General features: G+C 40.5%; 1 protein-coding gene across 1 annotated transcript; it reads right to left on the reverse strand.

The window, feature by feature from the left end:
- Positions 1 to 9,526: 9,526 nt before the first annotated feature.
- Positions 9,527 to 117,172, reverse strand: LOC121999408 (uncharacterized protein At4g14342-like). The gene is made up of 4 exons (XM_042554094.1): positions 117,011 to 117,172; positions 13,378 to 13,463; positions 13,157 to 13,280; positions 9,527 to 9,574 (listed from the first exon to the last, which is right to left on the reverse strand). Exons 1-4 carry the CDS (start codon positions 117,170 to 117,172, stop codon positions 9,527 to 9,529), a joined length of 420 nt encoding a protein of 139 aa, XP_042410028.1.
- Between the last annotated feature and the right edge of the window lie 27,007 nt (positions 117,173 to 144,179).

Here is a 144,179-nt window from a genome sequence, read left to right on the forward strand (position 1 = left end):
AGTGCAGCGACTTGAAGGAAGTTATGTATTATGATTTTTGCCCCGGGAGCTACAAGATAAAGGAGTGAGACAGAAACCAAAAGAAGAGAGCATCGAACACCGGCTGAACTCACTCTTTTCCAGTAAGACACATTACTATATGAGAAGGAATGGGCAAACAAGAAAAGGAATGGGCAAACAAGAACTAGTGATGATACTCGAAGCAGCTAAAGAAATGCTTCTGGTGAAGGTGAACTCACTTCCGGTGAACTCGAAGCAGCACATCCTAAAGACAAAAGAAATGCTTCCAGAAGAAACTATCCAGGATCAGCTCCGCCCCTTGCTACTACCGAAAAAAAAAAGAAAGAAGAAAGCAGCCTTAGCAGACCAGCTACGCTACGCACCGAAAGCCGACCCGCTGCCTTAGCAGACCAATGACGTGAGACCAGGCACCCAATGACGTGAGACCAGGCACCCTTTATTAAGGATGAAAAACGATTCAAGGACAGAATGCCCAAGCATTCAAGTAAAGGACAGAGAGTTTAATCTAAGCAGAGCAGATTGAAGTGCCCAGAAAGAAGCCTTCTAGGAAAGAGATAGGTGACCCTATACGCGGGAGAACACTTATAAGAATACGCTCGTAGCTCAACAAGAAGGACAGGGCCGTAGGGCTCGCTAAATATTAAGATAGTACCCTCATTAAGTGAACGAATACCCTCATTAAGTAACTCTGTATCTTTCCTAGAACGAATACCCGAATTAAGGGAGTCTACCGGGAATCATATCAAATCTATGGAGCTATCTTTAAGTAAGGGCTTTTCTCTCGCTGGAGCTATCTTTAAGTAAGGGGTTTTAGGAGTCCTCCTTCCTATCCCTCCTCACGAACTACTCGCAAAAAGAAAGAAAAGAATGAGTCCTCCTTCCTATCCCTATGGTCGGCTCCTATCCTCTCTGAACCTCTCCGGGGCACCTACTATTATATGTCATTTTTCCCTACCTCAGACTGGGATTCGTACGGGAGCCGAGAGCCCTATTCAGCGGTATCTCGTCTCTCTCGCTATCGCGAGAGCCATCCAACGAGTTCGGTCGTCCCGTCGAATATTTTCTCACTCGGACCAGTAAAGCGAGCACTTAACGTCCCTTAGGTGTCTTAGGGTGTACGCTTTTACGGGACTACTATAATAAGGAGAGGCACGAAGACTAAGAGGGCCGAGTGAGAACGAGAAAATACTGCTGATGGGGAATTGAACCCGTTGCTGGCTCTTAAGTTGAGAGAGCAGTTAGATTTAGATACTGAGTTCGAGGCTCCGCACCGCAGCATCATAAGTTTGGGTCAAGTTCATGGCGAACTTAATATTGAGTCATAAATAGCCCCCCCCCTCTTATAGTAATTAGAATTTATACTATACTATATTAATTTCAGATTCAAAAAAGAAACTACGAAAGAATCTACCAACTTACTTATATTATATTCAGGGGGCCAGCAACACAATTATATACGTCCCTTTCACGTACTCTTCGTTCTGGCAGATTTCGAGTGGTTTTTCATAACTACTGCCATGAATTAAGTTTCTACTTCTTCGGTTAAGGTTCCGGTTCTGCTCTAACTCAGTCGTCCCTTAAGTCAATTCCTTACTCGCTGCCCCTGCTTCTTCGGTCTCACTCCCTCAACGAGAGGAAAAGAAGGGAGGAAGGATGTGAGCTACGAGCTAGAAATAAGAAGTGTTTGTTCTCCCGCTCCCACTCAAGCACAAGAAAGGACTCGTACGGAACCTACGAAAGAGTAGCTGGCTTCAAAGAGAGGAGTCTCAAGTACGGGATTATATACTCATTGTTGCGAGTACCCTGAAGAGACCACGGAGCGGTGTAGCTATAGGGACGAAAGTGCTCGACCCAAAGGGGAGAGGGACGACTAACACGACTGATAGGGTCAAATCGTCGAGTACTTTTGAATAGCCATTCACAATGCTGTTGGGTCCGCTTTAGTATAATAGATAGGCCTTACTCGACATAATCCGAGGGCACGACGGAAGGGATTTGAGCTAAGAGCGGCGTGAAGGGACGAGCGGAGGAACCGCCAGCGACGTGAAGAGAGAGCTAGTTCGCTTACTTATTGCAAGACAATGAATTTATATAGTGCCGACTTAGTCTGCTTAAGGATCTCGACCCTCAGTGTTTGAGTCTGGGAGTTCCAAACCTTGCCCTTCCGCTCCAGAGAGGGGAACTGCAGAAGCTAAAACTTAAGCATAAGAAAAGTATGCTACGCCTCCTGATAGGAGATGTTGTTAAGGAAGGAGTGAGAACGACCAGCCGGTCATTCCTATTTGAACTCGGACGGGCAGGGGACTGAAGATATGCCTTTGATCTCTTAGCTGCATAGCTTTCGAGAGTGTTTTCTCTTCGTAGCATTTACTAACTGAGTTTCATGGGGCAGCATTGAATTGCATCTGTGAGTTGATAGCGCATCTATGAGAGCGAACTCGGGACTAGAGACTATATACATCTACTTTTGGGTCCCCTATGTAATGCCATTCAGATAAGATACTGATGTATGCAAGTCCATTCACTACTGCTGCTTGGGCTGAGTGCTACTAATGAGTTAGAGTTTGCTCTCGCACGTCATCATTGATGAATTGGAGTTGAACCCGATGACAATTCCAGGATCAAAACTACTGGTGCCTAGCCTCGTTCTCATTACTTCTAGTGGTGCCTAGCCTTGTTCTCATTACTTCTAGTGGTGCCTAGCCTTGTTCTCATTACTTCTAGTTGCTGGTGCCCGGGACAGATGACATCAAACCCGTCAACGTCGCTGTCGCTCACGTCGCGATGCTAGCACCTTTCCAAAACCAATTGTAATAAAGTGGAGGGGTTCAAATACAGTAGTTGCTTCATCAGTCTGTTAATTTCTTGGCTCGTAAGGCATTCCGACCTATGGGTTCAAGCACAGGTTCAAGGTAGGGATTCTTTGGTTCGCAACCCTACATCCTCTCTCACTTAATAAATAATAAAGGGGAAGAGCTCGAGCGCCCTCGCTGCACTAAAGTCAAGTAAAGACAAAAAACTCCTCGGGACCATCACTCGTACCTCCATTTCCGAGAACCAAACCATTCTTGCCATCCACTCTGCTATAAGATAAGAGTTTTGAATAAGAGTTTTCGTTTTTATCTGAGCTATAAGAGTTTTTATCTGAAGGGCGTCAACATGCCCTCATTAGGGATATAGCACTGAGGAGTCGTCTCTGGAGCTGGAGGTAGCTCGGCCTAGAGTTTCGTACCCTTCTTCTATTCGGCCGGCCCTCCCCTCTTCGGCGGTTCCTTTGTCTGGTCGTCCTCTTAACGATTATGTGTTTTGTCCCTTCCCTCTTCTTTATGAATTTACATGACCTCATCGTCTTTGAGAAACTCTATCCATCGTTCGGGGTCTCTAGGCACGGAGGCGAGCTCTCGCGAGTCGTACTCTCACTCTACGGTCACGTCATCCAGCACGGGATCCCGAAGCCGGACTCATATGAATAATCTAAATTGCCGGCTACTGCCCGGCCCTCGTCCCATTCTCACTCTACCACATGAGCCTCATAGTCACAAAAAAGGATCGGATTTGGCGACATGGCCGTCAGGCAGGGGACTGCACATCCTTTTTCCCGGGTTGAGCCGGAGAAGGAGATATCCACATCAGCACTTTTCCTGAGTTCACTTTTGAGCTTGAATTCCAGAAGAAAAGAATTCAAATATGAATATACATTGCAACTAATCAAGAATCCAAGTCAGCCAATCCGCACAAGCAACCGGAACATCTTATTGTACTAAAGCAACCGGGCGCCATTCAGATCTATCTGCTGCCTACAAGGGGCTTAGAGGCTCCGCTCCTTGATTGAATGTCATCGGCTGGGACCCCTGTAGAGGAATAAGCGGGAGCTACTGGCACTGATTTTCTTTAATACGGGAGAGCTATCTTTAGATACGTCAGCAGAAGCAGTATTTTCTTGCTCAAATTTCTTATTCAAAACAAACATCATCTTTATTAGGGAAAAGACTACTTTTATTATTGGCCCTGCCCTCGGCCCTCTCTTTCATAAGAAGGAGTCTTTTTTTTGCTTCGTTAGCTCCAAGTGACTCCGCGAAGCAAGCCAATAGCAAGCCATCCAATCTGGAAAGTGAGAAGTTCAGATCCCAATCTCGAAAGTGAGAAGTTCAGATGTTGCACCGAACTATACGAGATCAAGGGCCCGGTGACTTCGCCACGTCGCGATGCTCGTACCTTCCCTAGCGAAGCGATCTCAGAATTGATTGCAATGAGTCCATTCGCAACGCACGTTCAGTGATTACTTACGAACGCAATTAGTTGATCGAAATGTTTTATTTAAATTAATAAATGGAAATCATGTTCTTCAAGTAAGGGAGCAGGCATCTCATCTATGTAATTAGAACTCATTAGTGTCTTAAAAAAGAGCTGACAAAAAAAACCACGTAGAATGTGAGAAAGAAAGCGTTGAGCTGAGCCCTTGCAGCAGCGGTCTTCTTACTGACCACAACGCAAGCGCCTTAGCCCAACTAATCATTCTCAATCCTAACCAATTATCCGCATCTACAGATTGGTTAAGTCATAGTAGATTGTGGTACTGGTAAGTCACTTTACCTAAAGGACCCATCTTGTAAGTCTCGAGGTCTTTTAAGTCTCACACAAGAAGACAGAAGCAGCTTTCTTTATATAAGAAATTCTCAGTCTAGTTCGAAAGGCCACAAGGCATACAAGCGAGGAGGGCTGGCCCATGTGGAAGAAAGAAGTCAAGCGAAAGAGCAGCTCTTTCAACTTCCGCCTAATCTCAAAACAAGTTGCTGGTTTCGACATCCATCATGTTTGAATAGAAGTCTTAGAGGAGTAGAAAGAACAAGAAGTTGTAGGGAGGAGAAAGAACGCTATTTTCGCTGTCTGCTAGCTAGTGGCCGTCTGAGGCTAGTGCTTAGAGTAGAGCGAAGGCCAGTGGGGAGAGACTTGATATTGAGTACTACTCTATAATAAAGAGGGTAGGGGACAGATTGATTCGCTCGTAAGCCCAAACGTTCAGAAACTCGATCGATCCCATGTCTTCCATTAGCTAACCGAGCAAAGCCAGAATGAGACCTAGAATTCATCATTCAAACATTCATTACCATGAATCTGCGCGAGAAGGTAAAGCAGGGAGTTTAGCCCGGGGCAATGTCGGATCCAATTTGAAGATGAAGAGAGGTAACTAAAGCCTGATGTCTTCCTAGTCCAGGTAGCGAGCGAAGGTAGATAGGTTGCGTCTTGCCTATGGTAAGAAAAAAGCTGTTCTCTTTATACGTCTCTTCCCCAGTCTGACTTTCTCATGCCCGGGTATCTTTCTTTTATCCACTTTAACGGTGCGAACTATAAGAGCGAGCCAAACAAGATAAGGCAGGAACCTCACTCGTCTATTGAAAAGAATAGGAACCTGGTCTCTTTGTTGGCTTGTCAGGATCGTCATAAGAGTCAGTATAAGTAGGAAGAAGAATTTGAAAGAAGGCCTCAGCCCCCGGCTCACTGCCTTCTTGCTTCTTATAAGATAGTTAGTCAGTCTCTCTCCTCCTACTGAGGCATCCTTCATTAAGTCAACCTCAACCATAAGAGAAAGATTGAATCGCAAAGAGTATGTTTGAAAGGGGGTCTTAGCGGGTTTCAAAGCATTGAAGGCCGGGTGAGAATATAGAGGGAGTACACAAGAGAAGAGCCCAGCATAAGCATTTCATCAGCGGATGCAATCGTTCATGAAAAGGTGTTCGTTTCTTTTCTTTTTCTCGTCTTAACAGATTAAGATAAGAAGTTCTTGTTTAGTTTGAATGAGAATGAATGGAGCAGAGGAACCAGTGCCCGAAAGCCGAAAACCTCCTTCGGACCCTTGTCAGAATGCTTTGTCTGACCAGTAGGTGGGGATCAAAAGTGAGCACCGGCAGGTACGATGTAGATTCTCATACCCTCATTCTAAAGCTGGCTCTTTCTGATGCTTGCCACTACTCCGAGATCCGAGATTCTTCCGCTTCCGTGGTTTTCAGTCAGATAAAAGAATGCATCTTCACCCGGAGTCAGGGCCAGGTCACGTCGCTGTCGCTCGTACCTTCTCTTTCTCTTTTGGCAAGCAACCTTCCTCTTCGGGGCTTTTTCTTTCTTTAGGCATGAGGAGGTGGACCTCAACAAGGCCCCAGGTTCTCCGGCAGACTACCGAAAGTGACTCGTGAGGAAACCCCCAGTTCGGGGTGACTGGGCAAGAAGCGGCCTGTCAGTCGACATGATCGTAGCAGTCAATCTTAGTGCTCGCCACCTCTCGCTACCTCCTTACGCCAGGCTCAGTTGGCAAGTCTCAGCCCGCTCCGAAACAGGCTTCACAGGTCCTGTTGGCGAAACAGCCTACTACTACTACGGCGGGAACTGGCAACTTATACAACAGTCTTGAACCCGGTCTGACTTTCCCCTTCCCCATTTAAGGCTTCACGGGAACTGGCCTAGCTCCATTTTTTGAACCCCTGGAGTCACTCCCCAGTTGATCTATTCTGCTCTCCCGCTGCTTACTTCACTCTTGCTTACCTTGACCCTCGGTCACTCAAAAGTCTACACTTCTATGAAGCTCATATCATAGCATCGATTTCCCCCGTCGTTACCTCGGACCTTGATTGATTGCTGCCACTGGCTCTGACATCTGAATCTGAGAAAGAGTCACTTTCCCAAGAGAGAGCTGAGATTTGTGAATGCTCGCCTAGCACCTATGGAACTCTCCTTCGACGGATAAGTTCACTCTCCTTCGACAGAGAAGTTCAGTCACTCTCTTTCGGGCTAACCGCTTTGTTTGTCTAGCTTTGCTTTAGGCCTTGGAAGCCTTCGTCATTCGTACCAGATATTCGACTTGGAAAGGATCATCGTTCGTCGATAGTGACCTCACTCCTGTGCTCCTTCTATGTAGCTCCTCCGGAGGTCTCCTGGGACTGATTTGACTCTGAAGAGGAGCTCCGCCAACAAGAACTGCCACCTAGAACGGCTGCTTCATTTCCGGAGGGAAAAGAATAGTTTAGTACGAGCCACTCCAACTATCAGTCGGCCCATGAACTTATTGAGAAGGAGATGAAGAGCAACTCTACCGGGACTATTTAAGACCCTATTTAACCTATTATGAAGCTGCCTAAGCTGTGAAAGTGAATGGTTTAAGTTGCTACGAAGAATCTTTCTCAGCCGGCATTATAATATGCACAATGCCTAGAACATCAAAGACTATATGAAGACCTATCACTCAGTCTCTTTCTCTTGGAATTGACTCTTATCATTGACTTTTTTTCTTTCTTAATCTGTTTTCTCGCTTGAATAAGGTGAGACTTTTCCTATTGCCTACTCCGCGCTCTCTTTGACCACTACTCACGGATTAGCTGGGAATCTTCTTGCCTGTTAGCTCTCCATGGCAGTTACTGATTCAATTCTTTCATATGGGTAGGACCGAGGTCACGACGGGGTTTGTTAAGTAGATAATCTATAACCTCTAGGTCTCATTAGACGGAATGAGTCTGGTCAAGCTCTTGGTCTGGGGAAGCAATTTACTATCTAGGTAGAAGATCTCCAATCATAATCATTAGCTCTGGTTCACGCCTAAACGTTGTAGGCCTAAGCGCAGTTTTCGCTCTTGGAGTCAGATCAGTAGGGGACACCGGGAAAGAGCTTTATTAAAGAGAGTTGAAGTGGGTAACCCTGAAAACTCAGCATCTTCTTCTTCCCCTGAAATCGTCTCTTTTCTTTCAAGCGATCCCACACCGGGCGACAGGGAAAGCAATCGAGCAGCCATTGAACTAGCTCCCAAAAAGAGGGACAGAGATGAGGATAGGATGAGAGTTCTCCCCGAAAGAAAGCCTTTGAAACTTGAATAAATCTCACTCATTGGTTTATTGGTTCATTGGTTCATTTCACCAGAAAGCGCTCCAGAGAGAGAGTAAAGGAAGGAGGAAGGTTCGGTCGTGGCCCACCTAAGAGATGATGAGATTCTCGTTGATCTATTTTTGAAAAGTGTTTCTAACTATTCAGAACAGTGGTCGATCAAGACGTTCTCGCCTCCCCTGTTCGGGCTCTCGCTCTCCACGTCGCTCTGCTCGTCCCTTTATGCGTTGGTAGGCTTTCGACTCACAAAAATTGCCTACCTATCGGGCGCCAATAAAAGAGAAAGTTTTCGCATGAGCTCATCATCTTATGCGGAACCGATGCGAGAGGGATAATCAATATGGTAGAAGCAGAGAGCTTTCAAATTCAAGTCTCTAAGCGGCTTCCTTCCTGTCAAAAGAAAAGAGAGATAGTAGTTTGGGATGGCATACAATCTTTTAGTGAATGCCACCATTGCCAGCCAATGAATCGCTAATAGCCGAAGACAGAGAATCCTTATCTATGGAAGGAAAAAGCAATCTGTCTATTTTATGATCTGAGACTAGGTTATAGAATGCTAAAGAAAGAGCGCGTCATTCTCATTCGCCCCTTCCGATCGGCAAGATAGTCAGCATGTAGGCATCAGCCGCGCTCCTAATGCATGAATGGAGGAGCGGTGGCAGGAGGAGCGCAACATGGACCGGGAGCAGAGGTTCTGCACGCGGCCACGGGCACTGCTGCTGCAGACGCTACACTACGCCGACGTCAACAAGGCGGAGGCAGCCATCGTGGAGGTGCTCGTCGGGTTGAGTTGTATGTCGTGGTACGACGATCGGCGGCAGTGTAAATCGGAGCATGAATTATGAAAAAATTATGCAATCTGCACCTTAAATTATTGAGTATTTTTTTCGGATGGAATCAGGTCCTGGGTTGACCTAAATATAAGTTTTAGTGGGATTTTTTAGGGTGAAATTAAATTTTATTTTAAAAATTAAGATATTTTTATATATATTAATATCACGTTTATATGATAATGATATAGTATTGAGATAAAAGTGAAAAATTATACGAAAAATTACCCTAAAAGTCGTTTTAAATCGGATTTTTGAATTATCTGGGTCGGGCTCGAGTTGGTCGGGTTTGGGTTCAGGTGTTTTGGGTTGAACTCACATTCGGATCGAATTCGGATTGGATTTGAAAAAAAAACAACAACTCAGCGCGACCCAATCCGACCCATCCAAATTGACACCCTTAACCACGAGTTCACGGCTGCTCACGGTTTGGTTGTGAATCATGGCCCTTTCTTCTTTCTATTTTTCTCCTTTTTAACTATACTATTTCTGACAAGTTTTCTTATAACCAACCAAAGAAAACCCCCTATCTGTTCTATATTCAAAAGTGAACATAAAGCAACACGAGTTTCAAATATTCAATCGATAAACAGATCATTTAGGAAGGTAAGAAACCAACAACTTTGAACCTCTACTAAATAACCCACGGAAAAACAAAGAAACCGAAAAATAGTTAAACAAGTGTTTACCATCTGTAGCCAGCAAACTTCAAATCCATTACAGATGATCTCAGTTCAACACGCATACAGAGTTCTACACAGCAGTATAAATAAAAATATAAGGAAGCAGCCACAAGTAACACAGAGACTTCAATCTTCTTCTCTCTCTGGAGGAAGACCACAAGGCAACAACATTTTCTGCAACAAGAGACACGTTATCTTGCTGTAATCATCTTGTTGCAAAAGGAATATAAATGGCAAAGAAGCCCAAATTACAGCACTTAAATACACTATTCGAAAAACACAAAGAACTAGTGGATCTATCTTGGAATATGTAATCACCCAAGACTACTGATATAAGCTAAGACAGAAGAAAACTACTCAATCTTATTAAAATAAATGTAACACCCCTAGAAAGCCTAGATAAGAAAGTAAGGATAATAAGAGTTTGAAGGTAGTGAAAAGAAGGTGTAAATATTCTAAGTTGAATATTAAGATGGGAAGGATTTAGATGATTAAAACTTTATGAAAGAAAATAAAGTTGAGAATATAAATCATCTATATTTATAATACATGGAATTAATATAAACAAAAGGAAGGAAAATGAGATAATATATATGTGTATGAAATATTTATGCATAATGCATAATATGGTGATATATGAATTGTTATGTACAAAAGAATATCAATAATATGTTAGAAGAGAAATAGGATTGAACCTTGGACCTCTTGTAAGGAACATGTATAGGATATCAAAGGGGATAGGAGAATTTATTGATAAGGAGAGAAAGGACTAAGTAGTTAAGAATAAGAAAGGATTCTTTTTACTAAAAGGAAAAGGAAGTAAAAAGAAGTAAAAATATACATAACCAAGTTTTGATCCTTGGTTCTCTTGTGGATGCATGCATATGTTAACCAAGTGTGATAGGAGAGGATATTGTAAGAGGAGAGATAGGAATTTTAATTAAAGGAAAGAAAAGAGAGAAATTAAAGGAAAGAAAAGAGAGAACTCAAGAAGCATTTCTCTAGAATATTCTTATCATTAAAGAGGAGAAATAAATAAGGAGGATCAATCAAGTCAAGTTTTCCTCCCCTCATTTTAGTATAAATAGGCATGGAGGGGTGGCTTCATCCTCAACTCACTCTCCTCTTCTCCTAGAGGTGCCGAGACACTCCCTCTTTTCTTTCTTTCTTTTTGTTGCCGAGCAAGACAAGAGGAAGAAGCCTCCTCTTCTTCCTCCTCCTCTCCACCAAAAGACCTAGCCACTTCTTCCTCCATTGGTGCCGAGCAAAGCAAGCAAGGAAGAAAGGTCCACAAGCAAGTTCTCAACTCTAGGAAGCTTAAGCAAAGAAGGTAAGCTTCCCCTCACCTGTGGTACAAGGCTTTTATGTGATTTTCGGATTTATAAGGATTAGAAAACCTAGGAAAGAATTTAAGAAAATTTGGCTAAAGAAAAGGTTTTCAAATCTAGGATGATTTAAACAAGACCTCATTTCATGATAAGATTTTCTATGCTATGTAGAAGGATTCTTTTCCATGATTTTATACTGATATGATGTATGATCAGAGGAGTATCTAACCCTAGGATTTAACCAAAAATATTTTAAAGAGGCTAGGAAGATTATTGTCTAACCAAACTAGTGCAAGGTTCCTTCTATGAAATGCTAAGGACCTTTCTATGGTTTTCTTGCTTGGAAATTAATTGGAACCAAAAGAAAACTCACTTGTATGCTTCGGACCAGAAAGGTTAAGGGTTAGAAAGACCTTCAAAAATTTAAATAAACATGCTCCTATGATAGGATATAAAGTTTCTTAAAGGGTGTTCACATTGCTAGAAACTCATGAACTATTTTTAGGATTTTTTTCGGCCATGATAAAAGGGATAGCTTAGATTAGCCTAAACAAAAATATTAATATGCTCAAGACCTCTGTGATATTATGATATGAAAGTTGATTAATGCTCTCATGTTTAATTGGAATGTAGAAAATTAATTACATGATATAAGACATGTAAGATCACAAGAGTCCTAGCTTGTTTATGATCCAATTTTGTGTATGATGTTCTTAGTAACTTTTGCCATGATATTTACTTAGGCTTTCCATGCTTTAGGCCACTTAAGAAACCTAGCTTAAAGACTGGTAGGTTTCGGCCATGAAGGAAAATAAAAGAAAAAGGGAAAGAAACCTAGGAAATGCTATACATAATGAGAAGAAATGAAATTATGTTACGTAATATGCCATGATATGTTATAGCATAGGAAATGCTATACATAATGAGAAGAAATGAAATTATGTTACGTAATATGCCATGATATGTTATAACATAGGAAATGCTATACATAATGAGAAGAAATGAAATTATGTTACGTAATGATATGTTATAGCATAGGAAATGCTATACATAATGAAAAGAAATGAAAAAGGAAATGCATGAAAGATTGTTAGGGACATGATCTGATAGTTATGCATGATAAGTTATTTTTGTATGGTTTGTACCAAGGGTGGGCTCCGTAAACGCCCCGGGGTCGATGGAGTAAGACTCGGGCCTCGTCAGTAATGGGCCTCTGAATGCCCTAGGTCGATGGAATAAGACTCGGGCCTAGTATGTATGCATGGTAGGGTTCAAGACTTGCTACCTTGGACCTACCTATGAAGCGCGCGCATTATGTATGTGGTACAAACCGGGATCCCCTCTAATGATGATATTAATTTCAAGTACTTATAAGTATAAGTTTTCAAATTCATGATGCATTGCCTACATATGTGCTTGAATTATCTGATGATTAGATATAATGTCATGTTATGATATGAATATGAATATGATACCCTTGTATGTCGTATGCTTATGATACCTCGCATGATATTAATATGCAATGATATGAATTCGGTTTTAGTGAGTAGGAAAGGAACTTACTGAGCCATGAGTGCTCATAGCTTACTTTCCTTGTACCGCAGATATGGGGGACGGATATTCGGAACGACGGAGCAGTAGGAGGAGCAGATAGTGATGTGTGTGGTGGTGGCTCGGCAAGAACGATTCGGACAAATTAATATTTTTAGTTATATGATCAATATATGCACATTCGAACTAATCAGAATATGTGATATCATGCTTATTTAAATAAAAGGAATGATTTAAAATTTTCCGCTGTTATAGTATAACTAAAGCATGTACGTAAGTAGTATAAGATCGTAGCGCCGCCCTTGGGTAAGAAGGGTGGGCGTTACAATAAACCAATCCACAAATCAGAGAACTGAAATGATAGCTTTGTTGTTCTCTCATGGCTATCAGCTGCACATATGCAAGGTAATGTTTTCGAACTACGGCCACCAACCTAACCAATCAAGAACCTCCATATGATCTGAACAAATGACAAATAAAGTCTACAGCTTTTGAGAGAAGTTCAACTCATTTGTAGGTACAAAAAGCAGGAATTTTATCGACTTACGAATTTGCATCACAAGAACATATGTGGATGGTGAATCACTTAGCTATCTGTCACATAACATCAATTTCATATATTACAGATAAAAGGATACCATAATTTTTCCTCTACGATGCACATCTGTTATGGACACATACATAATTAATATAAAGAAAGAAAACAAAACCAAAATCTATGATAAAAAAAAAATTCATTCGTTTCATTTATTCATCAATAAAAGGCAAAAGTACATGATATCATGCATTTATGATGCATAACTAACTTCTATTGAACTTAAATGGGTAGCTGACTATTAATATAAATAATAGATGAAGAAGCAGGATCTAGCCTCACTTGCATAAAATTGTAGCGTTGTCTTCCAATGGATTCATTTTTAGCAACAGAAAAATAGGCCAAGATAGGGTAGTGGCCAATGTATGATGCATAACTGTCGCGTTGGATATTCACACCCCATTCATTGAAGGACACAAGAAAGATATTTGAATTATTTTTATGTATTCAATTTATATATGACAAATAGATAGCAACTTTGCAAGTAAGCTTTGGGAATTTACAATCTATTTAAGTCCGCATGCCCTGTTCCAACATATTTAGTTTGAAGATGCTCTAGCTGAGAATTGATGTTGAATCTATCGCTTGCCTGTGTGGACAAAGTTCTATGAGATCTTTACTACTAGTAAAAATAATGATAGCTTCACTAGATTACAATTACATCTATTCAATTGAACAAAAATTGAAAATGTACCATTAAGGTTATACTAAAATAAACATCCCAGATACATCAATGGATTGTTGTTGGGCATTCCTCCTACGTAGAGGAACAGAGACCAATGGATGAATGAAAATCATCAAATATTACTAACTGAAGGACAATCCTACTGTGATAAATAGTCTGAACTGTTTGACAGGTGACTGAATATAAGGTTAAGAATAATTGTGACAAAAAATATCTACAATTTGAGTGTTGATGTTAGGATAAGCTTAGCATTAGCATAGAGACAAGCGATGATGTCTTATCAGCAAAACCACAAGCCATATAAGGTAGTCTCAATAAAATAGAATGTGAAATAGACGGAACTAAAGTTCAGGTTAAGGTCACAATCAGGCCCACAATGCATTTAACATAGTCCCAGGTATGTGACTGAGGGTTCTTCTGGATAGGGCTGTAAATGAACCAAATGTTCGTGAACAAGCTTGATGTTCAACTTGGCAAGAGTTTATTTATGTTTGCTCAATATACACAATATCAATTAAATAAACAAGCTTGAACAGCTCGTTAAACTAAACAAACAAGCTTGAACACATATGTGTTCAACTGTTCGTAAACAACATTCATGAATAATGTTTATGAATAATGTTCGTAACCAATGTTTACGAACCATATTTATTAATAAAACTTTTATCAATATGCTAAATAAACAAAATAAAATTAAAAAAATAAATAACTTTGAAATATCAAACTTAATAACTAATCAAACAATTAACGAGCCTGAACTGAAAGCTCGATAACATCTAAACGAACCAAACTCGAACCAAACTCAAGTCATGCTTGAATTGAGAGCTCGATAACATCTAAACGAACCAAGCTCAAGCCAAGCTTAAAACAAGCTCAAGCTCATAAAAAATAAACCAAGTCAAGCTTGAACAATCATTTCAAAGGCTTGATTCATTTTAAACTCAGCTTGACTTGATTCGGTTACCTTATCAAATAAGCTTGAATACCCTAAAGCTCGACTCGGCTTGTTTACAATCCTATTTCTAGAAATTAACATGCCTACAACTGCTATCTCCATGACTTTGCCTCATGATACCTATATTGTTACATGTGCATGTGTGTGTGCTAAGGTTTAATCCTAAGAAGTAGTGGGCACAAGGATGGTGCACTAAAACAGCTTGTTTGTGGGATAAAATGTATATAAACACATTGGAGGACATGATGAAGAAGAGAGAGGCATATGGTGCAAGTATTTATATATTCTTTTAGAATAGCAGGTTTATACCATAGTTTTAAAAGCCCCTGGTTGAGCCGCATAATAAGACACCTAGCTGATTTTTGAAGGGATAGCATGGCGACTGCATATGGCATATGTAGTCTACATATGCAGTTGAAAAAACTTATTTGGTTCATTTGCATTAATATGAACCGAACCAAATTGACTTAAACCCAAGCTACTATATTTAGTAGCTTGTAGCACGTACCATTTTAATACTGACAAAATATTCACATACCACATGTGTTTTTGCAATAGGTTGACACGTACCACTTGCTATGCTTTTTCAAACCTTGGTTTATATGGTCAGTCACCCATGGTTTCTTCCTATTTTTTTTTTATCATTTTGTACTTCAGTGCTTGTTATCTTGTTAAGTATCAGCATCAGTTGGTATTTGCTTTGTCTCCTTGATCTTTCACATTTGTAGTGCTACAAAGTGATCTGATCACTGACCAAGAATGTGTTAGCTAGAGCCCTAGAGCTAATCATTTGATGATTATATTTTGGACTTATTGTATCATATTCTATATAAATAAAGGCATTTGGATTTTGGTTATTATACTTACTTGTATTGGTGTCAAATAAACTAAGTATAATAATGTCCTTGAGTAGATGGTTCTCACCTATATCAATTGGTTAGTTGAACCGATAGTGAGATGACATAGGGAACACTACTCTAAATAATTCCTAGTCGAGTGTTAACATTCAGGGGCAATGTTAATGCAATAAAACTAGCACGTAGGTCAACTCAATGACTAGATCTCAGAAGTCATGGATATGGAGATATCAAGTTGACACATGGGTATGCATTGGAGAATGTATACTGAATGACCCGCCATGAGAAAGTATCATGGATCGTTATATGAGTGTCATATACTTTCTCATGTGGCTATTAGTATGACTATTAGTCCTTGGACCTGAAGTCACCATGGATCCCTACATAAGGAGTTATGTACTTTGGTTTCGTCAAACGTCACCCGTAACTGGGTGGACTATAAAGGCGATTACCGGGTATGTATCAAATTATGCAGAGGGATGTAAGTGATGTAGATGGGATCTATCCCTCCCATATGACGGGAGCGACATCAATATTCTTGATAGAGTGAGACCACTAAGTGCATGGCCATGCCCAAATGAGTCAACATGAGATGTTAAGCTCATTTGATCGAGTGAGTCTACTTGGAGTTCAAGATTTAGATTGATTAGAGGATGACACGGTCTATGTCTCACATTGATTAATCTAGATGTCTAGGATAGAAGGACAATGTCACATATTGTGAGGAGTCACAATTAGTAGTCACAAGGTGATGTTGGATCTCAACATTCTTGTAACTTGGGTAGTAATGATATGTTGCTAGATACCGCTCATTACTTATGCTTCTAAATGAGTTTAGGGGCATTGTCAACGTTACAAGAACCTATTGGGTCACACACAAAGAACATGTGGATGGAGATTCGGTTCATATGATGAACCAATTGGATTGGGTTCATCTAATGCACCAAAGATTGGATTCAAATTAGACTTATCGAGTTAGACTCAATTAGATTCAATTGTTGAATGAGTCTAATTTATATTTGATTCATTGAGTCAATTTATATTAATGAATTGAGATTCATTAAATTAAAATTGACTTGAATCAAAGGTTGGATTTAACTCAACAAGGAAGACAATTGGTCAAGTTTGACTTGACCAAGTAGAAGTTGAAACATCAAGTTTGAATTGATGTATTGCCACATCATAAGGATGACTCATCCTTGCCACATCACCTCCACCTCATGAGGCATGCCACCTCATGGGGGTTACACCCTCCCCTTGGCTTTAATGTGGCCGGCCACATTAATGGGGAGGTTACAAGATGTGGTCGGCCACACATTAGTGGTGGAGGTTTTGGTTGTATGGTATTATGGTGCATTCAATTCATTCTTCTTCCTCCATGCTTCTTCCTCCTCTCCCTCTTGCTGTTGCCGTGGGGTTTTTTGGAAGGTGAGAAGGTGTTGAGTTTCATCCAAGAAAAGATAAGAGAGTGTGAAGGACACAAGAAGAGGATACTACTAGTTGAGTATGTGAGAGTCTTCTTGTTTTTCTCTCTTTTCTCCCTTTTCAAATTCTATCCGAGAGCTCTAGAAAGTGCTAGCACACTTGGGGCTCTCTTCTTCTCCATCCTTGAGTGCTAGAGAGCACTCCTTGTTCGTGTGGATATCACTAGAGAAGTATCTACCTTTATACTTTGGAGATCCGACACGTACCTTTGACGAGCGGGAATTTTGCGAGGGCACGCTTCAAAGGTAAAAGCTCTCAACACATAGATCTAGGAGTAGATCTAAAGTTTTTGAAACTCGTACTTGTATTTCATTCGGTTTTTCCTTGCACGGATCTACGGCTTTGGGTGATTCGGGGTTTCCGAGACACGAAAAGCGGTTTTCGCGGCCCGAAAAACCCAACAGTGGTATCAGAGTCACGTGCAAGGCTTGTACGAGTTTAATTTTTTGGTTTTATGAAAACTAAACTTTCTGTGATTTTCTGTAAAATTTAGTTTTTTATGTTTTTATGGGTAATTTTTCCGTAGAAGCGAAGCACAAGTATCTCGGCACTTGTAGGCTTCGGCTACCGGGAAGTTTTTCCTTAAACGACTTCGTTTTTCCGCAAATCTGTTTGGGACAGCGGGCTTGGGTGCCATTAGATCGCAAAGGAGCAACTCATGATGGTTAGATCGTGGGTAGGGGTACTGCCCCTAACCCCGCAAGGGGATTTGCTCCGCGATTGCACCCGAAATCTCTAAAAACGAACCTGCCGGGAAGATTTTTCCGAAACGGCAATGTCTCGACCCAAATCGTTTTGGGATAGCGAGTTTTGGCGCTGTTGGATCGCAAAAGAACCCTCGCGATGGTTAGATCGCGGGTAGGGGCGCTGCCCCTGGCCCCGCAAGGGGATCCGTTCCGCGATTGCGCCCGAAACTGCTAAACGGGACCGCCGAAAAATTTTACTCGTAAAAATTGTAAAAAATTAATTTTAAAATTATAGAAAATTATAGAAAATTATGAAAATATATAATTGTGAATTATATATTAATTTTGTGATAGTCATGGCCCAAAAACCCAATATGATTTGATTGTGTTGTAATTCATAATACGGCCTGCGTGCCGTTATGTGTTTGCGCGTGTTGTATGTTTTTATTTTTCCGCGACCTGCGCGTCGTGCCTTTCTCATATATTCTGGTTGTAAATTAGATTTAGACTCGAATGTAACTCGAGTTTCAAATTGTAATGTACAAATTGGAGCGGTGGAGGGTCCACACGAGACGGAGTTCCGAGGCGGGCACGAGCAACACAAGGTGGTCAAAGGGAGGAGCTTGGAGAAGTTGTTGACCCTAGGTTGACCATTCGATCTTCTCATTGGCTTGAGAAGATCATAGTGGGGCCATGACTAAATCACAAATAGATTAATTAGTTAATTGCTTATGTATATGATGCATGTTTAATAAGTAATTAATTAATTAGTGCCTTACGATTAGATTAGATCTAAGTCGTGCACATGATGCACCCTTGCGATTAGATTAGATCTAAGTCATGCACAAGATGCATCCTTTTCGATAAGATTAGAACTCGATCGAACCAACTCTAAATGCCTAACCGTGCCGTGATACCTATCACTACCTCGATCACATGTATTGTTGAATCTACCAAAGCAGAGCAATACATATTATCTTGGTAGGGTACGGAGGGACAATCTTGGTCCCGCCTATCAACGCATGGGTAAATACAAACTCAATTAGATTGAGTATTCCTAGTTGCTCGGTTAGATCGACTCAACTATAGGCATTCTTCCAACAGTTGGAAAAGATAGGTCAAAATCACATCTATATTAACTCTCGGGCGTATTAGCCAAAGCTAACTCGAGTTTTAATATAAATGTGGATATTGATTTTATAAACAAGAGTTGCATAGAGATGTAATTGGTAATCGTTACCTACCGATCATACTAAGCCTTGGGCGTATTAGCCAAAGATAACTCAAGGGTTAGTATGATGTGGATCTTGTCCCACAAGAATTATAGAATTCAGTGGGAGCATCATTTAATTAAAGGCCTAATTAAATAATTTTAAAAGAATATGATATTTATTTCTGTAAATTTTCTGTTGTAGATAACCATGACGTCGAATACGAACTCTTTCTCCCTGCATTCTGTCCTTAAGAAGGACAAGCTCAACGGAGCAAATTTCCTGGACTAGTACAGGAACCTGAGAATAGTTCTCACTCAGGAACGTAAACTGTACATTCTGGAGCAGCCCATTCCGGAGGCTCCTCCTGCCACTGCCACCGAGCTGACCGAGATGCTTACAAGAAGCATCAAGATGACGCATTCGATGTGTCCTGTCTTATGCTCGCAACCATGAACTCTGAGCTTCAGAAGCAACATGAGTTGATGAGCGCTTACGATATGGTTGAACATCTTTGTCACCTATATCAAGGACAAGCAAGGCACTGGAAGAGGAACTCCAAAGAATACCTGGAAGATCTTACGAAGAAGAGAAATAAGATTTCTACTTCAGGTATACATGTTATAGAAGTCAACCTCTCTATTTCTTCATCGTGGGTATTAGATACCGGATGTGCTTCGTACATTTGTACTAATGTACAAGCGTTGAGAAATAGCAGGGCATTGACGAAGGGTGAGATAGACCTACGAGTAGGCAATGGAGCACGAGTTGCTGCTATTGCTGTAGGAACTTATCATCTATCCCTTCCCTCTGGGGTTGTACTAGAATTAGATGATTGTTGTTATGTGTCTGCCTTGACTAAGAACACAATTTCAGTTTCTTGTTTAGACAAGAAAGGATTTTTGTTTATAATAAAGAACAAATGTTGTTATGTCTATTTAAACGATATGTTCTATTGTAGTGCACCTCTGATGAACGGACTCTATATTCTAGACCTTGAGAGCTCTATCTATAACGTTAGTACCAAGAGGTTCAAATCGAACGATATGAACCACACCTATCTCTGGCACTGTCGCTTAGGTCATATAAATGACAAGCGCTTATCCCAGCTCCATAAGGATGGTTTGCTGGACTCATTTGATTTTGAATCATATGAGATATGCGAGTCATGCCTACGAGGCAAGATGACCAAGACTCCCTTTAGTGGGCACAGCGAGAGAGCGACTGATTTGTTAGGACTCATACATAGTGATGTATGTGGCCCTTTCAATGTCGCTGCTAGAGGCGGTTATAGATACTTCATCACATTTACTGATGACTTCAGTAGATATGGTTATGTGTACTTGCTGACACATAAGTCTGAATCCTTTGAAAAGTTCAAAGAATTCAAGAATGAAGTACAGAACCAGCTTGGCAAGAGTATTAAGATACTTCGATCCGATCGAGGTGGAGAATACCTTAGCCATTAGTTCCGTGACTATCTAGCAGAGTGTGGGATCCTATCCCAACTCACTCCTCCTGGAATATCACAGTGGAATGGTGTATCTAAAAGGAGGAATCGTACCCTATTAGATATGGTACGATCTATGATGAGTCACACTGATCTTCCGACATACCTTTGGGGCTATGCTCTAGACACGGCAGCTTTCATTCTCAACCGAGTTCCGTCCAAGGCCGTGATAAAGACACCATATAGGATATGGACTGGGAGAGATGCCCAGGTGTCTTTCATGAGGATTTGGGGCTGTGAGGCTTACATATGACGTCAAGTCTCAGACAAATTAGGACCCAAATCCGACAAGTGCTATTTCATCAGATATCCCAAGGAAACTAAGGGATATTACTTCTACATTCCCAGTCAACACAAGGTAGTTGTGGCCAAGACTGGGGTCTTTCTAGAAAGGGACTTTGTTTCTAGAAAGACTAGTGGGGGCACGTTCGATCTTGAAGAAGTTCAAGATGCGAATACTAGCACTGAAGCCTCGATGGAAGTTGAACTGGAACCACAAAGTGTTGTGGATGATGTTCCACAAGGAGTTGAGGAACAACAACCAGTTCAAGTAGACATACCTCTTCGCAGGTCTGATAGGGTGCGTCATCAGCCTGAGAGATACTCGTTTCTCTTGTCTGAGCATGATGACGTTGTGCTCATAGAGGATGAGCCTACCACCTATCAGGAAGCTGTGATGAGACCAGATTCCCAGAAATGGCTAGAGGCCATGAGATCCGAGATGGAATCCATGTACACCAACCAAGTATGGACTTTGGTTGATCCACCTGAAGGGGTAAAACCCATTAGGTGCAAGTGGGTCTTTAAGAGAAAGACTAACATGGATGGACTTATCTATAAGGGTCGCTTGGTAGCTAAAGGTTTCAAGCAGATTCATGGTATTGACTATGATGAAACCTTTTCTCCAGTAGCGATGTTTAAGTCCATTCGGATCATGCTTTCTATTGCAGCCTACCATGACTATGAGATATGGCAGATGGATGTCAAAACCGCGTTTCTGAATGGAAACCTACTCGAGGATGTGTACATGACACAACCTGAGGGTTTTGTAGATCCACAGCATACAAGTAGAGTATGCAAGCTGCATAGGTCCATATATGGACTAAAGCAAGCATCTCGGAGCTGGAATCTTCGATTCGATGATGCAATCAAACAGTTTGGATTCATCAAGAACGAAGATGAGCCTTGTGTCTACAAGAAGGTTGTAGAGAACACAGTTGTCTTCCTCATATTGTATGTGGATGACATACTACTCATTGGGAAGGACATCCCATTGCTTTAGTCTGTCAAGACTTGGCTAGGGAGTTGCTTCTCAATGAAGGATTTAGGTGAGGCATCCCGCATTCTAGAATACAGATCTATAGAGATAGATCTAAGAGATTGCTTGGCCTAAGTCAGAGTACATATATTGACAAGGTACTCCTTCGGTTTGCCATGCAGAACTCCAAGAAGGGATTTCTGCCGATGTCACATGGCGTGAGTCTTTCGAAGACTCAAGGTCCCTCTTCTAGAGAGGAGAGAGACCGCATGGATCAGATCCCTTATGCCTCAGCCATAGGATCGATCATGTACACCATGCTATGTACTCGACCTGATGTCTCGTATGCTTTGAGCATGACGAGCAGATACCAGTCAGATCCAGGTGAAAGTCACTGGATAGCGGTCAAGAATATTCTTAAGTACTTAAGAAGGACTAAAGAATATTTCTCGATATATGGAGGCAATGATGAGCTAGCTTTAAAGGGTTACAGTGATGCTAGCTTCCAGACCGACCAGGATGACTATAGATCGCAGTCGGGGTTCGTATTTTGCATTAATGGTGATGCTGTCAGCTGGAAGAGTTCAAAGCAGGATACAGTAGCTGATTCTACAACAAAAGCCGAGTACATTGCTGCATCAGAGGCAGCAAAGGAGGCAGTTTGGATCCGCAAGTTCATCACTGAACTTGGGGTGGTTCCTAGCATTGCTGACCCCATTGAGCTCTATTGTGACAACAATGGAGCTATAGAACAGCCGAAGGAACCTCGCTCACACCAGCGGACCAAACACATACTACGACACTTCCATCTCATTCGAGAGATCATCAAGAGAGGAGATGTGAAGATTTGCAGAGTACCTATAGAGGCTAACATCGCAGATCCCTTGACCAAGGCTTTGGCACAGATGAAGCATGATGGTCACACTAGGTCATTTGGGCTTAGAGCCTACACTGATTGGCACTAGTGCTAGTGGGAGATTGTTAGCTAGAGCCCTAGAGCCAATCATTTGATGATTGTATTTTGGACTTATTGTATCATATTCTATATAAATAAAGGCATTTGGATTTTGGTTATTATACTTATTTGTATTTGTGCCAAATAAACTAAGTATAATAATGTCCTTGAATAGATGGTTCTCACCTATATCAATCGGTAAGTTGAACCGATAGTGAGATGATATAGGGAACATTACTCTAAATCATTCCTAGTCGAGTGTTAACATTCAGGGACAATGTTAATGCAATAAAACTAGAATGTAGGTCAACTCGATGACTTGATCTTAGAAGTCATGGATATGGAGATATCAAGTTGACACATGATGCATTAGAGAATGTATACTGAATGACCCGCCATGAGAAAGTATCATGGATCGTTATATAAGTGTCATATATACTTTCTCATGTGGCTATTAGTATGACTATTAGTCCTTGGACCTGAAGTCACCATGGATCCCTACATAATGAGTTATGTACTTTGGTTTCGTCAAACGTCACCCGTAACTAGGTGGACTATAAAGGCGATTACCGGGTATGTAACAAATTATGCAGAGGGATGTGAGTGATGTAGATGGGATCTATCCCTCCCATATGACGGGAGCGACATCAATATTCTTGATAGAGTGAAACCACTAAGTGCATGGCCATGCCCAAATGAGTCAACATGAGATGTTGAGCTCATTTGATCGAATGAGTCTACTTGGAGTTCAAGATTTAGATTGATTAGAGGATGACACGGTCTATGCCTCACATTGATCAATCTAGATGTCTAGGATAGAAGGACAATGTCACATATTGTGAGGAGTCACAATTAGTAGTCACAAGGTGATGTTGGATCTCAACATTCTTGTAACTTGGGTAGTAATGATGTGTTGCTAGATACCGCTCATTACTTATGCTTCTAAATGAGTTTAGGGGCATTGCCAACGTTACAAGAAACTATTGGGTCACACACAAAGAACATGTGGATGGAGATTAGGTTCATATGATGAACTAATTGGATTGGGTTCATCTGATGCACCAAAGATTGGATTCAAATTAGACTTATCGAGTTAGACTCAATTAGATTCAATTGTTGAATGAGTCTAATTTAGATTTGATTCATTGAGTCAATTTATATTAATGAATTGAGATTCATTAAATTAAAATTGACTTGAATCAAAGGTTGGATTTAACTCAACAAGAAAGACAATTGGTCAAGTTTGACTTGACCAAGTAGAAGTTGAAACATCAAGTTTGACTTGATGTATTGCCACATCATAAGGATGACTCATCCTTGCCACATCACCTCCACCTCATGAGGCATGCCACCTTATGGGGGTTACACCCTCCCCTTGGCTTTAATGTGGTCGGCCACATTAATGGGGAGGTTACAAGATGTGGTCGGCCAAACATTAGTGGTGGAGGTTTTGGTTGTGTGGTATTATGGTGCATTCAATTCATTCTTCTTCCTCCATGCTTCTTCCTCCTCTCCCTCTTGCTGTTGCTGTGGGGTTTTTTGGAAGGTGAGAAGGTGTTGAGTTTCATCCAAGAAAAGATAAGAGAGTGTGAAGGACACAAGAAGAGGATACTACTAGTTGAGTAAGTGAGAGTCTTCTTGTTTTTCTCTCTTTTTTCCCTTTTCAAATTCTATCCGAGAGCTCTAGAAAGTGCTAGCACACTTGGGGCTCTCTTCTCCATCCTTGAGTGCTAGAGAGCACTCCTTTTTCGTGTGGATATCACTAGAGAAGTATCTACCTTGATACTTTGGAGATCCGACACGTACCTTTGACGAGCGGGAATTTTGCGAGGGCACGCTTCAAAGGTAAAAGTTCTCAACACATAGATCTAGGAGTAGATCTAAAGTTTTTGAAACTCGTACTTGTATTTCATTCAGTTTTTCCTTGCACGGATCTACGGCTTTGGGTGATTCGGGGTTTCCGCGACGTGAAAAGCGGTTTTCGCGGCCCGAAAAACCCAACAGAATGAATATGGCTGAGGAATATTGAGGCATACAAAATCATAGGTAGTAATGAAAATTTTGATTTACCACACTTAAATCCATTAAATTCTTTTGAGTTTGATTTTCTCATTCCCCTCCCTGGTACCACAAAATCTTTGCTTCATTTTGAAGAAATGGCATTTCTTTCGGTTCATTTTTTTCCATACAAAAATAGGCAAATAAATAGACCTCTGAGAGGCATTAGCAGAGGAGCTAGCATAGGAGAAGTATGAAATTGAGCAAGTCTCTTTGGTTCTGGCTTCTTTTCAGAGTTGCAAGAGCCCCAACAACAATAGCCACTACCATCGTCTCTACCACATCAAGTCTTGATGTGGGATCTCCGTTCCTCAAACTTGTGTAACGTCCGCTGCACCACGAGTACTTCAACTTGAATTTCTATATATATATAAAAAATTATCTTTGTCTTCCTTTTCTTGAAAAAAAGGGTGAACCTTCTTCCAGATTTGATTCAAAGTCGAAGACAACACCATTAACCAGACTACCTACGGCTCGAAATAGATACCTCCCCTTCTCTAGCAAAAAAAAACACAAGGGGAGAAGCTATGATGGAATCTAGGGACAACCTTGACAAGGCCAACTACAAGGGGTTGCTCAACCTCGTTTTCGGATTCAACAAATCGAATGTTGGCCATGATTTGTAGCCGAAGGTTGCTAACGCTCAACTTCGGTTACATTGCCAAGAACTACTAGCCGCTAACCGGAAAGAACCACATGGATTTCGAAGGATAACATATACCGAAACCTCAAAATCAGAAAGAAACGAAGAAAACAAGGGGATCTAGCGTTATTATTGCACCTTTAAATCCATTTTCCACCGTCGTCGTCGAGGGAGGAGACGGAGACCGACCGACGAAATGAAGGTTTGAGACTAAGGTTTCTGATATTTTAAATGAGTATATGTAGAAGATTGAAATAATTCTTATTATAGATATGTTTGTGTAAAGCAGGAGTTTGTAAACATTATATTTCCGCTGACTCAGGCCTGCGCGCTTGAAATGCGCGACTTAGTGGGCCGGACTCAACTCTGCCCACCCAATTGCGAACACAGGGTCGTAAATAAATAAATCGTTCGTGAACTATTCGAAATTCGATTTGATAAAAATTTATTTGAGCTCATTTAATAAGACTCGTTAAGATAAACAAATCAAGCTAAAGTTTCACAATATTCGGGCTCGTTAACTCGTGAACATGTTCGTTAGTAAATTCATGAATCAACTTTTAAATGAAAAAAATAATAGTTTTGTTATTAAATTTATAGATTTTACACTCTACTGGTGATATATATATATACGAATAGTTCACGAACGATTTATTTATTTACAACCCTGTGTGCGCAATTGGGTGGGCAGAGTTGAGTCCGGCCCACTAAGTCGCGCATTTCAAGCGCGTAAGTCTAAGTCAGCGGAAATATAATGTTTATAAACTCCTGCTTTACACAAACATATCTATAATAAAAATTATTTCAATCTTCTACATATACTCATTTAAAATACCAGAAACCCTAGTCTCAAATCTTCATTTCGCCGGCCTGATTCCGTCTCCTCCCTCGACGACGACGGTGGAAAATGGATTTAAAGGTGCCATAATAACACTAGATCTCCTTGTTTTCTTCGTTTCTTTCTGATTTTAAGGTTTCGGTGTAACGACCCGCCTTCTACTAACTAAGCTGTAAGGCCAGACCGTCACATTATGCTGTGCTAAGCTATATCCATGACCATCACTAAGTCTAGATGCGGAAGCTGTACTAATTAAAACTTTGCTAAACTATTATCATTTCTTGATTCTATATGTGCTAAGGGGTGTAATCTAAACTATTCATGACATATATTACTTCCCCCAATGGTCAAGGAACTTAACTAAGAGTTTCTTGCTGAAATCAGGCCTCCCAATCGATCCACGGATCGATTGAAATGATCGATCCATTGATCGATCCAGGTGGCTACTATATGCGGAACTTAGGTTGGATCGATCCAATGATCGATTCAGCACGCTACTGTGCTCGGGGCAATATTCTGGATCGATCGGCTGATCGATCCAGACTGGCTAATCGATCTAGTGATCGATCCCAGGGCTTTCTGTTCGCGGCAGAAAGCATCCGGATCGATCGGCTGATCAATCCAAGAGCTTACTGTTCGCGGTACGAACTTCTCAATCGATCGGCTGATCGATTGAGAAGCCTCCAATCGATCGGCTGATCGATTGGGGTTTCTGATTTCGTACAGAAGTCTGATTTCAGCACTGTTTCGTACCAAAATCACTTATATCAATTTTAAACTAATAGAAATGTCTCCTAACATCAATTATCTAGCATTTTTAACATGGCATGGTGCATAATCCACTAATTCATGACATTTAAGCAAAATGAATTGCAAAAACTAAAAGTAACAAAGTTCTAATAGTTAAACTTGCTAAATCCCTAAGATCTTCATTCAAAACTCCAGCTCACACACATCTTCATCGTTGCATTGACCTCCAGCCTCCACTAATCCATCTTCCCTTTACCTTTATCTGCAGTATAAGGAAAATAGTATCTGTAAGCTTGAGAGCTTAGTAAGAAACCATCTACCTCACTAAAACATGCATTCGATGCAATATGCTTTTGAAAGAATGCTATTAAAATCATATGCTGAACTTGAGAAACATGGCATACTGAAATCACTACACGTGAATACTAAAACATGGCATACAGGTTCATAAGATATGGAAATCAAAACTGATCATAAGACTATCACATGCCTCTATAAGAAAACTAAACAGAGCATGGACTGAACTAAGCTGATGCTAAACTATTGCTAGAGTTGTACTACTTTCACATAGCTATTTTGTGAGGTTCTGAAAACTAATTACATAATAAGTGAAAATACATAATCATGCTGCTGTTTGGGCCCGACAACTGTACTTGTTGTGCGCGCATCCCTAACTAAACCCGGGGTTACAAATTCCGAATCTAGTAGGGTTTACTAGGTTAGCTGAACCTAGGGACAACTATGGGAGCCCAACCCAATGGATATCTAATCCAGTACAGTGCCACTGAAAAAGTAAAATACTGAACATAGCAATTATTACTTGTCTTGCTCTTTCTAGGTTATCTGAACCTAGAGCTAGGTTGTCTGAACCTAGAGGTGACTGTGGGAGCCCACCCATTGGACATTTAGTCCTGCAAAAGCTGAAGCAAGACTAGATAAGCTGTAAAAATGCTTCTATTGCATTTCTCTAAGCTAATAAAATGCCTGAGTTGCATTTTTAACTGGGCTAGCAATTTAATCGAACACTTGGTATGCGCTGATTCGCATCCCTGGTGCCGAAAATCTACATACTACTAAACTGAAGCATAAAATTCATACGGAAGCTACTTATACTGCAGGTGAGGGGTTTCTTACCTCCTGTGCTAGTTTTCTTAAGATTCTACTCGCTAGATTTCCGGTGGAGATGATCTTCTTGACGATCCTCTCGCGTCTATGGGTTCCTCTCGCGGAGAGAAGCGTCCTCGTGTCGGAGTCGTCGTCGGAAGATGCTCCTAGAGCCTTTGGGATGAAACCTTAGCCCTTGGGGACTTGGTGCGCCGAGAGAAGGAGAAAAGGGGAGGGTGGCGTCGGTGAGGGTTTGAGGGAGAGGAAATCCCCAATAAAATAAAACCTCACTTATTAATTTCCTATTTATATTAATTGGGTAAGTCAGCCCAACTCTAATATAAATTTAATTATCTCCCTTCCCTTTCAACACGGCCCTGCTGGGGTCACTTGGTTACTAGAGTTCGCTATAAGTCGTAGGATCCAATAGGTCTCGTGTTCAAAACCCACGTAGGCTATTTATGACTCCATTTATTTTTGCTACTTCCGCTACTGTAAAAATTTCATAAAAATATCCTAAAATTCTAAAAAATTACTAGGATATTTCTAATAATTCTTTTGAGAATTTTTGGACGTTACAATCCCCCATACCTTATAAAAAGTTCATCCTCGAACTTAGAATAACTCTGGGTGCTTCTGTCTCATACTAGCTTTTGTCTCCCAGGTTGCCTCTTCTGCTGTGTGACTTTGCCAAATGACTTTTACTAATGGTACCTCCTTGTTCCGCAATTTCTTAACTGCTCGATCTACTATCTGAGTAGGCCCACTATCATAGCTGAGGTCTTCGCGGACTTGTACCAGCTGGGGCTCAATCACCTGGGTGGCATCTGGAATATGCTTCTTCAGCATAGAGACATGAAATACATTATGAATAGCTGACATTTCCTGGGGTAGCTCTAGTTCATATGCCACCTTGCCAACTCTCCTGCTGATAAGGTATGATCCCACATATCTGGGACTTAGTTTGCCCTTCTTCCCAAAACGCATTACTCCCTTCATGGGAGCTACTCTGAGGAACACTGAATCCCCAACTGAAAACTCTAAGGGTCTGCGCCGTGTATCAGCATAGCTTTTCTGGCGGCTCTGAACTGTCTTTATCCTCTGGAGGATCTGTTGTATAGCTGCTGTGATATCTGCTACTAGATCTGTCTGAAGTTCTAGTTCTTTCTGTTCACCACCTTCATACCAACAGATTGGAGATCTACACCTCCGCCCATAGAGAGCCTCGTAAGGTGTCATGCCAATAGTGGCCTGATAGCTGTTGTTGTATGCAAATTCTGCTAAGCTCAGATATTTACACCAACTTCCTTTGAAATCTAGGGCACATGTTCGGAGCATATCTTCGAGTACCTGATTTACTCGCTCCGTCTATCCATCTGTCTAAGGGTGGAAGGCTATGCTGAACTTTAACCTCGTGCCCAAAGCTAACTGTATACACTCCCAGAAGTGTGATGTGAACCTACTGTCTCTGTCTGTAATAATGGTTCGTGGGACTCCATGTAATCTGACAATCTCCTTGAGATACAACTGAGCTAGCTGTTCCATGGAGTAGGATATCCTGATAGCTAAGAAGTGGCCTGATTTAGTCAATCTGTAGACTATTACCCAGATGGTGTCAAAACCATTCGTGGTTCTGGATAATCCACTATGAAATCCATAGAAATGTCTTCGCACTTCCATTCTGGGATCTGAATAGGCTGCAAAACTCCTCCTGGTCTCTGATGTTCTGCCTTAACTCTCTGGCAAGTCAGACAGGTGCTAACATATCTAGCGATGTCTCTTTTCATCCCGGGCCTCCAAAAACGTTTCTTTAGATCTTGGTACATCTTGGTTGAGCCAGGATGCATCGCATAGAGAGTCTTGTGAGCCTCATCTAAAATCTTTCTTCGTAGTTCTTCCTGATCTGGAATGCATAATCTGTCACCAAAGTGTAATACCCCGCTATCTGATATTCTGAACTCTCCACCTTCTGATTCTGCTATCCCTTGCTTGATTTTCTGAATTTCAGGATCCTGTTCCTGAGCTGTCTGAATGTCACCAAGGAAGGTAGACTCTAATGTCATAGTAGAGAGTTGTCCAACTATGAGTTCGAGACCGAAATCTGTGATCTCTTTCTGTAGGGGCGGTGACATGGCTGCTAAAGATAATAGGGTAGCACTGGACTTTCTGCTAAGTGCGTCTGCTACCTTATTGGATTTCCCTGGGTGGTAGAATATGTCTATATCGTAGTCTTTGACCAGCTCTAGCCATCTGCGTTGCCACATATTCAGATCCTTCTGAGTGAAGAAGTACTTCAGACTCTGATGATCTGTATACACTCTGCACTGAGCTCCATACAAGTAATGTCTCCAAATTTTGAGGGCGAACACAACTGCTGCAAGCTCAAGGTCATGAGTGGGGTAATTCCTCTCATACTCCTTGAGTTGTCTGGAGCCGTAGGCGATTACCTTGCCATCTTGCATCAGCACTGCTCCTAGTCCCAACTTCGAGGTATCATTATATATATCAAAGCTATCTGTATTCTCTGGTAGAGTCAAAATAGGTGCACTGGTCAATCTCCTCTTTACCTCGCTAAAGCTGTAACGCCCCGCCCCTCCTACTAAGGCGACGGGGGTTACTGTGACACATACATGCTTAATACAGCGGAAGTCTTACTTAGAGAATTAAAAAAAAACTTTTCTTACTTTAACATCACCATAGACATAAAAGGACCACATAACATACCTATCATAATTTTTGAGTCTCAATACCCAAACACATACTTAATGTCATGGAGTCATGAAGTAAAAATATCAACATGGCATATTTCTTATTAAACAAAGCAGGCCTTTTCCTTTAGCCAATCCACTACCACACACATCCTTCTAGCCCCTCCTGCTGCTCCGCTAGTACATCCATTCCTTGCCTTTATCTGTGGTACAAGAAAGTAAGTTGTGAGCACTCATGGCTCAGTAAGTTCCTTTCCTACTCACAAAAACCGTAAAGCATATTAAAATCACAAGTCAAGAGGCATAAAGACAAATTTATCATATCAAGCAGCATATCATGGCATATTGTAACATAGCATAAAGTACATGGCATAATATAACATGATCATCAAATGTATCCTAACATAGCATAACGTCATCATAAATATCATGGCATAATCATGGCATATAAGCAAGGTAAATTCCTAAACATATATCATACAACATATGCCACATGTCTTTTGAAAACTTATAATATACATACTTAAACATAATCTCAACCTGATTAGGGCCCCGGCTTGTACCACATACATAAATGCGCGCGTCCTATAGAGGTCCAAGGTAGCAAGTCTTGAACCCTACAAGGCATACATACTAGGCCCGTTTCTTAGTCCATCGACCTAGGGGCACTTAGGAGCCCATCCCTAACGAGGCCCGTTTCTTAGTCCATCGACCCCGGGCGCTTATGGAGCCCACCCTTGGTACAAGCCATACATAAAGTAAAATAGCATGTCATACATATCATAGTTCTTATCCTTTCATGCATATCATGTTTCTTAATATATCATAAAACATGCATATTTGGGCACACAGCACATGCATGAATCATAGCATACATCATGAACATATCACTTATCATATCATAGAGCATGCATATTTGCGCACACAGCACATGCATGGATCATAAGCTTGCATAATGAACATGTCATTTTATCATATCATAAAGCATGTATAATTGGGCACATAGCACATACATGGATCATAAGCATACATAAAAGAGCATATCACTTATCATAAGAAGACATAACCATTCATGGAATCATTAAATAACATCTCTTGATTCATTACATAGCATGTGAGGTACATCTAGGTCACTAAACCCATATGCCGAAAGTCATGAGTAGGGCATGATCTCTAGACAACACTCAAACATAAAAAATCTCATGATATCTTCACATACTAGCATAAGAAAGGTCATAAGCATGTTAACCTAAATTTTTAAGCCCTCCTAGGTTTCTAATTCTTTCATGGCCGAAACCTTCATGAAGAGCAATCAAGTTCTAAGCAACATGCAAACATGTAAACCCTAAACTCATATCATATTATATTTCATGAGGAACAACTTAAGCATGTTTAGTTTGGGTTCTAAGTTCCTTAAGCTTCTAACCTTATCATGGCCGAACCCTAGCATGTCTCATTCTAGATTACAAGTATCATGAAAGTGTTGAACCTTAAGCCAATATCTTATATATTTTCATGAGGAACATCATAAGCACATTTGTTTTAAATTCCAAACTTCCTAAACCCATTAACTCAAGGTGGCCGAAACATATCAATCATGGAACTAGGTTTTTAGTGGCATAAGAGCATGGAAACCACAACTACATTTCATAGCATACATCACAAGAACATCATAAGCATATACAAGTTGCGTTCTAAATTTCTCTAGGCCTTTAAACTAGTAGTGACCGAAACATATCAAGCTTGGAACTAAGTTTCTAGCGACACAAGAGCATGGAAACCACAACTATATTTCATAGCACTTATCACAAGAGATATCATGAACATATATAAGTTGGGTTCTAAGTTTTCCTAGGCTTTTAACCTAGTAGTGGCCGAAACATATCAAGCATGGAACTAAGTTTCTAGTGACACAAGAGCTTGGAAACCACAACTACATTTCATAGCACTTATCACAAGAGACATCATGAGCATATATAAGTTGGGTTCTAAGTTTTCCTAGGCTTTTAACCCAAGGGTGGCCGAAACATGTGAGCTTGGTTTTGTTTTTCACATGGCCTAAAGGCATGGAAATCCTACATAATTTTCATGGCAACATTACAAGGAACAACATGAGTAAACTTGGTTTAAAAATCTAAGCATCCTAGCTTTAAAACCTAGTGTGACCGAAAGTTACATGTAACCAAATTTCTATGTAACAAGCAACCATACGAACATCAACTAGTTTCATATCATTTTATCAAGAAGGTCATGAGCCTCCTAGACTTGGTTTAAACTTTCCTATACTTCAAATCTCATCATAACCGAATCTTCATAGGCATGAAATAGGATTCATAATCAACATACAATCATGGCATAACATTATAGCTTCATATCTTATCTTAGGAAAAAATCTTAGCATGCTTAGTTTTAGGTTTAAAACTCTCCTAGGCCTTTAGTTCTTCCATGGCCGAACATTCATGAGCATGGAAATGGAGTTTCAAACAACATACAGGTAAGAGAAAAAGTTAACAACATCATTATCATAGGGTACATAGCACAAGAATAAGGAAACATGCTTAGTTTGAGTCTTAAGCTTACCTAGTCCTGTTGTTCATGCTTGGCCGAGAGTCTAAGGTTCGTGGATCTAAGTTTTCATTGTTCATTCTAGCATGGAAACCTTAGATTAACCTCTTATATAAGATACATGTCACAAAAAATATAATAAGCATATCTAGTTACAATTTTCTTAAACACTTCCTCTTGTCTTGGCCGAAATTCTCATAAAGCAAACCTTAGGTTTTTAAGCGATCTATCTTCATGGAAAACCATATAAAATATTGTACCACAAGTGAGGCGAAGCTTACCTAGTGTTCACTTGTCAATCCTTAAAGAAATGGTACCCTTGGTGAAGAGGAAGGAGGCTAGCACTCCTTTTGATTTCTCTTGCTTGGAAGGGTACACCTTGAAGACTCCTTCTTGTAATTTAGTTTTCTCTTAGGGAGAAACCTAAACTTGGCTTGTGGAGATGAGGGAGGAGGGCTTCTAGTTTCGGCAATGGTGAGGGAGAAGGAAGAAAAATGAAATCCTTTCCTTTCTTTCCTTTTTATGCTAAGTGAGTGGAAGATACAAAGATGAACTTTGCTTCCCTTTCTCCTTAATTCATGCATGTATTTTCCTAATGGGAATATGTCCTCATTCCTTTCCCTTAATTCTTCTCTTCATTACTCTCTTTAACTCCACGAAAATAGAGAAGGAAAAAGGAAGAAAGACAACTTGTCTTTTGCTTACTCCTTTTCTCAACCAAGAGGTAAACAAGAGGAAGAAAGCTACTTGATTTTCTCTTGTTCCCTCACCTAATTATATCCTCACTTTTAACTAAAATTCCCATCATTTCCCATTCACATGTTATTCATTATCCTAGTGGTTATCATACATAATTTTATTTCTATCCTTTGTGAGAGGTTCAAGGTTCAAACCTTCACCTCTTCTTTTTATTTCTCTTATTTTTTTTTCTTTTTGATTCTTCTTACTTTTATGCTCTAAAGCAACTAACACCCATATACCTATCTTATAATTCTGTGGGTGTTACAGTACCCCATACCTCATAAAAAGTTCATCCTCTAACTTAAAATAGTTTCGTCAGGTGGTACCGGACTTCCTGCTGAGTGCATCGGCTACCTTGTTTGCTTTACCAGGGTGATAAAAGATCTCGCAATCATAGTCCTTGACTAGCTCGAGCCATTTGCGTTGTCTCATATTTAGGTCTTTCTGCGTGAAGAAATATTTTAGACTCTGGTGGTCTGTATAAATCCTGCACTGAGCCCCATATAAGTAATGTCTCCATGTCTTTAGAGCAAAGACCACCGCTGCTAGCTCTAAATCAAGAACGGGGTAATTCCTTTCATGTTCTTTGAGTTGTCTAGAGGCATATGCAATGACCTTGCCATCTTGCATAAGTACAGCTCCAAGTCCTAAAAAGGAAGCATCGCTATACATTTCAAAATCCTTGTTGCTTTCCGGAAGAGTAAGAATCGGAGCACTGGTCAGTCTCCGTTTCAGTTCCGTAAAACTTTTCTCACAGTCGTCCGTCCATTCATACTTTTTATTCTTTTTGGTGAGAACGGTCATCGGGGCTGCTATCTTGGAGAAGTCCTCTACAAACTTCCTGTAGTAGCCTGCTAGCCCAAGAAAACTTCTGACCTCACTGGCGTTCTTTGGCCTATTCCAGTTGCTTACAGCTTCAATCTTATTCGGACCCAAGAATGATATTCGATCAAGCCAAAACTCACATTTGGAGAATTTTGCATATAGTCGTTTTTCTCGAAGGATCTGCAATACCGTATTCAGGTGTTCAGCATGCTCTTCTTGGGTTCTCGAGTAGATGAGAATATCGTCAATGAAGACAATCACAAATTTGTCGTGATACGCCGCAAAAACCTGATTCATCAAATCCATGAACACAGCAGGGGCATTTGTCACTCCGAAGGGCATAACTACAAACTCATAATGCCCATATCTTGTTCGAAAGGTTGTCTTCGGTATATCCTCTTGTTTCACTTTCACTTGATGATAGCCGGACCTTAAGTCAATCTTTGAGAAGACAGTTGCTCCCTTCAATTGGTCAAACAGATCATCTATCCGCGGAAGGGGGTATCTGTTCTTGATTGTCGCGTTGTTCAGTGCTCGGTAATCTATACACATTCGCATAGACCCATCCTTCTTTTTCACAAACAGTACCGGAGCTCCCCTTGGAGAGTGACTAGGGCGAATAAGTCCTTTGTCGAGTAACTCCCGTAGCTGTTCTTGAAGTTCCTTCAACTCAGTCGGTGCCATTCGGTAAGGTGCTTTAGAAATTGGTTTAGTACCTGGAACTAATTCAATCGTAAATTCTATTTCTCTATCGGGTGCTAATCCCGGTAGTTCATCAGGAAATACTTCCGGATAGTTGCATACTACTCTGACCTCTTCTAGCTTCTAGCTTCCGGTTAGTCTTGTATCAACCACGTGCGCTAGAAATCCATTACAACCTTTGTCTACCATACTTCGTGCCTTCATCGGTGATAAGAATCTTTCAGTTTCTTTCCCAGATTCCCCAACAAATTCAAACATCGGTTCAGCTTCAGGTCGGAAGACTACCTTCTTATTACGGCACTCGATTGAGGCGCCGTACTTGCTCAAGAAGTCCATGCCCAGTATAATGTCAAAATCCCGCATGTCAAGTACTATCAGATTGCAGTAGAGTTCTCTGTCTGTGATTCGGATAGGTACGACCCGCAGCATTTGATCCGATGGCATAACTTCCCCGGATGGTAGGGTTGTTAAGAACGTACCATTTAGTGTTTGAGGTGGTATGTCTAATTTCTTTGTAAATGGTGTTGAGACGAACGAGTGTGTCACCCCAGTATCAAACAATACTAAAGCATGCTGATTAAAAATAGGCAGCTGACCTGTAATGACAGTAGAGGCGTTCGCCACATCTTCATTAGTAAGCGCTAAAACCTTGGCATTAGTCGTCGCTGGCGGGGCTTCCAATCTCCCTTGGCTGATCGAAGTTCCTTCTATAGCGGTTTGCATCTGGTGTAGCTGTGAAGGGGCACCCCTGTTATGGTTGTTCTGCTGGAATGGTGCCTGCAACTGAGTAGGATAGTCTCTAGCAAAATGTCCTTCCTGTCCGCAATTATAGCACTTTCTTGTACCTTTGTGACACAATCCGGAATGTAGCTTCCCACAAATAGAACACTGGGGGTATCTTGGTTGCTTATTTACTGACCCACTTTTTGCATTGTCCCACTGCTTTCTTTTTCCGGTAGAAGTTCCTTTCCAACCTGGTTTGGTACCCTAGGATTTCTGTCCTTCAGCTCGGGTCTGACCTTTATTCTCATTCATTGCTTTCTGATAATGTTCCGTAATCAGTGCACTGCTGACTAATTCCTCTGTAGTCTGCGGTCTATTAACTCCACCGGCCACGTTCAGTGCTATCTCGGGTCGAAGCATATTCAGCATCAGTCTGACCCTTTCTCTCTCTGTACGCACTAATTCAGGACAAAGGCGTGCTAGACGGTTGAAGCGCTTTACTGCTTCGTTCACTGATAAGTCACCTTGCCGAAATTAGGTGAACTCGTCGTAATGTAGGTTCGTCACTTGCGTATGGAAGAATTCTTCGAAGAACTCTGTCTCGAAGTCCGTCCAGTTCATCAGATTAATTTGCCTCTTCACTTTAACTCTTTCCCACCACATTCTCGCATCTCCGGAGAAGCAGAAAGATACGCATTTGATCTTTTCTTATTCAGGCCAGTCCAGAAGTTCCACTGTGCTTTCTACTATCTTAAACCAGGCCTGGGCATCCCACGGCTCGCAAGTACCCGAGAGTTCTCCGGCTTCAGCCTCAGCCACTATATCAAGTAGGTCTCCTGTCGAACCACTGGGGCAGGGGCTACCGGTGGTACTGGTGCAACTATTGGCATGACGGGCACTGCGTTCTGAACTACTGGTGGGGTAGTAGGGGTTCCTTGTTGACCCATCAAGGTCGTGATCAACTGTTGTTGTTCCGTGATCTGACGTTGAAGGTCGGTGACTACCTGAGTCAGATCTGGTGGAGTGATTGCTTCGTCTGCTCGGGTAGTACGTCTCCTAGCCATGCTTATCTTCATTAAACAATAACAAATTATCATTATCCCTATTCGCTGTCATAAGGTTATTACTATTCCTATCCTACCATCATGCATACCTATCCTAATTCAAAATATAAGTAAACATGCAGAATATTAGAGTATTAACAAAAATTAAATTAAACTAAAACAAAGAATGTAAATTAAACTAAACAATAATTAAATTAAACTAGATCAAAGAATAAGTAAACATGCATAATATTAAGCATCAAAACAAAAATTAAATTAAGCATATAAAATCTTACTTGGAGTGGCAGGATGGAAGCTTGACATGTGTGTAGTGGAAAGGCTAACCTCGCTCTGATACCAAACTGTAACGCCCCGCCCCTCCTGCTAAGGCGACGGGGGTTACTGTGACACATACATGCTTAATACAGCGGAAGTCTTACTTAGAGAATTTAAAAAAACCTTTTCTTACTTTAACATCACCATAGACATAAAAGGATCACATAGCATACCTATCATAATTTTTGAGTCTCAATACCCAAACACATACTTAATGTCATGGAGTCATGAAGTAAAAATATCAACATGTCATATTTCTTATTAAACAAAGCAGGTATTTTCCTTTAGCCAATCCACTACCACACACATCCTTCTAGCCCCTCCTGCTGCTCCCCTAGTACATCCATTCCTTGCCTTTATCTGTGGTACAAGAAAGTAAGCTGTGAGCACTCATGGCTCAGTAAGTTCCTTTCCTACTCACAAAAACCGTAAAGCATATTAAAATCACAAGTCACGAGGCATAAAGACAAATTTATCATATCAAGCAGCATATCATGGCATATTGTAACATAACATAAAGTACATGGCATAATATAACATGATCATCAAATGTATCCTAACATAGCATAACGTCATCATAAATATCATGGCATAATCATGGCATATAAGCAAGGTAAATTCCTAAACATATATCATACAACATATGCCACATATCTTTTGAAAACTTATAATATACATACTTAAACATAATCTCAACATGATTAGGGCCCCGGCTTGTACCACATACATAAATGCGCGCGTCCTATGTAGGTCCAAGGTAGCAAGTCTTGAACCCTACAAAGCATACATACTAGGCCCGTTTCTTAGTCCATCGACCTAGGGGCACTTAGGAGCCCATCCCTAACGAGGCCCGTTTCTTAGTCCATCGACCCCGGGGTGCTTATGGAGCCCACCCTTGGTACAAGCCGTACATAAAGTAAAATAGCATGTCATACATATCATAGTTCTTATCCTTTCATGCATATCATGTTTCTTAACATATCATAAAACATGCATATTTGGGCACACAGCACATGCATGAATCATAGCATACATCATGAACATATCACTTATCATATCATAGAGCATGCATATTTGCGCACACAGCACATGCATGGATCATAAGCTTGCATAATGAACATGTCATTTTATCATATCATAAAGCATGTATAATTGGGCACATAGCACATACATGGATCATAAGCATACATAAAAGAGCATATCACTTATCATAAGAAGACATAACCATTCATGGAATCATTAAATAACATCTCTTGATTCATTACATTGTAACACCCATAGGGTCCTTAGCAAAATTCTAGAATATTCTATCATGAATAAAGAAAAAATATATATGTTTTAGTTGAATTTTTGCTCCTAGCCGAACACTTAAACAAATAAAATAGAAATAAAAATACATAAGGTCTAGGACTTGAACTCTAGATCTCTCATTAGATGCCTGAATAAGATAACCACTAGACCAAGAGAAATTATTGTTAGGAAATAGAGGGAAACCATAATTAAATGTAAGAAGAAAAGACTCTTCTCTTAGAAGAAGTAAGAGTTGTCTTCTCCCTCTCTAATGAAGAGATGCTCTAGAATATTCCTTTCTTACTCACCAAGAAGGGATGTATCTAGACTTTTCTCTTAATTATGAAGAGAGTAAAAGAAAGGAGGGAGAAAAATATATTTTCCTTCCTCCTCTCATAATGAATAAAAGGAGGAAATTAAAGATGAGTTGTCATTTGCTCTCATTCTCCTCCTACTCTCCCTCACCGTGACCTCTCTTTCCCTCTCATCCTCTTGCCGAGACCAAGAAGCAAGGAAGCTCTCCTCTAGGAAGGATTCACAAGCAAGGTTCCCTCCTTAGAGAATTTAGCGAAGGATGTGAGTATTCCCCTCACTGCAGTACAAGTTGTTGTCGAATCGATCGTTAAGTTTTTTTTCAAGAGTTTTCAAAACCGTAAAATTTTCTTGTGGGTTTTGATGGATGATCTTTTAGGGTCAACAAGTTTCAAGTTATGTTTTATAAAAAAAAAAAAGAAATCTAAACCCTCACTATGAATATTTCGGCCAAGAGACAAAAGAGGGTTAAGGCTAGGTTTTTTCTTGTGAGAACATGCTTGATTTCATACTTATATGATATGTGAATTTTATGTGTTGATAGTTAAGTTCTCATTCTTCATGTTGTGACAAAAACAAGGAGATTTCTATACATATGTTTCGGCCAACATGACTTATAGGCCTTAGGTCAAGAATTTTGCATAGAAACCATAGTAGTTGTACTCTTTTATGATGTAGGAATTTTTATATGTGGATAACTTAATTTTTTATGCTTGATATGGAATGAAAAATCATGAAACCTTACTGATATGTTTCGGCCAAATTGAGATAAATAGGTTAAGGTTAAAGTTTTTGAACTCAAATAATATTCATGAAGTATAGTGCCTTGTATATTCTTGTATAGTGCCTTGTATATGCTTAGATCAAATTTGCATGTTATATGTTAAAGTTGTATGCTTCATATGGAATAAAATGATATGAAACTCTACTGATATGTTTCGGCCAAATTGAGATAAATAAGTTAAGGTTAAAGTTTTGAACTCAAATAGGCTTATTCATGAAGTATAATGCCTTGTATATGCTTGTATAGTGCCTTGTATATGCTTAGATCAAATTTGCATGTTATATGTTTAAGTTGTATGCTTCATATGGAATAAAATGATATAAAACCCTACTGATATGTTTCGGCCAAATTGAGATAAATAGGTTAAGGTTAAAGTTTTTGAACTCAAATAGGCTTATTCATGAAGTATAGTGCCTTGTATATGCTTGTATAATGCCTTGTATATGCTTAGATCAAATTTGCATGTTATATGTTAAAGTTGTATGCTTCATATGGAATAAAATGATATGAAACCCTACTGATATGTTTCAGCCAAATTGAGATAAATAGGTTAAGGTTAAAGTTTCGAACTCAAATAGGCTTATTCATGAAGTATAGTGCCTTGTATATGCTTGTATAGTGCCTTGTATATACTTAGATCCAATTTGCATGTCATATGTTTAAGTTTTATGCTTCATATGGAATAAAATGATATGAAACCCTACTGATATGTTTCGGCCAAATTGAAATAAATGGGTTAGGGTTAGAGTTTTGAACTCAAACATGCTTATTCATGAAGTATAATGCCTTGTATGTGCTTAGGTCAAGTTTACATGTTATGTGGATAAGTTTTATGCTTCATATGGAACCAAATGATATAAGAACCCTACTGATATGTTTCGGCCAAATTGAGATAAATGGATTAAGGTTAGAGTTTTGAACTCAAACATGTTTATTCATGAAGTATAATGCCTTGTATGTGTTTAGATCAAGTTTACATGTTATGTGGGTAAGTTCTATGCTTAATATGGAATGAAATGAGGATGAAACCTACTGATGTGGTTCGACCAAGATGGATTAATTGGGTTAGGAAAGAGTTTAAACCTAACTAAACATGTTTATGTATTCTCATGATATGTAGCCTTTGATATATGAGTAGATTAAGCTTTCATGCTTCATGATATGATGAAAATATGCCTTATGATATGTTGTATTGCTATGTTTTATGATATGATATGTCATGTTCATGATATGATATGATAGACTTATGACATGATATGCCATGTTAATGATATGATATGCTAGACTCATGATATGCCATGTTCATGATATGTATGCTAAGTTCATGAGATGATATGCCATGTTTGATGATATGAAAATGACATGTTATACTTTATGTTATGATAAGAACATGTTAAGTTTCATAATGCATGTATGAATGGCTTATGTAAGAAGAAAAGCCTAAAGAGTTGCTTCCCTTAAGCTGTGACCAAGAGCACTCTTCATGTTATGGAAAAGAGTTGCTTCCCTTAAGTTGGGATCAAGAGCACTCTTCATGCTATGGTAAAGAGATGCTTCCCTTAAGTTGGGATCAAGAGCTCTCTTAATGATATGACAAGAATTATGACATGTATGATATGATGAGATATGATATGCATGATATTTTACTTTGTATTGCTTGTACCAAGGGTGGGCTCCATAAGCACCCCGGGGTCGACGGACTATGAACGGACCTCGTTAAGGGATGGGCTCCTCAGTACGCCCCTAGGTCGACGGACTATGAACGGACCTAGATCCCTAGTAGGTTCGGGGCTAGCTACCCTGTCCTAGGGATTGCGCGCATTTATGTTTACATGTGGTACAAGCCAGGGCCCTTTCTCATGATGATGATATGATATTCAAGTATGTATACTATATGTTTTGAAAGAAGCATGATGCATATGTGCATTCCATGATACATGTTTTCAAAATATACATATTGCATCTACATGCACATATTTATGAAATTATGTTTATGCACTCTTATGAACAGGTATGAGTTATGATACATGTTTACATGATATGATAGGCTTCATGATATGTGTTTACAGAATGTGATATGAATCATGATATACACTCACATGATATACTTTGATATGTTATGCTCCTTATGTGATATGATATATTATGTTCTGCTTTCCCTTATGTTATGTTATGAGATGTTATGGTTTTTACATGATAAGATATGTTCTATGTTATGTTTCTCCATGCTATGTTATGCTATGCTATGTTTTCTACATATTATGTTATGTTATGTGTCTTTTCGGATTTATGGGTAGGCAAGGACCTCACTAAGCCTTTGGCTTATAGCTACACGTTTTCCTTGTACTGCAGATAAAGGCAAGGAATGGATTGTTTAAGGGGAGCAGAGCAGGAAGGGCAATGAAGATGTGTGTGGAAGTGCTCGGTGGATAGATCTACTTAAGTTTTGGAACTTATAATTAGTTAAGCTGTGCATGTGAACTAAGTTGGACCCTATGCTTATGATGATGATTTCAGCTAGTATTTCATACACTTATGATATTTTACTCATGTTAGAATGATGATAATATGATGAAATGTTCAGTATGCTTTGATTCACATGCCATGATAAGCAAACAAAATGCATATGATAAAAGAAAAAAAAAATTTAAATAAGTCTTCCGCTGCCATGAATCCATATGCATTACTAATTGATGTCTATGTTTCAGTGACGTCCGTCCCTCCGGGGTGGCCCTAGTGCTACCTGGAAGGGCGGGCGTTACATACATAGCATGTGAGTTACAACTAGGTCACTAAACCCATATGGCCGAAAGTCATGAGTAGGGAATGATCTCTAGACAACACTCAAACATAAAAAATCTCATGATATCTTCACATACTAGCATAAGAAAGGTCATAAGCATGTTAACCTAAATTTTTAAGCCCTCCTAGGTTTCTAATTCTTTCATGGCCGAAACCTTCATGAAGAGCAATCAAGTTCTAAGCAACATGCAAACATGTAAACCCTAAACTCATATCATATTATATTTCATGAGGAACAACTTAAGCATGTTTAGTTTGGGTTCTAAGTTCCTTAAGCTTCTAACCTTATCATGGCCGAACCCTAGCATGTCTCATTCTAGATTACAAGTATCATGAAAGTATTGAACCTTAAGCCAATATCTTATAAATTTTCATGAGGAACATTATAAGAACATTTTTTTAAAATTCCAAACTTCCTAAACCCATTAACTCAAGGTGGCCGAAACATATCAATCATGGAACTAGGTTTTTAGTGGCATAAGAGCATGGAAACCACAACTACATTTCATAGCATACATCACAAGAACATCATAAGCATATACAAGTTGGGTTCTAAATTTCTCTAGGCCTTTAAACTAGTAGTGGCCGAAACATATCAAGCATGGAACTAAGTTTCTAGTGACACAAGAGCATGGAAACCACAACTACATTTCATAGCATTTATCACAGGAGACATCATGAACATATATAAGTTGGGTTCTAAGTTTTCCTAGGATTTTAACCTAGTAGTGGCCGAAACATATCAAGCATGGAACTAAGTTTCTAGTGACACAAGAGCATGGAAACCACAACTACATTTCATAGCACTTATCACTAGAGACATCATGAGCATATATAAGTTGGGTTCTAAGTTTTCCTAGGCTTTTAACCCAAGGGAGGCCGAAACATATGAGCTTGGTTTTGTTTTTCACATGGCCTAAAGGCATGGAAACCCTACACAATTTTCATGGCAACATTACAAGGATCAACATGAGTAAACTTAGTTTAAAAATCTAAGCATCCTAGCTTTAAAACCTAGTGTGGCCGAAAGTTACATGTAACCAAATTTCTATGTAACAAGCAACCATACGAACATCAACTAGTTTCATATCATTTTATCAAGAAGGTCATGAGCCTCCTAGACTTGGTTTAAACTTTCCTATACTTCAAATCTCATCATAACCGAATCTTCATAGGAATGAAATAGGATTCATAATCAACATACAATCATGGCATAACATTATAGCTTCATATCTTATCTTAGGAAAAAATCTTAGCATGCTTAGTTTTAGGTTTAAAACTCTCCTAGGCCTTTAGTTCTTCCATGGCCGAACATTCATGAGCATGGAAATGGAGTTTCAAACAACATACAAGTAAGAGAAAAAGTTAACAACATCATTATCATAGGGTACATAACACAAGAATAAGGAAACATGCTTAGTTTGAGTCTTAAGCTTACCTAGTCCTCTTGTTCATGCTTGGCCGAGAGTCTAAGGTTCATGGATCTAAGTTTGCATTGTTCATTCTAGCATGGAAACCTTAGATTACCCTCTTATATAAGATACATGTCACAAAAAAGATAATAAGCATATCTAGTTACAATTTTCTTAAACACTTCCTCTTGTCTTGGCCGAAATTCTCATAAAGCAAACCTTAGGTTTTTAAGCGATCTTTCTTCATGGAAAACCATATAAACTATTGTACCACAGGTGAGGAGAAGCTTACCTAGTGTTCACTTGTCAATCCTTAAAGAAATTGTACCCTTGGTGAAGAGGAAGGAGGCTAGCACTCCTTTTGATTTCTCTTGCTTGGAAGGGTACACCTTGAAGACTCCTTCTTGTAATTTAGTTTTCTCTTAGGGAGAAACCTAAACTTGGCTTGTGGAGATGAGGGAGGAGGGCTTCTAGTTTCGGCAATGGTGAGGGAGAAGGAAGAAAAATGAAATCCTTTCCTTTCTTTCCTTTTTATGCTAAGTGAGTGGAAGATACAAAGATGAACTTTGCTTCCCTTTCTCCTTAATTCATGCATGTATTTTCCTAATGAGAATATGTCCTCATTCCTTTCCCTTAATTCTTCTCTTCATTACTCTCTTTAACTCCACGAAAATAGAGAAGGAAAAAGGAAGAAAGACAACTTGTCTTTTGCTTACTCCTTTTCTTAACCAAGAGGTAAACAAGAGGAAGAAAGCTACTTGATTTTCTTTTGTTCCCTCACCTAATTATATCCTCACTTTTAACTACAATTCCCATCATTTCCCATTCACATGTTATTCATTATCCTAGTGGTTATCATACATAATTTTATTTCTATCCTTTGTGAGAGGTTCAAGGTTCAAACTTTCACCTCTTCTTTTTATTTCTCTTATTTCTTTTTTTTTCTTTTTGATTCTTCTTACTTTTATGCTCTAAAGCAACTAACACCCATATACCTATCTTATAATTCTGTGGGTGTTAGTTGCTTTAGAGCAACTAAAGCATATACCTACCTCATATACCTATCTTATGAGGTATGGGGTACTGTAACACCCACAGAATTATAAGATAGGTATTGGGTGTTAGTTACTTTAGAGCATAAAAGTAAGAAGAATCAAAAAGAAAAAAAAAAGAAATAAGAGAAATAAAAAGAAGAGGTGAAGGTTTGAACCTTGAACCTCTCACAAAGGATAGAAATAAAATTATGTATGATAACCACTAGGATAATGAATAACATGTGAATGGGAAATGATGGGAATTGTAGTTAAAAGTGAGGATATAATTAGGTGAGGGAACAAGAGAAAATCAAGTAGCTTTCTTCCTCTTGTTTACCTCTTGGTTAAGAAAAGGGGTAAGCAAAAGACAAGTTGTCTTTCTTCCTTTTTCCTTCTCTATTTTCGTGGAGTTAAAGAGAGTAATGAAGAGAAGAATTAAGGGAAAGGAATGAGGACATATTCTCATTAGGAAAATACATGCATGAATTAAGGAGAAAGGGAAGCAAAGTTCATCTTTGTATCTTCCACTCACTTAGCATAAAAAGAAAAGAAAGGAAAGGATTTCATTTTTCTTCCTTCTCCCTCACCATTGCCGAAACTAGAAGCCTTCCTCCCTCATCTCCACAAGCCAAGTTTAGTTTTCTCCCTAAGAGAAAACTAAATTACAAGAAGGAGTCTTCAAGGTGTACCCTTCCAAGCAAGAGAAATCAAAAGGAGTGCTAGCCTCCTTCCTCTTCACCAAGGGTACCATTTCTTTAAGGATTAACAAGTGAACACTAGGTAAGCTTCCCCTCACCTGTGGTACAATAGTTTATATGGTTTTCCATGAAGATAGATCGCTTAAAAACCTAAGGTTTGCTTTATGAGAATTTCGGCCAAGACAAGAGGAAGTGTTTAAGAAAATTGTAACTAGATATGCTTATTATTTTTTTTGTGACAGGATTCTTATATAAGAGGTTAATCTAAGGTTTCCATGCTAGAATGAACAATGAAAACTTAGATCCATGAACTTTAGACTCTCGGCCAAGCATGAACAAGAGGACTAGGTAAGCTTAAGACTCAAACTAAGCATGTTTCCTTATTCTTGTGTTATGTACCCTATGATAATGATGTTGTTAACTTCTTCTCTTACTTGTATGTTGTTTGAAACTCCATTTCCATGCTCATGAATGTTCGGCCATGGAAGAACTAAAGGCCTAGGAGAGTTTTAAACCTAAAATTAAGCATGCTAAGATTTTTCCTAAGACAAGATATGAAGCTATAATGTTATGCCATGATTGTATGTTGATTATGAATCCTATTTCATGCCTATGAAGATTTGGTTATGATGAGATTTGAAGTATAGGAAAGTTTAAACCAAGTCTAGGAGGCTCATGACCTTCTTGATAAAATGATATGAAACTAGTTGATGTTCGTATGGTTGCTTGTTACATAGAAATTTGGTTACATGTAACTTTCGGCCACACTAGGTTTTAAAGCTAAGATTCTTAGATTTTTAAACTAAGTTTACTCATGTTGTTCCTTGTAATGTTGCCATGAAAATTGTGTAGGGTTTCCATGCCTTTAGGCCATGTGAAAAACAAAACCAAGCTCACATGTTTCGGCCACCCTTGGGTTAAAAGCCTAGGAAAACTTAGAACCCAACTTATATATGCTCATGATGTCTCTTGTGATAAATGCTATGAAATGTAGTTGTGGTTTCCAAGCTCTTGTGTCACTAGAAACTTAGTTCCATGCTTGATATGTTTCGGCCACTACTAGGTTAAAAGCCTAGGAAAACTTAGATCCCAACTTATATATGTTCATGATGTCTCTTGTGATAAGTGCTATGAAATGTAGTTGTGGTTTCCATGCTCTTGTGTCGCTAGAAACTTAGTTCCAAGCTTGATATGTTTCGGCCACTACTAGTTTAAAGGCCTAGAGAAATTTAGAACCCAACTTGTATATGCTTATGATGTTCTTGTGATGTATGCTATGAAATGTAGTTGTGGTTTCCATGCTCTTATGCCACTAAAAACCTAGTTCCATGATTGATATGTTTCGGCCACCTTGAGTTAATGGGTTTAGGAAGTTTGGAATTTAAAAAAAATGTTCTTATAATGTTCCTCATGAAAATTTATAAGATATTGGCTTAAGGTTCAATACTTTCATGATACTTGTAATCTAGAATGAGACATGCTAGGGTTCGGCCATGATAAGGTTAGAAGCTTAAGGAACTTAGAACCCAAACTAAACATGCTTAAGTTGTTCCTCATGAAATATAATTTGATATGAGTTTAGGGTTTACATGTTTGCATGTTGCGTAGAACTTGATTGCTCTTCATGAAGGTTTCGGCCATGAAAGAATTAGAAACCTATGAGAGCTTAAAAATTTAGGTTAACATGCTTATGACCTTTCTTATGCTAGTATGTGAAGATATCATGAGATTTTTATGTTTGAGTGTTGTCTAGAGATCATGCCCTACTCATGACTTTCGGCCATATGGGTTTAGTGACCTAGATGTACCTCACATGCTATGTAATGAATCAAGAGATGTTATTTAATGATTCCATGAATGGTTATGTCTTCTTATGATAAGTGATATGCTCTTTTATGTATGCTTATGATCCATGTATGTGCTATGTGCCCAAATATGCATGCTTTATGATATGATAAAATGACATGTTCATTATGCAAGCTTATGATCCATGCATGTACTGTGTGCCCAAATATGCATGCTTTATGATGTGATAAGTGATATGTTCATGATGTATGCTATGATTCATACATGTGATGTGTGCCCAAAAATGCATGTTTTATGATATGTTAAGAAACATGATATGCATGAAAGGATAAGAACTATGATATGTATGACATGCTATTTTACTTTATGTATGGCTTGTACCAAGGGTGGGCTCCATAAGCGCCCCGGGGTCGATGGACTAAGAAACGGGCCTCGTTAGGGATGGGCTCCTAAGTGCCCCTCGGTCGATGGACTAAGAAACGGGCCTAGTATATATGCCTTGTAGGGTTCAAGACTTGCTACCTTGGACCTACATAAGACGCGCGCATTTATGTATGTGGTACAAGCCGGAGCCCTAATCATGTTGAGATTATGTTAAAGTATGTATATTATAAGTTTTCAAAAGACATGTGGCATATGTTGTATGATATATGTTTAGGAATTAACCTTGCTTATATGTCATGATTATGCCATGATAATTATGATGACGTTATGCTATGTCAGGATACATTTGATGATCATGTTATATTATGCCATATACTTTATGTTATGTTACAATATGCCATGATATGCTGCTTGATATGATAAATTTGTCTTTATGCCTCTTGACTTGTGATTTTAATATGCTTTATGGTTTTTGTGAGTAGGAAAGGAACTTACTGAGCCATGAGTGCTCACAGCTTACTTTCTTGTACCACAGATAAAGGCAAGGAATAGATGTACTGGGGAGCAGCAGGAGGGGCTGGAAGGATGTGTGTGGTAGTGGATTGGCTAAAGGAAAAGACCTGCTTTTGTTTAATAAGAAATATGCCATGTTGATATTTTTACTTCATGACACCATGACATTAAGTATGTGTTTGGGTATTGAGACTCAAAAATTATGATAGGTATGCTATGTCGTCCTTTTATGTCTATGGTGATGTTAAAGTAAGAAAAGTTTTTTTAAAATTCTCTAAGTAAGACTTCCGCTGTATTAAACATGTATGTGTCCAAGTAACCCCCGTCGCCTTAGCAGGAGGGGCGGGGCGTTACAATTCTCACAGTTCTCTGTCCACTGAAATTTTCTGTTCTTTCTGGTAAGAGCTGTCAGTGGGGAGGCTATCCTGGAGAAGTCCTCTACGAATTTTCTGTAATAGCCTGCTAATCCCAGAAAGCTTCTGATCTCACTGGCGTTCCTGGGTCTTTTCCAGTTACTGACAGCTTCTATCTTACTGGGATCTACCATGATACCATCCTTTGAGATGATGTGACTGAGGAAGGACACCTGATCTAACCAAAATTCACATTTCGTGAACTTGGCGTACAGCTGGTTCTGCTGAAGAGTCTACAATACTATTTTCAGGTGCTCTGCGTGTTCTTCCTGAGTTCCTGAATAGATAAGAATGTCATCGATGAACACGATAACAAACTTGTCTAAATATTCCCTGAATACCCTGTTCATGAGGTCCATGAAAGTAGCTGGAGCATTTGTCACACCAATGGGCATGACAACGAACTCGTAATGTCCGTATCTAGTCCTAAATGCTGTCTTGGGTATATCCCCTTCTTTAACTTTCACCTGATGATAACCTGATCTGAGGTCTATTTTAGAGAACACTGCTGCTGCCTTTAGCTGGTCGAACAGGTCATCTATTCTGGGAAGAGGATACCTGTTCTTGATGGTGACTTGGTTCAATGCCCGTTAATCTATACACAGGCGCATGCTCCCGTCCTTCTTCTTCACGAACAATACAGGCGCTCCCCATGGTGAGTGACTAGGGCGTATGAAGCCTTTGTCAAGCAGCTCCTGTAGTTGCTCATGAAGTTCCTTCAGTTCCGCTGGAGCCATGCGGTAAAGTGCTTTGGAGATAGGATTTGTACCGGGAATGAGTTCTATCTCAAATTCAATCTCCCTGTCTGGTGCTAGGCCTGGTAACTCTTCAGGGAAGACTGCTGGGTAGTCACATACGACTCGGACCTCTGCCTGACTGGTACTGACTACGTGTGCTAAAAATCCCGTACATCCTGAATCCATTAATCTCTGTGCTTTCATAGCTGAGAGAAACTTTTTTGGCCTTTCTCTTGGGTTCTCCGATGAACTCGAACTGTGCTTCTGCTTCAGGTTGGAATACGACATTCTGTTTACGGCACTCGATGGAGGCACCGTATCTGCTCAAGAAGTCCATTCCAAAGATGACATCGTATTCAGTCATATTTAGCACTATCAGATCACAAAAGAGTTCTCTGTCTGCTATAATGACTGGCACTGCTCTGAGCCAGTGCGTGGATGCCATAATTTCTCCTGAAGGTAACGTTGTCAAGAACTGACTACTGAGTACCTCTGGGGGTATCGCTAACTTCTCGACAAATGCCCTGGATATATAGGAATGGGTTGCCCCAGTATCAAATAAGACAGTTGTACTTTGCTGTAAAATACTAATCTGACCTGAAACGACTGTCGAGGCATTTTCTACGTCCTCTCTGGTGAGTGAGTAGATCCTCGCATTGGTCGTAGCTGGAGGGGCTTCTAATCTGCCCTGGCTGATCTGTGGACCATCTAAAGCGGCCTGCATCTGATGCAACTGTGCTGGCTTGACTTCATACTGAACCGGCTGTGGTGGAGGAAAGCTGGTCTTGTTTGGGCACTGCTTAGCCATATGCCCTTCCTGTCCACACTCAAAGCATCCTCGTGTGCCCTTACGACAAACTCCTGGGTGAAATTTCCCACAAGTAGCACACTTTGGATAATTGGGCTGTTTGCTAGCTGGTCCTCCTTTTGGGTAACTCCCTGGTTTGCGCTTGTTGCTGGAGTTCCCTTTCCAGTTAGAGCCGTGGGAGCTGTGGCCCTGGTGTTTCTGAGTGTCTGAGCCTCCTTGACCTTTAGATTCGGAGAGAACTTGCTTCTGCTGCTTAATATTATTCTGGTAGTGCTCGGTGGTCAGAGCACTGCTGACTAGTTCTTCGGTGGTTTGTGGCCTATGAATGCCGCTAGCCACGTTCATTGCTATTTCCGGCCTCAGCATCTTGAGCATCAACCGAACTCGTTCTTTTTCTGTGCTGACTAGTTCAGGGCATAGGCGAGCCAATCTGTTGAATTTCTTCACGGCTTCACTGAAAGGTTGCCCTGGCGAAATTCAGTGAACTCGTCGTAGTGACGGTTCGTGACCCGCATGTGAAAGAACTCCTCAAAGAATTCTTTCTCGAAGTCAGCCCACGTCATCTGGTTTACTAGGCGCTTCGCTCTAATTCTCTCCCACCACATGCGTGCATCTCCTGTCAGACAGAAGGAGGCGCACTTCACCTTCTCATGTTCCGGCCAGTCCAGAAGCTCCATCGTACTCTCCAGTGTTTTGAACTAGGCTTGAGCATCCCATGGTTCACTGGTGCCTGAGAAATTCTCTGGCTTGACTCTCTGCCACTGGATCAGATAGGCTTCTCTTTTTGCCTCTGTTGCTGGGGCTACTGGTGCTATAGGCTGGACTGGTGGAACCTCTAAGACTACTGGCATTGCTATGTTTGGTTCTGGGGTGACTGTGGGAGTATTCTGCTGATTAGCCTTTAAGGTAGACTATCTCCTGTTGCTGTTCAGCTAACTGCTGCTGTAACTGAGCCACTAATGCTGTCAGGTCTGGGGGAGGCACTGAACTGCCTGCCTCATGCTGGGGCTCTGTGGCTGGTGCCCTTCTAGCTGTGTGTCCTCGTGCCATCTCTAAAGGAACAAAGGACATACATAACTGAATATCACGTTCACATAGCTAATACTATCATGTTAGTTACTATCACAGATAAGTATACTTTAGTTATCTACAACATGAAAGCAATAAACATACAAAGTGAGAGGTATTCTTACTTGGAAGCTACAGGTTCAATGCTGATGTGTGTGTAGGAAGTATGGAAATTTCTGCTCTGATACCACTCTGTAACGACCCGCCTTCTACTAACTAAGCTGTAAGGCCGGACCGTCACATTATGCTGTGCTAAGCTATATCCATGACCATCACTAAGTCTAGATGAGGAAGCTGTACTAATTAAAACTTTGCTAAACTATTATCATTTATTGATTCTATATGTGCTAAGGGGTGTAATCTAAACTATTCATGACATATATTACATCCCCCAATGGTCAAGGAACTTAACTAAGAGTTTCTTGCTGAAATCAGGCCTCCCAATCGATCCGTGGATTGATTGGAATGGCTTGATCGATCCAGGTGGCTACTGTATGCGGAACTTAGGTTGGATTGATCTAGTGATCGATTCAGCACGCTACTGTGCTCGGGGCAATATTCTGGATCGATCGGCTGATCGATCCAGCTGGCCAATCGATCAAGTGATCGATCCCAGGGCTTTTTGCTCGTGGCAGAAAGCATCAGGATCGATTGGCTGATCAATCCAGGAGCTTACTGTTTGCTGTACGAACTTCTCAATCGATCGGCTGATCGATTGAGAAGCATCCAATCGATCGGCCGATCGATTGGGGTTTCTGATTTCGTACAGAAGTATGATTTCAGCACTGTTTCATGCCAAAATCACTTATATCAATTTTAAACTAATAGAAATGTCTCCTAACATCAATTATCTAGCATTTTTAACATGGCATGGTGCATAATCCACTAATTCATGACATTTAAGCAAACTGAATTGCAGAAACTAAAAGTAACAAAGTTCTAATAGTTAAACTTGCTAAAGCCCTAAGATCTTCATTCCAAACTCCAGCTCACACACATCTTCATCGTTCATTGACCTCCAGCCTCCGCTAATCCATCTTCCCTTTACCTTTATCAGCAGTATAAGGAAAATAGTATCTGTAAGCTTGAGAGCTTAGTAAGAAACCATCTACCTCACTAAAATATGCATTCGATGCAATATGCTTTTGAAAGAATGCTATTAAAATCATATGCTGAACTTGAGAAACATGGCATACTGAAATCACTACACGTGAATACTAAAACATGGCATACAGGTTCATAAGATATGGAAATCAAAACTGATCATAAGACTATCACATGCCTCTATAAGAAAACTAAACAGAGCATGGACTGAACTAAGCTGATGCTAAACTATTGCTAGAGTTGTACTACTTTCACATAGCTATTTTGTGAGGTTCTGAAAACTAATTACATAATAAGTGAAAATACATAATCATGCTGTTGTTTGGGCCCGGCAACTGTACTTGCTGTGCGCGCATCCCTAACTAAATCCGGGGTTGTAAATTCCGAATCTAGTAGGGTTTACTAGGTTAGCTGAACCTAGGGACGACTATAGGAGCCCAACCCAATGGATATCTCTTCCAGTACAGTGCCACTGAGAAAGTAAAATACTGAACATAGCTATTATTACTTGTCTTGCTCTTTCTAGGTTATCTGAACCTAGAGCTAGGTTGTCTGAACCTAGAGGCGACTATGGGAGCCCACCCATTGGACATCTAGTCCTGTAAAAACTGAAGCAAGACTAGATAAGCTATAAAAATGCTTCTATTGCATTTCTCTAAGCTAATAAAATGCCTGAGTTGCATTTTTAACTGGGCTAGCAATTTAATCGAACACTTGGTATGCGTTGATTCACATCCCTGGTGCCGAAAATCTACATACTACTAAACTGAAGCATAAAATTCATACGGAAGCTACTTATACTGCAGGTGAGGGGTTTCTTACCTCCTGTGCTAGTTTTCTTACGATTCTACTCGCTAGATTTCCGGTGGAGATGATCTTCTTGACGATCCTCTCGCGTCTACGGGTTCCTCTCGCAGAGAGAAGCTTCCTCGTGTCGGAGTCGTCGTCAGAAGATGCTCCTAGAGGCTTTGGGATGAAACCCTAGCCCTTGGGGGCTTGGTGCACTGAGAGAAGGAGAAAAGGGGAGGGTGGCGTCGGTGAGGGTTTGAGGGAGAGGAAATCCCGAATAAAATAAAACCTCACTTATTAATTTCCTATTTATATTAATTTGGTAACACAGCCCAACTCTAATATAAATTTAATTATCTCCCTTCCCTTTCAGCACGGCCCTGCTGGCTTCACTTGGTTACTAGAGTCCGCTATAAGTCCTAGGATCCAATAGGTCTCGGGTTCAAAACTCGCGTAGGCTATTTACGACTCCATTTATTTTTGCTACTTCCGCTACTCTAAAAATTTCATAAAAATATCCTAAAATTCCAGAAAATTACTAGGATATTTCTAATAATTATTTTGAGAATTTTCGGGCGTTACATTTGGTATATGTTATCCTCCGAAATCCATGTGGTTCTTTCCGGTTAGCAGCTAGTTCCTGGAGATGTAACCAAAGTTGAGCGTTAGCAACCTTCAGCTACAAATCATGGCCGCCGTTCGATTCGTTGAATCCGAAAATGAGGTTAAGCAACCCCTTGTAGTTGGCCTTGTCAAGGTTGTCCCTAGACTCCATCATAGCTTCTCCCCTTGTGTTTTTTTTTTGCTAGAGAAGGGGAGGTATCTATTTCGAGCCGTAGGTAGTCTGGTTAATGGTGTTGTCTTCGACTTTGAATCAAATCTGGAAGAAGGTTCACCCTTTTTTTTGCAAGAAAAGGAAGACAAAGATAATTTTTTATATATATATAGAAATTCAAGTTGAAGTACTAGTGGAGCGTGAGCCTTGGAGTAAGAGTTGCCCCAGACTCCGAACCAAGTAAATCTTGGTGTCTATTTCTGTTGTCCTTTATTATTCCGCTGCGTTTACTTCTAACGTTTTCCGAATACAAAAAGTGAAAGCCACAAGCACTATTCACACCCCCCCCTCTAGCCCGTTTCGATCCAACAGAGTGTAGCAGCTAATATTCAGTAACTGCTACACGTTGTAGTAGTTACTCTTGATAAGATACTACAATGTGTAGCAGCTAATCCGCACTAACTTCTACCGAGTATAGCAGCTACTCTTGAGAAGATGCTACAATTTGTAGCAGCTAATCCGCACTAACTGCTACAGAGTGTAGCAGCTACTCTTGAGAAGCTGCTGCAATTTGTAGTAGATCAGTTTATTATTGTATCTTGAAAAAGTATAATTATATTTGACCGACCCCTTCGGTTGCATTTAATGTGTTATCTGGAAATGATGGTTCAGTTGCTACATAGAAATAGCAGCTATCACACTCTAGCTGCTAAAATGTGGACCGTATGTTCGTTGTTCATGCGTTTGATCAGGACTCATGAGTCCACTTTAATTTACCTCATTATGATATCCAACAAATCTAAGAAACAAAATAGGAATAATTTATTTATTATCAATATGACAGAGATTATATTGTCTTCTCTAATATTATCAATACAATAAAATGATATATGTCCATTACGTCATAATTGTAATATAGAACACAGTGAACATAGTAATCTGAACCCCCTTGACCCCTCACTTTGTTCTCTTTTGTTTTCCATCTACCTCACATCATTTGGTCGTGGATGGGAGAAGTGGGAGAAGTTCATCGAGACAAGAATCTTATGGTTACTCCATGAGGATTCCTCGGTGAACTCTCAAGGGTCTTCATCGCGAACATAGGACTTTGGGGAGAATATAGACCACTCCATGAGCGGCCTAACCTTATCCACGTCATTTGGTCGAGGATGGGAGAAGTTCGTCATGACAAGAATCATATGGTTACTTCATGAGGATTCCTTAGTGCATGAAAGAAACACTTGAATATGTAGACTAGATTCAATGAAAGAAATGATGAAGGTGGTGTCGGGAAGATGGCGTCAATCCAATTAGAACTACTCATTTATCTTTGGATGTCATAAAAGGAGTCTCCCTGCCTCTGTTATATAGGAAAACAAAGGCACTTTGTAATGACCCGCCTCCTACTAGCTAGGCTGCGAAGCCGATCGCTACATTATGTTGTGCTGGACTATTAATGCGGAATGAAAACTGGCTAATTTAAAATTTTACTGAACTAAATGCTGTAAAGTTTAACTTAGTGTTCTGTCTGTACCTAGGAGTTGTACACATGCTAGGGGAGGTGTTTACAACTGATAATAAACTTCAGATCGATCCACAGACCGATCTACTGATACTGGCACGGTAGGAAACTCCGGATCATTCAACCGACCGATCCATAAACTACGCTGCAATCCTGTACGCTGCTGGATCGGTCTGCCGACCGATCCAGCTGGTCCCTGATCGGTCAATGAGACCGATCAGTGGCTTACTGATCGGTCTGCTGACCGATCAGTGAGCCATTTTTTCGCGACCCAGCTCCTGATCGATCCACGGATCGATCAGGGAACGAACAGAAAGCTTCTGTTCGCAGAAACCAGGTCCCTGATCGGTCTACCGACCGATCAGAGACTCCCTGATCGGTCTGCCGACCGATCAGGGGTTTCTGATTTCGTATCAGGCCCCTGATATCAGCACTGATGCGTGCCAAAGTCATTACACAACACTATAAAAGCTAAGAGAAACATTCTACTAGGTAATGGCTAACATACTAAACATGATTAAGGCATAGAATACTAATTCATGGCATGTAAACATATGGAAACCAAAACTAACAAGGTTTTAAACTGTTCTCTTGCTAACTAACAGAAACATAAGATAACGCTTGCTATAAGTACTAATGCATACTGAACACGTTCTAATGCATAATAAAATAAAACTAGATCCCTAGGATCTTTATTCCAGTTCCTTCCACACACATCTTGATCTGCATTGACCTCCAGCCTCCACTGCTAGTCCATTTTCCCTTTACCTTTATCTGCAGTATAAGGAAAATAGAATCTGTAAGCTTAAAGCTTAGTAAGAAACCATCTACCTCACTAAAACATGCATACGATGCAAATATGATTTTAAATCATGCTGTTTGAAAGGATATGCTAAGTATACTGAATAAACTAAACATGGCATGACATATAAGCATACAATCATGGCATATCTAAAGCTGAACATGATATCAATGAAGAACTAAGCTGATACTAAGAACTGAGCTAAGCTAATACTGAGCTACTGCTAGGACTGTACTGAATTCACGAACTAATTTGTGAAAGGTTGAAAACCATATACATATAGTAAGTAAAAATACTAAACATGCTGCTGATGGGCCCTGGCAACTGTACTTGCTGTGCGCGCATCCCTAACTAGACCCGGGATTGCAAGTTCCGAATCTAGTAGGGTTTACTAGGTTAGCTAAACCTAGGGACGACTATGGGAGCCCAACCCAATGGATATCTAATCCAGTACAGTGCCACTGAAAAGTAAAATACTGAAATAGCTAATACTATTTTGCTGAATCTAGGTTATCTGAACCTAGAACTAGGTTGTCTGAACCTAGAGGCGACTGTGGGAGCCCACCCATTTGGACATCTAGTCTCATAAAAGCTGAAATAAAACTGATCATGCTAATTAACATGTTCTATGGCATTTAACTAAATGCCCACTGTATCATAAGGTTGTGCTAGGCATTTTGTCGAGCATTTGGCGTTCTCTAACTCTCCTCTCGATCAAGGAGACCACCTCTAGGCACCCAGCAGCGCCTAAACCCCTATCTATAGAGGGTACACGTGCTCGGCCCATCTAGAGATGCTCACTAATCCCTAAATCTGTGAGAAGAGTTAAAATACACACTATATGCTGACAAAATTCAATAAAACTAATCTGATGCATAAAAGAAAACACGCGAGAGCTACTTATATTGCAGGTGAGGGGTTTCTTACATCCTGCGCGTAGTTTCTTACGAATCTGATCTCTAGGTTTTCGGTGGAGATGATCTTCTCGACGATCCGCTTGCGTCTACGTGTTCTTCTCGCGAAGGGGAACGTCCTCGTATCAAAGATCTCGCCGGAAGAAGTTCCCTTGGCCCTTGGGGCTTGGTGTGCCGTGCGTGAGGAAGAGGAGAAGAAGGGAGAGGCGGCGGTGGTGTTGGGTCTCGGTGGAAAAGAGTTTGCCGAAACAAGTTCTAAAAATAACCCAAACCCCAACTTAACTTTCCTATTTATACTAAGTAATTAATTCGGCCAAACCAATTATAAATATAATTGATTCCCTTTTCTTTCAGCACGGCCCTGCTGGGTTCACCGGTTACTAAGGCTAACTAAAGGTTTAGCGGACCCGAGAGGTCCCGGGTTCGATTCCCGCTTAAGCTATTTTTCTTTTCTAATAATTTTTGCTACTTCCGATACTCTAAAAATTCCAGAAAAATATCTAATAATTCCAGAAAAATCATAGAATATTCCTAAAATAGTTTTGAGAATTTTCGGGCGTTACAATCCCCTATACCTTATAAAAAGTTCGTCCTCGAACTTAGAATAATTCTGGGTACTTCTGTCTCATGCTGGCTTCTGTCTCCCAAGTTGCCTCTTTTGCTGTGTGACTGTGCCAAACGACTTTGACTAATGGTACTTCCTTGTTCCGTAATTTCTTAACTGCTCGGTCTATTATCTGAATAGGCCGACTATCATAGCTGAGGTCTTCGCGGATCTGTACCGACTGGGGCTCAATCACCTGGGTGGCATCTGGGGTATGCTTCTTCAGCATAGAGACATGAAATACGTTGTGGACAGCTGACATTTCCTGGGGTAGCTCTAGCTCATATGCTACCTTGCCCACTCTTCTGCTGATAAGGTATGGTCCCACATATCTGGGACTAAGCTTGCCCTTCTTCCCAAAACGCATCACTCCCTTCATGGGAGCTACTCTGAGGAATACTGTATCCCCGACTGAAAACTCTAAGGGTCTGCGCCGTGTATCAGCATAGCTTTTCTAGTGGCTCTGAGCTGTCTCTATCCTCTGGCGGATCTGCTGTATAGCTGCTGTGGTATCTGCTACTAGATCTGTCTGAAGTTCTAGTTCTTTCTGTTCACCACTCTCATACCAGCAGATTGGAGATCTACACCTCCACCCATAGAGAGCCTCGTAAGGTGCCATGCCGATAGTGGCCTGATAGCTATTGTTGTATGTAAATTCTGCTAAGCTCAGATGTTTGCACCAACTTCCCTTGAAGTCTAGGGCACACGCTCAGAGCATATCTTCGAGTACCTGATTTACTCACTCCGTCTGACCATCTGTCTGAGGATGGAATGCTGTGCTGAACTTTAACTTAGTGCCCAACGTTGACTGTACACACTCCCAGAAGTGTGATGTGAATATGCTGTCTCTGTCTGAAATGATGGTTCGTGGGACTCCATGTAGTCTAATGATCTCCTGGAGATACAACTGAGCTAGCTTCTCCATGGAGTAGGATATCTTGATAGCTAAGAAGTGGGCCGATTTAGTCAACCTGTCGACTATTACCCAGATGGCGTCAAAACCATTCGTGGTTCTGGGCAGTCCCACTATGAAATCCATAGAGATATCCTCCCACTTCCATTCTGGAATCTGTATAGGCTGCAGGACTCCTCCTGGTCACTGATGTTCTGCCTTGACCCTCTGACAGGTGAGGCAGATGCTAACATATCTGGCGATGTCTCGCTTCATCCCGGGCCACCAAAAATGGTTCTTCAGGTCTTGATACATTTTGGTGGAACCTGGATGCATCGCATAGGGAGTCTTGTGAGCCTCATCTAAAATCTGTCTCCGTAGCTCCTCCTGATCTGGAACATAGAGTCTGTCACCAAAATACAACACCCCGCTATCGGACACTCTGAATTCTCTACTTTCTGATTCTGCTAGCCCTTGCTTGATTTTCTGAATTTCAGGGTCCTGCTCCTGAGCTGACTGAATATCACCAAGCAAGGTAGACTCTAAGGTCATAGTAGAGAGCTGTCCAACGATGAGTTCGAGACCGAAATCTATGATCTCCTTCTGTAGGGGCGGTGACACGGCTATAAGAGATAATAAGGTAGCACTGGATTTGCTAAGTGCGTCGGCTACCTTATTGGCTTTCCTCGGATGGTAGAGGATGTCTATATCGTAGTCTTTGACCAGCTCAAGCCATCTGCGCTGTCGCATGTTCAGATCCTTCGAGTGAAGAAATACTTCAGAATCGATGATCTGTATACACTCTACCGAGCTCCATATAAGTAATGTCTCCAAATTTTGAGAGCGAACACTACTGCCGCAAGCTCAAGGTCATGAGTAGGGTAATTCTTCTCATAATCCTTGAGTTGTCTGGAGGCATAGGCGATCACCTGCCGTTTTGCATCAAGATCGCTCCTAGTCCCAACTTAGAGGCATCACTATAGATGTCAAAGTTGCTGGTGTTGTCCGGTAGAGCCAAAATGGGAGCACTGGTCAATCTCCTTTAGCTCATCAAGCTGTTCTCACGCCCACCGAAATTTCTGTTCTTTTCCGGTAAGAGTCACCGGTGGGAGGCTATCCTAGAGAAGTCCTCTACAAACTTTCTAATATCCCGCTAACCCCGTAAAGCTCCCGATTTCACCGGGCGTTCTTAGGTCTCTTCCAGCTATTATCGCTTCTATCTTGCTGGGATCTCCCATAATACCATCCTTTGAGATGATGTGACCCAGGAAGGACACCTGATCTAGCCAAAATTCACATTTCGTGAACTTGGCGTATAGCTGGTTCTGCTAAAGGGTCTGCAATACTAGTTTAAGGTGCTCTGAGTGTTCTTCCTGAGTTCCTGAGTAGATAAGGATGTCATCGATAAACACAATAACAAACTTATCTAAATACTCCCTGAATACTCTGTTCATGAGATCCATGAATGTAGCTGGAGCATTGGTCACGCCAAAGGGCATGACTACGAACTTGTAGTGTCCGTATCTGGTTCTGAATGCTGTCTTGGGTATATCCCCTTCTTTAACCTTCACGTGATGATAACCTGATCTGAGATCTATCTTAGAGAACACTGCTGCTCCCTTCAGTTGGTCGAACAGGTCATCGATTCTGGGAAGGGGATACCTGTTCTTGATCGTGACTTGGTTCAGTGATCTGTAGTCTATGTACAGTCGCATGCTTCCATCCTTCTTCTTCACGAACAATACAGGCGCTCCCCATGGTGAGTGACTCGGGCGTATGAAACCCTTGTCAAGCAGCTCCTGTAGTTGCTCCTGAAGTTCCTTCAGTTCTGCTGGAGCCATGCGATAAGGCGCTTTGGAGATAGGATTTGTACCGGAATGAGCTCATCTCAAAGTCATTCTCCTGCCGTGCTAAGCCGGTAACTCTTCGTGGAAGACTGGTAGTCACATACGACTCAACCTCTCAGCTGTTGGTTCTTGTCCTGGTGGCGTTGACTACGTGTGCTAGGAATCTTGTACATCCTGAATCCAGTAGCTTACGTGCTTTCATAGCTGAGAGAAACTTCTTGGCCTTTCTTTGGTTCCCCGTATTCAAATTGCATCGCCGTGTTGGAAGATGACTTTCTTACGACTCTATGGTAGCACCGATCTCGATCGTAAAGTCTATTCCAAAGATAACGTCATAGTCGGTCATCTCAGCACTATCGGATCACAAAAGAGCTCTCTCGCTATAATGACCGCACCGCTCGAGCCGGTGCGTGGATGCCATGATCTCTCCAAGGTAGTGCGCCAAAATCGACTCACCGAGTACCTCGAGGGTATTTCTAACTTTTCGGAGAACATCGGCTATATATGAATGGGTTGCCCCAAGATCAAATAGAACAAGTAGCACTATAGTGTAAAATGATAATCGACCTGTGACAACTGTCGAGGCATTGGCTACGTCCTCTCTGGTGAGTGAGTAGATCCTCGCATTCGCCATAGCTGGAGGGGCTTCTAATCTGCCTCGGCTGATAAGTGGACCTTCTAGAGCGACCTACATCTGATATAACTGAGCTGGCTGGCATCTGCTGTGGCTGAGGAAGACCGGTCTTGTTCGGCACTGCTTGGCCATGTGCCCTTCTTGTCCACATTCAAAGCTCGTGTGACCTTGCGACAAACCCCTGGGTGGAATTTTCCACAAGTAGCACACTTTGGATAACTGGGTCGCTTGCTAGATGGTCCTCCTTTTGGTTCACTCCCTGACTTGCGCTTGCCGCTGGAGTTCCCTTTCCAGTTAGAGCTGTGGCCTTGCTGTTTTTGAGTGTGAGAATTTCCTTGGCCTTTGGACTCGAGGACTTCTGCTGCTTTATGCTGTTCTGGTAATGCTCTGTGGTCAAGGCACTGCTCACTAACTCCTCTGTGGTTTGTGGCCTATGTATGCCACCAGCCACGTTCACTTCTATCTCTGGCCTCAGCATCTTGAGCATCAACCGGATTCGTTCCTTCTCTGTGCTAACTAGCTCTGGGCATAGACGAGCCAACCTGTTGAATTTCTTTACGGCTTCCTCAACTGAAAGGTTGCCCTGACGAAACTCAGTGAACTCGTCGTAGTGGCGGTTTGTAACCCGTACGTGAAAGAACTCCTCGAAGAATTCTTTCTCGAAGTCAGCCCATGACATCTGGTTCACTGGGCGCTTCGTTCTGATTCTTTCCCACCACATGCGTGCGTCTCCTGTCAGGCAGAAGGAGGCACACTTCACCTTCTCATGTTCTGGCCAGTCCAGAAGCTCCATCGTGCTCTCCAGTGTTTTGAACCAGGCTTGTGCATCCCATGGTTCACTAGTGCCTGAGAAGTTCTCTGGCTTGACTCGCTGCCACTGGATCAGATAGGCTTCCTTTCTTGGCTCAGCTGCTGGGACTGCTGGTGCTGGTACTGGTGCTGGCGCTGGCACTGTAGGCTGGGCTGGTGGAACCTCTAAGACTTCTGGAGTCGTCAGGTTCGGTTCCGGGGTGACTGTGGGGGTACTCTGCTGATTAGCCTTTAAGGTGGCTATTTCCTGTCACTGTTCAGCTAGCTGCTGCTGTAACTGAGCCACTAATGCTGTAAGATCTAGGGGAGGCACTGAACTGCCTGCCTCATGCTGGGGCTCAGTAGCTGGTGCCCTTCTAGCTGGGCGTCCTCGTGCCATTTCTAAAGATGTAACACCCCTAGAAAGCCTAGATAAGAAAGTAAGGATAATGAGAGTTTGAAGGTAGTGAAAAGAAGGTGTAAATATTCTAAGTTGAATATTAAGATGGGAAGGATTTAGATGATTAAAACTTTATGAAAGAAAATAAAGTTGAGAATATAAATCATCTATATTTATAATACATGGAATTAATGTAAACAAAAGGAAGGAATATGAGATAATATATATATGTATGAAATATTTATGCATAATGCATAATATGGTGATATATGAATTGTTATGTACAAAAGAATATCAATAATATATTAGAAGAGAAATATGATTGAACCTTGGACCTCTTGTAAGGAACATGTATAGGATATCAAAGGGGATAGGAGAATTTATTGATAAGGAGAGAAAGGACTAAGTAGTTAAGAATAAGAAAGGATTCTTTTTACTTAAAAGGAAAAGGAAGTAAAAAGAAGTAAAAATATACATAACCAAGTTTTGATCCTTGGTTCTCTTGTGGATGCATGCATATGTTAACCAAGTGTGATAGGAGAGGATATTGTAAGAAGAGAGATAGGAATTTTAATTAAAGGAAAGAAAAGAGAGAAATTAAAGGAAAGAAAAGAGAGAACTCAAGAAGCATTTCTCTAGAATATTCTTATCATTAAAGAGGAGAAATAAATAAGGAGGATGAATCAAGTCAAGTTTTCCTCCCCTCATTTTAGTATAAATAGGCATGGAGGGGTGACTTCAGCTTCATCCTCAACTCACTCTCCTCCTCTTCTCCAGAGGTGCCGAGAACTCACTCTTTCCCTCTTTTCTTTCTTGTTGTTGCCGAGCAACACAAGAGGAAGAAGTCTCTTCTTCCTCCTCCTCTCCACCAAAAGACCTAGCTTCCTCCATTGGTGCCGAGCAAAGCAAGCAAGGAAGAAAGGTCCACAAGCAAGTTCTCAACTCTAGGAAACTTAAGCAAAGAAGGTAAGCTTCCCCTCACCTGTGGTACAAGGCTTTTATGTGATTTTCGGATTTATAAGGATTAGAAAACCTAGGAAAGAATTTAAGAAAATTCGGCTAAAGAAAAGGTTTTCAAATCTAGGATGATTTAAACAAGACCTCATTTCATGATAAGATTTTCTATGCTATGTAGAAGGATTCTTTTCCATGATTCTATACTGATATGATGTATGATCAGAGGAGTATCTAACCCTAGGATTTAACCAAAAATATTTTAAAGAGGCTAGGAAGATTATTGTCTAACCAAACTTGTGCGAGGTTCCTTTTATGAAATGCTAAGGACCTTTCTATGGTTTTCTTGCTTGGAAATTAATTGGAACCAAAAGAAAACTCACTTGTATGCTTCGGACCAGAAAGGTTAAGGGTTAGAAAGACCTTCAAAAATTTAAATAAACATGCTCCTATGATAGGATATAAAGTTTCTTAAAGGGTGTTCACATTGCTAGAAACTCATGAACTCTTTTTAGGGTTTTTCGGCCATGATAAAAGGGATAGCTTAGATTAGCCTAAACAAAAATATTAATATGCTCAAGACCTCTGTGATATTATGATATGAAAGTTGATTAATGCTCTCATGTTTAATTGGAATGTAGAAAATTAGTTACATGATATAAGACATGTAAGATCACAAGAGTCCTAGCTTGTTTATGATCCAATTTTGTGTATGATGTTCTTAGTAACTTTTGCCATGATATTTACTTAGGCTTTCCATGCTTTAGGCCACTTAAGAAACCTAGCTTAAGGACTGGTAGGTTTCCGCCATGAAGGAAAATAAAAGAAAAATGGAAAGAAACCTAGGAAATGCTATACATAATGAGAAGAAATGAAATTATGTTATGTAATATGCCATGATATGTTATAGCATAGGAAATGCTATACATAATGAGAAGAAATGAAATTATGTTATGTAATATGCCATGATATGTTATAGCATAGGAAATGCTATACATAATGAGAAGAAATGAAATTATTTTACGTAATATGCCATGATATGTTATAGCATAGGAAATGCTATACATAATGAGAAAAATGAAATTATGTTACGTAATATGCCATGATATGTTATATCATAAGAAATGCTATACATAATGAGAAGAAATGAAATTATGTTATGTAATGATATGTTATCGCATAGAAAATGCTATACATAATGAAAAGAAATGAAAAAGGAAATGCATGAAAGATTGTTAGGGACATGATATGATAGTTATGCATGATAAGTTATTTTTGTATGGTTTGTACCAAGGGTGGGCTCCGTAAACGCCCCGGGGTCGATGGAGTAAGACTCGGGCCTCGTCAGTAATGGGCCTCTGAATGCCCTAGGTCGATGGAGTAAGACTCGGGCCTAGTATGTATGCATGGTAGGGTTCAAGACTTGCTACCTTGGACCTACCTATGAAGCGCGCGCATTATGTATGTGGTACAAACCGGGATCCCCTCTAATGATGATATTAATTTCAAGTACTTATAAGTATAAGTTTTCAAATTCATGATGCATTGCCTACATATGTGCTTGAATTATCTGATGATTAGATATAATGTCATGTGATATTATGATATGAATATGAATATGATACCCTTGTATGTCGTATGCTTATGATACCTCGCATGATATTGATATGCAATGATATGAATTCGGTTTTAGTGAGTAGGAAAGAAACTTACTGAGCCATGAGTGCTCATAGCTTACTTTCCTTGTACCGCAGATATGGGGGACGGATATTCGGAACGACGGAGCAGCAGGAGGAGCAGATAGTGATGTGTGTGGTGGTGGCTCGGCAAGAACGATTCGGACAAATTAATATTTTTAGTTATATGATCAATATATGCACATTCGAACTAATCAGAATATGTGATATCATGCTTATTTAAATAAAAGGAATGATTTAAAATTTTCCGCTGTTATAGTATAACTAAAGCATGTACGTAAGTAGTATAAGATCGTAGCGCCGCCCTTGGGTAAGAAGGGTGGGCGTTACAGGTGGTATCAGAGCGAAGTTTTGCCAGCTCACTACACACACATCAAGCTCCTTCCTGTCGCTCCAAGTAAGTACAGTTGCTTAATTTATTTATATGCAAAAATTAGTATGATACTCTAGGATACATGAATAATAGCCTAGGAAGGATACCTTAAGCTATACCCTAGAGAAGGGTGCATGATGACAAGTATGTGTTAAAAATAGTATGATACTCTAGGATGCATGAATGGTAGCCTAGGAAGGATACCTTAAGTTATACCCTAGAAAATGGTGCATGATGATAAGTAGGTGATATTCTAGGATGCATGAATGGTAGCCTAGATACAAGAACCTTAGGCTATAACATAAGAGGAATAATGAATCTTTAAAATCTTGTAGAAATGGACTATATCCCGTTCGAATACGATCCTGAGGATGTAGAATATTTTGGCGAATACCTCGAGTTCGCGGATGAACCCGATATGCTGGAATACTTCGACAACTATGTGAGCGACTCGGAATCTCCGGAACACGGCGAGTTCGGAGAGGAAGATCTCGAGGAAATCGAGGAAGGGAATTCGGACGATAATGAAGATGAAGATTCAGAAATTATGGAATATTATGAAGGAGAGAACGAGTTTCCTGAGATGGGCGAGGATGAATTTAACCTTGCTGAATACATGGAAATGGGTTTCAACCCCAACGATATAATAGACTTCGAGTGGGGACTGAACAACCTCGAGGGGGAACTAAACGAAGACCCGATGGAACCGGACGAACATGTTGAAGAAGACGAGGGAATGGATGAAGAGACAATAATCGACCCGGAAGAGGCATCGGAGATTCAACCTCCGATAATGCCTGATCCACCCTAGAATGATCTGGGCAAGTCGATACAGGTTGGGTTGATGATGACTACTGCTATCATGTCCTTTATGGCAGGAGTAGTCACAACCTACCTGGCCTTTTAAGAGAAGAAGTTATGAACAAAAAATGTAATAAAAGCTTTTGATGAATAAAAAGAGTAGAAATGGTATCAATTTAAGCATGAGTCAAGTAAGAATGATAATACCATCGGCTAGATCTTGACGCGTATGAATGGTAAGGTAATCTAAAGATGATATGACAACCTAAGAAAGAATACCTCAACGATAACCCAAACATGGCATGAAACCTAGACATGATATGTTAAGATATTCATGCATAAATGATAACTTAGACTAATCTTATTATCATTTAGGAAAATAAGTATGACTAGAAGACGAAATGCCAGAACGGAGGAGATCGTACCTCCACCTGATTGGGCACATGTAGTTACTGAGCTACAACGACAGCTTACGGAACAGCAACAGATGATTGCTGCCATGATGAATCAACAAGGGAATCCTGCTACCCCAAATCAGAATAATACGCCAACCATACCAGTAGTTGAACCGGAGCCAGTAGCAGCACCGGTACCACTAGTGAATCTGGCACCGGTAGTTCGTCAAGAAGCGTATCTGATCCAGTGGCAAAGACTGAGGCCAGAGAAATTCTCTGGTAATTGTGAAGCATGGGACGCACAAGCTTGGTTTAAGACAATGGAAAGCATGATAGAACTATTGGACTGACCTGAGCATGAAAAGGTCAAATGCGTATCATTCTGTCTCACGGGAGACGCCCGAATGTGGTAGGACAGAGTGAAAGTGAAAAGACCAGTAAACCAAATGAGTTGGGCAGATTTTGAGGCGGAATTCTTCGAAGAATTCTTCCACACTCGGGTGACAAGTAGGCACTATGATGAATTCACCGAATTTCGGCAAGGTGACCTAACGGTAGAAGAAGCGATGAAAAGATTCAACCGCCTGGCACGACTATGCCCGGAATTAGTTAGGATGGAGGGAGAAAGGGTCAGGCTTATGCTAAAGATGCTCAGACCTGAGATAGCACTTAATGTGGCCGGCGGAGTTAACAGGCCGCGGACCACAGAGGAGTTAATTAGCAGTGCCCTGAATACTGAACACTACCTGAAGGCACTAGGCAAGGACAAGAAGCAAGCTCAGATGGAAGAACTGGAAAATATCAAGGCCAACTGGAAAGGGAACCACGGTGGAAAGGGAAAGCGACGGAACGACACTAAGAATGGTCCGTCCAACAAGCAGCTCAAGTTTTCTCAGTGCAATACATGTGGGAAGAAACATCCAGGAACATGTCGTACGAGCACTAATAAGTGTTACAACTGTGGGATAGAGGGTCATAAAGCAAAAGACTGTCGTAAGGGCAAAATTAAATGCTACGACTGTGGACTGGAAGGACATCTATCTAGAGACTACCCTACCAAAACTAAAGCACCACAGTATGTTACATGGAATTAATGTAGACTTCTATTGAGGGACCTTCAATGAGTCAAGGGAGATTGGAAGCTCCACCAACGTCTAAGGAATCTGAGCAGAAATTGTCATTCTAAGTTCGGGGACGAACTTTCAATAAGTAGGGGAGATTGTAACACCCCTAGAAAGCCTAGATAAGAAAGTAAGGATAATGAGAGTTTGAAGGTAGTGAAAAGAATGTGTAAATATTCTAAGTTGAATATTAAGATGGGAAGGATTTAGATGATTAAAACTTTATGAAAGAAAATAAAGTTGAGAATATAAATCATCTATATTTATAATACATGGAATTAATGTAAACAAAAGGAAGGAATATGAGATAATATATATGTGTATGAAATATTTATGCATAATGCATAATATGGTGATATATGAATTGTTATGTACAAAAGAATATCAATAATATGTTAGAAGAGAAATATGATTGAACCTTGGACCTCTTGTAAGGAACATGTATAGGATATCAAAGGGGATAGGAGAATTTATTGATAAGGAGAGAAAGGACTAAGTAGTTAAGAATAAGAAAGGATTCTTTTTACTTAAAAGGAAAAGGAAGTAAAAAGAAGTAAAAATATATATAACCAAGTTTTGATCCTTGGTTCTCTTGTGGATGCATGCATATGTTAACCAAGTGTGATAGGAGAGGATATTGTAAGAGGAGAGATAGGAATTTTAATTAAAGGAAAGAAAAGAGAGAAATTAAAGGAAAGAAAAGAGAGAACTCAAGAAGCATTTCTCTAGAATATTCTTATCATTAAAGAGGAGAAATAAATAAGGAGGATGAATCAAGTCAAGTTTTCCTCCCCTCATTTTAGTATAAATAGGCATGGAGGGTGGCTTCATCCTCAACTCACTCTCCTCCTCTTCTCCTAGAGGTGCCGAGACACTCCCTCTTTTCTTTCTTTTTGTTGCCGAGCAACACAAGAGGAAAGAGAAGCCTCTTCTTCCTCCTCCTCTCCACCAAAAGACCTAGCCACTCCTCTCCTCCATTGGTGCCGAGCAAAGCAAGCAAGGAAGAAAGGTCCAAGCAAGTTCTCAACTCTAGGAAACTTAAGCGAAGAAGGTAAGCTTCCCCTCACCTGTGGTACAAGGCTTTTATGTGATTTTCGGATTTATAAGGATTAGAAAACCTAGGAAAGAATTTAAGAAAATTCGGCTAAAGAAAAGGTTTTCAAATCTAGGATGATTTAAACAAGACCTCATTTCATGATAAGATTTTCTATGCTATGTAGAAGGATTCTTTTCCATGATTTTATACTGATATGATGTATGATCAGAGGAGTATCTAACCCTAGGATTTAACCAAAAATATTTTAAAGAGGCTAGGAAGATTATTGTCTAACCAAACTAGTGCAAGGTTCCTTCTATGAAATGCTAAGGACCTTTCTATGGTTTTCTTGCTTGGAAATTAATTGGAACAAAAAGAAAACTCACTTGTATGCTTCGGACCAGAAAGGTTAAGGGTTAGAAAGACCTTCAAAAATTTAAATAAACATGCTCCTATGATAGGATATAAAGTTTCTTAAAGGGTGTTCACATTGATAGAAACTCATGAACTCTTTTTAGGGTTTTTCGGCCATGATAAAAGGGATAGTTTAGATTAGCCTAAACAAAAATATTAATATGCTCAAGACCTCTGTGATATTATGATATGAAAGTTGATTAATGCTCTCATGTTTAATTGGAATGTAGAAAATTAGTTACATGATATAAGACATGTAAGATCACAAGAGTCCTAGCTTGTTTATGATCCAATTTTGTGTATGATGTTCTTAGTAACTTTTGCCATGATATTTACTTAGGCTTTCCATGCTTTAGGCCACTTAAGAAACCTAGCTTAAGGACTGGTAGGTTTCGGCCATGAAGGAAAATAAAAGAAAAAGGGAAAGAAACCTAGGAAATGCTATACATAATGAGAAGAAATGAAATTATGTTATGTAATATGCCATGATATGTTATAGCATAGGAAATGCTATACATAATGAGAAGAAATGAAATTATGTTATGTAATATGCCATGATATGTTATAGCATAGGAAATGCTATACATAATGAGAAGAAATGAAATTATGTTATGTAATATGCTATGATATGTTATAGCATAGGAAATGCTATACATAATGAGAAGAAATGAAATTATGTTACGTAATGATAAGTTATAGCATAGGAAATGCTATACATAATGAGAAGAAATGAAATTATGTTACGTAATATGCCATGATATGTTATAGCATAGGAAATGCTATACATAATGAGAAGAAATGAAATTATGTTACGTAATGATATGTTATAGCATAGGAAATGCTATACATAATGAAAAGAAATGAAAAAGGAAATGCATGAAAGATTGTTAGAGACATGATATGATAGTTATGCATGATAAGTTATTTTTGTATGGTTTGTACCAAGGGTGGGCTCCGTAAACGCCCCGGGGTCGATGGAGTAAGACTCGGGCCTCGTCAGTAATGGGCCTAGGTCGATGGAGTAAGACTCGGGCCTAGTATGTATGCATGGTAGGGTTCAAGACTTGCTACCTTGGACCTACCTATGAAGCGCGCGCATTATGTATGTGGTACAAACCGGGATCCCCTCTAATGATGATATTAATTTCAAGTACTTGTAAGTATAAGTTTTCAAATTCATGATGCATTGCCTACATATGTGCTTGAATTATCTGATGATTAGATATAATGTCATGTGATATTATGATATGAATATGAATATGATACCCTTGTATGTCGTATGCTTATGATACCTCGCATGATATTGATATGCAATGATATGAATTCGGTTTTAGTGAGTAGGAAAGGAACTTACTGAGCCATGAGTGCTCGTAGCTTACTTTCCTTGTACCGCAGATATGGGGGACGGATATTCGGAACGACGGAGCAGCAGGAGGAGCAGATAGTGATGTGTGTGGTGGTGGCTCGGCAAGAACGATTCGGACAAATTAATATTTTTAGTTATATGATCAATATATGCACATTCGAACTAATCAGAATATGTGATATCATGCTTATTTAAATAAAAGGAATGATTTAAAATTTTCCGCTGTTATAGTATAACTAAAGCATGTACGTAAGTAGTATAAGATCGTAGTGCCGCCCTTGGGTAAGAAGGGTGGGCGTTACAAAAGACATGGAGGACAGGACATGCATAACTAATACAATTATAATTGTATAACTATTGCCATCATGTTATGTACTATCACATACTAACATGCATCAATTATTTATAAACATGAGCTATAACAAGAAAGCAAGAAACATAAATAAAGCAGAGGTATTCTTACTTGGAAACTGCAGGTTCAATGCTGATGTGTGTAGGAAGTATGGAACGCTGCTCTGATACCACTCTGTAACGACCCGCCTCCTACTAGCTAGGCTGCGAAGCCGATCGCTACATTATGCTGTGCTGGACTATTAATGCGGAATGAAAACTGGCTAATTTAAAATTTTACTGAACTAAATGCTGTAAAGTTTAACTTAGTGTTCTGGGTGTACCTAGGAGTTGTACACATGCTAGGGGAGGTGTTTACAACTGATAATAAACTTCGGATCAATCCACAGACCGATCTACTGATACTGGCACGGTAGGAAACTCCGGATTGTTCAACCGACCGATCCATAAACTATGCTGCAATCCTGTACGCTGCTGGATCGGTCTGCCGATCGATCCAGCTGGTCCCTGATCTGTCAATGAGACCGATCAGTGGCTTACTGATCGGTCTGCTGACCGATCAGTGAGCCATTTTTTCGCGACCCAGCTCCTGATCAATCCACGGATCGATCAAGGAACGAACAGAAAGCTTCTGTTCGCAGAAACCAGGTCCCTGATCGGTCTACCGACCGATCAAAGACTCCCTGATCGGTCTGCTGACCGATCAAGGGTTTCTGATTTCGTATCTGGCCCCTGATATCAGCACTGATGCGTGCCAAAGTCATTACACAACACTATAAAAGCTAAGAGAAACATTCTACTAGGTAATGGCTAACATACAAAACATGATTAAGACATAGAATACTAATTCATGGCATGTAAACATATGGAAACCAAAACTAATAAGGTTTTAAACTGTTCTCTTGCTAACTAACAGAAACATAAGATAACGCTTGCTATAAGTACTAATGCATACTGAACACGTTCTAATGCATAATAAAATAAAACTAGATCCCTAGGATCTTTATTCCAGTTCCTTCCACACACATCTTGATCTGCATTGACCTCCAGCCTCCACTGCTAGTCCATTTTCCCTTTTCCTTTATCTACAGTATAAGGAAAATAGAATCTGTAAGCTTAAAGCTTAGTAAGAAACCATCTACCTCACTAAAACATGCACACGATGCAAATATGATTTTAAATCATGCTGTTTGAAAGGATATGCTAAGTATACTGAATAAACTAAACATGGCATGGCATATAAGCATACAATCATGGCATATCTAAAGCTGAACATGATATCAATGAAGAACTAAGCTGATATTAAGAACTGAGCTAAGCTAATACTGAGCTACTGCTAGGACTGTACTGAATTTACGAACTAATTTGTGAAAGGTTGAAAACCATATACTTATAGTAAGTAAAAATACTAAACATGCTGCTGATGGGCCCTGACAACTGTACTTGCTGTGCGCGCATCCCTAACTAGACCCGGGATTGCAAGTTCCGAATCTAGTAGGGTTTACTAGGTTAGCTAAACCTAGGGACGACTATGGGAGCCCAACCCAATGGATATCTAATCCAGTACAGTGCCACTGAAAAGTAAAATACTGAAATAGCTAATACTATTTTGCTGAATCTAGGTTATCTGAACCTAGAACTAGGTTGTCTGAACCTAGAGGCGACTGTGGGAGCCCACCCATTTGGACATCTAGTCTCATAAAAGCTGAAATAAAACTGATCATGCTAATTAACATGTCCTATGGCATATAACTAAATGCCCACTGTATCATAAGGCTGTGCTAGGCATTTTGTCAAGTATTTGGCGCTCTCTAACTCTCCTCTCGATCAGGGAGACCACCTCTAGGCACCCAGCAGCGTCTAAACCCCTATCTACAGAGGGTACACGTGCTCGGCCCATCTAGAGATGCTCACTAATCCCTAAAACTGTGAGAAGAGTTAAAATACACACTATATGCTGACAAAATTCAATAAAACTAATCTGATGCATAAAAGAAAACACGCGAGAGCTACTTATACTGCAGGTGAGGGGTTTCTTACATCCTACGCGTAGTTTCTTACGAATATGATCGCTAGGTTTCCGGTGGAGATGATCTTCTCGACGATCTGCTCGCATCTACGTGTTCTTCTCGCGAAGGGGAACGTCCTCGTATCGAAGATCTCGCCGGAAGAAGTTCCCTTGGCCCTTGGGGCTTGGTGTGCTGTGCGTGAGGAAGAGGAGAAGAAGGGAGAGGCGGCGGTGGTGTTGGGTCTCGGTGGAAAAGATTTTGCCGAAACAAGTTCTAAAAATAACCCAAACCCCAACTTAACTTTCCTATTTATACTAAGTAATTAATTCGGCCAAACCAATTATAAATATAATTGATTCCCTTTCCTTTCAGCACGACCCTGCTGGGTTCACCGGTTACTAAGGCTAACTAAAGGTTTAGCGGACCCGAGAGGTCCCGGGTTCGATTCCCGCTTAAGCTATTTTACTTTTCTAATAATTTTTGCTACTTCCGATACTCTAAAAATTCCAGAAAAATATCTAATAATTCCAGAAAAATCATAGAATATTCCTAAAATAGTTTTGAGAATTTTCGGGCGTTACACACTTACTATTCATTCTAGAAATAGTTGTATTGACACGTTCACAGCTGTACTTCTGACAAAGCCGATTTTTGAATTCTTCAAGAGTCATGATTTATGACAGGTATAAGTAGTCATAGCTGTCATAAATGACAGCTATGAGTGGTCATTCTATAGACGTCATGGATGAATGGACCAGATGTGGTAGGTCACCACTAATTAATTGATGTGTCTCTATAAATTTATTATTTTTAAATTATATAATTGACCATTGAATTATTAATATATGGTAGGGCTTGTTAGTTGCATCACCAATAACTGCTATACCTTGTAGCAGCTCACATCTCTGCAGTAGCTGCTACTTTGTGAAACAGCAAATCCGTACTAACTCCTACACCTTGAAGCAGCTTGTCAAGAGTGGATGCTACACTATATTGCAGTTACGCCAGAATAGCTGCTACACGTTGAAGTAGCTAACGGTCGAAAAAACCTTAACTTACCAATTACCTTTTAGCAATTATTATGCAAATATATATACTATGCCATTACATTTTTACATTCATTGGCCCTTCCAATAAAATGCATATGAAGGTGGTCTGTGTTGTTGCAGTTACCGACTAGTAACTACTACAATTTCAACTTGAATAAAATTAAATTTCACCGACTCCTCCTGTTGCCTTTAATGTGTTATCTGGGAATGATATTTCAGTTCCTACAATGGTGTTTATGTTTACCACAAACTAGCTGCTCCAACGTGGACCTTATTTTCTATGGTTGCATGCTTGTTCAATTATTCATTAGTCCACTTGAATTTACCACTTCATGATATTATGATATACTTAAGAAATTAAATAGGAATAATATATGTAAAAATAAATTAATCCGGTGTTTAAAATTATCTGGCAATAGCTGGTACATAATATAGTAGCTACATAGTACTAAGATAACAAGGTATAACACTCATACAATATATTTATACATTTACCTGAGAAAATAATGTCAATACATTTATATTTCGATTGCATCGTCAGTTATATAATGAACACTATTCAAAACACCCATGATCGCTTACATTGCTCTCATACAGACAACGCCATTTTCATATTGGCCAAGTTGCATCCACATTCTTCTCCATGTGGGAACACCCTTCATCAACTTACAGAGTGTTGTGAACACCAAACAGATTATATTATTTTCCGCGTCCCTAGCATCCTTTGGTAGTGGCTGGGAAAAGTTATTTGAGGTGATCAACCTCTCCTAATCCACTCCAGCGACCAAACCTCATCAACGTATACGCATCTGGGCTAAACAATGGTGTTCGCATTAAGGAACTATGTTTACGAGTATGGAAGCATACTCTAGATCGTGGAAGGCAACATGACAGCATTGTCTTTCCCAATTTGGGAGCTTGATAGACTTTATGGTGGCAAAAGGCGAATACGCTCGCCCCCAGCGCCCCCGCCAACCCGTCCCAGGGCCAACACGGAAGAGGGGCTTGATACACTTCAGGATTTACAGAGGATGACATGAAAGAAATAACGAAGGTGGTGCCGAGAAAATGTGGGCAATCCATGATTAAGCTACTCGTTTTCTTTTGTGACAATCAGGAATGCTGCGACCCTCTGTTATATAGGAAAGCAATGGCGCTATATTATTAAATCTGAGAATAGGAGTAGTCACGAGCCCACAGTTGCCCTTCTAACAAAGCAGCTTTATAGTTTCAATAACGGGTTATGATTTATGACTAGTCATATGGGTTATGGCTGCTATGAGTGGTCATTTTATGGACGATGAGAGAGTAATGAACCAGATTTCTAGGCTATTATTCTATCAATGATCTAAGATGTGGAGCCAAATGCCTCTCTCTATGTTGTAGCAGCTACGGATCGATAGCTGCTACAACATGAAGTAATATGTTGTAGCAGTTTCCGCCCCCGAACTACTACAATTTCAACCTAAAAACCTACTTTGTTAGTAGTCCACCAGTGGATGTGTGAATACAACTATTTCCCAATGTGATTTGTATTTGGATAAAAAAAATGAGCTTGTACACATAGTATCAACTTAGTGTATATAGAATTTCCTAACAATGTAGCAGCTTCTCAAGAGTAGCTGTTATACTGTGTAGCAGTTACTTCGTATTAGCTGCTACATTGTGTATTAATAACTCAATAGTCAGTTATATAATTTAAATAACATGAAAATTTGAGTAAAATGAGTGACTGATTATTAGCTGCTACACGATGTAGCAGTTAGTGCGGATTAGCTACTATACATTGTAGCAACTACGTCGTGGTGGCAAAAGGTGAATACGCTCGCCCCCAGCGCCCTCGCCAACCCGTCCCAGGGCCAACACAGAGGAGGTAAATCACGGACGGCTACTAGTCTTTAGAATAGTGACTAACACATAAGGGAGACATTTACCTCGGCTTTGTCGAGATTCCCCCATACCTCATGGTGGCAACACCTCATGCACTAGTCACTAGACCATCCTGAGGGGACAACTACGTCAGATTCGTGATCTGCTACAAAGTGTACCATCCATGGTCACTTATATTATTTGAAATTATATTATTATGGAGACCATCAGTCCATTAATTGAGTATTGGCAGAAAGAGGGATGGTGATGAAAGGAAGTTTTGTGGAGAAATGATTTTCTTATAACCAAATTTAGGTTTATGTGATACATCTCAGATTCTTATTGGAATAATAGCGTCAGGTTCAGAGCAGAAGGAAACCGATCTGTAATCAGTAATAACCGTTCACCAAGAGTTTGGCAAACCTATCCTCATAACGCAAAGGGCAAGGTGTTAGAACCTACAACAATAGTGCAATAATTATAAGCTGCAAGTTGTCTATATTCAGTTATATAGGTACATGTACCAGCTATATATGCCAAATATTCTGTAACGACCACCCTTCTTACTATTACTATTCTCTAAGAATGACCGTTACTTAACTACTAACTCTACTTAACCGATATGATTAAAAACCACATGGAAACCCTACCGAAAAATTTCGGCAGAGTCTCCCCTGTACCGGTGACCTTAAACTGATATACAAACACAATATACCTTAGCCACAGACGGCTGGAACATCTAAACTACATTAAAACTTCCAAATTGATTTCAATTATCTCAGTTTCCCCAATCATCTAATATCAACCATTGCTTTCTAAACTTTCTGTTTCATCATCAACATGATCTATTTATGATTAAAAGGATATTTACTCCAATTTTCCTTACTTTTTTTTTAAGTCCGTTCCTACTTCAATCAATATGAAGAAGTGATCTAACTGGAATTGTAAACTATGAATATTCAATCCAAATAACTTATGTGCATATTGAAAGAACATTTACTTAAGCATCATAAGTTCAGATTCTATTAAATCCATTCAATAGTCTAGGTGATCCTCTAAAATAATCCTGCTCCTCTCTAATTGGTCTATCATTACCCAAGCTAAAGTCATTCAACATCTCTCACTTTACACTAAAGAGATGACACCACCTACTTCATCTAAAAATAAACTAAAATCACTGCCAGATCAACCTCCAATTAGCCTAATAAACCAATACTTAATCAAAGTCATTCTATGTTCATTGCCTAATAGCGAAACAAAGGGAAACTAAAAAAACTTAAAGAAAAATCTAACTATATACTTGGAATAAAAGAGTCTGAAATGTTTTCATGAAATCTGAATCTAACATGCTAAACTTAAAACTATAACTGCAGGTTAAAGGATCACTAACAAAGAATCTAATAGCATGTTAAACAATTGATAACAAAAGGGTCTAACTGGTTAGAACTTGAAACTCTATAAAACTTATACTTCTTATACTTTAAAATATTTATCTTTTTTTTTCTTCAGACCTTGGTCTTTACTTTACTCATAACTTCTCATGAATCCCTAAAAGGATTAAGTAGAATACCATATGTACATATAGATTCTAGAGTTCCATAAAACAAGTTCAATTCAAACCTCAAAGACATCATCAAGAATTAGCTATAACCTTGTAACTGGAACCTTAAACAAACCTATGTAAAACTGGTTCAAACTTATACCTTTATAAAGCATCAGAAAACCTTAAACATGCCATATCAGAACTCTACACTAATTCCTTATGGAAACATGCACTGTTCGGAAATCCAAATGAATTCACAAGAAATCTTATCTCAACCCCATGTATAAATTCCTCTGCAGTCATCACACGAAGACAAATACAAAATCCGAAAGCAACTACTGTCTTTAAAATCGATCACAATTCCAAAGAGAGATAAATCCTAAATCCTAATTTGAAGTACCAGCCACACCAAAAAGATCAACCCAACTTCTGCACTTAACCCACATCCCATAACAGTTCAGGAAAACAAAACCAAGGCATCTATTCTCCTTATTCTATGCTTACACTATCTAACTTCATTACTAGATATAAAGAAAATGAAATCCCAAAGCTCTAACAATAACACTTGTATCTAATTTCTGCATACATGAATCATATCAATTAAAACTAAATCAATGCATTCAAAGAATGAAATTCCAGTACTGTCGATTGAACTAAAATTTACAACACACTCAAGTAGGTCTCAACATACATTGTTCTGCATAGAATTTACAACATATAAAGTCTGTTGCAAGTATCAGAAAATTACAAACAAATTACGAAATTGTCCATTTGTTCTTCTAAACCTGGTTTTGCTATCTATAGCCACCAACCAAAAATGAAAACTCATTTCAATTCTCATTACACCAGCTAACATTTCTGTTAGGATTTTTTAACAAACAGATTGCGTATAGAAACTCGGCGCTTAAATCCTCACGGAAAAGAAATCAAAACCAAGCCCTTACAAGGACAGAAACGATTCTCACAGAACCACAGGGAAGCCTTCTGAAGAGCGTTGAGCTCCTTCTATACCGAATGCACCAGCTAAATTTCGGAATCAAACCAGACAAGCAAGAACAAATTCCAAAACCAAATCTATCTAACATGCACGCTAGGGTTCCACGGCTACTAAAATCTTTACAGCAGCAAAGGAAACGAAAGGGAGATAAAAGCATCAAATCCGAATTCAAGCTATAAAAACTCGAGGTATAAAACCCACATGCTTGATCTTTACCTATCCTATTCTTCCTTTGAAGGTCACGGCAGAAAACCCTAAGCTAATCTTCTTCATAGAAAAATTCGGAACACAAGAGGAATAGAAGTCCGGAACTATCCTACTGCAGGTGAGTAGCGACTTACCATGATTCTTGAATTCAAACCGAAGGAGAAACCTCTAGGGTTCACGGAGAAACTTCAAATTTCAACCCTTCCTCGTGCCCACGAGCTCTCTTCGACGAGGAGACCTCGAATCTGTAAAGAACAGACGGAGAGAAGTGCTCGCCAGCCGCCGGAGACGAAGCCCTAGCTTCGTTTTCACCCGAGAAGGAAACGCCTTCGCGAGAGGAGAAGGAAAAAGAAGAGGGTTTTCGGGAAAAAGAAAACTTAATTCTCTTCTTATAACTAGGGTTTTGATTATAACTATAGCTTATATATTTGTCGCTGCATGTCTGATTAACAACGACCGCTGGCGCAGTTGGTCCGTTGGGTTTTGCTCGAAGCCATAGGTCTGGGTTTCGATTCTCAGCCGCGCCCCTATTTCTCTGATTTATTTTACTGTTCCTAACTACTACTTATATATATCTCGCTCCATATATGTTCACCAACTGGTCGTTGGTTGGCTGAGCTCAATAAAAACCTGGTTCGGGTCCGAGGTCCTGGATTCAAAACCTGGCTTCAACATATATATTTATTATTATTTTTTTTTTATTTTTTTTAAACTTCTTCCTCTTGGTAAAAATACCAAATGAACTCCAAAAATAGCATAAAAATACTCTAAAAATTTCTAAAAATCTCTAGAATTTTTCTATAGCATTTCTAAATATTTTTGAATTATTTTTGGGACTCAAAATGAGAAAATTTGGGTCGTTACATCTTCTTCATAGGATTCGTCATCGTTGGTATTCTCCTTCTCTGTAGCAGTTGATCTGACAATCGTTTAGTCATTAACTTTATTGTTAATGGATGATAATCATTTATATGCTCAGCTAAATTTGTATGCTTTAAGGAGATAATTAATGGATGCATACCCCTGCTGCAATAATGGACAGTTGCGCTTGTCGTGTGAGACACCTTGGTGACCGCATCCATGACATAGCTTGGACTTTGAGGTTGACATCTCTTTTGAAGATTTCAATCTTTTTCCACAACACTTTGCCCTTACTAAAGAAGGATCAACAATAGAGGGGCCCCCATCTATGTCTTTCTTCCTTTGACTTTGGTTGTCACTTTTTCGACTAATGTTTAGCTCTTGAATTTTACTGTATATACAATCAAATTGGTCATCCAAAAGGTTTATCCCCTCATCAGTCAAAGATGCAACATCGATCACTACTGAAGCTTTATAGGACAACCTCGAGTGTCTTGCCATCAATTTCGCATATGGACTGCCGATGGAAGTTTGCTCACCAAAATCATAGATTGCCCCAACCTTGGCATTTCTTGTCCATCTATTGAGTATGTACTTATCAGGCAGTAGAAACACTTGGTTGATACGAAAAAAAGTTAACATATGCCTACATAGAATGCCCTCGAACTCAAATTTACTACAACTACACGATATGTAGTCTGCATGTTTGTCATGCGTGTGGACCCTTGGTTTTGTAGATGAACCACTTTGAAAATTCATGACATGGTAACCCACTAAATCACCAACTATAGATGCTTGTTGCACATAATAACCATGACTCACACTCATTTCACTTTGAAAATTCAACCATTTCTTTTTGGTGTACACCCTAACCATTTGAGATTCTATTAGCCAATTTGTCTTAATTTTTGGCTGCTCGACCATATCAATATGGTCGACAACTAACTCATTGTGCCTTTGGTGTCGCAATACTCTATTAAAACGCGTGATAAAATCAATCAATGAGTTCTTATGTGATACATACTTTTTGAAAAATAAATGTGAGCTTTCAGATCACCGACTGCTTGACATTCCAGCAGAAAAAACATGGCTAAGGAATAATGGGACCCACCTTTGTCGTAATTCATACATCAATGTTAACCAATCATTTTTCTCCAAGCCAGAACACCGGATAACTTCTTCCCATGACTTATCAAATTCTTCAGGGGTTGAGGAGTTAACAATTAAATCTTTTATGGTTTGATAGTAGTTGCAAAAAGTCAAAGGGGATAATTTATCGAGAAATTTATTGAGTATGTGCCACAAACAATATCGATGCACTGTGCGAGGAAAAACTTGGGTAATGGCCTTTGTCAACGCTGGATCCTAATCGGTGATGATCACAGTTGGTGGACCTTTAGGTATGGCTTCTATGAACTTCGTAAGCAACCAAACAAACGACTCAGTTTTCTCATCACTTAGAAAGGCACAACCAAATACAATGCTCTGATGATGATGATTAACTCCTACGAAGGGTGCAAAAATCAACCCATATTTGTTGGTATTATATGTGGTATCAAATACAACTGCATTACCAAAGACGTTGTATGCCCTCCTTGATACATGATCCACCCAGAAATACCTAGTGAATCTTTCTATTGAATCAGTCTCATAATCATAAAAAGGCAGAATTCTTCTCTTTCTCAGTTGCAAATAACTCAATGAGTGTTTCAGCGTCAATTCCCTTTTATTCATCCCTTAGCTCTCTCTCAAAGTTTCTAATATCCCGTTCTGTGCAACCGAGATGCTCAGGTCCTCTAGAATCTATCTCCAATAATTGGACTTGTTGACAAGTTGTCACATCAGCCTCTGAAAACTGCTGCGTTAATACTTTCTTGGCTTCAGAAATATGGCAATGTGAGCGAAGCAAATGCACCTTCGAAGGAGTGGAGAGTGGGTGATTATGACTTTCCATGAATTTTGAGACAATTCAATTTGGCTTGGTCTGTTCTTTAACAAGTGAAAGTTTTGCCCTACATCCAGTCCTTAATTCACCATGTGCTCTTTCCTTTACACTGTCAACTTGTGCTTCTTTTTTCCGTTTATCATCTGTTTGTCCTTCTTTAAAGCATACAAATTGTTTCCATCCAACTTCATTTGTCCTCTTATTTTTCTTACTGTTGCCTAATCTTGCACTAAATTCGGCTTCACGTGCATATTGATTATAGACCGAAAAGGCCTCCTCCAATGATGGAAATTTCATCCTAATCCATGGTTTTCGATCTTCAGCAACTTGGGGAATGTATAGCTGATTAGAATCACAGGTGTCTTCCATTACTAGAGAATGACATATTTAGCTCCAATTAAAGGTATCAATTTCAATCAATGATGATGACTAATTAGGATAAAATATAATATAGAGGAAATATTTATATGCTCGTAGAGTTAAGTACAATATTCAAGAAGGAGACTCAAAACCATATGAACCCTAACAGTTCAAACCCTAATCCCAAAGTGAAGAGTCAAATTAACTTATGACGAATGAAGATTCGAAGGGGAAAACCAGACATCGCAGTGAGCTTGGCAGGCGAAGTGACGGTCACTACTCCCGAACTTAGTATGGGTTAGTAGTTGTCATATGTGTTGAATCGATGAGTTTGCGGGAGGGGGGGTGAATAACGATTAAATTTTTTTGAAAGAGTACGCAGCGGAAAAGACGAAAGTAGAACAATGCTAACACACGAACCTTTTACTTGGTTCGGAGCCTTTAGCGACTCCTACTCCAAGACCCGCACACAAGGGTGCTTTCGATGGGCAATTCACTAGCAATTCGAAAGCTTATTACAAATCTAAGTATAGGAATGCTAATAAAAAATAATACCGACAACAGAAAGAAAAATGAAAGAACAACGCGTGGTCGGAGTAGCATCGCAACGTCGCAGGAGCGCAAGTGAGCAGATCGTGAGTTGTGTTGATGCTCCACCCTTGACCCTCCTTATATAGGAGGTTCGGGGCACCCAGATCCCTTCGGGGCGCCCTGAGTATGATGTAGCAGAGTCAATCAGCGAGCTCCATGTGGTGACGCGACGTTTGGATATAAAACTTACCTCCGGGCGCCCAGACCCTTGATTTTCAGCAACTTCCTTCCTACAAGAAAATGTTAGTCCGAGACACTTATATCTCCTGCAAAACAGATTGTTAGCACAATTTATAATTCAACAGAAAAGAATATTAATTAGATTCCGTCTCTTCGAGATCGGAATTTAGTCAAGATTTCGACTTAGAGTTCTGAAATAGTTCTAAGTCGGATCGGCACCTAAGTTCCCTTCCCGGGAACACGTCCTCACAGTCACTCTCCTCCAGTGACTTACCTCAACTTATCTGCCAGACGTCCGGTCAGCCCTTCGACTCGTCTGGACTTCGTGCCAGCTATTCGGTCAGCCCGTCGACCTAGCTGGACTTTGTACCAAACGTCCGGTTAGCCCTTCGACCCGTTTGGACTTAGTGCCAGCTGTCCGGTCGGCCCGTCGACCTAGATGGGCTTCGTGCCAGACATCCGGTCAGCCCGTCGACCTGTCTGGGCTTCGCATGCACACTCGATCAGAGTGTTAGATAACAACAAAACTAACTTAACCTATTTTTTCATTCAACAAAACCTGAGTTAGACCGTTAGTGCTAACCGCACCAACAATCTTTCCCTTTTTGATGCATTGACAACCTGGTTAAGTTAGTGAAAAAGAATGCAAGTAAAACAAGTATTATCAGATTTTTAAGTTAGTTTTTGTTTCAAAGTTGGTATTTTATCATTTTAACTAACTTAACCACATAACCCTTCCCCTTTGGCATTCATCAAACATAAACATGGATGAAAAGAGAAATAGTGCAAGAAGAAAAAAAAACACAAACATAAGTCAGATTAACTTGGGGGAGAATATTTCAAAAATAGCTAAGTTTAAAAAATAGTCAATCTTTAGAAAGCTAACTTGGAAATATTACTTTGTAAAATTTTTAGAATTTTCACAGTAAGTTTTGCAAGCTTAAAACACCTTAGATAGTTTTGTACAAGTATAGTTTTCAAACCCAAGTTTATCAATTTTCAATACTAATCAATTTTCAAGACTAAGTTTGAAAATTTTAATTTTGAAATCAAAATTTCAAAAACTTGGTTTGTAAAATCCAATTTTTGAACTTAAGTTTGAAAAGCTAATTTTTAAGATCGAGTAAAATGTATTTTCCAAAGAAATTAGGCTTGTAAAATTCAATATTCAAAAACTTAGTTTGTAAAATCCAACTAAGTGAAATCAGATTTTAAAAAATTCAATTTGCAAAATAATTTTCAAAACTAACTTTGTAAAATTTAGCTTTCAAAATGAATTTCCAAAATTAATTAAGATCTGATTTTCAGTTTGAAAAATCTAATTTTTAAAATTAAGTAAGATCAATTTTCAAAACTAAGTTAGATCCAATTCTTAAAAATAGCTTAGAGTTAATTTTTAAAAATAAGTTATATTTCAGAACAGATTAAAAATATTTTTACGAAAATATTTTTTTTCAAAAAATAATCTGAAAATATTTTTTAAGGGAAAAAAAAATGAAATTAAATCCTCCCCCTGAACCTGGCATAAAAACAACTATCTAACTAATCAGTTACTCATTGACTATTAAAAGATGACAACTTTCACTTGGTTGGTCAGATTAAGCTAATTATAATCAGTTGGTGTTTGACCAAACTGAATCACTTAACTTGATTAATGTCTGTTTTGTATTTAACGCCTAGACTTATGTCGATGCACTGAAATAAGCATCTTAAGTCCAGGCAACTTACCTATGCATCTCACCCCTTTTTATATTCAGCAATCAGAAACAAGGTAAGCCTAGAGTGTTGGTGAGATGTTCAATTACTAGCCCTATGGGTACATGCTTTCTAAGGGATTGAACTAGTCTAGGGCTAAAATTGATTTTTGAAATTCTAAAAAAGGGAAATTTTTAAAAAGATTTTCTCCTAAAATTTAAAAATAATCATTTTTTAAAACAAAATTTTGAATTTTTAGAATCCTAATCTATTAAACACATCCCTAATTTTCTACGTAGATTGCTAAACTCACTTTCAGGGAGGGGTTTAGTAAATATGTCAGCTAAATTAGATTTTGACTCAATGTACTTGAGTTCAATGTCTCCTTTAGTGACATGATCCCTGATAAAGTGATGTCTAATTTCAATGTGTTTGGTTCTGGAATGATGCACTGGATTTTTTGTTAAGTTAATTGAACTAATATTGTCAATTAATACTTTTACATTTGTAAGGTTTAAGTTAAAATCTTTTAAAGTGTGCATCATCCATAATAGTTGTGCAACGCATTCTCTTATGGCTAAATATTCTGACTCAGTTATAGATAGAGCAACACAGTGTTGCTTTCTACTAAACCAGCTAACAAGTGATGGACCTAGTAGTTGATATCCACCACTTGTGCTTTTGCGGTCTAATTTGCACCCAGCATAATCTGAGTCAGAGTACCCTATTAATTCAAAATTATTAGTTCTAGGATACCAAATACCTACATTTGTTGTTCCTTTTAGGTATCTAAAGATTCTTTTGACTTGAGTCAAATGTGATTCTTTAGCGCAGGTTTGGTATCTAGTACACATACTAACTACAAATAAGATATCAGGTCGACTTGTAGTTAGGTATAGTAGGCTACCTATGACACTCCTATAGTATTTTAGACCAATTGATTTTTCATTTGGGTCGTTATCTAGAATAGTGTTAACTGCTATAGGTGTTTTTATTTCTTTAGTATTTTCCATCCCAATTTTTTTAAGTAATTCTTTGGATATTTTTGCTGATAAATATAATTTCCCTCATTTATTTGTTTGATTTGCAATCCTAAAAAGTAAGTTAATTTTCCTACTAAACTCATTTCAAATTCTTGTTCCATTAAATTTGTAAATTCTTCTAAAAGTTCTGAGTTAGTTGAGCCAAATATTATGCCATCTACATAGATTTGAGCTATAAAAATATCCTTTTTTATTAACTTAACGAATAGAGTTGGGTCAATTTGACCCTGGTTGAACCCTTTGGATATTAGGTAAGAGGTTAAGTTTTCATACCAAGCCCTGGGTGCTTGCTTAAGTCTGCATAATGCTTTCTTTAGTTTAAAGACATAGTTAGGGTGCTCTAGACTTTCAAACCCAGGTGGTTGGCCTACATAGACTTCTTCTTTTTATCAATCCATTTAGAAAGGCAGATTTGATGTCCATTTGATATAGTCTAAACCCTTTATGGGCTGCATAACTGAGTAACATTCTAATAGACTCTAATCTAGCTATTGGGGCATAAGTTTCATCATAGTCAAGTCCTTCAACTTGACTAAACCCCTTAGCAACTAGCCTAGCTTTATTTCTAGTAATTTCCCTAGTTTCACTTAATTTATTCCTAAATACCCATTTTGTTTCTATTATTTTCTTATTTTTGGATGGTGGAACTAAGTCCCAAACTTCATTACACTCAAATTGAGCTAGTTCCTCTTGCATAGCTATGACCGAGTCTGGGTCAAGTAATGATTCGGCTACGATTTTGGGTTCAATTTTTAAAATTAAAGAAATTTGACTTAGGTTTCTAAAAGATGACCTAGTCTGAACCCTTAAGTCTGGATCACCAATTATTTGGTCAACTGGATGATTTGGGTTGACTCTTATGGTTTTTAGAGGTTGATTTTCTAGAGATTCTTCTTCTTCTTCTTCGTGATTATTGGTTAATTCTTGATTATTATTTTCTTGAACAAATTCAATTGGTTAAAGTTGGGTTTCTTCTAAATTTTGTTTGGATTCCTCAAATTTTACATTAGTAGTTTCTTTAATTTTTAATGTAACCTTATTATATATTCTGTATCCCCTACTATTTAGGGAGTACCCTACAAAGATTCCATTTTCTACTTTGGAGGTGAATTTTCCTGAGTGTTCTCTTGTGTTTAAGATGAAGGCTGACACCCAAATACTTTAAAATATTTTATATTGGGTTGTTTATTATAATAAATTTCAAAAAATGTTTTATTATGTGTTTTATTTAGTGTTGTTCTATTTTGCACATAGCAGGCTGTACTGACAACTTCTACCCAAAAATACTTAGGTAGATCGTATTCATTCAGCATAGTTCTAGAGGCTTCAAGTAAAGTTCTATTTTTTCTTTCTACAATTCCATTTTGTTGGGGAGTCTTTGGACATGAAAATTCGTGATGATATCCGTTTTTGAGACAAAATTTATTAAAATTGTGATTTTTAAATTCTCCCCCATTGTCACTTCTAATTCTTTTAATTTTAAGGTCTTTTTCATTTTCAACTTGCTTACAAAAGTTTGTAAAAATTTCAAAAGTTTCATCCTTATTTTTTAAGAATTTGACCCAAGTAAACCTAGAATAGTCGTCTATTATTACTAAACAATACAGACTTCCATTTATTGATTTAACCCCATGGGAGTTAAATAAATCTAAATGTAGAAGTTCTATTATTGAATTGGTTTGAGTTTGATTAGTTGGTTTGTGAGTGGACTTTGTTTGTTTACCTTGTTGACAAGTATTACAAATTATTGAGTCTAAGTTAGGTAATTTTGGTAATTCTCTAACTAATCCATTTAATCTGCTTATATTTCTGAAATTTATGTGTGACATTCTTCTATGCCATAACCAAGTTTCTTCTTTTTGTGTTAAATAACACTTAATAGAAGAAGTGGTTAAGTTAATTGCATAGATGTTGTCTTTTCTAAACCCTTTTAGACTTATTTTAGGGTCATCTAGGTGCTTGATTGAACATTCTGAAGATAGGAGCTTAACCTTATATCCAGTGTCACACAATTGACTTATACTAAGAAGATTATACTTGAAATTTTCAACAAGTAGTATGTTTGTAATGATGAAGTCAATTTTTAGCTCAATATTACCTATACCAATTACCTTGAGTTTGCCATTGTTTTCAAAGGCAACTGTTCCTAAGCTTTTGTAAGTAAGTTGGGTGAATTTGGTGTGATCTCCAGTCATATGTTTGGAGCAACCACTGTCCAAAATCCACTTGGTTTCCTACAATATGTAGGAATTAGAGTTAGTCTGAGTTTAGTCTTTTCTTAAAATCATTTTATGTAAGAGTAACACCCTTAGCAAAGAAATTGTAATTTTAATTTTAAATTGTAAATTAAGTTTAACTTCAAAATTTTAATGTTAAGTTTTAATAAAAATTTTAAGTTAAAAGAATTTTAAAAATATTTAAGTTTAAAATTTTAAGTTAAAAAGAATTTATGTTAAAAAGATTTTTGAAATAATTTTTTAAGTTTAAAATTTTTAAAAAAACTCTAAGTTAAAATTTTTTTTGAAATAATTTATAAGTTTAAAATTTTAAGATAGAAAAAATTCTAAGTTAAAAAGATTTTTGAAATAATTTTTAAGTTTAAAATTTTAAGTTAAAAAGATTTTTGAAATAATTTTTAAGTTTAAGATTTTAAGTTAAAAAAAATTTTAAGTTAAAAAGATTTTTGAAATAATTTTTAAGTTTAAAATTAAAAAAAAAATTAAGTTAAAAATATCTTAAAAATATTTAAGTTTAAAATTTTAAGTTAAAAAAAATTTAAGTAAAAAAGATTTTTGAAATAATTTTTAAGTTTAAGATTTTAAGTTAAAAAAATTTTAAGTTAAAAAGATTTTTGAAATAATTTTTAAGTTTAAAATTTTTAAGTTAAAAAAAATTTAAGTTAAAAATATTTAAAAAAAATTAAGTTAAAAAGATTTTTAAAATAATTTTTTAAGTTTAAAATTTTTAAAAAAACTTTAAGTTAAAAAGATTTTTGAAATAATTTTTAATTTCATTTTAATTTAATTCAATTTTTATTTTAATTTTAATTTTAATTTAATTTAATTTAATTTAATTTAAAATTTAATTTTATTTAATTTTATTTAATTTAATTTAATTTTTAATTTAATTTTAGTTTTAATTTTAATTTTAATTTAATTAAATTTATTTAATTTAATTTTAATTTAAGTTAATTTAAATTTAATTTAATTTAATTTTAGTTTAATTTTAATTTGATTTTAATTCCTTAATTATCTCTCCCGATCTAAGTTTTCAATTAGCGAATCCTATGATTTTGTGAGATAAATTAAATTCAATTTTAGGATTTGATTTAACTTTGTGTTAGATTTAGGTTTAGCTTTGGGCTCAACAAACAGACATTCTTTGGATAAACTTCTGGGCTATGGTGAGTCACCTGGACATCATTAGAGTAACTATGCCTTCGAGGTTTTCCAAATAGTCCTATCTATTAGCTAGAGCCCTAGAGTCAATCATTTGATGATTGTATTATGGACTTATTGTATCATATTCTTATATAAATAAAGGCATTTGGTTTTTGGTTATTATACTTACTTGTATTGGTGCCAAATAAACTAAGTATAATAACGTCCTTGAGTAGACGGTTATCACCTATATCAATCGGTTAGTTGAACCGATAGTGAGATGATATAGGGATCACTACTCTTAATCATTCCTAGTCGAGTATTAACATTCAGGGACAATGTTAATGCAATAAGACTAGCATGTAGGTCAACTTGATGACTTGATCTCACAAGTCACGGATATAGAGATATCAAGTTGACACATGGGTATGCATTGGAGAATGTATACTGAATGACCCGCCATGAGAAAGTTTCATGGATCGTTATATGAGTGTCATATACTTTCTCATGTGACTATTAGTATGACTATTGGTCCCTTGACCTGAAGTCACCATGGTTCCCTACATAAGGAGTTATGTACTTTGGTTTCGACAAACGTCACCCGTAATTGGGTGGACTATAAAGGCGATTACTGAGTATGTAACAAATTATGCGGAGGGATGTGAGTGATGTAGATGGGATCTATCCCTTCTATATGACGGGAGAGACATCGGTATTCTTGATAGAGTGAGACCACGAAGTGCATGGCCATGCACAAATGAGTCAATATGAGATATTGAGCTCATTTGATTGAGTGAGTCTACTTGGAGTTCAAGATTTAGATTGATTAGAGGATGACATGGTCTATGCCTCACATTGATCAATCTAGATGTCTAGGATAGAAGGACACTTGTCATATATTGTGAGGAGTCACAATTAGTAGTCACAAGGTGATGTTGGATCTCAACATTCTTGTAACTTGGGTAGTAATGATGTATTGCTAGATACCGCTCATTACTTATGTTTCTAAATGAGTTTAGGGGCATTGCCAACGTTACAAGAATCTATTGGGTCACACACAAAGAACAAGTGGATGGAGAATAGGTTCATATGATGAACCAAGAGAATTAGATTCATTTGATGAATCAAATTGGATTAGGAGTAATCCTAATTGGGATAATTGAGTTGGACTCAAGTTGATTCATGTGTTCAATGAGTCTAATTTAGATTATGACTCATTGAATCAATTTAATTAAATGAATTAGATTCATTATATTAAATTGGCTTGAATTAAATGGTTGGATTAGATCAACCATGAGAGAGATTAAGTCAAGTTTGACTGGACTTGAGAGGAAGATGAAGAGTCAAGTTTGACTTGACTTTATGCCACCTCATTGGTGAGTTGGCATTAAGTGGACCAATGATGATGCTCCACATCATCATGGTTACTTAAGTGAAGTGTCACCTCATGGGAGTTACCAAGAGTTGTGACTCTTGGTATCCCATGGAGGTTACAAACCACTTAATTAGATGAAAAGAGTTTCATTTTTGCAAGTGTAACTCTCATTCAAGTGATCTTCCTCCTCATAAGCTCTCTTCTTGCTCCTTCTCTTCTCTTGGTCGTGGGTTTCAAGCAAGGGAGAAGAAAGGAGAGTGAAGCTAATCCAAGAAGAAAGGTTAGTGAAAGTCACATAGAGATTTTAGAGGCGTGTGTTCTCTTCTTTTCCTTTCTTCTTCTTCCAATCCTACCCGAGAGCCCTAGAGAGTGCTAGCACACTTGTGGTGCTCGCTTCTCCATCCTTGAGTGTTAGAGAACACTTCTTGTTCATGTGGATATAATGAGAGAGTTGTCTACGTTGACAACTTCGAGATCCGACGTACCGTTGGACGAGCGGGATTTGCGAGGGCACGCTTCAAAGGTATAAAATGTTTTTCCTTTGTAGATCTACTGTAGATCATAGTTTGAAACTCGTACTCGTATTTTCGGAAATTTTTCTTCGCACGGATCCAATGGCTAGGGGGTTTCGGGGTTTCCGCGACGCGAAAAAACGGTTTTCGCGACCCGAAAAACCCAACAGTGGTATCAGAGCCACGTGCGAAGCTTGTACGAGTTTAGTTTTTTTTTTTATGACAAAAATTCAGTTCTGTGAAATTCTGTAATTTTATGGTTTTGAGAGTTTTTATGGGTATATTTCTCGTAGAAGCGAAGCATAAGTGTTTCGGCACTTGTAGGCTTCGACTACCGAGAAGAATTTTCCAAAACGGCAAAGTTTCGCCCCAATATTTTTTGGGACAGCGGGCTAAGGCGCTCTTGGATCGCTTAGGAGCAACTCGCGATGGATAGATCGTGGGTAGGGGTACTGCCCCTAACCCCGCAAGGGGATTTGCTCCGCGATTGCGCCCGAAATCGCTAATCGGGACCGCCGGGAAAAATTTACTCATAAAATCTGTAAAATTATAAAAAAAATTACAGAAAATTATAGAAATATATAATTTTGAATTATATATTAATTTTGTGATAGTCATGACCCAAACGACCCAAATTGGATTTGGAAATGTGTTGTAATTCATAATACGGCCTACGTGCCGTTATGTGATGTGCATGCTGTATTTATTTTATTTTATTTTATTTTATTTTCGCGACCTGCGCGTCATGCCTTTCTCTTATATTCTGGTTGTAAATTAGATTTCGACTCGAATGTAACTCGAGTTTCAAAATTGTAATGTAATTTTGAAGCGGTGGAAGGTCCACACGAGACGGAGTTACGAGGAGGGCGCGAGCAACACAAGGTGGTCAAAGGAAGAAGCTTGAGAAGCTGTTGACCTTAGGTTGACCATCCGATCTTCTCATTGGCTTGAGAAGATCGTATTAGGGCCATGACACAATCACAAAATAATTTAATTAATTGCTTATATGTATGTGATGCATGTTTAATTAAGTAGTTAATTAGTGCTAGCGATTAGATTAGATCTAAATCGTGCACATGATGCACCCTTCGATTAGATTAGATCTATCGAGTATATGATACGCATCATCGTTTAGATTAGATCTAAATCACGTCAACTCGTAATGCCTACCATGCCGTGATACCTACCACTACCTCGATCGCAGGTTGTTGTTGAATCTGCCAAAGCAGAGCAACACATACTATCTTGGTAGGGTACGGAGGGACAATCTTGGTTCCGCCTATCAATGCATGGATGAGTACAACTCAATTAGATTGAGTATTCCTAGTTAACTCGGTTGGATCGAGTATAACTATAGACATTCTTCCAATGGTTGGAAAGATAGGTCAAAATCACATATATATTAACTCTCGGGCGTATTAGCCAAAACTAACTCGAGTTTTAATATAAATGCGGATTTTGATCCTATAAAAAAGTGTTGCATAGAGATGTAATTGGTAATCGTTACCTACCGATCATACTAAGTCTTGGACGTATTAGCCAAAGCTAACTCAAGGGTTAGTATGATGTGGATCTTGTCCCACATGAATTATAGAATTCAGTGGGAGCATCATTTAGTTAAAGGCCTAATTAAATGATTAAGAAATGATACTTATTTCTGCATTTATTTCTGTTGTAGAATTGCCATGACGTCGAACACGAACATCTTCTCTCTGCATTCTGTCCTTAAGAAGGACAAGCTCAACGGAGCAAATTTCCTAGACTGGTACAGGAATCTGAGAATAGTTCTCACTCAGGAACGTAAACTGTATGTTCTGGAGCAGCCCATTCTGGAGGTTCCTCCTGCCACTACCACGCGAGCAGATCGTGATGCTTACAAGAAGCATCAAGATGACGCATTAGATGTGTCCTATCTTATGCTCATGACCATGAACTCTGAGCTTCAGAAGCAACATGAGTTGATGGGCGCTTACGATATGGTTGAACATCTTTGTCACCTATATCAAGGACAAGCAAAGCACTGGAAGAGGAACTCCAAAGAATACCTGGAAGATCTTAAGAAGAAGAGAAATAAGATTTCTACTTCAGGTATACATGTTATAGAAGTCAACCTCTCTATTTATTCATCGTGGGTATTAGATACCGGATGTGCTTCGCACATTTGTACTAATGTACAAGCGCTGAGGAATAGCAGGGCATTGACGAAGGGTGAGATAGACCTACGAGTAGGCAATGGAGCACAAGTTGCTGCTATTGCTGTAGGAACTTACCATCTATCTCTACCCTCTGGACTTGTACTAGAATTAGATGATTGTTGTTATGTGTCTGCCTTGACTAAGAACATAATTTTAGTTTCTTGTTTGGACAAGAAAGGATTTTCATTTACAATAAAGAACAAATGTTGTTCCGTCTATTTAAACGATATGTTCTACTGTAGTGCACCTATGATAAACGGACTCTATATTCTAGACCTTGAAAGTCCTATCTATAACATAAATACCAAGAGGTTTAAGTCAAATAACCTGAACCAAACCTACCTCTGGCACTGTCGCTTAGGTCATATAAATGACAAGCGCTTATCCCAGCTCCATAAGGATGGTTTGCTGGACTCATTTGATTTAGAATCATATGAGATATACGAGTCATGCCTACGAGGCAAGATGACCATGACTCCCTTTAGTGGGCATAGCGAGAGAGCAACTGATTTGTTAGGACTCATACATAGTGATGTATGTGGCCCTTTCAATGTTGCTGCTAGAGGCGATTATAGATACTTCATCACATTTACTGATGACTTCAGTAGATATGGTTATGTGTACTTGATGACACATAAGTCTAAATCCTTTGAAAAGTTCAAAGAATTCAAGAATGAAGTACAGAACCAGCTTGACAAGAGTATTAAGATACTTCGATCCGATCGAGGTGGAGAATACCTTAGCCATGAGTTCCGTGACTACCTAGCCGAGTTTGGGATCCTATCCCAACTCACTCCTCCTGAAACACCACAGTGGAATGGTGTATCTGAAAGGAGGAATCGTACCCTATTAGATATGGTGCGATCTATGATGAGTCACACAGATCTTCCGACATACCTTTGGGGTTATGCTCTAGACACGGCAGCTTTTATACTCAACCGAGTTCCATCCAAGGCCGTGATAAAGACACCATATAGGATATGGACTGGGAGAGATGCCCAGGTGTCTTTCATGAGGATTTGGAGTTGTGAGGCTTACGTTAGACGTCAAGTCTCAGACAAGTTAGGACCCAAATCCGACAAGTGCTATTTTATTGGATATCCCAAGGAAACTAAGGGATATTACTTCTACATTCCCAGTCAGCACAAGGTAGTTGTGGCAAAGACTGAGGTCTTTCTAGAAAGGGACTTTGTTTCTAGAAAGACTAGTGGGAGCGCGTTCGATCTTGAAGAAGTTCAAGATGCGAACAATAGCACTGATGCCTTGATGGAAATTGAACTGGAACCACAAAGTGTTGTGGATGATATTGTTCCACAAGGAGTTGAGGAATAATAACTAGTTCAAGTAGACATACCTCTTCGCAGGTTTGATAGGATACATCGTCAGCCTGAGAGATACTCATTTCTCTTGTCTGACCATGATGACGTTATGCTCATAGAGGATGAGCCTACCACCTATCAGGAAGCTGTGATGAGACTAGATTCCGAGAAATGGCTAGAGGCCATGAGATCCGAGATGGAATCCATGTACACCAACCAAGTTTGGACTTTGGTTGATCCACCTGAAGGGGTAAAACCCATTGGGTGTAAGTGGGTCTTTAAGAGAAAGACTGACATGGATGGACTTATCTATAAGGGTCACTTGGTAGCTAAAGGTTTCAAGACGATTCATGGTATTGACTATGATGAAACCTTTTCTCCAGTAGCGATATTTAAGTCCATTCGGATCATGCTTGCTATTGCAGCTTACCACGATTACAAGATCTGGCAGATGGACGTCAAAACCGCGTTTCTGAATGGAAACCTACTCGAGGATGTGTACATGACACAACCTGAGGGTTTTGTAGATCCACAGCATACTAGTAGAGTATGCAAGCTGCATAGGTCCATTTATGGACTAAAGCAAGCTTCTCGGAGCTGGAATCTTCGATTCGATGATGCAATCAAATAGTTTGGTTTCATCAAGAACGAAGATGAACCTTGTGTCTACAAGAAGGTTGTAGGGGATATAGTTGTCTTCCTCATATTGTATGTGGATGACATACTACTCATTGGGAAGGACATCCCTATTCTTCAGTCTGTCAAGACTTGGCTAGGGAGTTGCTTCTCAATGAAAGACTTAGGTGAGGCATCCCGGATTTTAGGGATACATATCTATAGAGATAGATCTAAGAGATTGCTTGGCCTAAGTCAGAGTACATACATTGACAAGGTACTCCTTCGGTTTGCCATGCAGAACTCCAAGAAGGGATTTCTGCCGATGTCACATGGCATGAGTCTTTCGAAGACTCAAGGTCCCTCTTCTAGAGAGGAAAGAGACCGCATGGATCAGATCCCTTATGCCTCAGCCATAGGATCTATCATGTATGCCATGCTATGTACTCGACCTGATGTCTCGTATGCTTTGAGCATGACGAGCAGATACCAGTCAGATCCAGGTGAAAGTCACTGGATAGCGGTCAAGAATATTCTTAAGTACTTAAGAAGGACTAAAGAATATTTTTTGATATATGGAGGCAATGTTGAGCTAGCTGTAAAAGGTTACAATGATGCTAGCTTCCAGACCGACCAGGATGACTATAGATCGCAGTCGGGGTTCTTGTTTTGCATTAATGGTGGTGCTGTGAGCTGGAAGAGTTCGAAGCAGGACACAGTAGCTGATTCTACGACAAAGGCCGAGTATATTGCTGCATCAGAGGCAGCAAAGGAGGCAGTTTAGATTCGCAAGTTCATCACTGAACTTGGGGTGGTTCCTAGCATTGCTGACCCTATTGAGCTCTATTGTGACAACAATGGAGCTATAGCACAGGCGAAGGAACCTCGCTCACACCAGCGGACCAAACACATACTACGGCGCTTCCATCTCATTCGAGAGATCATCGAGAGAGGAGATGTGAAGATTTGCAGAGTACCTACAGTGGCTAATATCGCAGATCCCTTGACCAAGGCTTTGGCACAGAGGAAGCATGATGGTAACACTAGGTCATTGGGGCTTAGAGCCTACACTGATTGGCACTAGTGCTAGTGGGAGATTGTTAGTTAGAGCCCTAGAGCCAATCATTTGATGATTGTATTATGTACTTATTGTATCATATTCTTATATAAATAAAGGCATTTGGTTTTTGGTTATTATACTTACTTGTATTGGTGCCAAATAAACTAAGTATAATAACGTCCTTGAGTAGACGGTTATCACCTATATCAATCGGTTAGTTGAACCGATAGTGAGATGATATAGGGATCACTACTCTTAATCTTCCTAGTCGAGTATTAACATTCAGGGACAATGTTAATGCAATAAGACTAGCATGTAGGTCAACTCGATGACTTGATCTCACAAGTCATGGATATAGAGATATCAAGTTGACACATGGGTATGCATTGGAGAATGTATACTGAATGACCCGCCATGAGAAAGTTTCATGGATCGTTATATGAGTGTCATATACTTTCTCATGTGACTATTAGTATGACTATTGGTCCCTTGACCTGAAGTCACCATGGTTCCCTACATAAGGAGTTATGTACTTTGGTTTCGTCGAACGTCACCCGTAACTGGGTGGACTATAAAGGCGATTACTGGGATGTAACAAATTATGCGGAGGGATGTGAGTGATGTAGATGGGATCTATCCCTTCTATATGATGGGAGAGACATCGGTATTCTTGATAGAGTGAGACCACGAAGTGCATGGCCATGCCCAAATGAGTCAATATGAGATATTGTGCTCATTTGATTGAGTGAGTCTACTTGGAGTTCAAGATTTAGATTGATTAGAGGATGACACGGTCTATGCCTCACATTGATCAATCTAGATGTCTAGGATAGAAGGACACTTGTCATATATTGTGAGGAGTCACAATTAGTAGTCACAAGGTGATGTTGGATCTCAACATTCTTGTAACTTGGGTAATAATGATGTATTGCTAGATACCGCTCATTACATATGTTTCTAAATGAGTTTAGGGGCATTGCCAACGTTACAAGAACCTATTGGGTCACACAAAAAGAACAAGTGGATGGAGATTAGGTTCATATGATGAACCAAGAGGATTAGATTCATTTGATGAATCAAATTGGATTAAGAGTAATCCTAATTGGGATAATTGAGTTAGACTCAAGTTGATTCATGTGTTCAATGAGTCTAATTTAGATTATGACTCATTGAATCAATTTAATTAAATAAATTATATTCATTATATTAAATTGGCTTGAATTAAATGGTTGGATTAGATCAACCATGAGAGATATTAAGTTAAGTTTGACTTGACTTGAGAGGAAGATGAAGAGTCAAGTTTGACTTGACTTTATGCCACCTCATTGGTGAGTTGGCATTAAGTGGACCAATGATGATGCTCCACATCATCATGGTTACTTAAGTGAAGTGCCACCTCCTGGGAGTTACCAAGAGTTGTGACTCTTGGTATCACATGGAGGTTACAAACCACTTAATTAGATGAAAAGAGTTTCATTTTTACAAGTGTAACTCTCATTCAAGTGATCTTCCTCCTCCTAAGCTCTCTTCTTGCTCCTTCTCTTCTCTTGGTCGTGGGTTTCAAGCAAGGGAGAAGAAAGGAGAGTGAATCTAATCCAAGAAGAAAGGTTAGTGAAAGTCACATAGAGATTTTAGAGGAGTGTGTTCTCTTCTTTTCCTTTCTTCTTCTTCCAATCCTACCCGAGAGCCCTAGAGAGTGCTAGCACACTTGTGGTGCTCTCTTCTCCATCCTTAAGTGTTAGAGAACACTTCTTGTTCGTGTGGATATCACTAGAGAGTTGTCTACATTGACAACTTTGAGATCCGACGTACCGTTGGACGAGCGGGATTTGCGAGGGCACGCTTCAAAGGTATAAAATGTTTTTCCTTTGTAGATCTACTGTAGATCATAGTTTGAAACTCGTACTCGTATTTTCAAAAATTTTCCTTCGTACGGATCCAATGGCTAGGGGTTTTTGGGGTTTCCGCGACGTGAAAAAGCGGTTTTCGCGGCCCGAAAAATCCAACACTATCAACTGAACTTAGTACAAAACCTTGGTCTAACTAGTTAGGATCTGTAAAGGGTAGCTTCGGTTAGTTCCACTTAGCCAAATGCACAAGGTCGAAGCTATATCTTCCTAGACATGCATAGACTAAGCTTCCCTAACATACTATCATCCAAAACTTCACCAGTACCGTAGGTCAAGTTAAATCTTGTCCTTTTTTACTCTAGTCCTAATTACCTTGCCGGGTAGGTTGGTTTCGGTTACCTTATCGGGTAGATTATTTTTGGAGGTGCCAGCTATTCTGGAGGCTCCCCTGAATTATTGGCCTTTATTTTTTATTTTTATTTCTTGGTTTATATCTATTTCTTTTATAGTTAAATTTAACTTGATGATATTCTAAGTTTTGGTGAGTTTTAAAATATTTAGATTTTGAATTTGTTGATTTAGGTTTGTATTTTAGTTTTTGATTTGGTTTATTCGATTTTACATAATATATTTTTTCTTTGGGTATGTAGTATTTGTTAAGTCCTACTTGCATGGTTAAGCACGCTTTCAGAACCCAAGCTTTACTTGATTGTTTGTGTTGGATTATTAACGATTTAGATGTTTTATTTAAACTTGACTTGTAGCCAAGTCCGGTTTTATTGTAAATTACTTTTTGATTATTTAAAATTAGATCTAAATTCTTAGATCTTGTTGTAAATTTTTCTAATATTTCTTTTAATTTGTTAATTTCTATTTTTAGTGTTAAGTTTCCCTCCTCAAGTGTTAAGTCTTGAGTTGGATTATTATTTGTGATTTGTTCCTTGAGATTTTGATTTTCTTCAAGGAGCAATTCATTTTCTTTTTCTATTTTAACTAATATCTTATTTAAACACAAAATAATTTTAAAGAATTTTTTATTTAAGTTAGAGTATACCTCTTCGAGACCTTCGGAAATGAGTACGGACTCGTGGCTCGATTCAGGTTCAAACCCGTCTTCTGATTCGTCCTCCGACTCTGCTTCGCGGGCCATCAGCGCGAGGTGACTCTGGTGCTTCTGGTCTTCGGCCTTCGATTCATCCAAGGAAGAGTCGTCCCACGTTACTTTGAGGGCCTTCTTTTTGGTCGTCTTCGTCTTGTCGTTCTTCGATCTCAGGCACTCGTTCTTGTAGTGCCCCTTCTTGTTGCACCTGAAGCACATCACATTCCTTGGCTCAGTTGGAGAGTTGATCTTCTACAGGTTCTTCTTGCTGAAGCTCTTCTTCCTCCTGGTGAACATTTTCCTTACCAGGTTCACTAGGTACTCTTCGTCTTCAGAATCCTGGTCAGATTCATCTTCGGGTTCAGGCTTATTCTTCGTTCTTTCCTTGGAGGAACTTGCAAATAAGGCAATACCTTTCTTAGTCCCGACATTAATTTGCTCATGTAATTCTAATTCGCAAAATAGTTCATCTAATTTTAACTTAGATAAATTTTTAGAAATTTTGTAGGCATCCACGATAGATGCCCACAAAGTGTTACATGGAAAGGCGTTTAATGCATACCTGATTAGATCGCAATTTTCCACTTGATGGCTTATCGCGTGGAGTCCGTTGAGGATATCCTTGATCCTCGCGTGAAGCTGACTCGCCGATTCTCCTTCCTGCATTTTAATATTAAATTACTTATTTAACAAAAGATTGTGCTTCGTTACCTTGGCGTCGCTTGTCCCTTCGTATAGCTCGATCAGTTTGTCCCACAATTCCTTTGTGTTCTGGTGCGGTCCTACCCAGTTCAATTCTTCCTTCGTCAATCCGCATTGAAGCGTGTTGAGTGCTTTAAAATCCATTGATGCTTTCTTCTTCATGTCCGGAGTCCACTGTTCCGGGTCCAGTGGAATTCCGTAGTTGTCGATCGGTGCTTTGTAGCCTTTGGTGACGCTAAACCACTAGTCGAAATCCGTCTTCAGGTAGACCTCCATCCGCTTCTTCCAGTACGGGAAATCATCCCCGTTGAACAGGGGAGGACATACTGTGCTGAAGCCTTCTAGTTGAGATATTTTAATCTGCACACAAGCAAACAAATAGACAAGAGAGGTCCCAAGACTTGGTCTTGGATTAGTAGTGCTGAATAAACTAAGAGGAATAGAAATAAAAGCTGAATTGGTGTTGCACCTAATTCAGATTAATTGCGATGAAAAACTTTCCAAAAAGGTAATAGTACCAGTTTGGAATATGACGAAAAATTGAAAGCCAAAAATAAAAAATAAAAAAAAACTTCACCCCCTGTCTGATTGGTGGTTGCATCAAATCAGAGTGGTACCTGCTCTGACACCACTTGTTGGATCGACGAGGTCGCTAAAGGGGGGGGGTGAATATCGATTAAAAATTTTCGAAAGAGTACACAGCGGAAAAGACGAAAGTAGAACAATGCTAACATACGAACCTTTTACTTGGTTCGAAGCCTTTGGCGACTCCCACTCCAAGGCCCGCACACAAGGGTGCTTTCGATGGGCAATTCACTAGAAATTCGAAAGCTTATTACAAATCTAAGTACAGGAATGCTAATAAAAAATAATACCGACAACAGAAAGAAAAATGAAAGAATAGTGTGTGGTCGGAGTAGCGTCGCAACGTCGCAGGAGCGCAATAGAGCAGATCGTGAGTTGTGTCGATGCTCCACCCTTGACCCTCCTTATATAGGAGGTTCAGGGCGCCCGGATCCCTTCCGAGCGCCCTGAGTATACGTAGCAGAACTAATCAGTGAGCTCCACGTGGCGAGGTGACGTTTCGAGATAAAACTTATCTCTGGGCGTCCGGATCCCTTCCGGGCGCCCGGACCCTTGATTTCCAGCAGCTTCCTTCCTACAATAAAACGTTAGTCCGAGGCACTTATATCTCCTGCAAAACAGATTGTTAGCATAGTTTATAATTGAACAGAAAAGAATATTAATTAGATTCCGTCTCTCCGAGACCGGAATCTAGTCAAGATCTCGACTTCGAGTTCCGAAATGGTTCTAAGTTGAATCGGCGCCTAAGTTCCCTTCCCGGGAACACGTCCTCATAGTCACTCTCCTCCAGTGACTTACCTCAACTTATCTGCCAAACGTCGATCAGCCCTTCGACCTGTCTGGACTTTGTGCCAGCTATCCGGTCAGCCCGTCGACCTAGCTGGACTTTGTGCCAAACGTCCGGTCAGCCCTTCGACCCGTTTGGACTTCGTGCCAGTTATCCGGTCGGCCCATCGACCTAGATGAGCTTCGTGCTAGACATCCGGTCAGCCCGTCGACCTGTCTGGGCTTCGCCTGCACACTTGATTAGAGTTTTGGATAACAACAAAACTAACTTAACCTATTTTGTCATTCACCAAAATCTGAGTTAGACCGTTAGTGCTAACCGCACCAACAATATGTCCGTGAAAGCTTGGACAAAGGGTAAATAGTCTATGACTTTAACGTTTTAGCAATTGTGAGAGTAATAAAAAATATAGACGGTGTAGCAGCAACTACTGCCTAACTGCTACAGCGGATAGTATTTGTTAAACCCCGAGGTGTTTTGATGTGATCAAACAAGTTAAGCTAAGTCCTGTTTGTTTTTAACCCTTGTGTCTAAGTGTGCAGGAGCTTAGGAACACAGGAAGTCGAGTGGAAGACGCGGCTAGCGAGAAGGACGGCACGGGAGAGAGCCGACGGGCTCGATGCATCCTAGGGACGAGGTAACCGCGGAAGAGTACACCGGTGGACGAGAAGAACGTACGCGACGTTCGAGGGACAAGAAACCGGGAAGGAAGGCTGCTCGAGGAGAAGGCCGGAACTTGGGTTCGGGTGAGCCCTATTCCGGATGGGTGAGATCACCCAAGCTATTGGAGCCGGAGTTGAAGACCCAGAACGAGACGAACTGAACTAGAGCAAAGGTCGTCATCGGGAAAAAGTCAACTTCTGTTGACTTCTGGCTCCGGGGCGCCCGGAGCAGCCCGGGGCCCCCGGAACCCTTCCGGGCGCTTGGAGTTGACTTTTGACCAGGATCGAGATTTAACTCGATATGATCATTGGGGGATAGAATTTATCCCCGTTGGGCACCCGGAACCCTTCGGGGCGCCCCGACCAGTGCTATAAATATAGCACTGGTTTGCACAGATAATTTATCTCACTTGTGATCAGTTTTCTCTGTCCTTTCATTTCTGTTCTCATTATTTGTGCTGACAACGCTGTAAAGAGGTTACTCCGCCCGAAGGAGATCGACAGATAGTGCGCTTACTTTCCTTGGATTAGCAATCCCCTGATTGCAAACCAAGTAAATCTTTTGTATCTGCTCTTTTTAATTAGTATCTGTTTTTATTTATTACAAGTGTTTGTTATATAGTTGAAATCCGAGAAAAGTTTGACTTTTTGTTTCAAGGCAATTCACCCCTCCCCTCTTGTCGGCCTCCGAAGGGACCAACAAGTGGTATCAGAGCCAGGTTCTTCAGGAGGACTAACCGCCGATCGAAGCACAAAGATGACCGGACCAAGCATCGTTCCACCAAAATTCAAGGGGGACTTCGCAGACTGGAAATGTCGAATGGAGGTATTCCTAAAAACTGATTTCAAAATTTGGTTTATTATGAAGTATGGTTTTGTAGCTCCGACGAATCAGAATGGAAAAGAAAAAGAAGAGAGCCTTTGGACAAAAAAGGAGCAGAATCAGTCCGTTGTGAATAGCTGTGTAGAATATCACCTGCTGAGCGTGCTGCCGCCTCAGGAAGTCAACCGCATCGAAAGCTACTTGTCGGCCAAAGAACTTTGGGAGAAGTTCCTGGAACTCCACGAAGGCACGTCCGAAGCAAAGCTCGCTAGAAGAGACATCCTCCGGAACAAACTGATGAACATCCGCCTGGAAAAAGGTGAGAAGGTAGCCAGTCTTCATGCGAAGGTAAAAGAATTAATTACTGGTCTCAAGAACCTCGGTGAAATGGTAACAAACCGGGACACCATACGCTACGCACTCAACGCGTTTCCTCGAACTCCGGAATGGACATCAATCGTCGATGCATACTACATTTCAAAAGACCTGGAGGTAACTACTTTAGAAGAGTTATTTTCTACTCTTGAGTTACATGAAACCAGGTGTACAGCTACAACAAAAGAATCAAGTCAGATAATGGCGCTGAACGCAACCAAAAAGGATGAACCCGAGTCAGATTCTGAAGAGGATCAGGAAGAGTATATGGTAAGAAACTTTAAAAAGTTTTTTAGATCTAACAAGTTTAAAGAAATGCAGAATAAAAAGAATCCAAGAAATAGAATAAAAAGAATCCAAGAAATAGAAGAAAAGTGCGTTGCTACCAGTGTCAAAAAGGACACTTAAGAGAAGATTGCCCAGAATTAAGGAAGGACAAAATGAAGACACCCAAGAAACATAAGAACCTAAAAGCTACTTGGGACGACACTTCTTCATCTGAGTCCTAGATTCAAGAATATGCCGGCATAGCACTGATGGCAAGCTACGAAGGGTAAAGTACATCAGAACCCAGCATCGATGAAGGGGGAGCGACCTCAGATGAAAGCAGCGAAGCAGGGGGAAATTCAGGCTTCAAGTCTGATATGGTAAGTGAGGTATGCCTCTTATCCCCTGATCAGCTTTACTTTGGTATTAAGGCTATGGCTAAATCCATGTATAAATTAGAAAATGAAAATACCAAATTAAAAAATGAAATTTTAGAAACAAAAAGAATTTTAGCAAAATCTTGTTTAATAGAAGATTTTGATAAATTGAAACTTGAAAATGAAAAATTAAAAGAAGAAATAGAAAGATTAAAAAAGTCTAATGGTTCAAATATTTCTGCTTTTAAAAATTATAGAGGATTAAATTGGTACTATAGGTTTCACCAAAATCAAATTAGAAATATACCAAAAGCCTATGTACCCAAAAAATACTTAATTAACCCTATAAGTAGGAACCTCTATTGGGTTCCTAAAACTTGTTTAATTTAAAATATTAAAATTAGACTTAGCATTTTCAACAAGAAAATTAAACATGTAATTTCTTTATGCAGCTTTATCTAGAAAGTGGTTGTTACTCTAATAACAAAGAAGGCCTAGTGCCTCGCCACTGTCTGGAAGCCAAGTATCGAAATGAAAAGTTTAATTGACTAACTGAAAAAGTATTAATTTAAGTTACTTAATGCTTTAAAAGAGTTATTCAATTTGGGTTAGAAAATATTTTCAAAAATATTCATGTTTTAAAAAATTTAGAAAATTTTAGAAAATTTTTTAAATAAAAAAAATCAAAATGAACATCATTCTCCACATTCAAGTGGCCGGCCACATTCTCATGTGTAACTCCCATTTCCACATTAAGTGCAATTAATGTGGAGCCATTAAAGAGTTGTAACCCCCATGAGGTGGCACTCTAGGATGATATGGATCAACACTATTGGTCCACATCTTGCCACCTCACTAAATGACATGGCAACAAGTGTAACTCCTCATTTAATGTGGGCCGGCCACATTAAATGCTATGGAGGCTTGTAACCTCCATGAGGTGGCACACATTGATGATGTGGAGCAATCCTATTGGTCCACATCTTGCCAACTCACTAGTGATGTGGCAAAAAGTCAAGTCAAACATGACTTTTTCTCTTCCTCTCAAATCAAGTCAAACTTGATCAAATCTCTCTCATGGTTGATCTAATCCAACCATATGATTCAAGCCAACTTAATATAATGAATCTAATTCATTAAATTAAGTTGATTTAATGAGTCATAATCTAAATTAGACTCATTGAATACATGAATCAACTTGAGTCCAACTCAATTAGCCCAATTTGGATTACTCTTAATCCAATATGATTCATCAAATGAATCTAATCCTCTTAGTTCATCATATGAACCAAATCTCCATCTAATTGTCCTTAGTGTGTGACCCTATAGGTTCTTGTAATGTTGGCAATGCCCTAAACCCATTTAGGAGCATGAGTAATGAGCGGTATCTAGCAACACATCATTACTACCCAAGTTACAAGAATGTCGAGATCCGACATCACCTTGTGACTACCAATTGTCACTCCTCACAAAATATGTGACATTGTCCTTCTATCCTAGACATCTAGATTGATCAATATGAGGCATAGACCGTGTCATCCTCTAATCAATCTAAATCTTGAACTCCAAGTAGACTCACTCGATCAAATGAGCTCAACATCTAATGTTGACTCATTTGGGCATGGCCATGCACTTCGTGGTCTAACTCTATCAAGAATATTGATGTCGCTCCCGTCATATGGGAGGGATAGATCCCATCTACTTCACTCACATCCGTCTGCATAATTTGTTACATACCCGATCGCCTTTATAGTCCACCCTGTTACGGGTGACGTTTGACGAAACCAAAGTACATAACTCCTTATGTAGGGATCCATGGTGACTTCAGGTCTAAGGACTAATAGTCATACTAATAGCCACATGAGAAAGTATATGACACTCATATAACGATCCATGATACTTTCTCATGGCGGGTCATTCAGTATACATTCTCCAATGTATACCCATGTGTCAGCTTGATATCTCTATATCCATGACTTGTGAGATCAAGTCATCGAGCTGACCTACATGCTAGTCTTATTGCATTAACATTGTCCCTGAATGTTAATACTCGACTAGGAATGATTTAGAGTAGTGTTCCCTATATCATCTCACTATCGATTCAACTAATCGATTGATATAGGTATGAACCTTCTACTCAAGGACGCTATTATACTTAGTCTATTTGGCACTAATACAAATAAGTATAATAACCAAACAAATGCCTTTATTAATATACAAGAATATGATACAATGAGTCCATACAATCATCAAATGATTGGCTCTAGGGATCTAACTAACAATCTCCCACTAGCACTAGTGCCAATCAGTATAGGCTCTAAGGCCTAATGACCTAGTGTGACCATCATGCTTCCTCTATGCCAAAGCCATGGTCAAGGGATCTGCGATGTTAGCCTCTGTAGGTACTCTGCAAATCTTCACATCTCCTCTATCGATAATCTCTCGAATGAGATGGAAGCGCCGTAGTATGTGCTTGGTCCGGTGGTGTGAGCGAGGTTCCTTCGCCTGTGCTATGGCTCCATTGTTGTCACAATAGAGCTCAACTGGGTCAACGATGCTAGGAACCACCCCAAGTTCAGTGATGAACTTGCGGATCCAAACTGCCTCATTTGCTGCCTCTGATGCAGCAATATACTCGGCCTCTGTTGTAGAATCAGCTACTGTGTCCTGCTTCGAACTCTTCCAGCTCACAGCACCACCATTTAAGCAAAACACGAACCCTGACTGCGATCGGTAATCATCCTGATCGGTCTGGAAGCTGGCATCACTGTAACCCTTTACAGTTAGCTCATCATTGCCTCCATATATCAAGAAATATTCTTTAGTCCTTCGTAAGTACTTAAGAATATTCTTGACCGCTATCTAGTGACTTTCACCTGGATACTTTCACCTGGATCTGACTTGTATCTGCTCGTCATGCTCAAAGCATACGAGACATCAAGTCGAGTACATAGCATGGCGTACATGATCGATCCTATGGCTGAGGCATAAGGGATCTGATCCATGCGATCTATCTCCTCTCTAGAAGAGGGACCTTGAGTCTTCGAAAGACTCACGCCATGTGACATCGGCAGAAATCCCTTCTTGGAATTCTGCATGGCAAACCGAAGGAGTACCTTGTCAATGTATGTACTCTGACTTAGGCCAAGCAATCTCTTAGATCTATCTCTATAGATCTGTATCCCTAGAATGCGGGATGCCTCACCTAAGTCCTTCATTGAGAAGCAACTCCCTAGCCAGGTCTTGACAGATTGAAGCATAGGGATGTCCTTCCCAATGAGCAGTATGTCATCCACATACAATATGAGGAAGACAACTATGTCCCCTACAACCTTCTTGTAGACACAAGGCTCATCTTCGTTCTTGATGAAACCAAACTGTTTGATTGCATCATCGAATCGAAGATTCCAGCTCCGAGAAACTTGCTTTAGTCTATAAATAGACCTATGCAGCTTGCATACTCTGCTAGTATGCTGTGGATCTACAAAACCCTCAGGTTGTGTCATGTACACATCCTCGAGTAGGTTTCCATTCAGAAACATGGTTTTGACATCCATCTGCCATATCTCATAGTCATGGTAGGCTGCAATAGCAAGCATGATCCGAATGGACTTAAACATCGCTACTGGAGAAAAGGTTTCATCATAGTCAACAGCATGAATCTGCTTGAAACCTTTAGCTACCAAGCGACCCTTATAGATAAGTCCATCCATGTCAGTCTTTCTCTTAAAGACCCACTTACACCCAATGTGTTTTACCCCTTCAAGTGGATCAACCAAAGTCCATACTTGGTTGGTGTACATGGAATCCATCTCAGATCTCATGGCCTCTAGCCATTTCTCAGAATCTGGTCTCGTCACAGCTTCTAGATAGGTGGTAGGCTCATCCTCTATGAGTACAATGTCATCATGGTCAGACAAGAGAAATGAATATCTCTCGGGCACCCTATCAGACCTGCGAAGAGGTATGTCTACTTGAACCGGTTGTTGTTCCTCAACTCTTTGTGGAACAACATCATCCACAACACTTTGTGGTTCCAGTTCAATTTCCATCGAGGCATCAGTGCTATTGTTTGCATCTTGAACTTCTTCAAGATCGAACGTGCTCCCACTAGTCTTTCTAGAAACAAAATCCCTTTCTAGAAAGACCCCAGTCTTTGCCACAACTACTTTTCTTGGGAATGTAGAAGTAATATCCCTTAGTTTCCTTGGGATATCCGATGAAATAGCACTTGTCGGATTTGGGTCCTAATTTGTCTGAGACTTAACGTCGTACGTAAGCCTCACAACCCCAAATCCTCATGAAAGACACCTGGGCATCTCTCCCAGTCCATATCCTATATGGTGTCTTTATCACGACCTTGGATGGAACTCGGTTGAGAATGAAAGCTGCCGTGTCTAGAGCATATCCCCATAGATATGTCGGAAGATCTGTGTGACTCATCATAGACCGTACCATATCTAATAAGGTACGATTCCTCCTTTTGGACACACCATTCCACTGTGGTGTTCCAGGAGGAGTGAGTTGGGATAGAATCCCACACTCGGCTAAATAGTCACGAAACTCATGGCTTAAGTATTCACCACCTCGATCTGATCGAAGTATTTTAATACTCTTGCCAAGCTGGTTCTGTACTTCATTCTTAAATTCTTTGAACTTTTCAAAGGATTCGGACTTATGTGTCATCAAGTACACATAACCATATCTACTGAAGTCATCAGTAAACGTGATGAAGTACCTATAACCGCCTCTAGCAGCGACATTGAAAGGGCCACATACATCACTATGTATGAGTCCTAACAAATCAGTCGCTCTCTCGCTATGCCCACTAAAAGGAGTCTTGGTCATCTTGCCTCGTAGGCATGACTCGCATATCTCATATGAGTCAAAATCAAATGAGTCCAGCAAACCATCCTTATGGAGCTGGGATAAGCGCTTGTCATTTATATGACCTAAGCGACAGTGCCAGAGATAGGTGTGGTTCATATCGTTCGATTTGAACCTCTTGGCACTAACGTTATAGATAGGGCTCTCTAGATCTAGAATATAGAGTCCGTTTATCAAAGGTGCACTACAATAGAACATATCGTTTAAATAGACAGAACAACATTTGTTCTTTATTATAAACGAGAATCCTTCCTTGTCCAAACAAGAAACTGATATAATGTTCTTAGTCAAGGCAGGCACATAACAACAATCATCTAATTCTAGTTCAAGCCCAGAGGAAAGAGATAGATGATAAGTTCCTACAGCAATAGCAGCAACTCGTGCTCCATTCCCTACTCGTAGGTCTATCTCACCCTTCATCAATGCCCTGCTATTCCTCAGCGCTTGTACATTAGTACAAATGTGCGAAGCACATCCGGTATCTAATACCCACGAAGAAGAAATAGAGAGGTTGACTTCTATAACATGTATACCTGAAGTAGAAATCTTATTTCCCTTCTTCTTAAGATCTTCCAGGTATTCTTTGGAGTTCCTCTTCCAGTGCCTTGCTTGTCCTTGATATAGGTGACAAAGATGCTCAACCATATCGTAAGCTCCCATCAACTCATGTTGCTTCTGAAGCTCAGAGTTCATGGTCGCGAGCATAAGACAGGACACATCTAATGCGTCATCTTGATGCTTCTTGTAAGCATCTTTGTCTGCTCGCGGGGCATTGGCAGGAGGAGCCTCCGGAATGGGCTGCTCCAGAACGTACAGTTTACGTTCCTGGGTGAGAACTATTCTCAGGTTCCTGTACCAGTCCAGGAAGTTTGCTCCGTTGAGCTTGTCCTTCTCAAGGACAGATCACAGGGAGAAGGAATTCGTGTTTGACGTCATGGTTATCTACAACAGAAAATTTGCAGAAATAAATATCATATTCTTTTAAAATCATTTAATTAGGCCTTTAATTAAATGATGCTCCCACTGAATTCTATAATTCTTGTGGGACAAGATCCACATCATACTAACCCTTGAGTTAGCTTTGGCTAATACGCCCAAGGCTTAGTATGATCGGTAGGTAACGATTACCAATTACATCTCTATGCAACTCTTGTTTATAAAATCAATATCCGCATTTATATTAAAACTCGAGTTAGCTTTGGCTAATACGCCCGAGAGTTAATATAGATGTGATTTTGACCTATCTTTTCCAACCGTTGGAAGAATGCCTATAGTTGACTCGATCTAACCGAGTAACTAGGAATACTCAATCTAATTGAGTTTGTATTCACCCATGCGTTGATAGGCGGGACCAAAATTGTCCCTCCGTACCCTACCAAGATAATATGTATTGATCTGCTTTGGCAGATTCAACAATACATGTGATCGAGGTAGTGATAGGTATCACGGCACAGTTAGGCATTAGAGTTGAGTCGATTGAGATCTAATCTAATCGAGAAAGGATGCATCTTGTGCATGACTTAGATCTAATCTAATCACAATGGTGCATCATGTGCACGACTTAGAACTAATCTAATCGTAAGGCACTAATTAATTAACTACTTATTAAATATGCATCATATACACAAGCAATTAATTAATCTATTTGTGATTTAGTCATGGCCCTACTACGATCTTCTCAAGCCAATGAGAAGATTGATTGGTCAACCTAGGGTCAACAGCTTCTCCAAGCTCCTTCCTTTGACCACCTTGTGTTGCTCGTGCCCGCCTCGGAACTCCGTCTCGTGTGGACTCTCCACCGCTCCAATTTGTACATTACAATTTGAAACTCGAGTTACATTCGAGTCTAAATCTAATTTACAAGCAGAATAAGAGAAAGGCACGACGCGCAGGCCGTGAAAAAAATAAAAATACAGCACACACAATCATATGACGGCACACAGGCCGTATTATGAATTACAACACAAATCCAATGTTATTGGATATTTTGGGCCATGACTATCACAAATTAATATATAATTCAAAATTATATATTTTTCATAATTTTTCTATAATTTTAAAAATAATTTTTAGAATTTTTATGAGTAAAATTTCCCGGCGGTCCCGTTTAGCGGTTTCGGGCGCAATCGCGGAACGGATCCCCTTGCGGGGCCCAAGGGCAGCGCCCCTACCTGCGATCTAACCATCGCGAGGGTTCCTTTGCGATCCAACAGCGCCTAAACCCGCTGTCCCAAAATGATTTGGGTCGAGACATTGCCGTTTCGGAAAAATCTTCCCGGCGGGTTCGTTTTTATCGATTTCGGGTGCAATCGCGGAGTAAATTCCCTTGCGGGGTTAGGGGCAATGCCCCTACCCACGATCTAACCATCGTGAGTTGCTCCTTTGCGATCTAATGGCACCCGACCCCGCTGTCCCAAACGGATTTGGGGCAAAACGAAGCCGTTTAAAAGAAAACTTTCCGGCAGCCGAAGCCTACAAGTGCCGAGACACTTGTGCTTCGCTTCTATGGAAAAATTACTCATAAAAACTCTAAAAACTCAATTTTTACAGAAAATCACAGAAGGTATATTTTTCATAAAAATACAAACGAACTCGTACAAGTCTTTGCACGTGGCTTTGATACCACTGTTGGGTTCGTCGGGCCGCGAAAACCGCTTTTTCGCGTCACGGAAACCCCGAGTCACCCAAAGCCATGGATCTCGTGCAAAGATTCGTAAACAAAACTTTTCGAAAAACCTTTTCTTGTACGAGTTTGTAAAAACTTTAGATCTACACTAAAGTTAAGATCATTACCCTTGATGCGCGCCCCACGCGAATCCCTCTCGTCCAAATGGTGCCGGATCTCAAGACCGTCAAGCGCACGGTCCTCTAGAAGTATCCACACGGACACACTAGATGGAGGTGACCAAAAATCAAGGTGTGCTAGCACCTATGTGGTTCGGCCAAGGAAGGAGGAGAGGGAGAGTGGAAGAAGAACTCTAGGAGGAAGAAGAAGGAATGAATGATGGAATAATTTTCAAAATGAAAATCATTCTCCACATTCAAGTGGCCGGCCACATTCTCATGTGTAACTCCCATTTCCACATTAAGTGCAATTAATGTGGAGCCATTAAAGAGTTGTAACCCCCATGAGGTGACACTCTAGGATGATGTGGATCAATACTATTGGTCCACATCTTACCACCTCACTAAATGACATGGCAACAAGTGTAACTCCTCATTTAATGTGGGCCGGCCACATTAAATGCTATGGAGGCTTGTAACCTCCATGAGGTGGCACACATTGATGATGTGGAGCAATCCTATTGGTCCACATCTTGCCAACTCACTAGTGATGTGGCAAAAAGTCAAGTCAAACATGACTTTTTCTCTTCCTCTCAAATCAAGTCAAACTTGATCAAATCTCTCTCATGGTTGATCTAATCCAACCATATGATTCAAGCCAACTTAATATAATGAATCTAATTCATTAAATTAAGTTGATTTAATGACTCATAATCTAAATTAGACTCATTGAATACATGAATCAACTTGAGTCCAACTCAATTAGCCCAATTTGGATTACTCTTAATCCAATATGATTCATCAAATGAATCTAATCCTCTTAGTTCATCATATGAACCAAATATCCATCTAATTGTCCTTAGTGTGTGACCCTATAGGTTCTTGTAATGTTGGCAATGCCCTAAACCCATTTAGGAGCATAAGTAATGAGCGGTATCTAGAAACACATCATTACTACCCAAGTTACAAGAATGTCGAGATCCAACATCACCTTGTGACTACCAATTGTCACTCCTCACAAAATATGTGACATTGTCCTTCTATCCTAGACATCTAGATTGATCAATATGAGACATAGACCGTGTCATCCTCTAATCAATCTAAATCTTGAACTCTAAGTAGACTCACTCGATCAAATGAGCTCAACATCTAATGTTGACTCATTTGGGCATGGTCATGCACTTCGTGGTCTAACTCTATCAAGAATATTGATGTTGCTCCCGTCATATGGGAGGGATAGATCCCATCTACATCACTCACATCCCTCTGCATAATTTGTTACATACCCGATATCGCCTTTATAGTCCACCTATTTACGGGTGACGTTTGACGAAACCAAAGTACATAACTCCTTATGTAGGGATCCATGGTGACTTCAGGTCTAAGGACTAATAGTCATACTAATAGCCACATTAGAAAGTAATGACACTCATATAACGATCCATGATACTTTCTCATGGCGGGTCATTCAGTATACATTCTCCAATGTATACCCATGTGTCAGCTTGATATCTCTATATCCATGACTTGTGAGATCAAGTCATCGAGCTGACCTACATGCTAGTCTTATTGCATTAACATTGTCCCTGAATGTTAATACTCGACTAGGAATGATTTAGAGTAGTGTTCCCTATATCATCTCACTATCGATTCAACTAATCGATTGATATAGGTATGAACCTTCTACTCAAGGATGCTATTATACTTAGTCTATTTGGCACTAATACAAATAAGTATAATAACCAAACAAATGCCTTTATTAATATACAAGAATATAATACAATGAGTCCATACAATCATCAAATGATTGGCTCTAGGGCTCTAACTAACAAGAATTTACCTTAGACTTGTTAAAAGGAACCCCATTTTTCTTATGTGATCAAAGGGGGAGAAGTATGTTAAGTCTAGGGGGAGGTACAAGTATGTTAAGTCTAGGGGGAGGTACACATTTTTTTTAAAATTGAAAAATCTTTAGACTTAGTTGCAAATTAATTTGTTTTTATTGCATATGTGTTCTTAGCCCAGGAACTTCTTCTAGTTAGTAGCGATTAATTATAGGATCCCAAAGCAATAACCACATATGGAGGAGCATTCATTCCTCTTTTGAACCTCTTTTCCCAAACCAAGATATCCTGCCTATCCCGAAAAAGGGACTCTCTCCAAAAGTCGCATCGTAGCAAGAGTGGTTTTGACTAAGCATATGACGAAGGATCGGCCGAAGCTAGAGCTAAGTGGCTGGTGGCTGGGTCAGGGTAAGTATTGAAAGCATAGGTCGACTTAATCCAATCTTCCGTGTGTAAAGCGCAAGATTGAATTGCCTGAATCACGAGTCTTATATACTGTGTTACGATCACCTCATCTTGATAAAAAGTTCAGAGAGATCTATTATTAAGCGTTCCTGAATCTAGCCGTGAAGTTGACTAGATGCCACACGATCGCCATGAAAACAGGATCATTGGACCTCGCTCTCCCCTTTCGGTCTTCCTTGCTTTTCTCGGTTGCGAACTAGAGTCCAATTCCCAATCAAGCAACAAGATATGGCCGTAGTACGGATACTGGCCCTCAGCTATCCAAGCTAGGGATCATGTTGCTTACCTTATGCAACAAGGAAATTCAATGCATCCAACTTTAGAAACCATGGGGACAAACGACCTTATAGGAATAGGATCTTCGGTAGAATTCTGGATTGCACTTTTTTAACTTAAATGAAACACCCCTTCCTAAAGGTACTTCAAGTGTAGTGAGACGAAGTGCTTCCCTTTACAGAAGCGCGAGGGGAAGGGGCTCATTGGCAGGCTTTCAGGGGAGTGCTCTAGTTGTCATTTTTAGTTAGGCTTCTTGGTTGGCTTCTGTCTCTTTGCTTCTTTAGTTCAATTCTTGAAATTCCTTAAATGAAATTGTGATGTTTTCAAGAAGTCAAATCCAGGCAACTAGGCCTAAAGAGAAAAAATTAGTCACCTTGAGATATAAACATCCAGTCACTTTTCTTGCGTTAAAAAGTGTTTTTTTTTTAAATTTCCATTCTGTTACGAATTACTCCATGCAAATCATCATGAGCTTGACGAATCCTTATGTGAGTGAAATTCAAGTAATGAGACGAATCCCTTGTTTATGAACGAGTTGTGGAAAAAGCGAGTAGAGTGCTAAGCACGGAACGAGCCATGAGCGAATGGGCAGACTATTCAAGCAAACCTTTGAATCAACCGACGAGAGTACGAAACAGAAATAGAGGTACGAAAAGCCCACGGAGCGGTAAGACTACAGTCACTAGACCGGATCACATGTTTCAACCGAATCAATTGCTTCTTCTAGTGATGCTTAAACCGGCTTTGTAGGATCTACTAGTGCTGCAGGCTCTGGTTCCTCACCACCTAGTTGCCCGAAGCCGGCCTTGCCAACCACACTACCTCATTTCTTTCATAGACAGAAAGGTAAGTCAAAACCCCAAACCACGAGCAAGTCAGATTTTGATCCCCAACGACAAGACAAAGGAATTGGCATTTTCGGGGACTAGCCTGCCTCCACTTTATAGAGCTTTATGAGACTAACGATCGATCGGAATACTACTGAATCCCTACATGGTGGACCCCGTCTATAATACAAAAGAGAAAAAGCATCGGGAAACTTTGACAACAGAAAGAGAAAGATGGTTATTTTCATTCGGAGAGTCTTGTTTTAATATATTCAGAGTTCGGGCCATGTCGGCGTAGATCGTCCCCTAGTAAAGCCAAAAAACGGAGCTCGCGGCGGTCCCTCACTAATACATCGCCGCCCTGCTCGTCAAGTTCCGTCCGTTTCGCATCCATAAAGTTGATGAACATTTGCTCGGGGTTCTAGGGGGCTTTTTCGGCCAAGCCCGGCTCGTTAGTAAGTATAAAAAGAAAAGAAGAATAACATGAGTGTTTCTGCTCCCGGATCTGGAGATCCCGGTTTTTGAATTCAAGTAATCGGTTATACTCTCTTTGGGACGAAGCTTGATCCAGTGCTTCCTTAATCTCTGCCCAATAGGCCCCCCTATCCTTATCCAGGAGAAAAATGCAATGCTGGTTTTCCAGCGTCAAAATTCGATTCCTAATGGAGGATTCTAAGGCCACATTATGAACAATTGGCCAAGGCTCCGCCAGGACTTGGAGACCGAATTCATCCTCCGATGAGGAGTTTTCTGGGTCAAAATAGGGAATTCTTTCCCCATCCGAAACACAAAAAACCAAAAAAAGACCACTAAGGCAGAGACCGAACCAAGAAAGAAGGTAGACTCGTAGCTGATAGCAATAAAAAGATATTAAGAATAAGATTAATAAATAAAAAAATACAAGTAGAAAGCGAGACCTTTTCTTCTTTTTCATACAAAAAAGACGAAATAAAAAGATCAAGCCAAAAATCAGCATTCCCCCAACAAAAAGTAGTATATTTCTTCCTCTTAGCATGATAGCGGTTCCTTCTGATCCTAGAAAAGGTCCGAAAAAACCTGCTACTCCACTACCGAGCAGGGGCAATAAGAAGACTATCATATTCTTCTTATTTTATTGAACATCTTATTCTTATTTTATTTCATTTTCATTATTTGCTTTCTTTCATTCTTGTCATTCTCCGCTACCCCCAAAAAGGGGAGAGACTGATTTTTTGATAACGAAAGGAAAAGTGTGGTTGGTTGTTGGCCAAAATCAGTTCTCGTTGAGTCCTGTATGTAATGTCTGTAATCCTTACCCGCCGCCCGTAGGAGGATTACCCTTTCTGTAGGAAAGTGTTGGAAAAACTATAGTTGACTCTCACACTTTTTCTTCTCTTACGATATTGATTTTTGGATGAACAGATCGTTTCGTCATGCAGCCGTGATCCTATATAACGATAGCATTAGATGCGGTCGGACCAGATCGTTTGTCCAAGTCCCCCCAGAAAACGTTTTTTTTCTGACAAGGGCAATGCACATCCTTCCCCGGCACACTTGCTATATCATCCGACTGACTGAGGTAATCTATTCCCTATCTTTTTCTTCGTCCCCCGATTCTTCCCTTTATCCTTATCCGGATTGGTCCTTGCACACTTTCTCACATTACATTGGAATCCAATGCATTCTTTTCGATCTTGTACCCAGTACACTGAAGACTAAGCCAATCTCGATGAGAAGAAGTAGACTGAACTCGATCAATCTACTACGAAGGTATGGAACTTCTCCACTCTCTGCTATCAGCTTTCCTCTCTTATTCTTTTTCGAGAGAGCACTTCGAAAAGAGGCCTTAATCTTATATAAGATACCAACTGCCCCCGCTGAGACATCGCTATAGGGGCAAAAGAAAGAAGCTAAAAACGTTGATACCTGAGAAGGCTGCAACTAAGAGCGAAAGTCATAGGGACAGCTGCACTTCACTAGGCATGGAGTTATTTAATAAGAAAAAAGAAATCATGAAAGTACAGGCGGAGATGTGACGGGTTATTCCAAGGCTCAAGATTCAGAGATTGCTTTTTCCACTACAAGAAATTTTAGATTTAACCACACCTAATAGACAATAGTTTTTCGAGAAACAGTTGTCTTTTTGCCATTTAACAACGGTTTTATTGAAAACCGATGTTGTTCACTATAATTTTTTTTAAATGACAACGGTTTTTAAAAAACTGTTGTCTAATATATGTCAAAGACAACGATTTTTAAAAAACTGTTGTCTAATGTATGTCAAAGACAACGGTTTTAAAAAACTGTTGTTTTTTAGCGTTGCTTACATGATAATATACAACAGTTTTATTAAACTGTTGTCTTTTGAATGTTGTTGAATCCCAAAAAAATAATAGTTTTTTTAACTTCACGAAAAAAAACTCACGAACAAAGAGTTTTTTTGTTCACGTGTGGCTAGGTCACCACTGCCGATTCCCCTTTCCCCTCCTTCCCAACCCGACGCTGATCCTCGCCGCCTATCGACGCCACGACACTTCTTCTCCCCGCATACATAACCACCAGCCAAGAGTTACTCAACGTCGGCTGAAGCCTCATTGAGTCGTGCCTTGCTTCGATCAACGCCATAGCTGCCGTCGCCGAGCCCTAACTCTTCCCCGACGCCGGAGCCACGAGGAAATCGATCGCGCTAGCACCAAGCATCCACCGCCGGCTAAGGCTCTTCTCCACTGATCACTAGAGTCCATCCGGAGATTTCTCTTCTCCTAGAGTCGTCAACCCTGCATTGGTGGATCTCCGGTTAAGAGGGGTTTGAACCCTAGATCTAAATTTAAATTATCTGCTTCCTTCTTCTTGTTCGTTCTGGAGGAATCGGTTTTTTGTTTAGCAGGTTTTGATCGAAGTCCGCGTTGGACACGAACTCGAAGATTCAAATACCGATCTTTTGGGGTATTTAGTACTCTTTTTTTTTCTTGAATGCTATTGTTATTAGCAGGAGTTAGATCCGAGGTGATGGCATTGCGTGGCGATCCTGAGATCGCCGGTTGTATCTGGTATATAATGTTTGGGGCGAGAGTCGAATAGATCTGTATATGAACTTGGGTTTTCTGGCCTAAAATTGTACTGCCACTTTCAGATCTGTATATGAAACTGTTGGATAGTGAGGGAGCTATAAATTTATGGAAGTGGGTGCAATTATGCCTTTGAGAAAATAAATAGCATGACAAATTGAAGTGCCCGATTGCGGGGAGGCAAAAACACATCAGATGAATCATGTAAACACAAGATTTGCCCAAACGATCTGACAGAAAGAAAATCCATATAGGAAAATAAAATAGTTAAGTTTGGTAGGTATCTTGAAGAATTGATTGCAGACAGATCACTTCAGTCAACACTATCTAATCAAAGAAAACAGAAAATAGAAGATAAGAAGGTATAGGTGAAGAACGATGGCAAAAAGTTGAAAGAGCTGACACTTGGATATTTTTTCTTCTGCAATTTGAAGGCTACATAATATCTTAAATTTTCTTTTACTGTTGATAAATATGATGATTAAATCATGTGTTTGCATATGGAATGGTTGAGTTTTTTTTACTTTAGTGGGTTCAGTTAAAATAATTTCGTTTTGTTTACTATGACACTATCATATCACATGTGTGTTATCGTGTTCTCTGTGTTATTTCTCAGGAGCTGGCTCAGCTGAACAGAGCTACTTCTTGACTTATCTTCATACTCGGTTGTCAGTCTAATGGGCTGTTTCGCTTCTAAGCTCAGCGGCAAACACGCAGTTGGATACGAGGACGCCCCTGTGGCCCTTGCTTCTCTGACTAATTGTATCTCTTCCTCTTTCTTCTTTTACAATCCAGTGTAAAAGAAGGGCGTTTACTAATTGATCAGATTGATTAAGAAGGGCGTTGGAGTAGTTGGTAAATTTGTTTTGCTAGGTTATGATAAATTAGCATTCAGCAGAATAGATGTTTGGATTTCTTCTTCAAATCACACAGTAATATTTCTCTTGTCATTGGTGAAACAATCAATTCACTCTCATTATAACTTCCTGAACAGAAAATTTTATGTTATTTACCTACTACCAATGCAGTTTAACTGATTTTACATTGACTGAACAAGGTTGATTTTATTTAGGTATCAAACTCTCCCATTTGTTTTAGATATTACTTGTCTTGTTTGTTAATTTCTCCAAACCATTATTTCTCAATTTGTTAACAAGGAAACTCATGTTAGCATAGTCATGATCAGAGCCTAATTATAGTTTACAATTATCTGAGTGTTATTGATTAACTGTTCTATCCTTTCTTCTGGTTCTTTTTTTTTTTTAATTTGTGCACTCATTTAGATGGTTTATTATTCTTGTTGTGATGAATTCAGGTCTAGTGAAAATACTGAAGAAGTATGACAAGAGAACAGGAGCACTTATCAGGCAGCCCTTCATCGAAAAGGTGCTGCAGCAGCCATTCTTTACAACTGATCTCCTATACAAACTCGTGAAGGAGTGTGTGACTATGCTCGACCACCTCTTCCCCAGCAACAACCTGTCAATTTCAGCAGAATGCGACGGACAAAATGGAGTGCCAAAGCTAGCACAATCAGGTGGGAGGGTTCCGGAGTTGGAGGAGATTAAATATATGCAGAGCTTATACATGAAGAGCACCGTAGCAGCGCTGCGGTCCTTGAAACAAATTAGGAGCAAAAGTTCAACAGTCAAAATAGATTATAAAATCTCGTGTTATATTGTTCTACTTTTGTTTTAATAGTGTTATCATTTTGTTGGTTGCTTATGAAATTTTGTTGGTTGCTTATGAAATTTTTTCAGAATGTTATAGATATTATTTTTGAATGTTAGAAAATTGTATATTAAATTTTATTTTGAAATTTAGTATTTTGAATGATTTATAATATTGGAAAATTGTGTATTAATTGTTTTTATTTTTTATCTAAAAAAGACAACGATTTTTCACCGTTGTCGTAGATAGTTTAAAACTGTTGTTGAAGACCCTGTTATTAAAGGTAGACGCTCAAAGACAACGGTGAAAAACTGTTGTCTTTGAAGGAAAAGACAACGGTTTTTCACCGTTGTAAAACTGTTGTCTTTGCCTTCAAAGACAACGGTTAAAAACTGTTGTCTTTGGGCACCCCTTTTAACAACACGGCCTTTAACAACAGTCCGAAAAAGGCTACGACAACGGTGAAAAACCGTTGTTATTAGGCTTTTTTCTTGTAGTGTTCTTACATGGATGGATACAGAAAGCATGTCGGGAGACAACCCCAATACTGTTATACAGAAATACGAATCGGTAACACGAAGGTTACTTAATGACTATGCGCCTTGTTCCCTGACATTCCTTCCGTTCACTTCAAACATCTTCCCAAACGGCTGCTAACCAAATGGGAATGACGCTGCTTCCGGGTCACTGAATCACTTTTTATCCACTCACGCCAAGCAGTTGCTTTCCCTTACGCTCTGGCTTTGCTTTCTTTTGCTCCATTCCCACCCAAGTGGCTTGCTAGCTTGGGCAAGACAAGACTCTCTCTACCGTGATTCTTTGTCGCTTGGCTTACCGTCTCTAGACGATTCCTCAGAATCAACTAGGTCTAACCTCTCTTTAGCCTATCTGTCCTCATGCTAGCCAATCTCTGGCAATTGGTATATGGCAAAGGGTCTATATTTCATGTGAACAAATCGGCTGTTATCGAATAGGTTCTTCTCTTTGCAAGTTCATCTTACTGTCTAGCTGCTTCAATCAAGAATCAAGGGGCGTCAGCCCTGAGAAAGAATCCAGTAACTGTCCAACGGTTGCAAGCAAGAAACTTCTTTTGAGAGATAAGCAGCTATTGGATCAGATGGCTTGGGGGCGTAGCAATAACTCGAGACCTTCCTCTCTTATATTGACAATTACAGAATCTATATATTCCTGACGCCCGGCAAGATGCGATAAAGACCTGAAGGGTGAAAGAAGGCCTTCGATCAAATGAAAGTGCCACAGCTGATTCAATAGCAGTCCTCTATTAAGCACCGGTTACGGAAAGACCAACAACAGTTACTGATTCACGTCCTTTACAGGAAAGAGAGGACGAGCGAATTCAATAGCTGCCTAAGAGAAGAAAAATTAGAAAAACTCAATTCTTCCTTTTAATACTTAACTATTGCTAACAGATTTCTTATATTTTGAGAAAGAAAATATAGTTTGAATTGAGCCAAAACCAAAATCAAACACTTTTTAAATTCAAAATACTGCTGACCTAAAAACCCATCATAGGTATTTAAAGATATTTGAGTTTTCATTAAAAGACTGCTGATGGGTTTTGATGCCCAAAACTTTTTGTTTTTTTCTTCTTTTTGAATTCGACTGGTTATAAGAGTCGAAGAAATTCTTAATGAGTACGCCTTCGTGAATTGAATTCAAGTATGGGTCTAGTAGGGGCGGGACCCATTAGGCTGGGCACCATAGGTCACAATGCATAGTGCATGACCGTGCTCGGCCGGCAATCCGGCTGCTGTGAACAATCCATACTCGAATTCGACGCGTAAAATACTCTGATGCACTTTGAATTCATTTTTTCTTTACCCATCAGCAGTATTTTAAGAGAATCAGATGTGTTATGCTTAACACATGCAAATCGAACTCGAACAGATAAAAACAAAACTTTTGAATTTATTTAAATATAAAGAAATTGGTCAAATAAGTCGTGTACAAATAAGTTCATTTATTCTTAAATACCTATGATGGGTTTTGGTCGAGGTCTACTCTAGTAGAGTTTATGTCTCCTTGACCCCTTTAAAAACCCATCAGCAGTATTTGTTGGCTTTAGGCCATTTACTCTTACCTTCTCAGTCAAGCTATAGCCCGTCGACGTCGCTAGTAGTAGTAGTTGTCTCTCGTACCGCTCCGTGGGCAGCAGTCGTTCATTCCGGGCCGAGTGAGAGCCCCGTCACTAATGTAATGTTCAGTTCGTCCCTTTGGGGCAATTGACTACTATCCGAACGGATACCTACGTCGTTCTAGAAAACGTATAAAGATCTTTCCATTCACTCTAGGGTTCAGTAGAGGATCCAACTTAAGCATAAGCAACAGACTCGTACGGGAGTCCAAGAGGCTCTGCATTCTTCTAAATTGACACGTAGGGGCGACAGCTCTCTCCAACCAACGGGAGTAGTCTCGATAGACCAATTCTCTCCAAGATCCCAGCACTTCCACAGAACACCATACATTTTCACATCTTTATCAAAGGTGCTCCCTTTCCAACTATGCGCCGAAATCAGAGGTCGGAAAAGATCTTCGAAACTAGGATCGCCACCAAGGGGAACGTGAAAATACCAAAACAACCACCGCAACCATAACCGTTGCGAGTTCAGTAGCTGGGTAAACTCTAAGTTATCCCGTTCTCCCTCTCCCCAGAAGATGTTCTCGTTATCGGGGGATAAGACCAATTGCTTGGGACACCCTGCGCACTTTCTCAACTATGATGCCCTTTAGATAAGGGTTGGTAGGGTTAAGCCACAAATCGAGAGGTAGTCGAAGATACGTCAAGGACTTATCCGCCCTCAGACGCTTCCACCGTCGACTAAGATGGTGCGAAAGAAGGCGCGCACGGACTCGGTACCCAGCACCCGCTAAAGAGAACAGTGATGTTCTCGAAAGACCATACTTCTCTGCCAGCTGACAGAGACCTATTAATGTCGTTGCACCTAAGAGTGCCTTGGCAGACACTGGAGTCAGGTTAACTTGAACCCGATCTACCCATAACTGTTTAGCAAACTCTAACGCTCCCGTCTTAGACTGAAGGGATTTAGCCTCAGAGATTGAAACGTCATCTTAAGAAGCTCACGAGACTCTTGAGCCACTTATGGGCAATGAGGATATCATCACCCAACAAAGCATAATCCGTTAAAGGGGAGGTTCTCCCTCTGTCAACCAACCATGCTGCCAGCCAAGCCACACCATATAATGATAATGATGTGATAGGCTGAACCCAAGAGCCGTAATAGCCTAATGGCTGTCCTGTTGAAAACGTACAGATTGTTCGGAACTTCCCAACCAATGGGGGGCCGACACACAACGCTAACGAGCCATTGACAATGCATGAAGCCGGCCCAAAGAGACACGCTATTACATCGTGAATCACGGGCACTGGCCACCGATCAGTCGCAGAAGACAAGTCAAAGGAGTCAACCTCCAGTGGAGGCTTCTGTGAGAGCCGATGTATAGGACCTTCGAAAGGTACCATCACAGGGTAGGCGGGATAAGACCCGCATCGCCCAATCATGCACAGGAAAGACCCGCATCGCCCAATCATGCACAGGAAAGAAGAGACGCTGCCGCATATGCATACCTATAGCAAATATAGGTCTCTTACCAGCTCGAACAAGCCAACCGTCCTGGTCGCAAGAAAAGACTCTCGAAGGATCAGCTCATCGAATACCAGTCCCACAAAGAATTCGTAGAACCATAGGTCTCCCGTGTAGTATACTGGCGGTCCAAGGGCCGTCCTTGAGGTCCACAGCCGGGGAGAAGACACCGTCTTGAAAACCATGAATCACACGAATATCGAAGGCAAAGGATCTCATATTGGTCAATATCTTAGGTACAGCCTTACGCCCAGCGAATTGGCCATCATCGTTGGGGATGGACTTCCAGGTAGGAACCCAGGAGAACCCTTTATTCAAAGGAACCCGTGAGATCCAGGGAAGATAGAGAGGTTCTATTGAGCTAAACCAGGGAAGATAGAGAGGTTCTATTGAGCTAAAAGCACTTTTGATAAGGCTACTACTCCTTAACTCCTGCTATATCAGTTGGGACAGTCACAATAGAACTCAATGCGTATCTGCGCAGCCAACTTAATAATACTACAGATACTAAAGAAAGGTATAGTCGGACATCACCCCGAGCCCCCCGGTTGCGAATACACTTCCGGTGGTGGGGAGGAATTATAGTAGGGATCCCTGACCGGCTCAATGACACATAGATAGGAAACTTACCCCGATCACTGACTGATCCAGCATAGTCTTGATGGACACTACACTACACTGTTTCAAATGAAACAAACAATAGGTTACCATGACTTTTCTAGCAAAGACCAACGAGCAAATAGCTCCTTCTGCAGATCGACTACCGGAAAAGGCCAAGAAGAAAGATCCTCATCACGAATCCTCTCAACCGTCCCACGTGTTCAAACACGCGGCGCCAGGATGCCTGAGGCAGACGTTCAATAAAGTTGGTAAACTCATAATCTGATTTCTTAAAGGCATAAGAATCTTTCTTACTAAATAAGAAAGAGATTGATCACCCTCCATTTACTAGTCCTTACTCGGACATTCACTCTCCTTTCTTAAGGTGCCGCAGCCAGAAGCTCAAAGGTTTGATCCCGAGTACTCATTGTAATGAACCATTCACTTGAACGGGGAAAAGAAACTCTTTCTAGTCCCGCTCACTCTTACTTATAGGAATGAACTTCAGACTCTCCCGCGAAAGAGCGCTTCTCACCATTCACTGACTTTTCCTTAAGTTAAGTTGCTGAGAACAAAGAGTCTCGACCGGCCGACCAAAGGAGCGAGTTCAGAATCAAAGTCTTCGAGGGATCGACCTAAACTAAAGGAAGGAGCGAAGTGGGATCTAGCTATAGCGAGATAGAGATCATTGTTAGAGTTAGAGAGAGGAGTAAGATAGGCTCGACCTTAATCGACAGATAGGCATATTTTGACGCAGAAAGCGTATCTACGTTTTGAATGCCATTAATGACTCTTGCTAGTGATCATTATATATATATAATCTGGATAGACTAATTGATCGGTCGATACCTTACTTCAGGTTGGTGATTCCCTTGTCTAGCTGTGTTCTGGCTTCTGGGTTCAGATTTGATATTAGGTTTTCAATAGTGTGAATCTCTTTCTTGGCTTCAGAAGGGTTCCCTTTCTTTAATTCAATTGCATTTCAACTTCGTTTTCCTGTTCAAATGGTCAAAATGCTCTCAAACTCTAAATGATTTTAGATTTTCAATGTGTTTCAATTCATTAGATAAAATAGCATTTGATCTCACTTATTTTCTTTAATAAAATCTTCGATGCTTTGAGTCAAAATTGATATCTCAAAATGAAACCCTAAAGGATAAATTCAAAGAGACGGTTGAAATTGGATCTCGCTATTAGAATTTTCTCGCCGCTTCGCCGCTTCGCCCCTTGCATTCTATGCCCCGTCACCACGTCGATGGCTTGTCGCTTTGCTCGTACCTTCATTCACACAATACTGTAATCTGCTGCGATTCAGACTGAAACCAAATACAAATTCCCACTTTTGAGAGTTTGCACTAACTTCTAATCGAGCTACGTCGTTATCACTCGTTCGTCGAATATTTTATCACAGAAAAAACAAGATCTCTATAAGAAGACTCTCTCCCGTCGAATATTTGAGAACTCTACCCTCCCCCCCATCAGCAGTATTTTGTCATGAATGGCGAACTGAATATTGAGTCTAACATGGCCTTTTCCTTTGGGCCCTTTATGAAAAACTACTCGACAATGTTGATGGAAAGGGCCCTAGTCGAGACTTCCCGTCACTTCGTTCGGCCCTCGTTCCTCAAATTCCCTTATCAGTCTTTGCACTTTCGTGCCTTTCATTCCGACTGCTCTTTGCTGAGTCCGATCCGGTTTTCTAGCTTCCCGTAGCGAATGTTAGCAATTGAATCAATTCTGGGTGCGCTACGTCGTTATACTCTGCCCTCTCCCGGCACGGTCGATCCCTTCGTCCCGGCACTTTCAAACTTCGCGCGTCAAATACTGTACACTCGCTCAACAACAAAGACACTGTCGTTCTCTCTCCCGTCATATTTGGTAGTGCGATCCCACTTAGCTATCTTCCCGTCTAACTCGCTCGGACCAAACGAGCCCTTTCATTCCTACCTTGAGCATTAGGAAATAGCAAGTATTCAATATAAATATCAAAAGGAAGTTCAAGTATGATTTCGAAGTGTTCTCAATTACCTTACCTCAGTAAGTTCAAGTATGAACTTATAAACAAAGTAGCAGTGACCTTTTTACGTCACATATACTATCTCTCATCCGTCCCTCCGTATAAATGTCTACCCACCTAGGTATACATTTCTAGTTTCCCGTAGTCCTAAAAGGAGGAAGACGCTGAAGATCCCAACCTTCTCCCATGTCCCAACATTCCCAAAGAAGACCAGAAATTGAAAGTTCATTCTTTTTATCTAATGGACTTCTCCAAGAAGTGTGGACGATAGGAGGAGAGATCATCAATACTAGGATCAAAAGAGAAATAACATATTCTAATACCAGCCATTCCAACCACTCTTTAAGCGTAACCACTCTTTAAGCCAATTGTGTACAAGAGTATACTCATTAATAATACGAGGATAGTTATCACCCTTACAGTACTCATCGGGTACAAGTTCCAATTGCTTGGGCTTCATCCGCGATAGCACTTTCTCTACAATTAGACCTTTAAGATAAGGGTTCAAAATCAAACCTCTAAGATAATGAAAATCAAACCTCTAAATTCTAATGGAAGATAACGATACGATAGGGCCCGATCGCCGACGACTAACATCCTTTGCCATCTTTTTGCTTTTTGCTAGGTTTAGCCAGCCGAGATCGAACTCTATAGCCCGCCCCGCACAGCCTGAGAAATGTATTTAAAGATGGTTGATCTATCTTATCTGTACTAAAGATAGAAAGGAGTCCGCAGCAAGGAGACGGGGGTCAGGTCCTTTGAGACCCTATTTACCCAAAACTGCTTTGCAAACTCCAAAGCGCCAATAGAGGAGTCTAAAGACTTTGACTCTGATATATTGACACCCAGCCTATGAACAAAACTTTTATACCTGAGGGCGACTCTCTCATCAGAGATTACAATATCATCGCCTAGAAGAGCATAGCTCCTGAAAGGCTTCTTTGACCTAGGATACTCAAGCCTAGCCGCCATCCAAACCAGTATATGGAAAAAAGGCTAAATAGTGCCCAAGAACCATAGTAACCCAAGGGCTTCCCAGTAGTCAAGTAAATCAGTTTAGTTCCCGACTTGATCAACGGTCGGTACACTGAAAATACACTAGCACTGAGTGTGCCTAACACTGACCAACTTCCAGTAAGGGGCCCGAACAGATGTTCTACAACCCGAAAAATGAAATGAACCGGCCAGCGATCTGTCGCTGAACTGAGCGAGAAAACTCGATATGGTCTCATTCGACTCGCTATAGGCCTTAATTGATCAAATGTCCCGTCTTGAGGCAAGCGCTTTAAAACGGGCATAGCCCAATCATGGAATGGGTACAAGCTGAACGACATAGTTACCTATGATGAAGAACCGACGCTTTCCGGCTGACACTCGTTATCCTGCCTGTGGAAAGGCTGAAAGGACTATAATGAAATGGTACAAGAATCTTTAATCATTAGTATTAGTGTTAAACTTATGCATATCAGCACTTAGGAGCAAATCATTTTCCTCATAGCGTAGAGGTCTGAATACGCCATAACGCCCCTGACTTTCCAGTCAATACCTGAAAGGAGTATCCTTAGCTGACGAACGATTCTGGAAAAAGCTGCTAGTTCGTATCGAAATGAGGTGAACTCTTTTGCCTTCGCGTGAGGGAAGGTTTTTAGCCGTCTATCGTCGTAAAGACTTCCAAGTTAGGAATGAGTGAGCTCCCTTCACTAATACGATCTCTTTAATCCAAGGCATATACATGTTGATGAGATCATTAAAGATCAAATCTAAAAAGAACCATAAACTATGCATACTGGAGTGACTCTCTGGCTTTGCTATGATACATTTAAATGTAGACCTTAGGTGCAAGTCTAATAATCCTACATAGCGAAATGAGAGGTATATCTTCACCAGACTATCCGACCGCTCATTTCTTAATCAAATTAGATGCCTATGATGAAAAGGAATGATAGTAGGAAGACCTCCCCGGGATAAAGATACCATAACTGAAGGTTTTACAGAAATGTTGACTTAGCATAGACCCGTTGGAGCGTCACAGCACACTCCTTCAGATACAATGCGGTGAACAATAGACCTGACTTTCGAACAAGTCGAATGATACAACGGGCTAGGTGGAGAGATAGCACAAAGGTGTAATGCCCTGCGGCGACTAAGTCAATTCTTAACACAAATCTACCGTTAAAAGACACGGCGAAAAGCGAACTGAGGCAAAGCATAAAGAATGTCTGTGAACAATGCCATACATAAATATAATTGCATATATCCCCAAAACTATGCTGTGGTCAGCCCTCTCCTAAATGAGAGAGAACTTCTTTGATCAAGGGGTGGCGTATTCACCAGATCAGCGAGTATTTGAACTTAATCAAGGTCGCGTTGAGAGTTGCGCTTATTTTCTTACTGACTCAAGTAAGCAACCAACCAGTGTGCTCCTAGCAAAGCTACGGAGACAGATCGCTCTGCGCTCACGTGCTCGGAGGGTTCTTTCTCATCACTCCACAGCCGGGCTTGATATCACCGGATGGTGCCTTTAAGTATGATTTCGAAGTGCTCTCAATTAACTTAGCTCAGGAAGTTCAAGTCTAATGAAGAAGTCTGATGCGCGGTCTCTCTTCAGAAGGTCTCTTCTCTCTCAATGAAGAGCGCGGTCTCTCTTCAGAAGGTCTCCTCTCTCTCAAGATATGATTCTGTCTTGCTTGCTTCAATCTGAGTTTGAAGGACGAAAAGGCACCTACAATAGAATAGTGCTTCGCAATAGTTGAGGCCCCCGCGAAAGAAATACCACCTTAGCTTATGCTCCGGTTGCTGTAAGATCTTAATCAAGAATGAAAGCAGAAACGAAGACAGGGAAACTGTAATATAAGGGCTAGCACCTATTTTCTTCACTAGATAACATTAATTGTCTTTGAATAAAGAATCGAAAAACCTGAACAATAAAGAATCAAAAACCTTAACCTGAGGTAGAAAGGAATGAGGTCAAATCATAAAGCCTGAAGACGCCCATAGAGAAGAAAATAGAATGAGTACAACTATCCAATCTAAGCGTTTCCCAGCTAGGTCTCGTTTCGCTTGTGCTTATTTCGAAGGGATTCTTTATAACGGGGGTCGATCGCGTCAAATACAGCGAATTCGCTCGTCTAACTCACTCGCACCTATGCTATGGTCGAGCTATTTTATACCCGTAGCGTCTCATATTTGATATTCTCACTCGCCCTTAAATGCATTCTCTCGTTCGGGATCTTGAGTTCGTTATTCTTCTTCTATTCTCTTACATCGGAAGCTCACTTCGGCAAACTTTTGCCTGGTGCCCTCCAAATTGCATTTCTTATTTGGCTTCTGCAAACCCTCTTCCCCTCTCTTCTCTCGGAAGCTATGTAATAAGAAAATCTCTTCCCCGATTAACTTCTTTTATTACTATTACTCGTTTTGAAAATCATTCTGAAGTTCGAGTTGCATGTGTTACGCACTTCTATTTCTTATTTCTCTATTTCGTTGCTAAAGGGACAAAGCAAAGAATGAGTTCGTTGATGCATGTCTTACGCAAAGCATTATGATTCTAAATCATTCTTGAGTTCGAGTTGCATGTGTTACGCACTTCTATTTCTTATTTCTCTCGTTCGGTACGAGATCTTAAGTTCGATCGAGTTCTTTTTATCTTCTTTTTGGAGTTGGATAAGCTAAATGCTTTCTTTTTCTCTTCGTTGCTAAAGGGACAAAGCAAAGAATGAGTTCGTTGATGCATGTCTTGAAGTTGATGCATGTGTTAAGCGAAAGGGATCTTGTTTTATTCCAAATGTGCTTTTTCTCTTTCATTCAAGATGCCCCGGAGACCTAAGAGGCGGGAAATTACTTAACTTAAATTCCACTATTGCGAAGCACTATTGGGACGAGTGCAACGACGTGGAGATCGTATTGAATGAAAGATCAAAGTGAACTCATGTAGAGGAATGATCTATGATCCATATTATCTAACGTAACGTAAAATGGGACCTTAATTCAATTAAATTCAAGTACGCACTCTGGAGCAGCAACGGAAAGAAAGCAAACGCAGCCGTCTAAGCAAAATAAGGAACGAGCGAAAGCGACGCCAAGGGGGATGGAATGATTGGATCGCTTTCCCATTGAAACCGTCTCGCACAGTTAGCCCCTCCTAAGGGAGCAAGAAACCTTCGCGTCCTTACGCACCTCTTATCTCGCTACAACACGACACGCTCGGGTGGATCCAACCTTCCCTCGCTCTCCTCATGTTCTGAATTAGTGAAAGTACCGGTCAGCTCACTCGCATGCCATTCAGAGAGAAGCGAAATAGATCGGGCCAAGTGCAACGACGGGATCGAACAGTAATGTTAGGGCCGAGTGTCACGAGGGGAGCGACCGTACGGGAGAGAGAGGAGCGAGTTCTAAAGTCTTGTATTCGACGGGCGCCCTAAACTCCTTTCATAAGGAAAAGCAAAGATTGATCTTTGGAAGGGCACGGGATCTAACAGCTGCATAAGACTCTTACGGCACAAGATAAATGTTGAAGTCTTCGTTCGGAACCGAACCGGAATTATGTACTCGAGCGACTTATTGAGGGTGGCTTTTGTCCTTCCAGTTGCAGCAGTAGTTGAATCAAGGTACAGTCCAAGAGCGGAAGAGGGTAGCCTACTCATTTCTTTCGGCTGCAGCAGCTTCATTATAGGTGAAGAAAAGTGTCTCCCGAGTCAGCACTCCATTGAAGTCGTCCCATTCCTTAAAAAGAGTCTTCAAACTCGTACGTGAAAGAGCGGCTCCTAAAACCCAAGCTTCAGTCTAACTAAGAAAAGTGAGAAAAGAGTGAATGAAGGAAGGAGCATCGCGACGTGCTCGAAATGAAAGAAACCCAAGGAGCGGTACGAGTGTAACGACGGTAGACGTGTAGACGGCGACGTGGAGACCGAGAATCTAATATACGGGAGAGTGGTAGAGTGATAACGACGGGACGCACTACAAATTTCTTTCCGGGAGAGTGTTGCTGGGCCGAGTGATAGTGAAAAGTATTTGAGGGATCGAAAGGAGGGAAAGATCAAATTTCTTTTGCTAGTGAGAATGGAAATGATCCCTATATCCCTTACACCCCTTAGGCAAAAATCTGATTGGATTTAGGATGAGGGATATTCTCCCTCTTCAATCTGCACACATGCTGTAGCCGAACCCTGTAATAGGCAACGAATTCAGCCTCTTTAGGGTATCTGAGACCCGCGAGACCATTCGCTTGTTGTTCCTTTTGACCATGTCATGAAAGAATTGAGTGCATGCATCTATCACCGCAGCAACTGTAGTTCATGGCTATTCAAAACGGAGAAAGATCTACTCCCTGCCCTCTGGCTCTAGTACTCGTAGCTCCACTCGTTATCACATAAAGAAACGTGGTTCCTAACAACACACTCTCTCTCTATCAGCAAATGTGTTTCGTTCATAGCTAAAACCAGGGACGAGCGACAGCGACGTGGACTAAAGGAAGGGTAGACGATAAGGATAGGATCGAAATCAAGTTAGGAAAGAGTCAATGGTACACCATGTTAGACGTAGGTATGCCTGCCATTTAGATATGAGACCTCTTGCTGCGGAAAGATGTAAGTTTAGATATGAGACCTCTTGCTGATATGATAGATCTTTCGTAAGGATGCCCTAAAGGCGAGGAGAGCCCCATCAGCAGTATTTTATGGCCCAAAGCCATTCACGTAATTATACTGGTCATATTTGCCCTAGCTATGTTAGACTAAATATAAATATGAAGTTCGACTAAAGGAGGTAAATGGCCCCAAAGGCCATTTACGACTAATCCATGAACGATTCACGTGGCCCCAAAGGCCATTTACGACTAATCCTCACATTCACTCCAGCTTAATACGTTAATGGCTTTGGGAAAGACCATCACTGAAGGTGCTGGGGAGAGAGAGTCTTGTATTTGTATGTCTTTTTTTGTATTGTTTGGGCCGATTTTATGTGATAACGACGGGCCTTTTTCGACCTATTGGGTGGGGGCAAGGAGACAGCACGGGGCAAAGGGAAGAGCTTCGAGCAGTGGCATGATCGGAAGAGGGACGTTTGAGGCTAGCATGGCCATAGCTTGACCCTCTTGTTTGGGATGTAGGACGAAGACTGAAGAAAGCAGTCCCGTGGAGCACCTCATAGCTTCTCCTTTCCCCTAGTGCTTTCAAGGGTGAAGGGAGACAATTCCACAGCAGCGGGACAGGGGTCAACGTAAATAACATTAGGCTGAGCGCTGCCACGTCGCTATCGCTCGTCCCTCGAGATTCACCGAAGGAACCTTATAAAAAACTAAATGAGCAGAACGCTTCGGAATGGGCTCAAAGCCCGACGAACCCATCATAGCTTAACCGTTTGACCTTACAAGCTTTTTCCATAAGACTGGGTTATGGTGCTGACTTAGATGAGTGGAAAGACCACGACATCAAACCGGTGGTAGATCGAGATTGGGGGTGCTCCCTTGTTGACTCCCCTCCCTTAAACCATACATATATCTTTAATCTAGCAGGGTGCATGCAGACGTTTGCGGACGGTTATCACCTCTGGTCAATTTCCCGAAGCACATCTCGTTGGATGGATGTCGTTGCCGCGAAGTGAGCTTGGCCACCTTCTGAGCGGAAGTGCCTTTGTAGCCTAGATCGTGCTCAGCTGGATAGGTTCTGACTCTGACTTACGGATCTTTATAACAACATATAGAAAGAGCTAGAGCCCTGCTAAAGCACAAGTCAGGGTTTTTGTTCTACACTCGCGCAACAGCGCTTATAGCAGCTCGTAGCTATTGTATGCATGGGAGTGATGATATATTGATTGCATGAGCTAGCCGATTCGGAAACATTATCCGAAGAATCTACAGAATCTGATTTCAGACATGGGAGGAGTTTGGATAAGGCTGGAGGACTATCTGAGATAGAAGATGTTTCTAATCATATATAAAGGAAGAAGATAAGCATTTCGATGTGGTTGAGACCATTCTTCTTTTTTCCCTAAAGAGTGGCGGTTGGTGTAATTTTACAAATTAGTTTTCAATCCCATTTGAATTTCATAATTGATTCTGCCCCTACGAGTGCATGGTATTTCCCAAAGCCATTCACGTAATTATACTGGTCATATTTGCTCTGGCAATTTAGACTCCTTTAATTGACTACAAAATACTACTGATGGTGGGTGAGTTGGCCATTCACTCTACGGGTAGGAAAAGAATAGACTGCGCTATCTTTGTCTTACTGATCCGGAGGGTTCCGCTCTGCCCCTTCCTCCCGGTCCCAAATTGATCACACTTTCGCTCCAGCCCTCTCAGGTTCCATATGAGCATCGAGTAGAGGTAGCACCCTCCTCTTAATGTGGTCTTCGAGCCTTGTTACGAACTCAAGTGCTAAAGCAAAGCGACCGCCCACTCCACTCTTGGTCGGTCAGCCCAGATCACCATTCTTTCTGGGAAATCGTGAAAGCACCTTTAGATTGTAGATAGCGCTGGACTCATCCTCAATGCCTAAAATCGCCTAGTTCAGTCGCTTGTCTCCCACTTCCCATGCCCGATAAGCCCTGATGATGATCCGGCGTCCCAGTTTAAGCTCTTTCTGATCGAAATGGAGTCTTACAGAGACAGCAGATGATCCGATCGAGTAGCTATAGCAGATCCATCTCAACCCCGGGTAGCAACTGCCAAAAGCCACTTTCGTTGACGGTGATGATGTTGTCATCGCTGATGCGCAAGTTGCTTAAGTTGATTCTCAACTCACAAATCTCTTCTTTAGTTTTCTAAGCGCTTTTGCGTCAAGGGTGGACGCGTGGATTTATCTGCCATGTCTGCTCCTTCGTTCTTTGCTTGCTTACCTGAATCCATATGGTCTGATGGCAATATCTAAATCAGATCCTTTCATTACGAAGGTTCTCTACCAGAGCTTAGTAAGGATCCGTGGTGGCCTTGCCTTGCCAGAAGATCTCTTTTCGGGTTCTTGCCCAAGGGTGACAATGACTCTCCATTAGGGCGGAGTGAGCCCTTCCTTCTTCAAGAGCTCCTGATTCATTATTTCCAACAGAAGGAGTCCGGGACTTCAAGGAGTGGTCTTTGCTCAGGAACTGGATGAAGGATTGGCTTCGGTACGTCGTCGCTAATTCACCGTCCTTAAGTGACTTCTTTTCTGCACCAGAGGAGGAAAGTGCCATTATCGCCTACATCGGCACAAAGTGCCTTTACTGGTCTTCTCCGGAAGATCGTAGCAGAGAAGGGACGTCCGGCCAGAGACTCTGATAATAGCAGGGGCACGGGGAGCATCTGTGCGTTGAATTAATGACTCCGAACGCGTACAAAAAGTATTAAAAAAAACCGCTTAGCTTTCAGGTTGAGACCCGTGTGGTCATCTGGTCCGAATACTGACTCTGTGCCCGGAAAGGACACTCTTAGTTAGTGTGAAGTCTAGGGACATTGGGGAAGTGAGGCATTTGGCACACCTTACCAGTGGATGCCTCTTTCAAACCTTATGGAAAGCGGAATTCGTCAGGGGTTTGAAGATTGAACTCATATCGTGGAGGACGGTTGGGATAACCCGGTCAAAGACTGATTATGCGCGTACGGTATGAAGCTTGAAGGTTTTCGCAATAGGAAAGCGCTTGTGCGTCCGTTGCATGATTGGTGAAAGTCAGTCTTAGGCTTATTGCCGACTGATAGAACAAATGAACCATTTCTCCCTCTCTGGGCGGGTTCTTTTCCTTCGACCTCGCTTCTTTTGCCGGTCTCTTTGCAGCGACCCGTCTTCCTGATAATCTCGCTCTAGTAAGAAAGAGATCTGAATCAGTTTAGGTAGTATTTGCTTTTCTGGGAAGGGGCGAAGAGCTGAACGTAAGGGAAGGGGCGAAGAGACCCGTCTAACATTTCCTTTGGGGAAATTGACTACTAAATATTAAGTTCGTTCCATGAACTCGGAGGGTACGGAACTGAGAAGAGCTCGTTGCTCACGTTGCTGTTATCGGAGCTCCACCTGGAATAGCAGCCTTTTAAGCAGTGCTTTCCGTGCAGCGCAAGTCAAGTAGCTAAGCGAGAATAGGGCTATCAAGGAACTTATATACTTAAATGGATGGCAACGCACCCCATCAGCAGTATTTTGCTAACTTCCATGCTCAAATGCGCTCACTCGTCACTCGAAAAATGGCTTTTTAGCTCAGTTTTCCTAGCTCAGCTCAGTTTCCTGAATAGAAGAGACTTAACTTATAGAAGAGACTTAACTTATAGAAGAGACTTCAAGAACGGAACTAGTAGGGTTCCATTCTCTAGGGTTCAATTCTACTGGAATAAGCCTTCTTTCGCCTCTTCTCTTCCCTTACTTGGGAATCTTGTAAAAAGAGCTTTTTTTCTACCATTGCAATGTCACACCTTTCTTTTTCTACTTCTACCATTTCCTGGCCTTCTACTTCTAGCAGAGTGAGGTTGGATCCTTCTACTTCTAGCAGAGTGAGGTATTTCCTATTTCCTGATGGCAGAGTGAGTCCTAGTGAGGTAGATCCTAATCCTAGTGAAGTGAGCCTAGTGAGCCTAGTGAAGTGAGGTAGATCCTAATCCTAGTGAAGTGAGGTTGAGGTATTTCCTAGTGAAGTGAGGTATTTCCTATTTCCTAGTAAGAGTCAGGTAGATCCTCTATTTAGATCCTATTCCGGTCTATCCTGATGGCTGAGTCTTGAATCTAATATTTTGTTTTTTCGTTTCTAGTCTATCTGTTCAAGTGAACTAAGTGCACTACTTCTATTTCAATTGAATATGGAATTTGTCTCAGCCAGCCCCTACCTTTAGCTTTAGGCGCAAGGCTTTTGAATCACTCTTTCTCTGACCCAGACCCATTAAGTTAATTAAGTAGTTAGTAGTTAAGCCTTCGGTGGGCTAATTCTTTAAGAACTCTTTTCCTTCCGTCGCGCACTCTCTTCTTTAAGAACTCTTTTCCTTCCGTCGCGCACTCTCTAGCTCTAGAAAGAGAAACTCGTGTAGGAATGCATCGAGAGAATGAGACCCGGCTATTCGACTCTTGATCTACTTAGACTGGGGGGACATATACTGAGACTGGAGGGAGACTAGAGCTCTCTTTCGATACCATTGAACACGTAGCTGAGCACGTCGCTTCAGCTCCTCACTTGCGCATCTGAGTTCAAAGTGCACTTTCAAGATTCTCTGAATGACCTCATCGTGTGTGTCTCCTCTTTCTTACTTGAATGACCTCATGGTGAATGACCTGACCTACCTCATCAGTTGAGGACTGAGACGAAGGGACAGAAAGCGCTTGACTTGACTCTGCTTGCCTAGCCTATTTACCTATTTGGAGGGAAAGATGACTGGGCTTGACTTGATAGGGAAAGAAAGCTTGACTTAAAGGGGCAGCTATACATCTGCTTTCCATGCGATACGATAAGGGGCTTGACTCTGCTTTCCATGCGATACGATAAGATAAGATAAGATAAGATAAGATAAGATAAGGGGCTTCGGTTAAATAGGCATAGCTTACTTCTCTTCTAGGCATAGCTTACTTCACTTACTTCACTTGTCTGTACACGTAGAGCCAGATCGATCTCAGACTGAATGAAGGGCTCACTCACTGGTTCACGGCTCCTGTAGTCGAGGAATAAGAAAGTAGTCGAGGACGAGGAATAGAATAATAGAATAAGATATAAGATAATACAATTCATTCTCAAAGAATCCTACCCTCCTGGAATAAAGGAATTGCCTACTAGACTAGTAATTCAATAAGATAAGACTTGCACTCTTTCGCTTGCGGGGCTCTTCTCTTTCTGGCTCTTGCTCTTATATTTCTCTTTTTTCCTGGCCGTCTACGTGAACTTATAGCTGCTTTGAGTGCGATGAATCTGAATGAAAAGAGGTGGGAGCCCAACAGTAGCATCATACTAGGCAGAGACTCTCCATTCATTCGCTATGCCGAACATCAGCTCTAGGAAGAACATCAGCTCTAGGACTAGGAAGAACATCAGCTTTGGAAAAGCTAAGAAGACTGGAAAGACTGGGCTTTCGCAAGGACACCCATTCGAAGACTGGAAAGACTGGGCTTTGGCAAGGACACCCATGAATTTGAATTCAGACTCCTAAGAAATCTGAGGCCCCTCACTCAGAAGCTCACTTGAGACACCTCCGGCCTAATACCTAATATATGCTTCGGTAGCGTACTTGAACCTACCTAACTTGAATGCGATTCAGCCCTCATCTGCTTTCGGCTCCAAGTCGATGCCATTCCCAACCGGTCCTTTCCCGCGAACACTCAACACCAGGGAACGAACACATTCTAAATATGCGAGATTGAATTACCAACCTAAATATGCGAGATTGAATTACCAACCTAACCTAGGTGCTCAGATAAAGATAAGCAGAGCGGTTCCCCCGCATCGCCCTATCCGATGCTGACTGAAGCTTCCTCTCTTGCGTACAGAGGAGCCTTCCTTTCCTCCAACAGGCATAGCACTAGCTTCTCCAACGGGAAAACGGGCATAGCACTAGCTTTTCCAACGGGCATAGCACTAGCTTTTGAATGCAAGGATTCTAGAGTCAAGGTTAGAGTTCCGCAGGACGGGCTATTTCCATAGAGTCAAGTGGAAGGGCTATTTTCAGAGTCAAAGTCAAGTGGACGGGCTATTTCCATAGAGTCAAGGTTAGAGTCAAGTGGAAGGGCTCTTAGTAAAGAGTCAAGTTGATCCGATCCCGAGTAGTCGAGTACGAGTAGTACAAATACTCTTTTGTACTCTTTTGGATACCATACCAGGGAAAGAGGTGAATAAAGCGCCGAACCAGCAGTTCTTTTAGAAGTAGAAGAGATTACCGGGCGCCGAACCAGCAGTTCTTTTAGAAGTAGAAGAGATTACCGGATTAAGTCAAGAGATTCTTTTTCCGGATTAAGTTGCTTACCAGTCAAGAGATTCTTTTTTCCGGATTAAGTCGCTTACCCGAAGGGCCCTGACCAGCAACTCTAGCGAATCCAAGGAGTGTGAAACTCGTACCCGTGCTCAATGAAGTGTGAAACTCGGGTAACGCAAGTCACCGGTCTTTCTCGAAGCGCCACGCTAGCTAATTCAAGGTGTGTTCCGGTTAAAGCTAATGTAAAGCTAATTCAAGGTGTGTTCCGGTTAAAGCTAATGTAAAGCTAATTCAAGGTGTGTTCCGGTTAAAGCTAATTCAATAAAGGAAATAATGAAGAATCAATACAAGACCTCGAATGAAATGGAACCAGAAGCCAATGCTTTTGTCAAATGGAAAACCAGCACCCGATGGAACCAGCACCCGATGTGCGACCCGGATCGAGGCCCTCTCGCAGTAGCCTATCTTTGGATCCCCTTTCGCAGTAGCTCCAGCCTATCTCATTATCACTCACCCTAGCTCCAGCCTCTCATTAGAACTTACCCGTCATGTCACGGATGCTTTGAGCCAGGTCTTCTAATTTGAATGCTAGACTCTGAAAAGCTGGACGTACGTATGCATGGATGAGCTTGATTCCTCCTCTCTTTCCATCGAACTTCCTCATGGTCAAGTGTTCGTTCGCTCCTCATGATCCGGAAGGCTTCATCCCTGGATCTCCTAGATAGGCACAGAACGAAAGCCAATGCAGCAGAGTAGTATAATTCCAATTGTGAGATGATAGGCGATAGTGGAGAAGGCACCGATTCAATGAAATGATAGGCGATAGGCTTTGGGAACTAGACTAGTTTAGCAGACAAGTTACGATATCTAGTGTCAAAGAAAGGTGCGAAGCAGTGCAGCGACTTGAAGGAAGTTATGTATTATGATTTTTGCCCCGGGAGCTACAAGATAAAGGAGTGAGACAGAAACCAAAAGAAGAGAGCATCGGACACCGGCTGAACTCACTCTTTTCCAGTAAGACACATTACTGTATGAGAAGGAATGGGCAAACAAGAAAAGGAATGGGCAAACAAGAACTAGTGATGATACTCGAAGCAGCTAAAGAAATGCTTCCGGTGAAGGTGAACTCGCTTCCGGTGAACTCGAAGCAGCACATCCTAAAGACAAAAGAAATGCTTCCGGAAGAAACTATCCAGGATCAGCTCCGCCCCTTGCTACTACCGAAAAAAAAGAAAGAAGAAAGCAGCCTTAGCAGACCAGCTACGCTACGCACCGAAAGCCGACCCGCTGCCTTAGCAGACCAATGACGTGAGACCAGGCACCCAATGACGTGAGACCAGGCACCCTTTATTAAGGATGAAAAACGATTCAAGGACAGAATGCCCAAGCATTCAAGTAAAGGACAGAGAGTTTAATCTAAGCAGAGCAGATTGAAGTGCCCAGAAAGAAGCCTTCTAGGAAAGAGATAGGTGACCCTATACGCGGGAGAACACTTATAAGAATACGCTCGTAGCTCAACAAGAAGGACAGGGCCCTAGGGCTCGCTAAATATTAAGATAGTACCCTCATTAAGTAAACGAATACCCTCATTAAGTAACTCTGTATCTTTCCTAGAATGAATACCCGAATTAAGGGAGTCTACCGGGAATCATATCAAATCTATGGAGCTATCTTTAAGTAAGGGGTTTTAGCAGTCCTCCTTCCTATCCCTATGGTCGGCTCCTATCCTCTCTGAACCTCTCCGGGGCACCTACTATTATATGTCATTTTTCCCTACCTCAGACTGGGATTCGTACGGGAGCCGAGAGCCCTATTCAGCGGTATCTCGTCTCTCTCGCTATCGCGAGAGCCATCCAACGAGTTCGGTCGTCCCGTCGAATATTTTCTCACTCGGACCAGTAAAGCGAGCACTTAACGTCCCTTAGGTGTCTTAGGGTGTACGCTTTTACGGGACTACTATAATAAGGAGAGGCACGAAGACTAAGAGGGCCGAGTGAGAACGAGAAAATACTGCTGATGGGGAATTGAACCCGTTGCTGGCTCTTAAGTTGAGAGAGCAGTTAGATTTAGATACTGAGTTCGAGGCTCCGCACCGCAGCATCATAAGTTTGGGTCAAGTTCATGGCGAACTTAATATTGAGTCGTAAATAGCCCCCCCTCTTATAGTAATTAGAATTTATACTATACTATATTAATTTCAGATTCAAAAAAGAAACTACGAAAGAATCTACCAACTTACTTATATTATATTCAGGGGACCAGCAACACAATTATATACGTCCCTTTCACGTACTCTTCGTTCTGGCAGATTTCGAGTGGTTTTTCATAACTACTGCCATGAATTAAGTTTCTGCTTCTTCGGTTAAGGTTCCGGTTCTGCTCTAACTCAGTCGTCCCTTAAGTCAATTCCTTACCCGCTGCCCCTGCTTCTTCGGGTCTCACTCCCTCAACGAGAGGAAAAGAAGGGAGGAAGGACGTGAGCTACGAGCTAGAAATAAGAAGTGTTTGTTCTCCCGCTCCCACTCAAGCACAAGAAAGGACTCGTACGGAACCTACGAAAGAGCAGCTGGCTCCAAAGAGAGGAGTCTCAAGTACGGGATTATATACTCATTGTTGCGAGTACCCTGAAGAGACCACGGAGCGGTGTAGCTATAGGGTATAAAAGATAGGAAGGAGCAAAGCTTAGTCGAAAGCTATAGGGACGAAAGTGCTCGACCCAAATGGGAGAGGGACGACTAACACGACCGATAGGGTCAGATCGTCGAGTACTTTTGAATAGCCATTCACAATGCTGATGGGTCCACTTTAGTATAATAGATAGGCCTTACTCGACATAATCCGAGGGCACGATGGAAGGGATTTGAGCTAAGAGCGACGTGAAGGGACGAGCGGAGGAACCGCCAGCGACGTGAAGAGAGAGCTAGTTCGCTTACTTATTGCAAGACAATGAATTTATATAGTGCCGACTTAGTCTGCTTAAGGATCCCGACCCTCAGTGTTTGAGTCTGGGAGTTCCAAACCTTGCCCTTCCGCTCCAGAGAGGGGAACTGCAGAAGCTGAAACTTAAGCATAAGAAAAGAGTGCTACGCCTCCTGATAGGAGATGTTGTTAAGGAAGGAGTGAGAACGACCAGCCGGTCATTCCTATTTGAACTCGGACGGGCAGGGGACTGAAGATATGCCTTTGATCTCTTAGCTGCATAGCTTTCGAGAGTGTTTTCTCTTCGTAGCATTTACTAACTGAGTTTCATGGGGCAGCATTGAATTCCATCTGTGAGTTGATAGCGCATCTGTGAGAGCGAACTCGGGACTAGAGACTATATACATCTACTTTTGGGTCCCCTATGCAATGCCATTCAGATAAGATACTGATGTATGCAAGTCCATTCACTACTGCTGCTTGGGCTGAGTGCTACTAATGAGTTAGAGTTTGCTCTCGCACGTCATCATTGATGAATTGGAGTTGAACCCGATGACAATTCCAGGATCAAAACTACTGGTGCCTAGCCTCGTTCTCATTACTTCTAGTGGTGCCTAGCCTTGTTCTCATTACTTCTAGTGGTGCCTAGCCTTGTTCTCATTACTTCTAGTTGCTGGTGCCCGGGACAGATGACATCAAACCCGTCAACGTCGCTGTCGCTCACGTCGCGATGCTAGCACCTTTCCAAAACCAATTGTAATAAAGTGGAGGGGTTCAAATACAGTAGTTGCTTCATCAGTCTGTTAATTTCTTGGCTCGTAAGGCATTCCGACCTATGGGTTCAAGCACAGGTTCAAGGTAGGGATTCTTTGGTTCGCAACCCTACATCCTCTCTCACTTAATAAATAATAAAGGGGAAGAGCTCGAGCGCCCTCGCTGCACTAAAGTCAAGTAAAGACAAAAAAACTCCTCGGGACCATCACTCGTACCTCCATTTCCGAGAACCAAACCATTCTTGCCATCCACTCTGCTATAAGATAAGAGTTTTGAATAAGAGTTTTTGTTTTTATCTGAGCTATAAGAGTTTTTATCTGAAGGGCATCAACATGCCCTCATTAGGGATATAGCACTGAGGAGTCGTCTCTGGAGCTGGAGGTAGCTCGGCCTAGAGTTTCATACCCTTCTTCTATTCGGCCGACCCTCCCCTCTTCAGCGGTTCCTTTGTCTGGTCGTCCTCTTAACGATTATGTGTTTTGTCCCTTCCCTCTTCTTTATGAATTTACATGACCTCATCGTCTTTGAGAAACTCTATCCATCGTTCGGGGTCTCTAGGCACGGAGGCGAGCTCTCGCGAGTCGTACTCTCACTCTACGGTCACGTCATCTAGCACGGGATCCCGAAGTCGGACTCATATGAATAATCTAAATTGTCGGCTACTGCCCGGCCCTCGTCCCATTCTCACTCTACCACATCAGCCTCATAGTCACAAAAAAGGATCGGATTTGGTGACATGGCCGTCAGGCAGGGGACTGCACATCCTTTTTCTCGGGTTGAGCCGGAGAAGGAGATATCCACATCAGCACTTTTCCTGAGTTCACTTTTGAGCTTGAATTCCAAAAGAAAAGAATTCAAATATGAATATACATTCCAACTAATCAAGAATCCAAGTCAGCCAATCCGCACAAGCAACCGGAACATCTTATTGTACTAAAGCAACCGGGCGCCATTCAGATCTATCTGCTGCCTACAAGGGGCTTAGAGGCTCCGCTCCTTGATTGAATGTCATCGGCTGGGACCCCTTAAGAGGAATAAGCGGGAGCTACTGGCACTGATTTTCTTTAATACGGGAGAGCTATCTTTAGATACGTCAACAGAAGCAGTATTTTCTTGCTCAAATTTCTTATTCAAAACAAACATCATCTTTATTAAGGAAAAGACTACTTTTTTTATTGGCCCTGCCCTCGGCCCTCTCTTTCATAAGAAGGAGTCTTTTTTTTGCTTCGTTAGCTCCAAGTGACTCCGCGAAGCAAGCCAATAGCAAGCCATCCAATCTGGAAAGTGAGAAGTTCAGATCCCAATCTCGAAAGTGAGAAGTTCAGATGTTGCACCGAACTATACGAGATCAAGGGCCCGGTGACTTCGCCACGTCGCGATGCTCGTACCTTCCCTAGCGAAGCGATCTCAGAATTGATTGCAATGAGTCCATTCGCAACGCACGTTCAGTGATTACTTACGAACGCAATTAGTTGATCGAAATGTTTTATTTAAATTAATAAATGGAAATCATGTTCTTCAAGTAAGGGAGCAGGCATCTCATCTATGTAATTAGAACTCATTAGTGTCTTAAAAAAGAGCTGACAAAAAAAACCACGTAGAATGTGAGAAAGAAAGCGTTGAGCTGAGCCCTTGCAGCAGCGGTCTTCTTACTGACCACAACGCAAGCGCCTTAGCCCAACTAATCATTCTCAATCCTAACCAATTATCCGCATCTACAGATTGGTTAAGTCATAGTAGATTGTGGTACTGGTAAGTCACTTTACCTAAAGGACCCATCTTGTAAGTCTCGAGGTCTTTTAAGTCTCACACAAGAAGACAGAAGCAGCTTTCTTTATATAAGAAATTCTCAGTCTAGTTCGAAAGGCCACAAGGCATACAAGCGAGGAGGGCTGGCCCATGTGGAAGAAAGAAGTCAAGCGAAAGAGCAGCTCTTTCAACTTCCGCCTAATCTCAAAACAAGTTGCTGGTTTCGACATCCATCATGTTTGAATAGAAGTCTTAGAGGAGTAGAAAGAAAAAGAAGTTGTAGGGAGGAGAAAGAACGCTATTTTCACTGTCTGCTAGCTAGTGGCCGTCTGAGGCTAGTGCTTAGAGTAGAGCGAAGGCCAGTGGGGAGAGACTTGATATTGAGTACTACTCTATAATAAAGAGGGTAGGGGACAGATTGATTCGCTCGTAAGCCCAAATGTTCAGAAACTCGATTGATCCCATGTCTTCCATTAGCTAACCGAGCAAAGCCAGAATGAGACCTAGAATTCATCATTCAAACATTCATTACCATGAATCTGTGCGAGAAGGTAAAGCAGGGAGTTTAGCCCGGGGCAATGTCGGATCCAATTTGAAGATGAAGAGAGGTAACTAAAGCCTGATGTCTTCCTAGTCCAGGTAGCGAGCAAAGGTAGATAGGTTGCGTCTTGCCTATGGTAAGAAAAAAGCTACTCTCTTTATATGTCTCTTCCCCAGTCTGACTTTCTCATGCCCGGGTATCTTTCTTTTATCCACTTTAACGGTGCGAACTATAAGAGCGAGCCAAACAAGATAAGGCAGGAACCTCACTCGTCTATTGAAAAGAATAGGAACCTGGTCTCTTTGTTGGCTTGTCAGGATCGTCATAAGAGTCAGTATAAGTAGGAAGAAGAATTTGAAAGAAGGCCTCAGCCCCCGGCTCACTGCCTTCTTGCTTCTTATAAGATAGTTAGTCAGTCTCTCTCCTCCTACTGAGGCATCCTTCATTAAGTCAACCTCAACCATAAGAGAAAGATTGAATCGCAAAGAGTATGTTTGAAAGGGGGTCTTAGCGGGTTTCAAAGCATTGAAGGCCGGGTGAGAATATAGAGGGAGTACACAAGAGAAGAGCCCAGCATAAGCATTTCATCAGCGGATGCAATCGTTCATGAAAAGGTGTTCGTTTCTTTTCTTTTTCTCGTCTTAACAGATTAAGATAAGAAGTTCTTGTTTAGTTTGAATGAGAATGAATGGAGCAGAGGAACCAGTGCCCGAAAGCCGAAAACCTCCTTCGGACCCTTGTCAGAATGCTTTGTCTGACCAGTAGGTGGGGATCAAAAGTGAGCACCGGCAGGTACGATGTAGATTCTCATACCCTCATTCTAAA

This window comes from Zingiber officinale, chromosome 7A (genome assembly GCF_018446385.1).
Source record: "Zingiber officinale cultivar Zhangliang chromosome 7A, Zo_v1.1, whole genome shotgun sequence".
In the NCBI taxonomy this organism is placed as follows: domain Eukaryota; kingdom Viridiplantae; phylum Streptophyta; class Magnoliopsida; order Zingiberales; family Zingiberaceae; genus Zingiber; species Zingiber officinale.

Coding starts and splice junctions, on each gene's coding strand:
- LOC121999408 (XM_042554094.1), bottom strand. CDS start 117,172: ATGGCGTTGATCGAAGCAAGGCACGACTCAATGAGGCTTCAGCCGACG. Junction 13,464..117,010: donor GGAAAGGGGAATCGGCAGTG/GTGACCTAGCCA, acceptor TTGTCCACACAG/GCAAGCGATAGATTCAACAT. Junction 13,281..13,377: donor CATGCGGACTTAAATAGATT/GTAAATTCCCAA, acceptor TGTGTCCTTCAA/TGAATGGGGTGTGAATATCC.